This window comes from Ornithorhynchus anatinus, unplaced genomic scaffold, assembly GCF_004115215.2.
Source record: "Ornithorhynchus anatinus isolate Pmale09 unplaced genomic scaffold, mOrnAna1.pri.v4 scaffold_264_arrow_ctg1, whole genome shotgun sequence".
Taxonomy (NCBI): Eukaryota; Metazoa; Chordata; class Mammalia; order Monotremata; family Ornithorhynchidae; genus Ornithorhynchus; species Ornithorhynchus anatinus.
In genome coordinates, this window is record NW_024396743.1 from 3,521,592 (window position 1) to 3,654,070 (window position 132,479).

Below are 132,479 nucleotides of genomic sequence, written 5' to 3' on the forward strand. Positions count from 1 at the left end.
GGCACCCGGCCGTAGCCTCGCCCAGGTTTTGCCCCTTTAATTTCTGTAAATAAACCCCTCTGCTGCCTGTATAAGTCGAACCTGGAAGCGTAGAGCCAAGGACCGCGTACGGAGGAAAATAGAGATCTTACCGTACCCGGAACCGCCACGAGCGGCGTCGGCCGGCGGGGAGGAACTCCGCGTTCTACCCGGACGGATCCGACTACGTCTCGCGTTCTCCGGATGGGAGGTCTGCACGGGAAATCACCAAAAACCCCGGAGTCTCCTCCCGGACCGAAGTCGTCGCCGTCGCCGCTGTCTGGCGACCCGAGATAGTCCCGACGATAGACGAGACGCCGGGGCAGCCTACCCGTCTCTTGCCCGTTTCCTACCTCCTTCAACCGTGAGCCCCAGGCGGGACGGGGACTGCGGTGTTGCTAACCTCGGTGTCGGTTAGGCGCTCGCTATGAGCCTGCGCCGTACTGAGCGCTGGGGTGGGTTCCAGGTAATCGGGTCCCACCTGGGGCTCACGGAGCGAGTAAGAGAAGTGGGATGGAGTCCCCATTTTGCAGGCGAGGGGACGGGCGCGGAGGAGCGCCGTGCAGTCGCTCGTTGAGCGCTTACTGCGTGCGGAGCACTGTACCGAGCGCCTGGGAGAGCGCAACACAACAATAAACGGACACTCCCCGCCCACGACCGGCTTACGATCCAGAGGTGGGGTCGGGGGAGATGGAGGGCAAGAGAAATAAATGCCAGATACGTACAGACGCAGAGGGGCGGGGGAGAACGAAGGGAGCAAGTCGGCGAAGCAGAGGAGCGGGAGAAGAGGAAAGGGGGGAATCTGGCCTGGGAAGGCCTCCTGGAGGAGACGGGCTTTCGATTAAGGCTTTGAAGTCGGGGGGAGAGTCGTCATCTGTGGGATTTGAGGCGGGAGGGCGTCCGGGGCCCGAGGCGGGACGCGGGCCGGGGTCGACGGCGAGGCGGGCGAGACGGAGGCCCGGCGAGGAGGTTGGCGTCGGAGGAGCGGAGCGCGTCCGAGTAGGAGAGCGGCCAGGTGAGGTCAAAACGGGCGAGGGGACGGACGGCTTCAAAGCCGCCGGCGAGGGGTCTCCGGTGGAGGCGGGTGGGCCACCGTTGGGGTCTTTCGAGCCCGGGGGTGACCCTGAGCACATCCCGACTTGTCCAGGGTCCCGGGGCGGCCCCGGCTCTAGAACCCAGAGGCCCTTGGGACTCCCGGGCCCGGGCTCTGCCCGCTAGACCGCACGGCTTCCCGCTCGGCGCTTCGGTCCAGCGTTTACCGTCCATCGAGCACCAAGGGAAACGCCGGGGTGGCTAACGCCGTCAGATTGGTCACGGTCCCCGGCCCGCCTGGGGCTCACGGTCCGAGGAGGGGGGGGGAGAACGGGTATCATTATTAATAATAATAACGGCAATAATTGTATCCTGTCAAGTGCTTACTAGGTGTCAAGCACTCTACTGAGCGCCGAGGTAAACCCAGATGGGGGTCAAGGGCTCAGCGGCGGGGGCAACGGGTGCTGAATCCCCATTTTGCAGGTCAGGGAACTGGAGCATAGACAAGTGAAGAGGCTTGCCCAAGGTCTCAGGGCAGACCAGTGGCGGAGCCGGGATTAGAACTCGGGTCCTCCGACGCCCAGGCCCGGGCTCTTCAAACTAGACCCTGTCGTTCTTCAATTTAATCCCCATTTTACAGAAGAGGAACCGAGGCACGGACGAATGAAGGGACTCGCCCGAGGTCTCACGGCAGACCAGAGGCAGAGCGGGGATTAGAACTCGGGTCCTCCGACGCCCAGGCCCGGGCTCTTCAAATTAGACCGTGTCGTTCCTCAATTTAATCCCCATTTTACAGAAGAGGAACTGAGGCACGGACGAATGAAGGGGCCTGCCCGAGGTCACACGGCAGACCGGTGGTGGAATAAGGACTAGAACTCGGGTCCTCCGACGCCCAGCCCCGGGCTCTTCAAACTAGACCCTGTCGTTCCTCAATTTAATCCCCATTTCACAGAAGAGGAACCGAGGCACGGACGAATGAAGGGACCCGCCCGAGGTCTCACGGCAGACCAGAGGCGGAGCGGGGATTAGAACTCGGGTCCTCCGACGCCCAGGCCCGGGCTCTTCAAACTAGACCGTGTCGTTCCTCAATTTAATCCCCATTTTACAAAAGAGGAACCGAGGCACGGACGAATGAAGGGACCCGCCCGAGGTCTCACGGCAGACCAGAGGCGGAGCGGGGATTAGAACTCGGGTCCTCCGACGCCCAGGCCCGGGCTCTTCAAACTAGACCGTGTCGTTCCTCAATTTAATCCCCATTTCCCAGAAGAGGAAACCGAGGCACGGAGAAACGAAGGGACCGGCCCGGGGTCTCGCGGCAGACCGGAGGCGGGGTCGGGATTGGAACCCGGGTCCTCCGACGCCCAGACCGGGGCTCTTCAAACTAGACCGTGTCGTTCGGCAGCGTAATCCCCATCTTACAGAAGAGGAAACCGAGCAGCGCCGCCATCGGCCGGCTCACCCGGTTCGGTCATTCAGTCATTCGTTCAGGACACTGTACTAAGCGCTCCGGAGAGACAGGCGCGACAACGATCCGACACGTTCCCCCGCCCCCGCGGGCCGAGCCGACCGTCCCGCCACCCCGACCCGGGGCCCGGGGCGCGGGGAACCGGTTCGATCCGGTCTGGGACGGGGGCGGGTCGGCCGGCTGGCGGTTTACCAGATTTCCCGAGGCGGGCTCCTTCCCGGAAATGGTATTTCTTCACTTTCATTCCTTTCTCTTCTCCCGCTCCGGGATTCGAAAGCAAAAGCCGCGGGCGCGGCGGCTGCACTGCTGTTTCGAGGTGAGGCTCGCCGTCTCTCGTCTCCTTTTGTCACCTTTATTGATAGCGGTGATAACGTCAACTGTACGTCCGTAGGCGCCCGTAGTGCCTAACGTATAACGCCGGTATAGATCGTAACCATCTGCTGAGCGCCTACGAACGAGTCGAGGGCCGCCCTAAGCCCCGGGGTAGAGCGGAGGCGATCGGGTCGGACGGTCGTCCGGCCGGCCGGATCTAGCGAGCGCCTGCGCGGAGCGCCGTGCCAAGCGCTCGGTAAGTACAAATCGGCGACGATCTCGGGCTTGGTCCGAGATGCCGCTTGGGGAACCCCGGGGGTCTAGCGGTCGGGGGCGATCCTGGGCGAGTCCCGTAGCTTCCCGGGGTTCTCGGGCTGCCCGTCCGCGAAACGGGGGTTCGATCCCCGTTCTCCCTCCCCCCGGGACCGTGAGCCCGGCGTGGGATCGGGGATAGGGAGTCAGCCGGCCCGGGATGGATTTTGGGGTTCGGGAGCGGATGCCCGTTGACTTGTTTCGACGCGCCCGCATCTAGATTTCTATTGGTTTCTACGCGTGCCGCCGGTGCCCGTCTTACTCGTCTCGCCGTCCGTCTCCCCCCTTCTAGACCGTGAGCCCGGCGCGGGCGGGGATGCCCTCTCTCTATTGCTGGGTTGGATTCCCAAGCGCTTAGCCCGGCGCTCCGCACGCGGTAAGCGCTCGGCGAATCCGAGATCGGACCCTCGGTCGGGATCCGAAAGTTCCGCCCGGTTTACTCCCGCTCCCTTGGGGGATTCCTCCACCGCCCTAGGAAATCCCCAATCTTCCTCATTCTTTCGATCGTATCTATTGGTTCATCCGCTCGGTCGTACGCCCTGAGCACCTACCGTGCTGAGCGCTCGGGAGGGTCCAATAATAGTAACGATAACGACGGCGTTGGTTAAGCGCTTACCACGGGCCGAGCGCTGCTGTGGGGGCGGGGGGAGACCCGGGGCCATCGGGTCGTCCCCCGTGGGGCTCCCGGTCGTCATCCCCGTTTTCCAGACGAGGGAACGGAGGCTCAGAGAAGTGAAGTGACTCGCCCGCGGCAGAGAAGCGGCGGAGCGGGGATGAGAACCCGCGACCTCCGACTCCCGGGCTACGGTACCGCAGTGGAAAGAGCACGGGCTTTGGAGTCAGGGCTCACGAGTTCGAATCCCAGCTCTGCCACTTGTCGGCTGTGTGACCGTGGGCGAGTCACTTCACTTCTCCGGGCCTCGGTTCCCTCATCTGTAAAATGGGGATGAAGACTGTGAGCCCCACGTGGGACGACCCGATTCCCCCGTGTCTACCCCAGCGCTTAGAACGGTGCTCCGCACATAGTAAGCGCTTAACAAATACCAACATTATTATTATTATTATTATTACGACACCGCTAACCCCGGCCTCCCTCCTCCTCCACAATCCTGCCTTTTTTCCTAGTCCCGAGCCACCTTTAGAGAGGCGGCGTGTCCTAGCGGGTAGAGCCCGGGCCCGAGCGTCAGAAGGACCCGAGTTCCCCTCCCGCCTCCGCCGCCCGTCCGCCGCGGCACCTCGGATAAGTCGCTTCGGTTCTCCGGGCCTCAGTCCCCTCCTCTGGAAAAAGGGGATGGAGGCCGGGGCCCCCACGGGGGACGGGGACCGCGTCCGACCCCATCGCCTCGGATCCACCTCAGCGGTCGGAAGGGTTATCTTTCGGCGGCCGTGGCCAGAGGCCCCCGACCGCGTTCCTCGTCTCCCCTCCCGAGCCCCCCCGACCCTGCCCTGCCTTTCCTCTCCCCACCCCGCTGACGCTATCGCTGGATATCGCCTCGTCGACTCGCTTCCCGCCATCTCTCCTTCCCCGCAGGCGGATCGATTCCGCCGCCGCCTCCTCTCGCCGACCGGTCCCCGTCTCCGACATCACGATGTCGTCGGATCGGGACTCCGGAATCTTGGAAACGCCGAGTCCCCCTCCGCCCTCCCCGCCGGTAGGTCCGCTGCGTTCACCGAGCGCCCGCGCCGCGCAGAGCGCTGTGGGAGAGTCCGGCCCGACGGCGAGCAGACGGTCTCGCGATCCCGAGCGGAGCCCAACCGCCGCTAACGTTCCCTCTTCGGCGCTGGTTTCGGGGGTCGGGAGAAGTCCGATGATCTCCTGCCGGATAATCCGACTCGATCTCTCCCTCCCTGTCTCTCCTGCAGGACCGGCTTGAGATTGAAGCGAGGTAACACATCTCCATCAGTCCGACAAGGGATGGTATCTATTCGGCGCTTACTGCGTGCGGAGCACTGGACTGAGCGCCTGGGAGAGGACGGCGGAGAGAGGACGGAGTCGGTGGCCGCATTCCCCGGCCGTGCGGAGCCTCCGGCCCGGAGGGGGGACCCCAGCGTGATTCCCTCCATCGACTGCCGGCGCTAGGGGGACGGAGAGAAATAAGTAACGCGGAAATCTGCTCTTTCCTCTTGTGTTTTAAGTGGCGTTTGATCGATGGAGAGGCGGGCCTCTCTCGGATGGTACGAAATCCGGTTTCGAGGACCTCTCGTCCCTCCTCGGGAGCAGAGCGCTCCACCTGGGCACAAGCATAATCATGACCGTGGTATCTCTTAAGCCCCCACCACGTGTCAAGCGCCGTACTAAACGGCGGATTTTCCCACGAACGCCGCCGCCGATTATTCGGTGCCCTCAAGGAGCCCCAGTGCGGAAACGAGATCGTTCGTTCTTTCGTTCGGTGGGATTTATCGAGCGCCGACCGGGTGCGGAGCACCGTAGCGAGCCTTTGGGGGAGGGCAAGAGAACGATAAAGAGATGCCCAATCAGATGATAATCATGACGATATCTGTTAAGCGCTTCCCGTGTGCCAAGCACCGTACTAAGCGCGGGGGGCGACGCAAGATCATCAGGTGGTCCCACGTGAGGCTCACGGTCTTAATCCCCCTTTGACGGACGAGGTCGGCGAGGCCCGGAGAAGCGAGGTGACCTGCCCCAGGTCACCCAGCGGACAGGTGACGGAGCCGGGATTAGAACCCGCGGCCTCTGACTCCCGGGCCCCGGGCTCTTTCCGCTCGGCCAGGCTGCCCGGCATTTTATCCCTATTTTAAGGATGAGGAAACTGAGCCACGGAGAAGCAGGCGAGCGGCCGAGCGGGGATCGGAAGAAGAAGCGGCGTGGCTCGGTGGAAGGAGGCCGGGCTTGGGAGTCGGAGGCCGTGGGTTCTAATCCCGGCCCCGCCGCTTGTCTGCTCTGTGACCTTGGGCAAGTCACTTCACTTCTCCGTGCCTCAGTTGCCTCATCCGGAAAAATGGGGATTAAAAAACGTGAGCCCCCACGTGGGACGATCTGATTACCACGTATCTCCCCCAGCGCTTAGGACAGTGCTCGGCACATAGTAAGCGCTTAACAAACACCATCGTCGTCATCATCATCATTATTATTCTAAGAACCCAGGTCCTCTGGCTCCCAGGCCACACAGGTTTGGTTTCCTGCTTTGGGGTCTCATTCTCTGTCTCCCCTTTCGTTTTAGGGAGCTGAATTGGGAATTCCAGACCTGGAATAAAGGCAAATTCGTGAAGAGCGCTTATCAATTTTTCTGTGCAACTCTGCACCTGCTGAAATACAAGGCGGTACCCAAAAAGATCCAGTATACCTTTCTGGAAAAGGTTCGTGCCCCGGTCTTCCCTCTTTTACCCGCTGGCCCGCCCCCCCCGCCCCCGGCCCCCCTCAGCCAGTCGGTCGGTAATAATCGGGGGGCAATCAGAGGAGCATTTAAGTCCGTATCCGGAATTTATCCTGATGCCCGCGGCCCCCTCTCGACCGTAATCTCCTTCGTTCATTCATTCCATCGTATCTATTGAGCGCCGTGGGCGGGGGTTGGGTCTACCGACTGTCGGCCGGCGTCCGGTCCGGGGCTCCGCACCCAGTGAGCGCTCAGACGGTGCGACCGGTTGGCGGTTTGACCCCTTCGGTCGTTCCCGCCACCCCTCCCCGTCTTTCCTCCTCTTCCCATCCTTCCGAATCAGCCAGTCGATCCGACGACGGTATTTACCGAGCGCTTACTGTGTGCGGAGCACTGGACCGAGCGCTTGGGAGAGGCCGACGAGCTCCTTAGGCGCAGGGAATGTGTCTGCCGGTTCCGTCGGGCCGTTCTCTCCCGCGGTGTACGTAGTAAGCGCCCGGACAATCCCGCCCATCGATCGATCGATACAACGGAGTAGGTCGACTTGTTCCCTGCCCACGAGGAGCTTCCGGTTCAGAGGGGGAGACGGACAGGACTCTAAATAAACGATGGATCCGGTGGGGCCGAGGGAGGGGGTAATAAAGGGGAGAGATTCCAGGGCAGAGGCGACGCGGGAGGGAGTGGGGGAAGAGGAAGAGAGGGCCCGGTCGGGGAAGGCCTCTTGGAGGAGATCGGGATCGTCCGTCGGATTTGAGGAGGAAGGGCGTTCCGGGCCAGAGGCGGGACGTGGGCGAGAGAGACGAGACGGAGCCCCGGCGAGGAGGTCGGCACCAGAGGAGCGGAGCGTGCGGGCCGGGTTGGAGTCGGAGAGCGGCCGGGTGAGGTCGGAGGGGGCGAGGGGACGGACGGCTCCAAAGCCGCCGGTGAGGAGTCTCTGTCCGAAGCGGAGGCGGGTGGGAAGGGCCTTCTCTCATCCCGGAGGCTGGAGAGACCGGCTGGCTCTTCGGGGTCCGGCTTCTTCAGAACCCCACTTTCTCCCATCCAGGTGCTCCACTCCCTGTTGGTTCTTGGCTACATCCAAGAGCCGGAGGTGCAGCCCAAGGAGCTGTTTGAAGGGCTCTTTTCCGAGCTGAGGAAGGATTTCCCGGAAGCCTTTGAGAAATACAAGACCCTCATCCCCCGGCAGACGCCCTACGCCTTCCTCGTAGATTTCGTAAGTTCCCCGGCCACCCGGCGGGAGCGGCGCGGCCCGGCGGCTAGAGCCCGGGCCCGGGAGTCCGGAAGGCCACGCGTTCTGATCCCGGCTCCGCTTTCCGTCTTCCGTGTGACCCCGCGCGAGTCGCTTCGCTTCCCTGGGCCTCAGCTCCTCCCTCATCTCTAAGATGGGGCCGAAGAACCGTGAGCCCACTGTGGGACGGTGTCCAACCCCGTTGGCTCGTATCCCCCCCAGTGCCCAGTACGGTGCCTAAAAAATGCCCTTATTATTATTATCAGCCAGTCTAGATGGGGAGAGAGACATGAATATAAGTATAAATACATAAATTACAGATCTGGACACACTTAATAAGAACGAGGCTAATAATAACGATACTCGTTAAGCGGTCGCTACGTGCCAAGCACCGTTCCAAGCGCCGGGGCGGATACGGGTTCGTCAGGTCGGATACAGTCCCCGTCCCACGTGGGGCTCACGGTCTTAGTCCCCGTTTTACAGATGAGGGAACTGAGGCCCAGAGAAGTGAAGTGACTTGTCCAAGGTCACCTGGCGGGATGAGAACCCAGGCCCGGGCTCTAGGCACCAGGCCACGCCGCTACTCAAGCGCCTACTACGGGTCCAGAATTGTTCTAGGCCCCTCCCCCGGACCCCGAGAGAGAGAAAGAAACCAGAGCTACGTACTGAGCTCTTATTCCGTCTGGAGCGCCGTAGTAAGCGCTCGGGAGAGCGCGGGGGCCTTTCGGTCACCTCTCCGGCACTCTTCTACCTCCAGCTCGAACAGGTGAACCGCTTCGACACGGAGCAGGTCCTCGAAGACCTCGAGCGTTTCCACCGATACCTACTGAAGACCAAAGTGGACCCCAAGAGCGTGAACTACTTTCTGGCCTCCACCGTCAGCGTCAGCTTCTACACCGACGACCGGGGACGCAGAAGTCGGCCTTTCTTCGGCTGTTCGATAGCCTGTAAGGGGAAGGCGGCCCGGTTCGTCGTCATCCGGGCGGCCAGTCTCGGTCGGTGGCCCCAGGAGGTGGCCCTGGCCGTCTGGACCTTCTCCCACGGACAGAAGTGGTCCGTGACCTTCCCCGGGAAAGTGATCAGCACGGCCTACAAGTGGAATGGGGATAGATTCGTCCCGTCCGTCCCCTGTAGTAGGTGTCATGAGATGTTCCCGGACGTCGACTTCGAACCCCCGCCTCCCAGCGTGGAGGTCAAGGCCTCTTGGCCGTACGGGAACTGTGCGGAAGCCGATTCCTTGGGGAAACTCCTCTGGTACCTCAAGGTCTCGGGGAAGGAGGTCGGAGAGACGAGGGGCGCCGCCTGGCGGGTCCTCCTTCTGGAACAAGAGGCCATGTTGAAAGACCTCAGGGACCGAGTCAGGAAATGGTTCGGTTCGGTCCGCTTTTTCGGGGACGCCTGGGTTCCGGGGGGAGAAAGCCGCGTGGATGACGCGGAGGACGGAGTCGGGAGCGGGGGCGATGTCGGTGGTGGGATCTGCGACCGTGGGAATCGAGATGACGACGGCGGGCGGGCGACCGCCGACGGCGGCGTTGAGAGGACCCACGAGAGGGGAGGCGGGGAGGAAGGCGGCCTTAGCGTCGAGGATCGGAATTACCCGGATAAAGGCGGTCGTGATTCTCCTACTTTGGACGCTCTATCCAAAGCTATTAAAATCGATTTACAGATAGAGGCCGGGATACGTACGGTATGATGGGTGGCGTACGCCACCGTCCCATCGCTTTAATGACCGAGAGGCCGATGAGACATCTCTACTATCTGTTGCCGACTCATCTGTTGCCGACTTGTTCATTCCAAGCGCTCAGTACAGTGCTCTGCACGTCGTAAGCGCTCAATAAATACTATCGAATGAATGATTACTGCCATCTGCGAGGTTCCTCGGGCAAGAGGCGGCCAATTCCTGTCCGATGGTTTGAATCTGAGTCTGTTCATTTGCGTTCAGGGGTCGACGCCCGGGGAAAAGCAGTGCGGCCTGGGGGAGAGGGCCCGGGGATCGGGAGGCAGGAGGCCTGGGTTCGCCTTCCGCCGCTTCCCCCCGGGCCAAGTGGCCCTGGGCAAGTCACTTCACTTCCCCGGGGGCCTCAGTTCCCTCATCTGGAACATGGGGATTCAGTACCTGCTCTCTCTCCCCCCGGAACCGGAATCCCACGACGGGGAGGGAGTGTGTCTGGTCTGATCGCCCTGTACCCATCTCAGTGCTTCAGGTTTGTTGTGGGCAGGGAACACGTCTTTTATATTGGTATACCGTAATACTGTAAGTCGTAATAATAATAATAACTGTGGTTCCGTACTGTCTCAGGCGCTTAGTACAGTACTCTAGACCGTAAGGTCGTCGTGGGGAGGGAACGCGTCTGTTATTCCGTTATACCGTAATAACGACAAGAAGAAGAATTTCGGTATCGTCCTCTCCCAGGGACTTAGTACGGCGCTCTAGCCCGTAAGGTCGTTGTGATCAGGGAATGTGTGTCTTATACTGTTATATCGTAATGAGAAAAATAAAGATAGTTTTGGTATTGTGCTCTCCCAAGCGCTTAGTACGGTGCTGTAGACTGAAAGGTCGTCGTGGGCGGGGAATGCGTCTGTTATATCGTTATACTGTAAGAACAATAGTGATAATGATAATAATTTTGGTATTATACTCTCTCGAGCGCTTAGTGCAGCGCTCTAGACTGTAAGGTCGCAGGGAAGGGGTCTCTCATATTGTTCTACTGTCCTCTCCCAAGTGCTTAGTACGGTGCTCTGCGCACAGTAAGCGCTCAGTAAGTACGACTGACTGACTGTAGTGCTTGGTACGTCGTAAGCACCGGAGAGCTACCTCAGTCATTATGACTCTCTCAAGCGTTTAGTACAGTGCTTTGCGCGAGGTAAGAGCTCAGTAAATACTCTCGACGGACTGACGGCCTTTTGAACGGTATTTTAACTCTGGAAATGCCGAGGCTAATCGGCAGGATGGGAAATGACATCTAACCGATCATAAGCTTTAACTGATTGAGATATTAAAGAATGTGTTCAGTTAGAATACAGGTTTCCCCATGGATTATTATTAGACGAAATTAGTAGAGATTAGGTTACACAGGTTATTAGGGAAGCGGGGCGGCCTAGCGGAAGGAGCCCCGGGCCTGGGAGTCAGAGGACTTGGGGTCTCATCCCGGCTCTGTCGACCGCTTACTGTGTGACCTCGGGAAAGTCACTTCACCTCTCTGGGCCTCAGTCTCCTCAACTGTACAATGTGGATTAAATCCCACTTCCTCCTACTTCGACCTCGAGCCCCATGTGGGACAGAGACTCTACATCAATATCTATCAGTATTCATTTATAGCATATGCTATAAACATAGGTATATATTATATATGAAAAACCGATCAATAAATGGTGTGTTTTGAGCACCGAACTGAAGGCTTGGAGCTTCTTCGTCGTCAGAAGCAGCGTACTTCGTGGCTAGGGCCCGGGCCCGGGAGTCAGAAGGACCTGGGTTCCAATCCCGGCTCCGCCGCCTGTCTGCTGGGTGACCCTGGGCCAGTCGCTTCGCTTCTCTGGGCCTCAGTTACCTCACCTGTGAAGTGGGAATGAAAGACGGGGAGCCCCACATGGGACAGGAACTGGGTCCAACCGGATTTTAACTTGTATCTACCTCATCGCTTATTACAGTGCCTGACACACAGTAAGCGCTTAACAAGTACCATAAAGATATCAATTATTACATCACCTCCACTGCCGGGGATGAAGGCTGTGACTCTCAATTTCCTGCTTCAAATGTTCTGTTTTCTAGAGAAACGAAACTCAATCCTTCGGTTCCCGGCAAGACACACCCGGATGGGAGGAGCCGAAATCTCAGGTTTGGGTTTCACAAGTGAGTTTGGGAAACGGATGGAGTCCATGTCTTTTTTTTTTTTTTTTTGGGATGGTATGTGTTAACCGCTTACTATCTGTCATTCAGTCAGTAAATCAGTCAGGTCATCGTATTTATTGAGCGCTTTCTGTGTACAGAAAACTGTACTAAGTACTTGGGAGAGGACAATGTAACTATACAAAAGACACATTCCCTGCCCACAGTGAGTTTGCTGTCTAGAAGGGGAGACGGACATTAATATAAAGAAATAAATGACAGATACGGAATGTGAGGCGGAGAGAGGAGGAAGAGATGAGGGGAGAAAGAGAAAAGGAGAGAGAGAAAGAGAAGGGGGGAGAAAGGGATAAGGAAGGGGGAGTGAAAGATGAGGATGGGGGAAAGAAAGGAAGGGGGAGGGAGAAAGGAGGAGAGAGAGGGAGAAAGAGGGAGAGGAAGATGGAGTCGGGGGGAGGAAGAGGGAGGGAGAGAGAGAAAAGCGGGGGGGGGGGGAGAGATAAGGAAAGGGGGAGTGAGAGAGGAGGATGAGGGGGAGAGAGAGGAAGAAAGAGGGAGGGAGGGAAAAGAGGGAGAGGAAGATGGAGACAGAGAGGGAGGATGGAAGAAAGGGAGAGCGAGAGAGAGAGAAAGTGAGAGAAAGGGGGAAAGAGGGATAAAGAAAGGGGAAGTGTGAGATGAGAATGGGGGAGAGAAAGGGAGAGAGATGAGGAAGAGAAAAAGAGAGGGAGAGGGAGGGAAAAAGGGAGAGGACGATGGAGACAGAGAGGGAGGAGAAAGAGAGACAAAGAGAAAGGAGGGGGAAGAGAGGGATAAGGAAAGGGAAGAGATGCGGATGGGGAGAGAAAGACAGGGAGAGAGAGGGAGGGAGGGAGGGAGGGAGGGAGAAAGGGAAAAGGGGAGAGGAAGAGGGAGATAGGGAGAGGGAGGATGGAAGAGAGGGAGGGAGAAAGAGAGAGAAGGGGGAGAGAGCCGGAGGGAGGGAGAGTGAGACAGATGGAGGGAAAGAGAGAGAGTGTGAAGAAGGAGGGAGACGGCGTGAGGGGGAGAGGCCGAAAGGAGCAGAGCGCAGTGTCGCGGCAGCCGCCCCCACGACCGGGGGGCCCCTGCCCCGGACACTTTCTGGCCCCCCACCCCTGCCCCGGGTCCAGGCCCGGGCCCCGGCTGGGAGAAGCCCCCCTACCCGGGCAGGAGGAGGACAACCTTCCTTCCCGGACTAGGCCTTCCCCTCTTTCCTCCTCTCCCCCTCCCTTCTGAGTCGCCCCGACTCGCACTCGTCCCCCCCTCCCAGGCCCACGCCGCTTAGGGCCGCCACATCCCTCATTTATTTCTTTCTCTTCACGTCCGTCTCCCGCTCTGGACTGTCAGCTCGTTGTGGGCAGGGACTGCGTCTCTTTCCCGTCCTACGGTCCCCTCCCAAGCGCTCAGTACGGGGCTCTGCACACAGTGAGCGCTCAGCAAATACCGTCGAATGAAGGACGCCGCGCTCCACCTCCACCAGCTGGGAAGACACCGTATTCCGAGTCGGCCATTTAATAGTAACGATGGTATTGGTTAAGCGCTTACTATGTGCCAAGCGCTTCTCCCCGATCCCGCCTCATTGCATCGACCGACCCATCGCATCGACCGAGCGTTTACGGTGTGCGGAGCACTAAGCCCGCGGTGGGCAGGGAACGCATCCGCTGATTCTTTTGGTCCGCCCTCTCCCAAGCGCTTAGTCCGGTGCTCTGCACAGAGTAAGCGCTCAGTAAATACCACGGATTTACAGTGGACACGACCTCCGCCTCCCGGGGGGAAAGACCCAAGCGCCATAAGGGAGAGGCCCAATCAGAGGAGAAATCAATCGATTAATCGATAGCGTTTCCCGTGCGTTTACCGTGTGCGGAGCGACTGATCGATCGGCGGCGTCTATTGAGCGCTCACCACGTGCAGAGCGCTGTGCTAAGTACTTGGGAGAGTAAGATACGAGAGAGTCGGCTGACACGTTCCCCGGCCACGTCGAGCTTCCGGTCTAGAGACGGAGGGGGAAAAAGACGATAGTCGGGGAAGGTTTCTTGAAGGAGGTGTTTTATTCATTCGGTCGTATTTACTGAGCGCTTGCCGTGTGCTGTGCGAAGCACTGTACTAAACGCGGGTAGAAGGGCTCTACACCGTAAGCTCGTCCTCTAGTCTTCGTGGGCCGGGAATGTGTCTGTCTACTGTTACGTTGTCCTCCCCTAAGCGTTTGGTAGAGTGCTTTGCACAGAGTAAGCGCTCAGTAAATCCGACTGAAAGAAAGAATGAGTGGCGGAGGGGGGATTAGAACCCAAGACCTTCCGACTCCCGGGCCTGGGCCCAATCCACTAGAGTGTCTCAGCCTTTGGGTTAACCTCACTGCGAACGCACGAATCTGGGGGGCTTCGACAAACGTCACGGAGCAGCGTGGCGTAATGGACCGGGAGTCAGAAGGTCCCGGGTTCTGATCCCGACTCTGCCACTCGTCTCCTCTGCGACCCTGGGCCAGTCACTCCACTTCTCCCGGCCTCAGTTCCCTCATCTGGAAAACGGGGATTGAGACGGTGAACCCCACGGGGGACGGGGACTGCGTCCGACCCGATTTGCTCGGATCCACCCCGGCGCTCACCCAGTAGTAATGATAACGGCGGTCTTCGTTAAGCGCCCACTCTGTGCCGAGCACCGTTCTAAGCGCCGGGGTGGATACAAGGGAATCAGGTCGTCCCCCGTGGGGCTCCCGGTCTTCATCCCCATTTTCCAGATGAGGGAACTGAGGCCCAGAGAATCACAATAATAATGATGGTAATCGTTACGCGCTTACTACGTGCCAAGCACCGTTCTAAGAGAAGTGAAGCGGCTTGCCCGGAGTCCCACAGCCGAGAAGGGGCGGGGCGGGGATCAGAACCCGCGTCCCCTGACTCCCAAGCCCGGGCCCTTGCCACCGAGCCCCGAAGGGCACGATTACCATTATTATTAAGATCCCAATCGCCATGACGTCGTCATTATTGGTTATCCGCAATGACCGTCCTCCTGGTCGTCGCCACCTGGGGCCGCGGGCCTTCCTCCCCGCCGGGAGGCTAGCTGGGTCGGTGGGATGGGGCGAGGCGGGCGTCCCGCAGCCAGCGGAGGACCTGGGTCAGGCCGGTGCCGTCCCGGGCGCTGACGCGGGCGGTGGCGACGGGCCGGCCGGCGGTGGCGATGATGTCCGGGAGGCGGAGCAGGCCCTCCATCTCCTCCGGGGTCATGTAAGACGGCAGGTCGCTGCGCCCGCGGGAAACCCGTTGCGGCCCCGGCGGCGGCCACGTCCCTCCCGCCCCCCTCCAGATGCCCCCGCCCACGAGCGGCACCCAAGGAGGACTCCCGCCCACCTCCCGCAGCCCGCCCTTCGGATCGTCACGCTAAAAAGGAGGGTGTCCATCAGGCGCTTCCTAGGTGCCGAGCACCGTTCTAAGCGCTGGGGGAGATAGAAGGGCGTCAGGTGGTCCCACGTGGGGCCGACGATCCCCATTTTCCAGAGGAGGGAGCTGAGGCCCAGAGAGGTGAGGTGGCTTTGCCCGGAAAGACGGGGGCCCCCTCGTGCCCGCCCCCGGGGCCCCCGGACCCTCACATCTTGTTGAAGAGGACGAGGACGGGCGCCGTGGCCAGCTGCTCCGCGGACAGGACGCTGAGGAGCTGGGCGCAGGACGACGACAGCTGAGTGGGGTCGGAAGCGTCGATGACGAACTGGGGCGGAGGGAGAGGGGAGCCCGCGGTCGTCGGCATCGTCATCATCAGAAGAACGGAGGCATTTCTTAAGCGCTTATTACGTGCCAGGCGCTGTACTAAGCGCGGGGGTGGATCCAAGCAAATCGGGGTGACGCAGCCCCTGTTCCGCGAAGGACTCCCAGGCTCGATCCCCATTTGACAGATGAGGTCGCCGAGGCAGAGAGAAGCAAAGTGACCTGCCCGAGGCCACGCGGCAGAGGCCACGCGGCAGACAAGTGGCGGAGCCGGGATTAGAACCCATGACCTTCTGACTCGCAGGCCAAATTGGGGTATTTGGTAAGCGCTTTACTATGCGCCGGGCGCCGTTCTAAGCGCCGCGGGCAGGGAGTGTGTCTCTTTATTGTTGTGTTGTAATCTCCCAAGCACTTAGTACAGTGCTCTGCACTTAGTAAGCGCTCAGTAAATACCATCCAGTGATCGACTGATGATTGAAAGGGAAGACTTCCTTCGGGAATCTCCAGTGCTCTGCACAGAGTAAGCGCTCGATAAATGTCACTGATCGACTGATTGAAAGGGAAGACTTCCTTCGGGAATCTCCAGTGCTCTGCACAGAGTAAGCGCTCGATAAATGTCACTGATCGACTGATTGAAAGGGAAGACCTCCTTCGGGAATCTCCAGTGCTCTGCACATAGTAAGGGCTGGATAAATAACACTGATCGATCGACTGATTGAAAGGGAAGACCTGCAGGAAACCCCAGTGCTCTGCACGTAGTAAGCGCTCGATAAATGTCACTGATTGATCAATGATGCACATAGTAAGCGCACCATAAATACCACCGATCGATCGACTGATTGAAAGGGAAGACCTCCTTCGGGAATCTCCAGTGCTCTGCACATAGTAAGCGCTCGATAAATACCACCGACCGATCGACTGAAAGGGAAGAGACCTGCAGGAAACTCCAGTGCTCTGCACATAGTAAGCGCTGGATAAATACCAGCGATCGATCGACTGATTGATGGAAAAGGTAGCCCCCCTCGAGGAATGTCGGGAAAGTTCCCTCACCATGACGGCGCGTGCGCTTCCGTAGTAGCTGGGCCAGATTGGGGCCATGCGCCCACCCAGCTCCCTGACCACCATCTTCCTCTGGACCACGAGGTCGGTGAGGTTCGTGCCCACCTGGTTGGGGAGGGAGGAAAACAAGGCGTGACATCACCGGGGTGGGGGGGGGGGGGGTCCCCCTCGGTCGCCGGGGTCCTGATTCCGCCCCATTGGACTCTCCCAAGCGCTCGGCACAGTGCTCTGCACGGTGTAACGCTCAGTAAATAGCAACGATCGACGGGTCGGTACCGTGGGCTGCGTCGGGGGGGGATCTCCGAGGTCTCCCTTTGTCTCTCCAGAGGTCAGCTGTGAGGACGTGGTTAAGTTCATTCATCTGTTCATTCATTCATCAGTCAATCAGAGAAGCAGCGTGGCGCGGTGGCCTGGGAGACAGGAGGTCATGGGTTCTAATCCCGGCTCCGCCGCTCGTCTGCTGTGCGACCTGGGGCAACTCACTTCACTTGGATTAAAAAAAGAGGAAACCAAGGCCCAGAGAAATGGAGTGACTGCCCTAAAGCCACACAGCAAACAGGCGTTAGAACCCAGGACCTCAGACTCCCAGGCGTAAGCTCTTTCTCCTAGGCCATGCTACAGCGTTTAGAACAGTGCTCGGCACATAGTAAGCGCTTAAATACCAGTCTGATTCTTCTTGAAATTCCATCTTACAGATGAAGGAACTGAGGCCCAGAGAATAATAATAATAACTGTGGTATTTGTTAAGCGCTTATTAGGTGCCGGACGCTGCACTAAGCGCTGGGGTGGGAACAGGCAAATCATTCATTCACTCAATTCGATCGTAGTTATTGAATGCTTACTACGTGCCAGGCACTATACTCAGCGCTGTGATAGATACAGGCAAATCCACCAAATCCAACGATATTATTATTATATCGAGTTGGACACAGTCTCCATCCCCATTTCCCAGATGAGGTCACTGAGGTCCAGGGAAGTCAAATGACTCGCCCACGGTCACCCAGGGGACAATAATAATAATAATGAGGGCATTTATTCAGTGCTTTCTAGGCGACAAGCACTGTCCTAAACGCTGGGGGAGATAGAAGGTCATCAGGTTGTCCCACGAGGGGGGCTCACCGTCTCCATCCCCATTTGACAGATGAGATTACTGAGGCCCAGGGAAGTGACTCGCCCACAGCGGACAAGAATATTGATAATGAGGGTATTTGTTAAGCGCTTACTAGGTGCCAAGTTACTGTTGTAAGCGCTGGGGTGGATCCAAGGTCATCAGTTTGTCCCACCTGGGGGCTCCCAGTCTTCATCCCCATTTGACAGAGGAGGGAACTGAGGCCCAGAGAAGTCGAGTGACTCGCCCACGGTCACCCAGGGGACAATAATAAGAATAATAAGGGCATTTGTTAAGCGCTTACTAAGTGCCAAGCACTGTTCTAAGCGCTGGGGTGGATACGAGGTCATCAGGTGGTCCCACCCGGGCTCACAGTTTCAACCCCCATTTGACAGAGGAGGTCACTGAGGCCCAGTGAAGTGACTTGCCCAGGGTCACAGAGCAGACAAGAGGCGGAGGTGGAATTAGAACCCAGGACCTCCCAAGGCCAGGACCGCCGCCCCCCCACCCCCCCGCGCGGAAGGATATTCTGCAGTCGCTTCACCAGCAGCGTCTTGCCGCCTCCCGCGGGCCCCAGCACCAGCAGGCACATCCCGGATCCCTCCGCCGCCGCCGCCGTCGCGCGAGCCTCTTCCCCGCTCCCATTGGTCCCCAGGCGGCTCGCGCCTCCTCCTCATTGGCCGCCCGCCCCGCGCCGCCTCCAATCAGCGCCCTCCCCTCGAGCCTCTGCTCCCGCCCTCCGTCGCCTCAGAGGCGGCCAATGGGCGCCCTCCCCGTCCATCCCTCCCAGCCTGTCAGCTGGATTGAGCGCCTACTAGGCCCGAGGCGCTGTACTAAGCGCTTGGGAGAGTGAAATAATAATAAATAATAGTGATGGTATTTGTTAAGCGCTTACTATGTGCCGAGCACCGTTCTAAGCGCTGGGGTAGACACAGGGGAATCAGGTTGTCCCCCGTGGGGCTCACAGACTTCATCCCCATTTTACAGATGAGGGAACTGAGGCACAGAGAAGTGAAGCGACTTGCCCACAGTCACACAGCTGGCAAGTGGCCGAGCCGGGATTTGAACTCATGACCTCTGACTCCAAAGCCCGGGCTCTTTCCACGCTGCTTCTGACGATGGCATTGGTTAAGCTTTTCCCATGGGCCGAGCACTGTGCTAAGCAGCCTGGCTCAGTGCAAAGAGCCCGGGCTTTGGAATCAGAGGTCATGGGTTCGAATCCCCGCTCTGCCACTTGTCAGCCGTGTGACTGGGGGCAAGTCTCTGTTGGCGAATTGGACTCCCCAAGCGCTTAGTACAGTGTTCTGCCCGCAGTAGGCGCTCAATAAATACGACTGAATGAATAAAGGACCGGTTGTGGACATAATTGTGGGGCTGGGAAGGGAGAGCAAGGCAGGGCGAAGCGGTGGGGCCTAGTGGGTAGAGCAGGGGACTGGAAGTCAGAAGGACCTTGGGCAAGTCATGTCCCCTAGGCCTCAGTCCCCTCATCTGGAAAATGGGGACGAAGACTGTGAGCCCCATAGGGGACAGGGACTGGGTCCGGCCTGTTTCACTTGTATCCACTCCTGCGCCTAGTTCAGTGGCTGCCACATAGTAAGTTAGAGAAGCAGCGTGGCTCAGTGGAAAGAGCCCAGACATGGGAGTCGGAAGTCATGGGTTCGAGTCCCGCCTCCGCCACTTGTCAGCTGTGTGACTGTAGGCAAGTCCCTTCACTTCTCTGGGCCTCAGTTCCCTCATCCGTCAAATGGGGATTAACTGTGAGCCTCACGGGGGACGACCCGATGACCCCGTCTCTCCCCCAGCGCTTAGAACAGTGCTCTGCACATAGTAAGCGCTTAGCAAATACCAACATTATTAATAAGCGCTTAAGAAATAGCACCATTATTATCACTGGGCGCGTCCCCGCGGCAGCCGTCCAATCACCGCCCTCGACGTCGGCTCCCCCCTCCTGGGAGCGCGCGGCCTCGGCCTGGGCGGGCCCCAGAGGCAGTCGACCAATCACCGCCCTCCCTTACCAGGGAGCAAGCGACCCGCGGCGGTCGTCCAATCACCGCCCTCCCCCCCCCCCAGGTGCGCGCGGCCCCGCGGCAGTCGTCCAATCGTCGCCCTCCCCTCCCCGGGCGCGCGCTCGACCCGCGGCGGTCGTCCAATCACCGCCTTCGACGCCGCGCTGGCCCCGCCCTCCCCCTCCCCGGGAGCGCGCGCGCCCCGCGGCGGTCGTCCAATCACCGCCCTCGACGTCGGCGCTGGCCCCGCCCCCGGAGGGGCGGGCGGGAGCGTCCGCAGTTTCTGCGCGTCCCCGCGTCGGCGCGCGCCCGGGGCGGAAGCCGGAAGGCGGAAGCGGCGGCGGCGGCGGCAGGAGCGCAGGACCATCCGCGGCCCGAGGTCGCCATGGGGAGAGGCGGCGGCACCTTCGAGCGTCTCCTAGGTAACGCGCCCCCGCCCTGTGTACTGAGCGCCTCCTCGGTGCGGAGCACTGCACGAAGCGCCGGGGCGAGGTCACCATCGCCGTTCACGATAGTGTGTGCCCGGCACTGCGCTAAACGCTGGGGCCGATCCAAGCCAAGGGGGTCGGACCCAGCGGGCTCCATCCCCGTTCTACCGGGGGGGGGGGAAACTGAGGCACGGAGAAGAGACAGGGCCAAGGTCACACGGCAGGCTTCGGTTGATACCAGACGGTCTCCCTAATCATAATAATGTTAAAATAATAATGATAATTAATAATAATGTCGGTATTTGTCAAGCCCTTCCTCTGTGCCAAGCACCGTTCTAAGCGCTGGGGGAGATGCAAGGTCATAAAAAGAGAAGCAGCGTGGCGCAGTGGAAAGGCTTGGAAGTCAGAGGTCATGGGTTCGAATCCCGGCTCTGCCACTCGTCAGCTGGGCGACCGTGGGCGAGTCGCTTCACTTCTCTGGGCCTCAGTGACCTCCTCTGGAAAATGGGGATGAAGACTGGGAGCCTCAGGTAGGACAACCGGATGACCCCGCATCTCCCCCGGCGCTTAGAACGGTGCTCTGCACCTAGGAAGCGCTTAACAGATACCAACAGTATTATTATTATTTGTTAAGCGCTTCCTAGGTGCAGAGCACCGTTCTAAGCGCCGGGGGAGATGCGGGGTCATCCGGTTGTCCCACGTGAGGCTCCCGGTCCTTTGCCGAATTGTCCATTCCAAGCGCTTAGTCCAGTGCTCCGCACATAGTAAGCGCTCAACAGATAGTATCGAATGAATGAATTCATCCCCATCTTCCAGCTGAGGTCACTGAGGCCCAGAGAAGTGCAAGCCGACAGGTGGCGGAGCGGGATTAGAACCCACGACCTCTGCCTCCCAAGCCCGGCCTCTTGCCGCGAAGCCAGGCCGCTTCTGGCTGCCAGCCCGTTGTCGGGCAGGGATTGGCTCCATCTGTTGCCCGGTTGGACGCTTTCCGAGCGCCTAGTACAGTGCTCTGCACCCAGGAAGCGCCCAATCAATGCGACAGAACGAACGGACGAAGGGAGCGCGTCAGGGCGACGCAGGAGGGAGCGGGAGAAGAGGAAAAGCGGGGCTTCGGGCCGGGAAGACGGATGGAGTGACAGAGGCCCAGAGAAGTGAAGTGATTTGCCCAAGGTCGCACAGCAGGCGGGTGGCGGAGGCGGCATTAGAACCCAGGTCCTCGACCAGTGACGAGTTTACGGCCGAAAAGGGGAGGTAGTTTAAGTTGAACCTCTCCTTCCCATCCGGGGCCGGCACCGTCGCCTCCCTGGCGATTGGTGGAGTCCAGAAGTGGAGGATTGAGAGAAGAGGCCCCGAATCATAATAATCATCATGGTTTTCCCTTTGTATTGAGCGTTTCCTGTGTGCAGGACACTGTACTAAGCACTTGGGAAGCACAGTTCAGCAACAGAGAGACATTCCCTATCCACGGTGGGCTCACAGTCTGGAAGGCGGAGAGCAAAACAAGCAGACGGGCATCGACAGCGTCAAAATCGATAAATGGAATGACAGATATCGACGCGTCGTGAATAAAATGGGAAGCAGCGTGGCTCAGTGGAAAGAGCACGGGCTTTGGAGTCAGAGGTCATGGGTTCGAGTCCCGGCTCGGCCACTTGTGGGCTGTGTGACTTTGGGCAAGTCACTTAACCTCTCGGTGCCTCGGTTCCCTCCTCCGTAAAATGGGGATTAAGACCGTGAGCCCCACGTGGGGACGACCCGATTCCCCTGTGTCTACCCCAGCGCTTAGAACGGGGCTCGGCACATAGTAAGCGCTTAACAGATATCAACGTTATTATTAAATAGAATCATACATATATATATATAAGTGTGGGGCGGGGAAGGGGGGAAGAGCAGAGGGAGGGAGTCGGAGGGGCGGAGGAAAAGGGGGGCTTCAGCGCTTACTTTGTGCCAGGCTTCCTCTGCTCCTGTGTGTCTTTTGCTTATTTTTAACAGTCTTTATTAAGCGCTCACTATGTGTCAAGCACTGTACTAAGCACTCGAATAGACACGAGTTAACCAGGCCAGATAGAGCAGCGGGGCCTGGTGGCTCGAGCCCGGGCCTGGGAGTCAGAAGGTCGCGGGTTCTGATCCCGGCTCCGCCACTCGTCCGCTGGGTGACGGCGGGCGAGTCACTTGACTTCTCTGGGCCTCAGTTCCCTCATCTGGAAAACGGGGATTGAGACCGTGAACCCTAAGGGGGACGGGGACGGTGCCCCAGCCCGTTTGCTCGGAGCCGCCCCGGCGCTTAGTACAGGGCCTGGCACGTAGTAAGCGCTTCACAGGTACCATTTAAAAAAAAAAAAAAAAAAAAGCCGGCAAGGTGGACAAGAAGTCAGAAGACCCGAGTCACGAGGGCAGGATGACTCATTCTTTCCGTCGTATTTATTGAGCGTTTACCGTGCGCACTGTACTAGGCGCTCGGGGGAGGACAGTACAGCAATAGACACATTCCCAGCCCACAACGAGCTGACAGGCTAGAGGGAGGGAGACAGACGGGAATAGAAAGAAAGAAATGAGGGATGTGGACGTGAGGGGTGCGGGGCCGGGAAGCGGGGGATGAAGAGAGGGAGCGAGTCGGGGCGACGCAGAAGGGAGCGGGAGGAGAGGAGGGGCTCAGTCGGTATAAAACTCCTTTTAGAGAGAAGCCGACATTTTTACTTTTATTTGGAATTGCACCAAAGCTTTTGGCTCCTAAGGTCAATGGAAGACTCGACCTGCGGTTTTCAGGGTGTTAGGGCTTTGGGAGAATTCGTAGCCCCGAATCTCGGACAGTAGGAACTTATCCCTTCTCTCGGGTTTCCCCTTTCCGCCCGCCCACGCCACTTTCCGAGGGAAAAAAATAAAACAGACTCCCCCACCTTTTTTTTTTTTTCCCTTAAATACGGTATTCGTCAATCGCTTTTGATGCTTGGTAACCACTTACTGTGTGCCAAGCCCTCTTCTAATCGCTGGGGTTGATTCAAGTTAGGTGGGATACAGTTCATTCATTCAGTAGTATTTATTGAGCGCTTACTATGTGCGGAGCACCGTACTAAGCGCTTGGAATGAACAAGTCGGCAACGGATAGAGACGGTCCCTGCCGTTCGACGGGCGCACGGTCTGATCGGGGGAGACGGGCGGACGAGAACGATGGCAATCAATCGAGTCACTGTCCCCCATGGAGCTCACTGTCCCCATTTTCCAGATGAGGGAACTGAGACCCGGAGACAAGGGAAGGGACCTGTCCGGGGTCACCCGGCCGACATGGGGAGGAGCCGGGTCGCGAACCCAGGTCCTCTGGACGCCCGGGCTCTAACCGCTAGGCCCCGCTGCTTCTCCTAAGAGAAGCTTGCTCTTTCTCTCGGCATTAGCTCGCACCCAGTGCTCCCTCCCGCTTTCGGGGGGAAGGAAAAAATAAAACGCTTTGGTCCGGGCCTTCCCCGACCGTTACACGACCGGCTGGGCCTTTCTGATCAGGACAGTCTCCCGGACTGGGTCAGAGGGTGATCGTTTTCTCCGTATGCAATAATGATAATGTCGGTATTTGTTAAGCGCTTACTATGTGCAGAGCACTGTTAATAATAATGATAATAACGTTGGTATTTGTCAAGCGCTTACTATGTGCAGAGCACTGTTCTAAGCGCTGGGGGAGATACAGGGTGATCAGGATGTCCCCCGTGAGGCTCACAGTCTTCATCCCCATTTTACAGACGAGGGAACTGAGGCACAGAGAAGTGAAGTGACTTGCCCACAGTCACACAGCTGACAAGTGGCAGAGCCGGGATAGCATCATACTCTATTATTATTACTAATGATAATAGTATCTGTTAAGCATTTGCTATGTGCCCGGCACCGGGATAGCTACAGAGTAATCAGGTTGGACACAATCCCTGTCCCACGTGGGGCTCACAGTCTTCATCCCCATTTTACAGATGAGATGGAGGGCCCAGAGAATAATAATAATAATAATAATGGGACTTGTTAAGCACTTACTCTGTGCCAAACACTGTTCTAATCACCGAGGAAAGTACAGGTCAAGCAGGTTGGACCCAGTCCCTGTCCCACGTGGGGCTCGCAGTCTTCATCCCCATTTTCCAGATCAGGGAACCGAGGCCCCGAAAAGCGAAGCGACTCGCCCAGGGTCACCCAGCGGACCCGGGGCGGAGCCGGGACCGGGACCCAGGTCCGTCTGACCCCTAGGCCTGTGCTCTACCCACAGAGCCGGGTTGATTATTGTAATCATCATTATTATTTTAATATTTAAGCACTTTGTTACTCTGTGCCAGACTTACTTGTGATTACGCCTCGGCCAGCCTCCGAGAACCTACGGTGAGCGCTTAGTACGGAGCTCTGCGCGCAGTAAGCACTCGGTCACTACGACCGAATGAATCCTGACGCCGGTGCCGTCTGCCACGCGACCTAGGGCAAGTCACTTCTCTGTGCCTCAGTTCCCTCATCTGGAAAATGGGGATTAAGCCTGTGCCCGGCACGTAGTAAGTGCTTAACAGATACCACGATAATTATTACTATTAATAAAAATGATTATTATTGCCGCTGTTGCATTTGTTAAATGCGTCAAGCCCGGTCAAAGGACCCCTTCAGGGAGGAGAGGATTAAATAGGCGTGAAGAAATACGTGCACAATTCACTGCTCTCCTTTTTTAAAGAGGTTCCGCCGAGAGGAAGCCGATAAACGTTGGGTCGTCTTTGAGAAATTCCCCTCCCGATGAATCCCTCAGCTCTCTGCCGTACTTTTCCACCGCGGCCTCCTTGTCCCGTATCTCCTCTCGGCCACTCGATCGATCGGTGGTATTTATCGGGTCGCCTGTCGCAGTCATTGATCCCCTCCCACCTTGATCGGTGCATCGGCCTCCCGGGAGACCTCCCGGCCTCCCGTCCCTCCCCACTCCAGTCCCCACCTCCCTCGGGTGCCCGCGTCGTTCTTCTACAAAAACGTTGGGGCCGTGGTTCCCCGTTCCTCAGGAGCGTCCGGTGGTTGCCCATCTACCTCCACATCCGACAGAGGCCCCTCGCCGGCGGCTTCAACGCCGTCCGGCGGCTCGCCGCCTCCGGCCTCGCCTGGCGGCTCTCGTCGTCCGGCCCGGCGCGCACGTTCCGCTCCTCCCGTGCCAACCTGCTCACGGGCCTCCGTCTCGCCCCCGCCACAGGTCCCGCCTCGGGCCCCGAACGCCCCCCCTCCTCAAATCCCACAGATGGTGACTCTCCCTCCCTTCAAAGTCTTCTCGACGGCCCACCCCCTCCCGGAGGCCTTCCCTGACTGCCCCCTCCTCCTCCTCTCCCATCTGCATCGCCCCGACCCGCTCCCTTTCGTCATCCCCCTTCCCAGCCCCACACCACCGATGTCCCTAGCTGTCATTTGTTCATATTCGTGTCCCCCTCCCCCTCTAGGCTGTCAGCTCGTTGTGGGCAGGAAACGTGTCCGTTATAGTGTTATAACAAGCAAGCACAGTGCTCTGCACACAGTGAGCGCTCAAGAAATGTGACCGCCATCTCTGAAATTTATTTCTATTCATGTCCATCTCCCCCTCGAGACTGTCAGCTCATTGTGGGCGGGGATGGTGTCCGTCTACGGTTATTACTGTCCTCTCCCAGGCGCTCAGTACGGTGCCGTGCACACAGTAAGCGCTCAGTAAATACAAATGAATGAACGAAAGTGACGCTCTGGGTTATCTCTTCTTTTCAGACAAAGCCACCAGCCAACTCCTGCTTGAGACAGACTGGGTGTCCATCCTGCAGATATGTGACATGATCCGCCAGGGAGACACACAGTAAGTAGCCGGGGGGGCTGGGGGCGGGGTGGGTCTTTCCTCTCTAACCCGCCCCCCCCCCCCCCAAAAGCCTCCCTAATAATAATTATCGTGTTGGTTAAGCGCTTACTATGTGCCAAGCACTCTTCTAAGCACTAGCGAAGATACAATTTATCTAACCTTTCCCCACGTGGGGCTCACAGTCTTAATCCCCATTTGCCAGATGAGGGAACTGAGGCCCAGAGCAGTGAAGTGACGGGCCCGAGGTCACACAGCGGACGAGCGGCGGAGCCGGGATCGGAACCCGGGTCCTTCTGACGGCCGGGCCCGGGCTCTACCCACTAGGCCGCGCCGCTTCTCACGGGCACGCGGCCCCGAGGAACCGCGTTTGGAATTCCGGCCTCGAGTCTTTCCCGTCACCTGGCCGAGCCGTAGCTCACCTCCTCTCGAGCGGTAGCCCTCGCCGCCGACCCCTGGCCCACGTCCCGCCTCCGGCCCGGAACGCCCTCCCTCCTCATATCCCACAGATGGTGACTCCCCCCCGCCTTTAAGGCCTTTTTGGCATGTAGTAAGCGCTTAAATACCATTATCATTGTGTTTCAAACACCGTTCTGGGCTCCGGGGTGGATGCAGGCTAATCGGGTGGGACCCAGTCCCTGTCCCTCAAGGGGCTCCCAAGGAGGGGAAGAAGAGGGGATCGAATCCCCATTTCGTAGTGGAGGAAACCGAGGGACGGAGGAGCGAAGCGGGTGGCGGAGCCGGGATGAGAACCCGGGTCCTCCGACTCCCGGCCTCGGGGTCTTCCCGCTGGGCCGCCCCGCCGCGGCGGTCCCCCCGCGACCAGCCCGGCGCGGGCGGGTGCTTCACCGAGGCCTCTGGAATTGCCGTTCGGTGGGCGCCATCTTGTTTTCCTCTCTCCCTCTCCCCCTCTCCAGAGCAAAATACGCGGTGAGTTCCATCAAGAAGAAAGTCAACGACAAGAACCCTCACGTGGCCCTCTACGCGCTGGAGGTAATAACGACCGTCGTGGTCCCGGCGGTTATCTACCGGGCGCTCCCTGAGCGCTCGGGAAAGCCCAATCCAAGAGATTTGACGGCGTCCTCCATTCCCACTCCGATCGCACACGGTCCCCGTCCCACATGGGGCTCCCAGGCTAAAAGGGAGGGAGAACAGGGATCGAATTCCTATTTGACAAAGGAGGGGTCCGGGAGAAGGGAAACGACCCGGCCGAGGTCGCGCAGCGGGCGAGGCGCGGAGCCGGGGCTTAGAACCCTCCCCGGGCCGCGCTCAGAAACGGTTACTGGGGAAGGGTGCGTCGAATCGCCGGGGAGGGGGCTGCTTTCCGTGCGGCCCGGAAGCCCTTTGGGCACCAAATAATAATAATGATGGTATTTGGTAAGCGCTTACTATGTGCCAGGCACTGTACTAAGCGCTAGGGCGGATCCAAGCAAAGCGAGGTGGACACGGTCCCTGTCCCCTGTGGGGCTCACAGTCTCCGTCCCCATTTTCCAGATGAGGGAACTGAGGCCCAGAGAGGTGACTTGCCCACAGTCACACAGCAGACAAGTGGCGGAGCCGGGATTAGAACCCGTGACCTTCTGACTCCCAGGCCTGGGCTCTAGCCACTACTCCATGCTGCTTCTCATAGTCTGAGCGGATGTGACCTGCTGCGTCCCCCAGCTCACAGAGATAGACCTCTAAACTGTGAGCTTGTCGTGGGCGGGGGTCATGTCCGTGTATTGTTCTGTGTCCCCCCCCCCCCCGAAGCGGTCAGTACAGCGCTTGGCGCACAGTAAGCGCTCAGTAAATCCGACTGGATGAATGATTGAATAAATGGGGCAGGGGGCTGGGGGTGGAGAAGAGGGGAGGAAGGCTCTCCGCTGTCGCCCGGCAGGTCATGGAGTCGGTGGTGAAAAACTGTGGCCAGACGGTCCACGACGAGGTGGCCAACAAGCAGACCATGGAGGAGCTGAAGGAGCTGCTGAAGGTAAGCGCCTCGTTGGGCCGGGGATCCTGGCAGACGTCCCGTGGGGGGCCGGGGGTCGCCATCGTGGAGCCCCCGCCCCATGAGGTGCCGGACCACCGCAGCCTCACCAACGGACCGCGCGTAGTTCATTCTTCTCTCTTAACGTCCGTCTCCCCCGCTAGATAGGAAGCCCGTGGTGGGCAGACAATGTGTCGAGCCGGTGCCCTGCCCTCAGTAAGCGCTCAATAGGTACGGTTGGCACGCGCCCTCGCGGCGGGGGCGACGCCATCCCGAGATTCCGGCGGGCACCGTCTCGGGGAGGCCGAGCCCGCGCCTCCCGGCCTCCGGCCCGCACCGAGACGCCTCCCGGCCCGGACCCCGGGGGTCAGAGCCGTCAAAGCCGGGGGACCGCTGAGGCGAGTCCAGACGGAAGGGGGTTCGCGTCCGGACCGGCAGGAAGCCGGCGGAGCGTTCGTCGCGACGCCCAGGGCCCCGCACCCCTGTCGATGTGTCTGGCGTCTCGAGGGCGTTTTCTCTCATTCGTTTGGTATTTATTGAGCACTTACTGTGTGCAGAGCACTGGGACCGTGGGCTTGGGAGAGGACAACAGAACAACAGACAGACACATTCCCTGCCCAGAATGAACTCACAGTCTAGCGGGGGAGAGAGACGTTAATAATAATAATAATAATAATTCTGGTATTTGTTAAGCATTTATCGTGTGCCAGGCACTGTAATAATACTAAAAACGATGGCACGTGTTAAGCAGTTACTGTGTGCCGAGCACTACTCTAAGCGCTGGGGTAGATACAAGGTCATCACGTTGAGGGTTTACGGGCTTAATCCCCATTTTACCGAGGTCACTGGGGCCCAGAGAAGTCAGGTGCCTTGCCCAAAGCCACACAGCAGGCGAGCGGCGGAGCCGGGCGTAGAACCCACGTAGAGCCACGTGCTCCTTTCCCGGTACCCGTAAATCAATAAATCAACTGATGTGAAGCAAATGAAATAGCGTAGCTCTCCCAGAGGCGGTCAAGCAGGCCTCGAGCCGAAACGGCTCCGAGGGGAAGGTCAGAGAGAGAAGGGGCGAGTGCGAGGCCTTGACCGCTGTGCTTCCACACCCCTCTCCTTCCCCGCCAGAGGCAAGTGGAAGCCAACGTCCGCAACAAAATCCTCTACCTGGTCCAGGCCTGGGCTCACGCCTTCCGGAACGAGCCCAAGTACAAGGTGGTTCAGGACACCTACCAGATCATGAAGGTCGAAGGTGAGTCAGAGCGGGCCCTGCCCGCTCATCCGTCCTTCCCCTCTGTCCGCCCCACGGAGGCCGGACGCTCCCAGAGTCTTCCCGCCTATCGCAATGAAGCCTGTGCTTTATTCAGTCATAATAGTATTAATTCAGTAATAACAGTCATCTGTCGAGCCCTTCCCGACGCGGAGCACTGGATTAAGCGCTTGGGAGAGGACGAGACGGGCGTAAACGGAGATATTCCCCGCCCACGACGAACTGACAGTCCAGACGCGGGGGAGGCCCGAATAGAAATCGATAGATGAGGGCCGAGGACGTAAGTGGCGGGGGGGGGGGGGCTGGGACGGGGGTGGCGAATAAAGGGAGCGAGTCGGGGCGACGCAGAAGGGAGCGGGAGAAGAGGAAAGGAGGGTGCAGTCAGGGAAGGCCTCCTGGAGGAGGTGGGCCTTCGATGAGGCTTTGAAGCGGGGGAGAGTAAAGTACTTGTTAAACGCTTCCTAGGTCCCAAGCACCGTTCTGAACGCTGGAATCGGATTGGACACGGTCCCTGTCCCACATGGGGCTCACACTCTGCATCCCCGTTTTCCAGAGGAGGGAACTAAGACGCAGAGAAGTGACGTGACTTGCCCACGGTCACCCAGCAGACGGGATGAGAAGCCAGGTCCTCCCAGGCCCGGGCTCCACCAGGCCGCTTCTCTAAAAAGCCATTTAAAAGGGCGATGTCGTCTTTTCAGGTCACGTCTTCCCGGAGTTCAAGGAGAGCGATGCCATGTTCGCGGCGGAGAGGGTGAGCCCCGGGCCGGTTGAGGGGAGGGAGGACGAAATAGCAATAGACACATTCCCTGCCCTCAACAAGTTTACGGTTCAGAGGCGGAGAAAGGACCCCAGGCTTTCTGACTCCTTGCTGGGCCGACTTGGGGGGGGGGGGTCTTGGGCCCCAGTTCCTCTGCGTCTTTTTCCTTGAGGTAGCCGCGAGAGCCCCCGGGCCAAACTCCCAGAAGCCTCAGGTTGCTGATTTTTTTGGCCAACTTGGGAGTCTGAAGACAGACTCCTCCGGGTCTTTTCCCTTGAGGAAGCCGCAGAGCCCCCAGACCCAAACTCCCGGAATGGTCCGGGGGCCGATCGCTGGACCGACTCGGGTGCCTTCGGACCTGATTCCTCCGGGTCTTTTCCCTTGAGGAATAATAATAACGATGGCATTTAAGTGCTTACTGTGTGCCAGGCACCGTACCAAGCGCCGGGGTGAATACAAGCAAATCGGGTTGGAAACAATCCCCGTCCCCCGTGGGGCTCACGGTCTTGATTCCCATTTTACAGATGAGGGGACTGAGGCCCAGAGAGGTAACGGGCCTTGCCCAGGGTCACCCGGCAGACAAGTGACCCCCCCCCCCCCACCCCGGACCCAACTCCCAGAACGCTCAGGCTGTTGGTCTGGGGGCCGACTTGGGCGTCATCGTACCTGACCCCTCCAGGTCTTCTCCCCCCCGAGGAAGCCGCAGAGCCCCCAGACCAAACTCCCAGAATGGTCCGGGGGCCGATTTTCGGTCCGGCTCGGGTGCCTCCGGACCCGTCCCCTCCGGGCCCCTTCCCCCGAGGAAGCCGCGGAGCCCCCGGGCCAAACCCCCGGCGGCCTCGGCGGGCCGCGGGGTCCCGGGCGGGCCGGCGGTTTCCCCACCTCCTCGGTGAGACCGCCGTCTGTTTCCCAGGCCCCCGACTGGGTGGACGCGGAGGAGTGTCACAGATGCCGGGTGCAGTTCGGGGTCGTGACCCGCAAGGTGGGTGTGCGGCCGGCCCCCTCCCCGAGTCCCCCCGCCGCCCCCCCGCGCCCGACTCCCTCCCCCCTCTCACTCCCGCTCTGGTTTGCAGCATCACTGCCGGGCTTGCGGACAGATCTTCTGTGGGAAGTGCTCTTCCCGGTATTCCACCATCCCCAAGTTTGGGATCGAGAAGGAAGTGAGGGTGTGTGAGCCGTGCTACGAACAACTCAACAAGTTAGTGTCTCTCCCTCCCGGCCGCCGACACGCTACGGCTCCTCCCTTCTCTTGGGGCCGGTGGGAGGGACCCTCCAGCAAGTCCCCTTGTCCAGACCGGCCAGTGGTCACGGCTCCCTGGCCGTCTCTCAGTCCAGTGCTCTGCACACAGTAAGCGCTCGGTAAATACGATTGATTGAATGAATGGATCTCTGGCCAACCGCTTAGAGAAGCGGCACGGCCTCGTGGCTCGAGCCCGGGCCTGGGAGTCGGAAGGACCTGGGTTCTCACGCGGGCCCGGTCTTGGGAGTCAGAGGTCGTGGGTTCTAATCCCGGCTCCGCCACCTGTCAGCTGTGTGACTCTGGGCAAGTCACTTCTCTGGGCCTCGGGTCCCTCATCCGTAAAATGGGGATGAAGACCACGAGCCCCGTGTGGGACGGGGACTGCGATCCACCTGATTAACCTCTGTCGATCCCGATGCCTAGGAAGGTGCCTGGCACCTAGTAAGCGTTTAACAAATACCGGGATTAGTATTAGTATGTGGGGCTCTCGGTCTCCATCCCCGTTTCCCAGATGAGGTACCTGAGGCCCAGAGAAGTGAAGGGACTCGTCCGAGGTCACCCAGCAGACAAAAAGACACCTGTTGATCCAACCCGGTTTTCCCCAGGTACCCGGTCGCCCCTGTGAGGAGGTCTGTCCGTGCCTTCGTTCGACCAGGTTCACTGAGCGCGTACCGTGGGCAGAGCACTGTACTAATCGCTTGGGCGGGGACCGTAGAGCCATAGACAGATTCCCTGCCCACGCCGGAGTCAAGCCGGGCTCTGGGCCGATGTGGCTCGGGCGGTCCCGGCCGAGTGGGCGGCCTCCGGCTTCCCCGGCCCCCCCCCCCCCCCGGGAATGTCGGGACGCGTTCCCGTCCATCTCTCGGGTCGTCTTCCCTTCAGGAAAACGGAAGGAAAAGCCGCCTCCGCCACCGAACTGCCGCCGGAGTACTTGACCAGCCCCCTGTCGCAGCAGTCACAGGTAGGCCGCCCTCCCCGCCTCACGGCCCGGAGGGCCGACGGGACCCCGCCGCCCTCCCCATCCCCGTCCCCTCGGGGGGCCGGAATCCGCCCCCTCAGCCGGCCGTCTCGACCCGCAGCTGCCCCCGAAGAGGGACGAGACCGCCCTGCAGGAGGAGGAGGAGCTGCAGCTGGCCATCGCCCTGTCCCAGTCGGAGGCCGAGGAGAAGGAGAGGATGGTGAGCGGGCCGAGCGGCCGCCGGGACCCCGACGATCCACCCGGTCCTCGCTCCGGTGCTCCCCTGGCCGAGGACACCCCCGACGAGATGCGTCCGAGGTGCCTTCGATGGGATTTACCGAGCGCTCACCCCGTGCGGAGCACCGGACCGAGCGCTCGGGAGAGTCCGTTACCACACAAAACAGACCCATCCCCTGCCCGCGACGAGCTGACAGTCCAAGAGGGGAGACAGGCACGGATAGGAAGCAGTAAGTGTCCCCCTCTAGGCTGCAAGCTCGCCGGGGCCGGGGCCCGTCACCTTTATTGTTGTTTCGCCCTCCCAAGCATTTAGTACGGTGCTCCGCACACAGCGCTCAGTAAATACCACCGGGTGAGGCGACCGATATGGACGCGAGGGCCGTGGGGCTGGGAAGAGAGGGAGCAAGTCAGGGTGAGGCGGAAGGGAGTGGGAGAGGAGGAAGAGAGGGCTTAGTTGGGAAGAGCCTCTTGGAGGAGATGGGTCTTCAATCGGTTGTATCTGTTGAGCGCTCACTATGTGCAGAGCGCTGTACTCCCTGCTTGGGAGAGGACAAGATAACGACGAAAAGACACGGTCCCCGCCCGCTACGAGCTGGCGGTCTAGAGGGGGAGAGAGACGTTAACAGAAATAAAGAAATTAGAGATAGATACCTCACTTCTCGGGGCCTCGTGGGTAGAATGGAGATGTGAGCCCCGCGTGGGACACGGACCGTGGCCGATCCGATTAGCTTCCATCTACCTCAGCGCTTAGTACGGCGCCCGACGCCTAGTGAGCGTTCAACAGATACCATCGAGATACCCAAAAAATGAGGATATAAGTGGGGGAAGAGAATGGGGTGAGTAGCCAGGAGTTCATGCATTCAGTTGTACTGATTGAGCGCCCACTGCGTGCAGAGCCCTCTACTAAGCGCTTGGGCGGGTACAGTATAACAGAAGACACATTCGGTGCCCACAAGGAGCTCAGTTGAACATAGGCGTTTCGGGGGTTCAGCTCGTTACGGGCAGGGAACGCGCCCGTTTAATCTTTCCACCGGACTCTCCCGAACGCCGAGGACGGTGCTCGGCACGCGGTAAGCGCTCGGTAAATACGATCGGACGGGCGAACGAAAGCGCCCCGGGGGGCGGGGAGACGAGGAGAGGTTGGCCAGCGAAGCCTCCTTGTGCCTCCGTTTTCAGAGACAGAAAACGACGTACTCCATGTACCCCAAGGCGGATCCCACCCCGGTGACCTCATCCGCCCCCGCTCCTGGCAGCCTGTATTCTTCCCCTGTGGTGAGTCGTGCCCCCGTCCCCTGGCACCTCTCCCCTCTCCGACCCCAGAGCCACACTCTTTCATTCGATCAGTCGTCTTTATCGAGCCACAGACGCCACCTCCTCTCCTCACCCACCGGGGAAGAGTCATCTCAGCGCCCGAGGCCCGGCGCTCAGACCCCGGGCCGGGGAGTCGGGGGACCCGGGTCCTCATCCCGGCGCCGCCCCTCGCCCAAGTGACTTCACTTCTCCGGGCCTCGATGCCCTCATCCGGATAACGGGCATTAAGACCGTGAGCCCCGTGCGGGACCGAATATGATTGAATGAATGAGTTAAAAAAGAGGAGTCTCCCCTCGGAGCGTGGGGGGTCCGAGTCAGGGCGGCCTCCAGGGCGGGCCCAGCCGATCCACCGGCCTCACTCTCGCGACGGGGCTCGGTGGCCCACACGTCCCCCTTTCCTCCCCCAGAACTCGTCCGCGCCCCTGGCCGAGGACGTCGACCCCGAGGTAAGGGCCCGGCGGCTCGGACCGCGCCTCCGGCGGGGACCCGGCCTCGCCCCGGCTCCGGGACCTGACCGAGGCTTCTCCTCTCCGGCAGCTGGCTCGCTACCTCAACCGGAACTACTGGGAGAAGAAGCAGGAGGAAGCGGGCAAGAGCCCCACCCCCTCGGCCCCCGTGTCCGTGGCGGACGCGGCCCCGCCGCCCGGGGAAGGCCACGCCACCCCGGGCCCCGGGGCGGAGGTGAGAGGAGGCGGAGGCCGGGGTGGGGGGCGGGAGGCCACGGCCCTCCCCGCCGTCGCCCGCACCGACCCCCCCCCCCCCCCCCCCCCCCCGCTCTCTTTCAGACTCCCCTCCCGGATCCGGACGCTCAGCCCCTACCTCCATCCGGCGGCCCCTTCGGCGAGGTAAGCGGCCGCTCGGCCCAGCCCCGGGGAATGGGAGACCACGGCCGGCCTCAGTTTCCCCGGACGGTGAGCCCCGGAGGGCCGTGATTTAGGGGCGAGCGGCGCCCGACGGCCGCTCAGAAATGAGGCCGGATTCTTTCAGAGCCCGGGGCTCGGTTTGGATCCTGGCCCGGGGGCTCCACCCCGCAGAGCTCGACCGTGCCGGGCGGTCAGTCAGCGGTATTAATCCGGCGCCCACGGTGCGCTAAGCACGGGACTAAGAGGACGCTACAACCAGAGCCGTCCGACACGTTCCCTGCCCGCCACCAGCTGGTAGTCTAGACGGGGAGACCGACGTTAATGGGAATAACTCAGGGAGCGAATTGACCGTGCGATCGTTACGGGCAGGGAAGACGTCTCTTTATCCCCTTATGTCGTCCTCTCCCAAGTGCCTGGCCGGCGCTCGGCACGTAGCCAGCGCTCCGTAAAGCACCTCGATCGGTAGTTTCGAGGGACGTGCGGCAGGGCTCTGGGGTCGGCGGGGCGAATGCCGAATACCCGAAGGTCGCGGGGCCAGGTGGCAGACGACGCGGAAGGGAGGGCGAGCCGGGGAAAAAAAAAAGAGGGCTTCGTCCGGGAAGGCCTCCCGGAGGAGGCGTGGCCGGTACAGAGGGTTCGAAGGGCCGGGGTCGGGGGCGACGTCCCCTCGGGGCGTGGGGTCTCGGGCTCCCCGAGGCGGCCCCGGGGTGCGAGGCGGCGTTCCCGTGTGCCCGGCAGCAGTACCAGAACGGGGAGTCGGAGGAAGAGCACGAGCAGTTCCTGAAGGGGCTGCAGAACGCCGTCACCACCTTCGTCAACCGCATGAAGAGCAACCATCTGCGCGGGCGGAGCATCACCAACGACTCGGCCGTCCTCTCCCTCTTCCAGTCCATCAACAACATGCACCCGCAGCTCCTCCACCTGCTCAACCAGCTGGACGAGCGCAGGTGTACGTGGGCCCCCCCCCCCCCCGCCCCGCCGCGGGACTTCACTCCTCTGGGCCTCGGTTACCTCATCTGGAAAAGGGGGGGGACCGGGACCCCCCATGATAATCACGGTGGCATTTGTTAAGCGCTTACTAGGTGCCGGGCTGGGGTGGATACGAGGAGAGCGGGTTGGACACGGTCCCCGCCCCACGTGGGGGCTCACGGTCTTCATCCCCGTTTTCCAGACGAGGGAACGGAGGCCCGGAGAATTAATTCGTTCAGTCAGTCGTATTCAGTGAGCGCTTACCGTGTGCAGAGCGCTGTGCCGAGCGCTTGGAACGTACAATCGGGCAACAGATAGAGACCGCCCCTGCCCGACAACGGGCTCACCGTCTAAAAGGGGGAGACGGACAGCGGCGCAAAAGAGAAGCACCACCAGCTTCCGCTCGGCGGCCCCGGGGGTGGCGGGGGTCGGCCGGGCACTCAGGGCTCCCGCCCCTCCGCCTCCCCAGTGTACTACGAGGGGCTGCAGGATAAGCTGGCCCAGGTCCGCGACGCCCGGGGAGCGCTGAACGCCCTGAGGGATGAGCATCGAGAGAAACTGCGGCGGGCGGCGGAAGAGGCCGAGCGGCAGCGCCAGATACAGCTGGCCCAGAAGCTGGAGATCATGAGGCAGAAAAAGCAGGTGGGCGGGCGGGTTGGGGGCACCGCACGGTGGGGACGGGGGGACGGGGCGGGGGGGGACGGGCGTTCCCGGCCAGTCACTTCTCCCGTCCCGCCTGGATGACTCGGTCGGCCTCCTCGCCGGCCTCTCCGCCCCGCGACTCTCCCCGCTCCGTTCCGGACTTCGCTCCGCTGCCCGGATCATTTTTCTACCGCAACGTTGGGGCCGTGTTTCCCCGCTCCTCAAGAACCTCCGGAGGTTGCCCGTCCACCTCCGCGTCGAAGAAGCCCCTCTTCACCGGGGGCTTTAGAGCCATCCACCACCTCGCCCCCTCCTACCTCACCTCCTTCCTCTCCTACTCCAACCCGGAACGCCCTCCCTCCTCACACCCGACAGACAATTCCGCTCCCCGGCTGTCAAGGCCTTACCGAAGGCCCATCTCCTCCCAGAGGCCTTCCCTGACCGCGCCCTCCTCTCCTCTCCTCCCGTTCCCTTCTGCGTCGCCCCGACGCGCTCCCTTTCTTCCTCCCCCCAGTCCCAGCCCCGCACCGCACGTCCGTATCCTGTCGATTTCTATTCACGTCTTCCCCGGGGCCCGTGGGCGGTCACCCCCCGGAGCCGTCCGAGGCGGGGAGGGGGGGGGACGCCGACCGCCTTGCCGCCCGCTGACAGGAATATCTGGAGATGCAGCGTCAGATGGCCATCCAGCGCCTGCAGGAGCAGGAGAAGGAGCGGCAGATGCGCCTGGAGCAGCAGAAGCAGACGATTCAGATGCGCGCCCAGATGCCGGCCTTCTCCCTCCCCTACGCCCAGGTGGGCCCTCCCGTCTCCCCCCCGGTCCCGCCCCGGCCGCCGCGCCCCCTCCCCCCCTCATCGCCGCCCTCTCCCCCTTGCCAGCTGCAGGCCGTGCCGGCCTCGGGGGGCGTCATCTACCCGCCGTCGGGCCCCGGCGGCTTCCCGGCCACCTTCAGCCCCGCGGGCTCGGTGGAAGGCTCCCCCATGCACACGGTGTACATGACTCAGGCGGGCGGCGGGCCCTACCCCAGCGTGCCCGCGGCGGGCGCAGGTGAGACCGCGGAGGGGCCGGGGGGAGGAGGAGGAGGCGGCGGCCGAAGAGAGCCGGGGCCTCGGCCGCGGACTCGCCTCCCTCCCGCCCCCTTCTCCGTCCTCTCCGCTCAGATCCCAGCATGGTGAGCGCCTACATGTACCAGGCGGGCGCCGGCGGTGGGCAGGCGGCCCAGGCGGGCCAGGCGGTGCCCACCACCAACCCCGCCTACTCCTCCTACCAGCCCACCCCGACTCAAGGCTACCAGGTGAGCGCCGGGCGGGTCGGGGGGTCGGCCCCGCCGGGGAGGCGGGGGACGGGCCTCTCACGCCCCCCCCCCCCCCCCCCCGCCCGCTTGGTCTTCGGCAGAACGTCGCCTCCCAGGCCCCCCAGAGCCTCCCGCCCCCCATCTCCCAGCCGCCGCAGTCGGGCGCCCTGGGCTACCTGGGGAACCAGTCGGTGTCCCTGGGCTACCAGCCCTACGGCATGCAGGTGAGGAGGCCGGGCCGGGGGGGGGGGGGCGTCCCGCGCCACTGTCCGTCCCGAGCCCGGCCCCCGAGAGGCGGGAAGGTCCCCTCGGGAGCCGGGGGAGAGCCGAGGATTGGGAAGCGGAGGGTCCCTCGGTCCGTCCCCTTGGGCTCCCCGCCCCGAGGCCGGGGCCGGTCCACCTTGGCGTCTTCCCTTTCCCACTTTTCCGAGGGAGGGGATTCGCCCTTGTGTCCGTCCCCCCCCCCCCCCGTGGGTCCGGAGGTTTTCGGCAAACCCCCCTCCTCGCTCTTCCCCTCGTCTAGAACCTCATGACGACCCTCCCCGGTCCGGACCCGGCTCTGCCCCCTCAGCAGCCCTACCTCTCCGGTCAGCCGCCTATGTACCAGCAGGTGAGGTTTCCCTTAGAAGAGTGGGCGCTGGACCCCTGAGCGCTGAGCTAAGCCCCCCGCCCCTCTGGGGACCTGTCGGTGGGGAGAGCAGATTTCTCACCCCCGTTCTTTCACTCAGTAGTATTTATTGAGCGCTTACTATGTGCAGAGCGCGGTACCAAGCAATTCGGCAACAGAGACGATCCCTGCCCAGTGACGGGCTCACAGTCTAAACAGATGAGGAAACCGAGGCCCAGGAAAGGCAGGGGAGCAGCGTGGCCGAGCGGAAAGAGCCACCACGCCGTGCTCCTTCCCCTGTCTGTCCGGCGGGGGGGGGGGGGGGTCTCACCCCGAGCCCGGGGGTCGGAAGGATCTGGGTTCTAGTCCCGGCTCCGCCGCTTACCTTCTGGGTGACCTCGGGCGAGTCGCTTCACTTCTCCGCGCGTCGGTTCCCCCATCTGTAAAATGGGGACGAAGCGCTTGAGCCCCGCGTGGGACGGGGGCCGGCTCCAGCCCGCCGAGCTGGGATCGACCCCGGCGCTCGGAACGGGCCCCGGGCACGTAGTAAGCGCTTAACGAGTAGCGTCGTTATGCTTTATTATTGCTTCCAGATGGCGGCGCCCGGCGGGCCCCCCCAGCAGCCACAGCCGGTGGCCCCCCCGCCCCCGCCCCCGCCGGGCCCGGGCGAGGCCCAGCTCATCTCGTTCGACTGACGTCCGGGGCCGGGCCGGGGAGGCGGGCACGGTGCCAGTGCAACACTACGATCCACCCGGAACGACTCGCGTACCTAACAGCCATTACTCCGCCCCGTCCCACCCGCCCCGTCGCCGCGTAGCCTCCTTCCCCGCGCGCCGATCCCGACGGGAGAGGGGGAGCCGCCCCTCTTTCCGGGAGGGGGCTCGGGATGGGGGGGGGGGCGTCACGAGCAGCTCGCTTCCCCCCGAGCCCTCCTCCCCCCCGTCCCGGATCCACGACCCCTGCCGGAAGAGGGGGCCCCCGATGTCCCTCGATGGGGATGGAGTATCTTCGTTCCCGGTCACCCCGGGAATGTGAGACGCCCCCCGGACGTGGCTCCCTCACCCTCCCCTCTGCAGAGACCCCCTGCCCACCCCCAGTCAGGGGCCTGGGGCCTCTCGGGTGGGCGCAAGAGGCCGGGACCCCCTTCGAGGGGGGCACCGGCCTATTGCCGGGCCAGGATCTGCACCTCCCGCCCGTCCCTCGACCCTCCCAACACCTCTGCTTCTGAGCACCCATCTCTCATTTAGCGTCAGACTAGACGATGGAAAGTGGTAATAAAACATATGCAAGCGTGCCTGAGCCGCCGGGCCTTTCCTGGGGAAGGATGGGAATCGGGCGGAGAAGCAGCGGGGGGTAGAGGATGGAGCGCGGCCCTCCCAGTCACAAGGCCATGGGTTCTAATTCCGCCTCAGCCACTTGTCTGCTCGGGCAAGGGGCCTCGCCTCCCTGGGCCTCAGCTGTAAAATGGGGCTGGAGAAGGTGAGCCCCAGGTGGGACTGGATCCAACCCGATTTGCTTGTCTCCACCCCAAGGTTCAGTACAGGGCCTGGCACACAGGAAGCGTTTAGCAAATACCATTGTTTATGAGAAGGGGCACGGCCTACTTGTGCAGTCCGTTCTGGCCGCATGCGCACTAAGAGGATGGGCCAAAGAACCCCCAGCGCATGCGCATCGGCGCTCCGGCCTCCCTGGTGTACGGGGAGGTTTGCGCGGGCGCGTCGCCCCGCCCAACGAGTTCCACGCATGCGCGTTACCGCGCCGGCCTCCCGGGAGTTCTCCCCAGGCGAAAGGGCTGCTCTGCGCATGCGCGTTACCGCGCCGGCCGGCCTCCCGAAGGTTCTTCCAAGGCGCGGCCCCGCTCCCCGCATGCGCATTACCGCGCCGGCCTCAGTGTACAGGGAGCTTCGCGCAGGCGCGTCGCGGAACGCCCCCTCCCACCCGCACCCCGGGCTCCACGCAGGCGCACTCCCGCGCCGGCCGGCGTCGGGTGGGGGGGGCTCCCCCCCCCAGGTGCGGTGCCCGACCCGCATGCGCAGTGGCTCGTCCGCGCCTCGTGTGGCGCGCGTGCGCGAGGGCGGGACGGTTGACGCCTGGAGGCTGGTAGCCCAGGTGGCCTCCTCGCCTCGCCCGCCAGGTAAACGTCACCGTGGGCTCCCCGACAAGTCGATAATTAATTAATCATCGTATTTCTTAAGCGTTTCCAAGGAGCCAACTTTTGCCCTCGACGCCGGACTAGTGCCAATGATAATGACTCTGTGCCAAGCCCTGTTCTAAGCGCTGGGGAAAGGACACGAGGTCATCAGGTCCCCCCTCGTGGGGCTCCCCGGGCTTCCTCCCCATTTTCGAGATGAGGGACCCGAGGCAAGGAGGAGGGAAGTGACCCTTCCGAGGTCACACGGCCCACCAGCCCATCCAGTTGGCCCCATTTGGCAGACGAGGTCATCGAGGGACAGAGAAGGGGGCTGGCCCAAGGTCACGTGCAGAAAAGAGGTGGAGGGAGGATTAGAACCCAGGTCTCTCCGACTCCCTGTCCCACGTGGACTCCCTTATGTAGGTAGCTTTCATCAATGGGACGTGCATTTATTTATTTGAGTGGCTCTGGAAATGATGATAACGTTGGGATCGGTTAAGCGCTTACTCCGGGCAGAGCACTGTTCCAAGCGCTGGGGTAGATAATAATAATGTTGGTATTTGTTAAGCGCTTACTCTGGGCAGAGCACTGTTCTAAGCGCTGGGGTCGATACGGGGTCATCAGGTTGTCCACGTGAGGCTCACAGTCTTCATCCCCCTTTTACAGATGAGATCGCTGAGGCCCAGAGAAGTGAAGTGACTCGCCCACAGTCACACAGCTGACAGGTGGCGGAGCCGGGATTCGAACCCATCACCTCCGACTCCTAAACCCAGGCTCTTTCCACGGAGCCACGCTGCTTCTCCTCACATATGCCTCCCCCCGTAGAGTAGAGGCTCTCTGTGGGCAGGGGTGGGTCACACGTCACACGGCAGTGCGGCCTAGTGGAAAGACCCCCCAGGCCCGGCAGCCAAGAGGACCTGGGTTCCAATTCCGGCCCCGTCGCCTGTCTGCCACGTGACCTTGAGCAAGTCACTTCACCTTTCTGCACCTCAGTTTCCTCATCGATAAAATGGGGATTCAATATAATAATAATAATGGTATTTGTTAAGCGTTTACTATGTGCAAAGCGCTGTTCTAAGCACTTGGGGGATACAAGGCGATCAGGTTGTCCCACGTGGGACTCACGGTCTTAATCCCCATTTTACAGATGAGGGAACTGAGGCACAGAAAATAATAATACTAATTTTGGTATTTGTTAAGCGCTTACTATATGCACAGCACTGTTCTAAGCCCTGGGGTGGACACAGGGTAATCGGATCGCCCCACATGGGGCTCGCATTTTTTTAATCCCCGGTTTTACAGATGAGGTAACTGAGGCCCAGAGAAGTGAAGCGACTGACCCGCAGTCACCCAGCTGACAAGCGGCAGAGCCGGGAGTCGAACCCGTGACCTCTGACTCCCAAGCCCGGGCTCTTTCCACTGAGCCACGCTGCTTCTCAAAATGGGCAGGGAACGGGTCTGCGAATTCCGTTGTATCGTCCTCTCCTAAGCACTTTGTACAGTGCTCCGCACATAGTGAACCCTCAGTAAATATCTCATCCCACTCGGGGCCGACCCCGGCCCACGTCCCGCAACGCCCTCCCTCCTCAGATCCCCCAGACGATGACTCTCCCTCCCTTCAAGCAGCGTGGCTCGGCGGAAAGAGCCCGGGCTTCGGAGTCAGAGGTCACGGGTTCGAGTCCCCGCTCTGCCGCTTGGGAGCTGTGTGACTGTGGGCCAGTCGCTTCACTTCTCTGGGCCTCAGTTACCTCATCTGTAAAATGGGGATTCACCGTGAGCCTCACGTGGGACGACCCGATGACCCTGTATCTCCCCCAGCGCTTAGAACGGCGCTCTGCACAGAGTAAGCGCTTAACAAATACCAACATTATTATTATTATTATTATTATGGAAGGCCCGTCTCCTCCCAGAGGCCTTCCCTGACCGCGCCCTCCTCTTCTCCCGCTCCCTTCTGCGTCGCCCCACCTCGGTCCCTTTCTTCATCCCTCCCTCCCGGCCCCGCACCCCTTAGGTCCACATCTGATTTTTATCAGTGTCCGTCACCTCCTCTAGGCTTTAAACCCGTTATGGGCAGGGAATGTGTCCGTTATAGTCATTCATTCGTGGCCTAGTGGCTGGAGCCCGGGCCCGGGAGTCAGAGGTCGTGGGTTCGAATCCCGGCTCCACCCCTCGGCTGCTGGGTGACCCTTGGGCAAGTCACGTCGCTTCTCTGGGCCTCGGTTCCCTCATCTGGAAAATGGGGATGAAGGCCGTGAGCTCCAGGTGGGACAAACCGATGACCTTGTATCTCCCCCAGCGCTTAGAACGGTGCTCGGCACATGGCGCTTAACCAATACCATCATTTATTGATGATTTTCATTACCTACTGTGTACACGGCGCTACACCGAGCGCTTGGGAGAGTACGATAGAGCGAGTGCTTTGCGCACAGTAAGCGCTCAGTAATAATGATTGTGGCATTTGTTCAGCGCTTACTACCTGCCCGGCACCGTTCCAAGCACCGGGGTGGTTACGAGCAAATGGGTCGGACACCGTCCCCGTCCCACGTGGGGCGCATTTTACAGTTCCTCGGACTCCCAAGCCCGGGCCCTTTCCACTAAGTCACGCTGCTTCTCTAAGTGCTCAATAAGTAAGTGCTCGATCAACACGCTTGACCGACCCGATATCGATCGATCGATTTCCAGCCCTCGAGAACGGCCTCCCCCCGAACAGCGAGCGGATCGCCGGGCCCGGAAAGGCATCCGCGACCGAGGCCGCTTCCACCCCGTCCGGCCCGGGAGTCCGGGCGGGTGGACCCCCGACCGCCGCCTTGAGGACCCTCCCCCGGGGATCTGTTTCGGGGGACCCCGCCCGCGGCGGCCCCATGCCCGAGAAGCGGGTGACCCGCTGGTACTTCGGAGGCGTCGCGGCCTGCGGGGCCGCCTGCGTCACCCACCCCCTGGACCTGCTCAAGGTGAGGGCCACCGGCCGGGCCCGGGCGGTGGTCGCGGGCCGGACCTTGGGGGGCCCGGGAGTGAGCCGCGCCAACCGGGGTCGCCGGGGGGGACCCGCCCCTCCTCTCGCCCCCCCCCCCCCCACCCCGGTAACGTCAATCACGATTTCTTCTCATCGCGAGCCGTCGAGTCGTTTCCGACTCGCGGGGGGTCTCTTTTATTCGTTTTACTTAACCAATGGCCCGAAAAGACGACCGCTTAGCGAATGGGGTGACGGGCTCCGGCCCCATCCCCCTACTGCGTTCCCGGGGATCAGGGCGGGCCCGGCTCCCGTCCAGCGGAGCCGGCGTGGCCTGTCGCCCCGGCCAGGTCCATCTTCAGACGCAGCAGAAGGCCCGGCTGGGCTTTGCCAGCATGGCGGTCAGAGTGGTCAGCAACGACGGCTTCCTGGCGCTCTACTGCGGCCTCTCCGCCTCCGTCTGCCGCCAGGTAGGTGCCCGGCGGGCACGGGGGACCGGTCGACCGGGTATCCCTCCCCTCCTCCATTCAGTCGTATTTATCGAGCGCTTACGGGGTGCAGAGCGCCGGACTCCGCGCTCGGGAGAGGACGACACAACAACAGAGGGACGCACTCCCTGCCCACCACGAGCTGGCGGTCCAGAGGGGGAGACGGACGTGAATAAAACGAAAGAGAGAGCGGATACGGACATAAGGGACACCCCGATCGATTGTTTGATTTCCGCCTCCCGCCCTAGACCATAAGGGGACGCGGGGACCGGGTCCAACCCGATTCGCTTGGACCCACCCCAGCGCTGGCACAGAGTAAACGCTTAACCAACTCCGCAATTATCACTATGAGCGGTGTGGGGGCTGGGAGCGGGGGGAGACGATAAAAGGGAGCGAGTCGGGGCGACGCAGACGGGAGAGGGAGAAGAGGAAGGGGGGGGGGGGGCGCAGTCAGGGAAGGCCTCGTGGAGGAGACGGGCTGGTCCCCCTCCGGTTCGACCCTGCCAGAAAGAGCCCAGGGCGGGGCCCCCGGGGACCGGATCTCTATTCCCGGCTCCTCCGCTTGCTGCTGCGGGACCTTGGGCAGGTCACCTCCCTTGCAGCGGGGCGTAGTGGCTAGAGGCCGGGCCCGGGCGTCAGGAGGTCGTGGGTTCTAATCCCGGCTCCGCCGCTGGCCTGCTGGGTGACCCCGGGCAAGTCGCTTCGCTTCTCTGGGCCTCAGCTCCCTCATCTGCCAAATGGGTGGAGGAGACGGCGAGCCCCACGGGGGCCGGGGACCGTGTCCGACCCCATCTGCTCGTACCCACCCCAGCGCCTAGCACGGTGCCTGGCACACGATAAGCGCTTAGCAAATACCGTCGTGATCATTACTGTTGGCTTCCCCACCGAATGGGGATTCGACGCCCATCCTCCAGCTCAGACCGGGAGTCCCACGTGGGACCCGATTAACCTGTGGCCGCCCCAGCGCTCGGTACCGCGCCCGGCACCTAGTAAGCGCTCCACAGATACGTCGTTGCTGTTATCCCTTATTAAGCTGACCTACTCCCTGACCCGTTTCGCCATCTACGACACGGCGAAAGATTACGTGACCGGGGGCCAGACGAGGCCCCTTCCCTTCTACCAGAAGGTGTTGCTGGCGGCGGTGGGAGGTGAGTGGGGCCGGGGATCGGGGGGAGGAACGGCGGGGGCGGGCGGGGAGGGGGTCCCGGCGGATTCGAGGCGGGCTGGGGGCTACACCCCGAGCTGAGTGGTCCGCGGGGCGGAGGCCGACGTGGGCTCTAACCCTGGCTCTGCCCCTTGTGACCTTGGGCCAGTCACTCCACCTCCCCGGGCCTCGGTTCCCTCATCTGGCAAATGGGGATGAAGACTGTCTCCATCCGTTGCCGAATTGTCCATTCCAAGCGCCTAGTCCAGTGCTCAGCACATCGTCAGCGCTCGGTAAATACTATTGAATGAACGAATGGCTGGGAGCCCCCACGGGGGAGAGTGACCGTGTCCCCGACCCGATCGTCTCGTATCTACCGCGGAGCTCGGACAGCGCCTGGCACGTAGTAGGCGCTTAACAAACACCATAATGGTAACGATACCGTAATAAGAATCATTATTATTATTCTATTGAGTTTGGGGCAGAATTACTGACGCTGGCCCGTTTTCCCGGCTGCAGGTTTCGCCGGCGGGTTTGTGGGGAGCCCAGCAGAGATGGTAAATGTAAGGTCAGCCCCTCCTTTGCCCTCCCGTCCGTCCCTCTTTTGAGGGGATCCTCCCGTCTCCGTTTTCTCCCCCGAACCGCTGCCAGGTTCCGCTCCCTCGCTTGGGCAGGGCCCCTCCTCTGACTGGCGCCGATCGGATCGGGCCCGATCCGATCGGCTCTGATCGACGCCGGTCCGGTCGGCTCCGATCTGATCGACTCTGGTCTGATTGGCAGGATGCAGAATGATGTGAAGCTGCCCCTGCATCTAAGAAGGAAGTAAGTGCCCCTGGGACTCCCCTCTCCCCCGACTAAGCCCTCTTCCCTTCCCCTGTAATAATAAGAATGATAATAATGATGATGATGGTAACTGTTAAGCGCTTACTATGTGCCGAGCACTGTTCCAAGCGCTGGGGGAGATACAGCGTCATCAGGTTGTCCCACGTGGGGCTCACGGTCTTAATCCCCATTTTACAGGTGAGGGAACTGAGGCGCAGAGAAGTGACGTGACCCACCCAGAGTCACCCAGTTGAGAAGCGGCGGAGGCAGGATTAGAACCCATGACCTCGGACTCCCAAGCCCGGGCTCTTGCCACTGTATCGTGGCTTAGAAGGCTGGAGCCCGAGCCTGGGAGGCCGAAGGTTCTCGACCCGGCTCTGTCTCTTGGGTGACCTTGGGCAAGTCATTTCCCTTCCTCTGGGCCTCAGTTCCCTCCTCTGGAAAATGGGGACGAAGACCCGTGAGCCCCACGTGGGACAGGGACCGTGTCCAGGTTCGTTGGAGGCAGGGATTGTTCTGTTGTCCTCTCCCAAGCACTTAGGACAGTGCTCCGCACACGGTAAGCGCTCAACAAATGTGATGGACTGACTGACAAACCGATTCGCTTGGATCTGCCCCGGCGCGTAGAGCAGTGCCTGGCACATAGTAAGCGCTTAACAGACGGCACGATTATTATTATTAGTAGTAGTAGTATATCTCCCCCAGTCAGTCAATGGTATTTATTGAGCCCTTACTGTGCGCAGAACACTGTACTGAGCGCTAGGGAGAGGACATCGTAACAGTAAGCAGGCACATTACCTGCCCACAACGAGCTCCCAGCACTTAGTTCGGTGCCTGGCACATCCCAAGCGCTTAGTTCAGTGACCCGCAAACAGTAGGCGCTCAATAAATGCCATCGATCGGCTGACGGGTACCGTAAGGGTGTTCCCACGGGGGCCGCCGAACTGTCAGCTCGTTGTGGGCAGCGAACGTGTCAGTTGATTGTTGTATTGGGCTCCCCCAAGCGCTTAGTACAGCGCTCCACGCACGGTAAGCGCTCAGTAAATAGGATCGAATGGATGGATGGATGGATGGATGGATGGATGGATGGATGGATGGATGGATGGATGGATGGATGGATGAATGAATGAATCCGTCCCCTGGCAGCTTGTGCTGTAGGGAGACAGAATGTCCACCAGGGGGCAGCACTGCCCCGAGGAAAGACCGGTCTCGGAACATTATTATTATTGTTATTATTATTATTATTAATGATAGTATTTATTAAGAGCTTACCACGTGCCAAGCACTGTTCTAAGCGCTGGGTTAGATCCAAGCTCATCAGGTTGTCCCACGTGGGGCTCACTGTCTTCATCCCCATTTTCCAGATGAGGTCACACTGAGGCCCAGAGAAGTGGCGGAGCCGGGATTAGAACCCACGACTCCCAAGCCCGGGCGCTTGCCACGAAGCCACGCTGTTTCTCCAAGGGCTTAATAGATACCGTAACCGGGGAAGCATCGCGGCCTAGCGGGTAGAGCCCGGGCCTGGCCATCGGAAGGACCCGGGTTCTCACCCCGGCCCCGCCGCTCGTCCGCCGCGTGACCTTGAGCCAGTCGCTTCCCTTCCTCTGGGCCTCAGTTCCCCCATCTGGAAAATGGGGATACGCGACCGGGAGCCCCACGTGCGCCCGACCCGATTTGCTTGTGTCCACCCCGGCGCTTAGCACGGTGCCCGGCTTACAGTAAGCGCTTAATAAATGCCACTATTATTATTATTATCATAACCGTGATGACCATAACCCTATTCTCACCCCGACCCAGGAGTCAGACCGTCTGACCCCTCCCTTCCTGTCCCTTCCAGTTACGCCCACGCCCTCCACGGATTAAGCCGGATCATCCGTGAAGGTGAGACACCCCCCGACCCCCGGTGAGACATCTTATCCTTCCTCCCGGCGAAGGCTGACTTTAAATTCCTAGGAAGCACCGGTGGAAAGGCCCCCCGGGCCTGGGAGTCAGAGGACCCGGGTTCTAATCCCACCTCTGCCACTTGCCCGCTGGCTGACCTTAGCCGAGCCGCTTCCCTTCCCTCGGCCTCGGTTTCCTCACCTGAAGCGGCGCGGCTCGGTGGAAAGAGCCCGGGCTTCGGAGTCAGAGGTCACGGGTTCGACTCCCGGCTCTGCCGCTCGTCGGCCGGGTGACCGGGGGCGAGTCGCTTCGCTTCTCTGGGCCTCGGTGACCTCATCTGGAAAATGGGGATGAACCGTGAGCCTCGCGCGGGACCCCCCCCCCCCCCGATGACCCCGTATCTCCCCCAGCGCTTAGAACGGTGCTCGGCACATAGTAAGCGCTTAACGGATACCAATATTATTATTAAAAATGGCGGGGACGGTCAATATCTGTTCTCCCTCCTACCTGGCCTTTTTGGGGGGGGGGGGGGGCGGTTGGTATTTGTTAGGCGTTTACTACGTGCCAAGCACTGTAGTAAGTGCCGGGGGAGATACAAGATAAATCAGGTTGGACGCAGCCCTTGGCCCACACAGGGCTCACGGTCTTATATTTGGTCGTATATATTGAGCGCTTACCGTGTGCAGAGCACTGTACTAAGCCCTTGCAGATGAGCGCTTTACATTTACAGTTTACAGATGAGGGAACTGAGGCCCAGAGAATAATTATTACTATCGATACTAGTAATAATACCCGAGGCCCGGAGAAGGTGAGCGACTCAGCCACGGTCACACAGCAGACGGGCCTGGGCCTCAGTTCCCTCCTCTGTACAGTGGGGATGAAGACTGTGAGCCTTCCGAGGGACCCGGACCGTGTCCAACCTGATTATCCCGTATCTCCCCCGGCGCTTAATACAGTGCCTGCCACCGGGAAGCAGCGTGGCTTAGTGGAAGAGAGCCCGGGCTTGGGAGGCAGAGGTCATGAGTTCGAATCCCAGCTCTGCCACTTGTCAGCTGTGTGACTGGGGGCAAACGCCACAGTTATTATTAGCAACCACTTAGGCTGCCCCGACGTGTAGCCAGCGAGACGTTTTGGCCGGAGGCGCTGGGCACGGAGGAGGGGCGGGGGCGACCAGCCGGGCCCTCGGCCTCGAGGACGGAAGCGGAGGTTGCCGGGCGGAGGACCCGCGGCGACCCTCCCGCTGGGGGGGGGGGGGATGGCGCTCAGGACAGCGCCTGGCACATAGTAAGCGCTTAACAAATCCCATCGTTCTCCCCGTCCGCTCCTGTCCGGCAGAGGGATTTAAGAAGTTGTACTCGGGAGCCACGTTGGCATCAAGTCGGGGGGCTCTGGTGACGGTGGGTCAGGTAGGTGCCCCCCACCCGCCCCCTCCCTCCCGGCCCCGGGGAGGAGACCCCTCAGCCTGCCGATCGGCGGGATTTAGTGAGCGCCTAACTGTGTGCAGAGCGCTGTGCTAAGCGTTCGGAAAGTACAGTTCGGCGGTAGAGACGGTCGCTGCCCACGTCGGGCTCACGGTCCGGCAGCGCGTCGTGGGCAGGGAACTTGTCTGCCCGCTCTGTTTTGTCAAGGCCTCTACGCCAGTGCTCCACCCGGTAAGCGCTCAAGAAATAGCAGCGACGGATTGATTTCTGCCTCCCCCTCTAGACCGTAAGCCCTTTATGGAGGGCGGAGGGTGGGCGATCCCGCCTCCCCGCTCTTCTGTACCGTATCCTCGTCTCTGGGCCTCAGTTCCCTCATCCGTAAAAGGGGGATGGAGACGGTGAGCCAACCCCACCTGCCTGGATCCCCCCCCCCCCCCCAGCGCTTAGTACAGTGCCTGGCACACAGTAAGCGCTTAACAGATCCCGCCACTATTATGACGGTACGACGGAGTCGGCAGTCCCTTCGATATCCGGCCCTTAACCCCACCGCCCCCAGGGACGTATTTTTAAAAATGACTTAGCGTCCGTTATTTATTCACGCGCACGTCCGTCTCCCCCTCTGGACGGTCAGCTCTTTCCGGGCGGGGACGGCGTCCGCCGATTCCCCTCTGTTGGACTCTCCCAACCGCTGAGTACAGTGCCCTGCCCGGAGCGAGCGCCCCGGGAATGCAATCCCGACGGACGGAGAGACCGATTCCCCCGCCCCACGGGGAGCTGACAGTCTAGACGGGAGACAGACAGCGAGATAAATGGGTTGCAGACGTGGGCGTAAGCACCGTGGCCCCTAAACGTCGTCGTCATCGCCGGGGCCGGTAGACGGAGGAGCTCGAGGGAAGGAGATGTGGGAGGGCTCGGGGTCACTGACAGACTTCCCTCGCCCTCCGTCTCTCTCCCTCCCCTTCTTCTCTCTGTCTGTCTCTTTCCCCCAACACGCACACCCGCCCGCCCGCCCCGTCCCTCCTCTCTCCGCAGGCATCCGGCTACGACCAGGCCAAACAGTTAGTGTTGGCCACGGGATTCCTCTCCGACAACATCGTCACCCACTTTGTGGCCAGCTCCGTTGCCGTAGGTGGTCTCTTAATGGCTTTTAGGGCGTTGGGTAGACGCCCGCCCTGTGCCGGGCTCTGTACTACGCCCGTCCGAGCCCCCTTCTCTCACGTGGGGCTCACGCTGTCCATCCCCGTTTTGCAGATGAGGTCGCCGAGGCCCGGAGGAGTGAGGTGACTTGCCCGGGGTCACCCGGCAGACGAGGGGCGGCGCCGGGATGAGGACCCAGGTCCCCCTGGCCCCCGGCCACCCCGCTTCTCTTAATAATCATAACGTCGGTGTCTGTTAAGCGCTTACTAGGTGCCGAGCACCGTTCTGAGCGCCGGGGGAGATACGGGGTCATCGGGTCCCATGCGGGGCTCACGGTCTTAATCCCCATTTTCCAGCTGAGGTCACTGAGGCACAGAGAAGTTAAGTGACTCGCCCAAAGTCACGCAGCTGACGAGCGGCGGAGCCGGGATTAGAACCCGTGACCTCTGACTCCGAAGCCCGGGCTCTTCCCGCTGAGCCCCGCTGCTGCTTCTCCTCCGCCGCTAACGCGGCCGGACTCCCCCGGGTGCCTCTGTGCTCGGCGTCCGTTATGCCGTCCTCTCCCGAGCGCTTAGTCCAGCGCGCGGCACACAGTGAGCGCTCGATAAATGCCGCCGACCGGGGACCGTTAGGATGACCTGCGGCTCCCAGAAGCCCTCGCACCGGGCTTCTGCCGATTTACGCAGGGGCCCCCGAGAGGAGATGGTTCCCGGGGGAGGGAAGGGGCTCCTCTCCCCCCCGTAACCTCCCGGTCCTCTCCCTCCGCAGGGCGTCTGCACCACCTTCTTATGCCAACCCATAGACGTGGTCAAGACTCGCCTGATGAACTCGCGCGACTACGAGGTGAGCGGCCTCTCGCCAACCCTCGGGGAAGGCCGGGGCCGCCCCCGGGGCCGCCGGTTCCCTCCCCGTCTCCTTCCGGAAACGAGGCCCGGCGGATAGAGCCGCGGACCTGGGAGTCCGAGGACCCGGGTTCTCACCCCGGCCCCGCCCCGCGTCTGCCGCCTGACCTCGGGCGACCCGCTTCGCTTCCCCGGGCCTCAGTTCCCTCCCCTGCAAAATGGGGACGCGGACCCTGAGCCCCGGGCCCGACCCGATTGGCTCGGTCCTACCCCAGCGCCCAGTACGGTCCCTGGCCCGCGGAGAGCGCTCAACCCATACCTTAAAACGAGCAAAAAAAGAGACGCCATTCATTCATTCGGTCGGATTTATTGAGCGCTTACCGAGTGCAGAGCCCTGTACCGAGCGCCCGGGAAAGTACCGCGCAACAAGAACCGGGGTCGATCCCTGAGGCGGCGAGCTCGATCGGTTGAAGGAAGAGTTCGTCTCGTGTTTCAGGGGGTCCTTCACTGTGCGATGGAGACGGCAAAACTCGGACCGCTGGCCTTCTACAAGGTAACGGTCTCCCCGTGGGGGTCCCAGCCTGCCCCCCCGCCGAAGACGGAGCCCGGGCTAGGATGGATGGGAGAATCCTGGCCCGGTTCCCTCCCCGGCGTCGCCTTTCCCAGCGCTTAGTACCGCGCTCCGCGCCCGGTTCGTAGTTAGCGCTTGACGGATACCCTAACGATCGAATGTTATTCCTACCGTTACCGGTACCGTCGCTTCTGTTCGCCTAATTACGGTATCCGCTGGGCGCCTCTTACGTGCCGAGCGCCGTCCTGAGACTGAAGGCGATCGGGTTGTCCCGCGTGGGGCTCGGGGTTTCAATCCCCGTTTTCCCGATGAGGCCCAGAGAGGGTGAAGCGGCTCGCCCCGGGTCACGCAGCGGACGAGTGGAGGAGCCGGGATTAGAACCCACGTCTTCCGACTCCCAGGCCCGGGATCTGGCCGCTGAAGCCGCGCCGGCTTCTCAGCGATCCCATCACCGCTGCTGTCCCTCCTCGTCCGGGTCGTGCCCTTCCGTCCCGGCGAGGTGGGCCGACCCGGGGTTCGGGAATCAATCGGATGGCGTAAGAGGGCCAAACGCCCGCGAGGACGGTGATAATAGCGATGATCAGTCAGTCATTCGGTCGGTCGTATTTATCGAGCGCCTACTGTGTGCAGGGCACCGTCCTCAGCGCCCGGGAAGCACAATTAGGCAACAGAGAGAGACGATCCCTACCCGACAACGGGCTCACGGTCTGGAAGCGGGGAGAGGGACGACGAAGCAATAATAACAATAATGCCGTGCTGATTATTAAGAAGTAGAATGGTAGCGACCGGCGAGGCGGCACCGCTGGATGATGGCCTGTCCAGGGTTGACCGTTTCTGATTCATCGGCGGTTGCACCGTCCGAACTATAATGGCCGCCCCCCTTACCGCTGCCGAGGGAGAGTCTGCCTCCCCCCGCGGGGTTTCCGGGCCCTTACTGGGCTCAGGGTAGACCTAGGTCATTCCCCAAGGTACCAAAACGGGGATCACACTTCCCCGCCCCCTCAGCCTCCGCCTCCCTGGCCTGCCCCGTCCTCGGCCCCTCCGTCCTCGCCTCGGCCCCGGTCTCCTGGGCCCCCCCCCCCCCCGTCCCCGTCTCCGCCGTCCTCACCTCAGCCTCGACCCCAGGCCCGTCACCGTCGCCATCGTCCTCGCCTCGGCCTCCCATCTCCGTTCCCGTCGTCCTCGGCTCGGCCTCCTCACCTCAGCCTCGGCCCCAGCCCCGTCCCCGTCGTCCCCGCCTCGGCCTCGGCCTCCCCATCGTCCTCATCTTCACCTCGGCCTCGCTCCCCCCCGCCCCCCCCCGTCTCGTTTCAGGGTTTATTCCCCGCCGCCATCCGTCTGATGCCCCAGACCGTCCTCACCTTCATCTTCCTAGAACAGCTGCGGAAAAATTTCGGGATCGTCGTGGCGAACGCACCGGAGGCCGGCGAAAACTGAGGGCTTTCCGCCTCCGAGGGTCCAAAGGGCCAGGACGGTGTTTTCCTTTCGGGCTAGCGCCGTTTTCTACGCCTGGGTCTTTGGGGGGTGGGAACGCGCCCGGCCCTGGGCCCCAGCGCGGCGCTTTGCCAACAACGAGAGGAGAAAAGCCACCTTGTCCGAGGATCCCTTTCTCCACCCCTCTCATTCCAGGCCCCGTCTCCCCCTAAAATCCCGAGGACCTCCTCTCCTCTGGGAGGTTGGCGTGAGCAGAGGGGAAAGGCTCCCCCGCACCGGCACGAGACGGCGAGATTCCCCCCGTCACCCTTCGGGAGCCGCGGAAGCTTCCCGAACCCCTCGCCGAGCGCCCTTTCAGAGACGCCCGGAAACGTTCCACGTATCCCAGAGCTTCCTGGGAGACCCTCTCCCCCCGTCGGCTGGGAATTGGCCGATTAAATCCCTCTGCTGCGTCTCTTCGACCCGTAAATCCGAGTTCTTTTCCAAGTCCAAGAGTGGCCGGGCGCTCGGAACGGCGCTCTGCACACGGTAGGAGCGGAAGAAACACCCCGGCGGGCGGGAGATGGCTCTCCGGGCCGGGATCGAGCCCGCGTCTTCCCCGTCGTGTTCTGGGAAAGCGGGATTCTGGAATGGCGGACGGTACTGGGCCTCTGGACTGAAAGCTCGCTGTGGGCAGGGAGCCGGGTCGGTTATTCCGTCCTCTCCCCGGCGCTCAGCACACTCAGCTCTGCGCACGGGGAACCGAAGCGACTCAAACACCGTTCTAAGCGCCGGGGAAGATACGGGTCGATTAGGTGGGACCCGATCCCTGATCCGCGGGGGACTCACGGAGAGGTTGAGTGACTTGCCCGAGGTCACACAGCCAGCACCTGGCAGAGCCGGAATTAGGACCCGGATCCTTTCCATCAGGCCGTGCTACTTGCCGCCCAGCGCTCGGAACGGTGCTCGACTTTATCGTCGTCATCATCATCGTCATTACTTGTCTGCCGAGCGACCTCGAGCAAGTCGCCTCTCTGCGCCTCAGTTCCCTCATCTGCAAAATGGGGCTTCAATCCCCGTCCTCCCTCCGACCCCCACGTGGGACCCGGTTCATTCATTCAGATCGTATTTATGGAGCGCTTGCTGGGGGCAGAGCACTGTACTAAGCGCTCGGGAGGGGACAGCAGACACATTCCATCCCCACAGTGAGCTCACAGCCTGGCGATCAACATCCACCCCAGCGCTTAATACGCCGCCTCTCAGATACCGTTCATGCCTTCGTATTCATCGAGCGCCGACGGCGTGCGGAGCACTGGACTAAGCGTTTGGAAAGTGCAATTGGAGAGGAGATTCATTCATTCAACAGTATTTACTGAGCGCTTACTACGTGCGGAGCACTGGACCGCGCGCTTGGAATGGACAAACCGGCAACAGATTTGTTGCCGAGACAGGGCCTGGGAGTCAGGAGGTCGTGGGTTCGAATCCCCACCCTGCCCCTCGTCAGCTGTGGGACCTCGGGCAGGTCACTTCCCTTCCTCTTAGAAGCAGCGTGGCTCGATGGAAGGAGCCCGGGCTTGGGAGTCGGAGGTCACGGGTTCGAATCCCGCCTCTGCCACCTGTCGGCTGTGTGACCGTGGGTAAGTCACTTCACTTCTCTGGGCCTCAGTGACCTCATCTGGAAAATGGGGATGAGCCTCACGTGGGACAACCGGATCAACCTCTATCTCCCCCCAGCGCTTAGAACAGTGCTGGGCACAGAGTAGGCGCTTAACAGATACCAGCATTCTTATTCTCGGGGCCTCAGTGACCTCATCTGCAAAATGGGGCTGAAGCCTGGGAGCCCCACGGGGGACAACCCGGTCCCCCAGCGCTTAGAACAGTGCTCGGCACACAGTAAGCACTTCACAAACGCCAACGTCATTATTATTACTAAGTATTATTGCTACCGTTCGCGCCCGCCGCCGGGGCGCCCGATAAAGTTTCCCTTGTTGCAGGCGCGCGCGGCCGAGGGGGCGGGGCCTCCGGGAAACGAGGCGCCGGAGGGGGGGTAGAGCGTCGCCCCCCCCCTCCCCCGGATCGGCCAGACGTCCGGCGGCGGCTAGAGCGCCCCCCCCGGGGCCGGCGGTCTGACGCGTCCCCCGCCCGGGCCGGCGAGACGGGGCGGCGGCTAGAGCGTCGCCCCCGGGCGGGCCGGCGAGACGGCGGCGGGCGGGTAGAGCGTCGCGGGCGGGCGGTTCCGGCGGAGCCGCGTGTGACCTTTGCCGTCCCCGATGCTGCCGGCGGCCGCTCGCGCCCTGGGGGGGCCCTGCCGCCCCCGCCCCCTCCCCCTCCCCAGGTACCCCCTCCCCCCCCCCTCCTCGGGGCCCGCCCGGGCGCTCAGTCTACTCCGAAGGATCCGGGCCCGGCTGGGCGCTCAGTCTCGGGAACGATCAGTAGGCGGAGGGGCGGGGTTACTAGGTGGCCAGCGCTGTACTAAGCGCTGGGGTCCATACGGGAGCAGCGGGGCCCGCGTGGGGTGCTCGGCTTAGTGATAATCGGGGTCTCGGGCGCTTACCACGTGGGAAGCACTGTACTAGGCGCTGGGGTCAACACGGGAGCAGCAGGGCCCGCGTGGTGTGCTCAGCTTAGTAATAATCTGGGTAGCGGGCGCTTACTACGTGGGAAGCACTGTACTAGGCGCTGGGGTCAACACGGGAGCAGCAGGGCCCGCGTGGGGGGTCTCGGGTTAGTAATGATCAGGGTACTGGGCGCTTACTACGTGGGAGGCACTGTACTAGGCGCTGGGGTCAACACGGGAGCAGCAGGGCCCGCGCGAGGTGCTCAGCTTAGTAATAATCAGGGTATCGGGCGTTTACTACGAGGCAAGCACTGCACTAGGCGCTGGGGTCAACACGGGAGCATCAGGGCCCACGCGAGGTGCTCAGCTTAGTAATAATCAGGGTATCGGGCGTTTACTACGTGGCAAGCACTGCACTAGGCGCTGGGGTCAACACGGGAGCAGCAGGGCCCGCGTGGGGGGTCTCGGGTTAGTAATGATCGGGGTACTGGGCGCTTACTACGTGGGAGGCACTGTACTAGGCGCTGGGGTCAACACGGGAGCATCAGGGCCCGCGCGAGGTGCTCAGCTTAGTAATAATCAGGGTATCGGGCGTTTACTACGTGGCAGGCACTGCACTAGGCGCTGGGGTCAACACGGGAGCAGCAGGGCCCGCGTGGGGTCCTCGGGTTAGTAATGATCGGGGTAGCGGGCGCTTACTACGCGGGAAGCACTGTTCTCCGTGCCTCAGTTCCCTCATCCGTAAAATGGGGATTAAGACCGTGAGCCCCACGTGGGACGACCCGATTCCCCCGTGTCTCCCCCAGCGCTTAGAACGGTGCTCGGCACGTAGTGAGCGCTTAACAGATACCAACGTTATTATTGTTATTACTGGGCGCTGGGGTCAACACGGGAGCAGCAGGGCCCGCGTGGGGGCCTCGGGTTAGTAATGATCGGGGTAGCGGGCGCCTACTACGCGGGAGGCACTGTACCAGGCGCTGGGGTCACCAGAGGAGCATCGGGCCCCACGGGGGGCGCCCGTTCTAGTACCGACAATCTGGGTATGGAGCGCTTACGGTGTGGCAGGCGCCGTACTGGGCGTTGGGGCCGCCCCAGGATCCCCGGGGCCCACGTGGGGCGCTCAGGCTAGTAATAAGAAACGTGGCAAGCGTGGTGGGTGTCAAGCGCTCACTGTGGGCCGAGCACTGTGTCAAGCCCCGGGGCCGACGCGAGATCCTCGGGGCCCGCGAGGGGCCCGCGGTCTAATGACAGTCATCTCGCCAAGCCCCGTGCCGAGCGCCGCGCCGGGAGGGAGGACGGGGGTGGGGGTCGAATCCCCGTCCTGCAGGGGAGGAGACCGAGGCGCGGAGGAAGGGAGCGGCTCGGCCCCGGGTCCCGCGCCGGCGGGGACGAGACCCCGGCGCTCCCGCCGCGGGACCCGGAGGGCGGCCGCCGACGGGGGTCCGGGGGGTTTCGTTCCAGGGTCTGCGCCGTGCGGCCGATGAGGGGCAGCGGGCGGAGGCGGGGCGAGGCGCTGGCCGGGGCGCCCCTCGACGACGCCCCCAAGGACTACCCGCCCAAGATCCGCCGGCTCGTCCACGACATCGCCGGCCTCACGCTGCTCGAGATCGCCGACCTCAACGAGTTATTAAAGGTGGCGCCCGGGGGGCCGGGGCGCCTCCGGTTATGGGTATCTCCGGGCGGGGGCGGGGGGGGGGGGTGTCCTTGTCTCCGCGAGGGGTGGGAGGCGTCTCTGGCGATGGGTATCTCTACACGAGGGTGTCTCTGTCTCCGCGTGAATGTCGGGAGGTGTCTCCGGCTGTGGGTATCTCTGTGGGGGAGTCGTCTCTCTGTGTGAGTGTCGGGAGGTGTCTCTGGTTACGGGTAGCTCCGCGTGAGGGGCGTCTCTGGCTGTGGGTATCTCTGTGGGGGAGGTGTCCCTCTGAGTGTCGGGAGGTGTCTCTGGTTCTGGGTATCTCTGTGCGGGGGTGTCTCCGTCTCTGAGTGTTGAGAGACGTCTCTGGTTACGGGTATCCCCGCGGGGGGAGGTGTCTCCATCTCTCCGTGCGCGATGGGAGGTATCTCTGTGGGAGTTTGGGGAGGGTCCGACCCGGGGGGGGGGCGCTCACTACGTGCCGGACGCCGTACTCGGCGCCGGGGGAGACCCAAGCCGCTCGGCGAGGCGGCCCGGGCCTCCCCCGGGCTCCTCCGGCCCGCTGACGGGGCCCCCCGCGCCGTCTCCCGCAGAAAACCCTGAAGATCCAGGACGTGGGGCCGGTGCCCGCGGCGGGGGCCGCGGCCGCCCGGGTGCCCCCCGAGGTGAGTGCGGGGTCCCCGGCGGGGGGGGGGGGGCCCGGGCCGCGTCCCCCCTCCGTCTTCCGGGCCGCGCGGGCGGGAGCGTACGGCGCGCCGTGTGCCGAGCGCCGCCCTGAGCCCTCGGGAGAGAACGGCGGTCAGTCGCCGTAGCCCCCGAGCGCCTCCGGCGTGCCGGGCCCCGAACCCGGCGCCGGGGCGGAGGCCGGCTAATCCCCGTATAGGGCTCACAGTCCGGGTGGGGTAACTGAGGCACAGGGAAGGGAAGCGGCTTGCCTGAGGTCACGCGGCCGGCACGTGGCGGATGGAGGATCGTGACGACGGTAACGGTGGGCATCCGTCAAGCGCCCACCGCGTGCCGAGCGCCGTAGCGAACGCCGGGGTGGATCCAAGCCGACCGGGTCGGACGCCGTCCCCGTCCCGCGTGGGGCTCCCCGCCTCGGTCCCCGTTTCCCGGACGAGGGAACCGAGGCCCAGGGAAGCGGGACGACCGGCCCGGGGTCGCCCGGCGGCCGCGTGGCGGAGCCGGGGTCGGTCGGTCGGGGGTATCCGTCGAGCGCTCACCGGGTGCCGGGCGCTGTACCGAGCGCTCGGGAGAGGACATGGGAACGATCAAGTGATGCCCGTTTACCGGTTCTGCCGGCCGCCCCCCCCCCCCCCCCCCGCTTCTAGACAGGAAGGCCGCCCTGGGCAGGGCTGGTCTGTTTCCATCGCCGAATCGCGCTTTGCGAGCGCTCGGTACAGTGCCCCGCACCCGGTCGGCGCTCGATAAATCCCCAGAGCGCCCCTCTCGCGCCCGCCGCGAGCCGACCGCCCGGAGGGCCCCCCCGGTTTGAGGTCGGGGGGCCCGGCGGGCGGCCCCCGGCCCGGTCCTGACCCGCCCCCGCCCCGCGCCAGGCGGCCGAGGAGGAAGCGGCGCCCGAGCCCAAGGAGCGGACCCACTTCACCGTCCGGCTGACCGAGGCCAAGCCCGTGGACAAAGTCAAGCTCATCAAGGAAGTGAAGAGCCACATCCAAGGCATCAACCTGGTCCAGGTGCGGGCGGCGCCGGGGCGGGGGGGGGGGCCCGGGGGCGGGGGGGCGGGGGGCCGGCCCTCTTGACCCCCGACCCCTCGGCAGGCCAAGAAGCTGGTGGAGTCCCTGCCCCGGGAGATCCGGGCCAACGTCGCCAAGGCGGAGGCGGAGAAGATGAAGGCGGCCCTGGAGGCGGCCGGCGGCACCGTGGTGCTGGAGTAGGAGCCGCGCGCGGGCCCCGGACGGACCGACGGAGAGGGGCTCGGCCCGGCCCACCCCCCCCGAAGACGGGACCCCGCCCCCGCCCGCCCCGCGGGACGCCGGGGGCGGGGGGCCGGGGGAGAGCCGGCCCCGGGGCGCCGCGGCGGGCGCCGGGCGGGGAGTCGCCGGGGAGGGGGCGGGAGGGAGGGGTGAGGGTCTTTCGGGAGGCCGGCCCCGGCCGATCCATAAAACACGAGTGGAGGAGACGAGAAACGGGTCACGCGGTCTTCTGGGAGGCAGACCGGGGCCCGGGGGGCCGTGCCGGCGTCGTCCCCCCGTCCTTCCTCTTCCGCCCCGAGCCCCCCTCCCGCTTCACGTTCCTCCGGAATCCGCCCGCCCCCGGGGTGACGGGGCGGAGGGGGAGCCCTTCCTCTCCTCGAGGCTTCGGATTCGATCCCCTCCCACGCGGCGACGGCGGGCCGCCGCCGTCCACCCCCCGGCTCGACGCGCCGTCTCCCTCCCCCCGTGGTGATCCCGGCGCGGCCTACCGGATAGACGCCCGCCCCCCCCCCCCGATCCGGGCCCGGGAGTCAGAAGGACCCGGGTCCTCGTCCCGTCTCCTCCGTGACGTCGGGCGACTCGCTTCGGCTCTCTGGGCCTCGGTCTCCTCCTCCGGAAAACGGGGGTGGAGACCGCGAAGGCCCACGTGGGACGGGGACCGCGGCCAACCCCGTTTACCTCTCCCGGCGCTCAGTACGGCGCCCGGCACGGTGAGCTCTAAACAGATAACCGTGATCGGTACTGGCGAGCCCGAAGGCTTCAGAGGCTTGGAGAGACCGTCTTTCGGTCGCCCGGATTCCAGGCGGGATGGAGCCTGTGGGTCATCCTGGCAGCGTCTGCCGTCCGAGCGCTCTCGTCCGTGCCGAGCGCTCAGTACGGCGCCCTGCACGTAGTAAGCGCTCGGTAAATACTAGCGAATGAATCCACCGACCCCTGAAAATGCCACGGGCGGGGGAGGGAGAAACTTTTGCCAATCGTGTTTATCGATCCCAAGGACGGCATTCGTCCCTCCTTCCGGTCCGAGCTTGGAGTTCTGGCTCCCCTGAGGATAACCGTGGCCTCTGAGAAGCGCCTACCCTGCGCCCGACCCCGTGGTGAGCGCCGGGGTGGGTGCGAGCCAACGGGGCCGTCCCCGGCGGGGCCCGCGCTCTCCGTCCCGTTTTCCGGAAGAGGAGACCGAGGCCCGGGGAGGCGGGCTGAGCGGCCCGAGTGGCGGAAGAAGGATCCCGACCCGCGGGGCTCCCGAAACCGGGGGCCTGGGGACGCTTAGCCGATTAAGGGTACTTGTCACGGGCTGACTACGCGTCCCCTGCATTCGTCGCGCGCCCGCCAGGCCCGCGGCGCTGCGTTAAGCGCCTGGGAGGGGACGGAGTCACGACGAGACGTTCCCTGTCCACGGTGGGCCGACGGCGTGGGGGGGGAGGTGGACGTTCATAGAGATGGGGGACGGGTAAACCGGGGGGACACTCGGCCGATCGGGGTATCCGTCGAGGGCGGAACGCGTGCCGGCCGGACGTATTTGTGGAGCGCTCGCTGCGGGCAGAGCGCCGTATTGAGCGCCTGGGAGAGGACGGAGTCACGGTGCAACACCCGTTCCCGGTCCACAGTACGCCGACGGCGTGGAGGGGGAGACGGAAAGGGACGGCGGGTGGGTCGGGGCCCGGGGGCACTCGGTTGATCGGGGCATCCGTCGGAGGCTGCGTGGCGCTCGGTCGGATCCGTCGAGTGCTCGGTATGGGCCGGGGCACCGTATCGAGCGCCCGGGAGAGGACGCGGTCGCGATGGAACGCGCGTTCCCCGCCCACCGCGAGGCGACCGTCCAGAGGGGGAGACGGCCGTCGACGGAAGCGGATAAATGACGGACGGGGAGGAAGATCGGGGTTCGGTCGGGGAAGGCCCCTTGGAGGAGGGGGGCCTCCAGCGAGTGGCGCCTGGGGGATTCGAGGTGGGCGTCGCTCCCCGTCCCCCTTACCCTCCGGGCGCTTAGCGCGGGGCCCGGCGCCGAGGGAGCGCTCGACGAGTTCGACGGCGAACGAGGCCGAGAGCGGCCTAGGCGGGGGGCGGAGGAGGAGCTTCGATCTCCACTTCGTTAGCCGTGGTCTGGCCGCGGAGGCCTCCGCCGGACTGGATGCCCCGGGCGGGGGAGAGGGGGGAACCCTCTCCGTCGTATTTATGAATGAGGAGGACGGCGTTCGTTGGGTAGTACTTATTGAGCGCTCACCCTCTGCAGGGCACCGGACCGAGCGCTCGGAACGGACGATTCGGCAACGGGTAGAGACCTTCCGCGCCCACCGACGGTCTGATCGAGCAAACGGTGGCGTTCGTCGGGCGCTCGCCACGTGCAAGGCACCGTCCTGAGCGCCGGGGGGGTGGGGGGGGGGATGCGGGGGCGTCGGGTGGTCCCACGTGAGGCTCCCGGTTAATCCCCACTTTCCAGATGGGGGAACCGAGGCCCGGAGAAGCGAAGCGACTCGCCCACGGTCGCGCGGCTGACGGGCGGCAGAGCCGGGCGTCGGACCCGTGACCTCCGACCCCCACGCCCGGGCTCTTCCCACCGAGCCACGCCGCCTCACCGGGGCCCGAGGTCACCCGGCTGCCGGGCGGATTGGAACCCGCGACCTCGGACTCCCCGGCCGCGGGGCCCCGGGCGGGTGGCTTCGCTCCTCTGGGCCTCGGTCGCCTCATCTGGAAAACGGGGAACAACCGGGAGCCTCACGTGGGGACCCCCCCCCCCCGATGCCCCCGGGTCTCCCCCGGCGCTCGGCACCCAGCGAGCGCTTAACGGACACCAACGGGATTCTTATCGTTACTGGGTGCGCGGCCCTGGGCTAAACGCCCGGGAGAGGCCGACCCAACGGCGAGCGGGCGGATTCCCGGCCCACGAGGAGTCGAGACGAGGTGGAGGTTAGGCGAGGCCCGGCCCGCCGGCGGGGTTAACGATTCGAAGGTCCCGGTCGGTCACCTCTGCCCCTTCCCCTCCCGGGGAGGCGGCGTCCACCTTCGTCCTCCGACGCCGGACCCCGGAGCCCCCTGACCCGGGGGCAGCCGGCACTCAGCCTCCTACTTGCCGAGCGCTCACCGGGCGCGCGGCGCTGGACTGAACGAGCGTCGCCGCCCGGGTGTCGGTCAGGCGCTTGCCGTGGGCCCCGCGCCCTTCCAAGCGCCCGGCCGGTAGTAGCGTCGGCGTCTGTTAGGCGCTTACGACGCGCGGAGCGCCGTCGTAAGCGCCGGGGGAGACACGGGGATCGGGTCGTCCCACGCGGGGCTCGCCGTCCCCATCCCCGTTTTCCAGACGAGGGGACCGAGGCCCAGAGAAGCGAAGCGACTCGCCCGCGGCCGACGAGCGGCGGGGCCGGGGGTCGAACCCGCGGCCTCCGACTCCCGGGCCCGGGCCCTCGCCACCGAGCCACGCCGCTCCTCCACGTGGCCCGGGAGGAGCCCCCCCGGGGACGGAAAACGGTCCGCCCCGTATCTGTCGAGCCCTCACCGTGTCCGGGGCGCTGCGCTGAACGCCCGGGAGGGTCCGATACAACACAGATGGAAGCGAGCGGGGAACGGGCCTACGGATTCTACCGTACCGGGACTCTCCCAGGGTCTCGGGTCCGGCGATCCGCACGCGGTAAGCGCCCGACGTTCATCCGGTCGTCCATGGGTCGTATTTACGGAGCGCTCACCGCGTGCGGGGCACCGGGAAAGTACGGTCCGGCCGCAGGGAGAGACGATTCCTCCCCGACGACGGGCTCGGATTCAGCTCCCGGCTCAGTGGGACGGGCCCGGGAGTCGGAGGCCCGTGGGTTCGGCTCCCGGCTCTGCCGCTTAGCCGGGGGGCCGAGGGCCAGTGGCTTGGCTTCTCGGTGCCCTCGTCCGCAAAGGGGGGGGGTGGAAGACCGCGAGCCTCACGCGGGACAATCCGACGAGCCCGCGTCTCCCCCGGCGCTCGGGACGGTGCTCTGCGCGCGGTGAGCGCTCACCGGCCACCGACGTCGTTATCGAATACGGTCGAATCGAAATCTTCCCGTCCGCAAGGAGCCGACGGTCTGAAGGGGGAGGAGGGACGCGACCCCGGATCCGTGAATGACGGACCCGGAGGGGGTGGGGGTGAAGAAAGGGGGCGAGTCGGGGCGGCGCGCAGGGGAAAGGAGGCGAGCGGTCGGGGAAGATGGGCCCGCCGGAAGGCCCCGAAGGGCGGGCGGGGAGTCGCGGGATCGGTGGCCGGAGGGCCTCCCGGGCCGAGAAGCGGGTCGCGGGCGAGACGGGCGAGATCCAAACCCGGGGAGCGGGTCGGCGTGAAGAGCCAAGCGGGAGGGCCGAGCGCGGGACGGCGGTCCCGCGGCCCGTCCCCGGAGCCTCGCCGGGCTCTCTGCCGAAAGAGGGGCCTCCAGGCCGGAGCCCCGACCCGGCCACGGGTCCCCGGGCCTTCCCGACGGGGAGCCCCCGACCCACAGAATTCCCCAGGAATCCCCGTCCGGTGGGCCCCGCGCGTGGGCGAGGCCCCTCCGGTTTCCGGCGGGCGGCGGCCGGGCGCTTCGCCGCTCCGGGCCTCGGCCGCCTCATCCGTAAAACGGGCGCGAAGGCCGCGGGCCCGACCCCCTCCGCCCCGGCCCGCGGCGGGCGCTCGACCGACGCCGCGGTCGCCGTCGCCCTCGACGCCCGGCGCGGGGGGCAGCGTCGCCCGGGCCCCGGGACGCCCCGGCTTCGCTCCGATCGGGAGCCGGGCGGATCGGCGGAACGGGTCGGAGCCCGGGTGGCCGAGGACCCGGTCGTGGTCGGTTTTAACGGTACTCGTCCGTCGGTCGTATTCAGGGGGCGCTCGCCGCGTGCAGAGCACCGGGCCGGGGCCCAGGGGGGAAGGGCTCAGAAGAATGACGACGGTGTCGGCATCTGTTGAGCGCTTACTATGGGCCGAGCACCGTTCTAAGCGCCGGGGTAGACCCGGGGGAATCAGGAGGTCCCACGTGGGGCTCCCGGTCTCCATCCCCATTTTCCAGATGAGGTCACCGAGGCCCAGAGAAGCGAAGCGGCTCGCCCACGGTCACGCGGCCGACAGGTGGCGGAGCCGGGATTCGAACTCATGACTTCTGACTCCAAAGCCCGCGCTCTTTCCACTGAGCCACGCTGCTTCTCCCGGGCTCGCGGCCCCATTTTGCAGGTGGGGGAACTGAGGCGCAGAGAAGTGACTTGGCCAAGGTCGCGGGGGGGGGGGGGGGGGGGCGATGAAAGAGCTGCCTTGACCTCTAGGCCCGGGGTCAGACCCCCCCCCTCGGGCCTGGCCTGGGAGGGGGCGGGGCCTGGAGAAGAGGGTCGGGGATTGGTCGGGGCGAAGGGGGCGGGGCCGGATCCTGCATATCGGTGGGGAGGGGGCGGGGTCCGAGCCCGCGGGCCGGGGACGGGGATTGGCGGGGGCGGGGCCTAGGCCCGCACAGCGGGAGCGGGGATTGGTCCCGGGGGGGACGGGGGCGGGGCCCGAGCCCGGGCAGCCGGGGGCGGCGATTGGTCCGGAGGGCCGGGGGCGGGGCCCGAGCCCGAGCGGCGGGGGCGGAGATTGGTCCGGAGGGGCGGGGCCCGAGCCCCGTCAGCCGAGGGCGGCGATTGGTCCGGAGGGCCGGGGGCGGGGCCCGAGCCCGAGCGGCGGGGGCGGCGATTGGTCCGGAGGGCCGGGGGCGGGGCCCGAGCCCGAGCGGCGGGGGCGGCGATTGGTCCGGAGGGGCGGGGGCGGGGCCCGAGCCCCGTCAGCCGGGGGCGGGGATTGGTGCGGGGGTCCGGGGGCGGGGGCGCGGCCCCAGGAGGTCCCGGCGGCCCCAGGAGGTCCCGGCGGCCCCATGGCGGCCTCTTCCTCGTCGCCGTCGCCGTCGCCGTCGCCGCGGCGCGTGTCCCGCTGGTACTTCGGGGGCCTGGCCTCCTGCGGCGCCGCCTGCTGCACCCACCCCCTCGACCTGCTCAAGGTAGGCGGCCTCCGCCGGGGGGAGGAGGGCGTCTCCCCAGTAGCCCCCCCCGGGGCCGCTCGCTTCCCCTCTCCGTGCCTCAGTTCCCTCATCCGGAAAAGGGGGGTGAGAACCGCGAGCCCCCCCCGGGACCCCCTCCCCCCGGCGCCCGGGATCCCCGGCGCCGCCGACGGGGCTTCGCACGGAGGGGGCGCTTAACGGCCACCGACGCCGCGTCCCCCTTTTCCCCCGGTTCCCCCCCTCCCCGTGATCCCGTCGTCGCTTTCGTCCTTGTCAGCCGGTGTCGTCTCGATTCGTTTTAATCAACGACGGGATGACCGGAGATCCGCTTAATCCCCCGACTCCTCGTCCCCGGCCTCGGCCCTCTTTGCTTTTCCTTGTTTTAATAATGTACGTTTTCCCCCCTTCTTCCTTTTCGGTGCTACCCGTTAGACGCCTCCTAGGCGACGGGCCCCGGGCCCCGGCCCACGGGGCTCTTAATAACAATAATAATAATGATAATAGTAATAATGCCGATCGTATCATAATGATAGCGAGAATGATCAACGACAGGATCTTCCCAACGCCGAGACGGATGATGACGTCGGTGACGGTCCCCGGCCCCGTTTCGCAGATGAGGCGGCCGAGGCCCGGCGAGGCGAAGGGACCGGCCCGAGGTCACCCGGGGGACGAGGGGCGGGGGCCGGATTCGAACTCGCCACCTCGCGCCTCCCCGGGCCCGCCCTTTGCCCCCCCCCCCGCCCGTCACCGCCGAGGGCGACGTCGTCCCCGTTTCCCGGATGGGGAGGGCGAGGCCCGGAGGCGCGACGCGCCGGAGGCGGCCCGGCGGAGGCGGGATGAGGACCCGGGACCCCCGCCGCCCACGGGAGACCGTCGGGGGGCGGGTTACCGGGGAACCTCGGAGGGCTCCCGGGGCCGGAGCGGAGGTGGGCCTCGCGGGCGGGGGGACCCGGGTTCGGATCCCCGCGCGGCCCGCCCGGTGACCCCGGGACCGGTCGTCCGGCCTCTTCCGTGAAACGGGGACTCGGGACCCCTCTCCCCTTCCGCTTAGGGGAGCCCGGGGGCGCCGGAAGAGGAATTGGCGTCGCGCCCGCCCTCGGACGGGTCGCCCGCCCCCCCCCCCCCCCGGGCCTCGGTCTCCCCCGTCGGCAAAACGGGGGCCCGGGCTCGGACCGCGACCCCGGTCGGGGGTCGTGGCTTCGACTCCCGGCTCCGCCGGCCGCGGGCGGGTCGCTTCGCCGCTCGGGGCCTCGGCGACCTCGTCCGGAAAACGGGGGTTCGCCGTGAGCCTCGCGGGGGACGACCCGCCGGCCCCGTGTCTCCCCCGGCGCTCGGGACGGCGCTCGGCCCGTCGCGGGCGCCTAACGGATCCCGACCTTGTCGTCGTCGTTGCCGTCGCGACCGGCGGGAGGAGCCGGAAGGGTCTCCCGGGGTGGGAGTTTCGCCCTCCCCCGTCCCTCCGCGCATCCGCCGAGCCCCACCCTCGACCCCGCGGCGCTTCTGTCCGCGTCTTTACGTCGTACGGTTTTCGTCGCTCGTTCGTCTCGCTTCCCGTCTCCTCCTCCGGAACGTGAGCGCGCCGCGGGCGGGGGACGTATCTGTCCTCTTGGTAGATTGTCCTCGCCCGGTAACGAGGATAATGACGGCATCCGTTCGGCGCTTACTCTCTGCCGGGCACCGGGGTAGACGGAAGAGTTATCGGGTTGTCTCGCGTGGGGCTCCCGGTCTTAATCTCCATTTTCCAGATGAGGCCGCCGAGGCCCGGAGGAGTGAAGCGATCTGCCTGAGGTCGCACGGCGGACGGGTGGCGGGGCCGGGATTCATTCGTTCGGTAGTATTTACCGAGCGCTTACTACGTGCAGAGCGCTGTACCGAGCGCTCGGAACGAACGGGTCGGCGACGGGTAGAGACGGTCCCCGCCGTCCGACGGGCTCACGGTCCGATCGGGGGAGACGGACGGACGGGGACGATGGCGACAGATAGAGTCGAGGGGAAGGACGTCCCGTAAGAACGATGGCGACTGAATAGAATCGAGGCGACGTACGATTCGTTAACGGAACGAATAGGGTCACGAAGACATATATACGGTCGAGCGGACGAGTACGGTGCCGAGGGGCCGGGAAGGGAGGGGGGGAGGAGCGGAGGGAGATGGGGGGAAAGGGGGGTTAGGCCGCGGAGAGGCGAAGGAGGGGCGGTAGAGGGAGTAGAGGGAGAAGAGGAGCTCGGTCTGGGAAGGCCTCTCGGAGGAGGTGAGTTGGAAGTAGGGTTTCGGAGAGGGGAAGAGAACGAGTTTGGCGGAGGTGAGGAGGGAGGGCGTCCCGGGACCGCGGGAGGACGCGGCCCGGGGGTCGACGGCGAGACCGAGGGACGGCGAGGAGGCGGGCGGCGGCGGGGCGGAGCGTGCGGGGCGGGCGGTGGAGAGAGAGAAGGGAGGAGAGGTAGGAAGGGGCGAGGGGACGGAGAGCCTCGAGGCCTAGAGTGAGGAGTTTCTGTTTGGAGCGGAGGTCGACGGGCGACCGCCGGAGTCGTTTAAGAAGGGGAGCGACGCGCCCGGATCGTCTCTGCGGGAAGATGAGCCGGGCGGCGGAGCGAAGGATAGACCGGAGCGGGGCGAGAGAGGAGGGAGGGAGGTCGGAGAGAAGGCCGACGCGGTAGTCTAGCCGGGATACGACGAGAGCCCGTAGCGGTGAGGCGGCCGTCCGGGTGGAGGGGAGAGGGCGGATCTCGGCGATATCGTAGAGGTGAGACCGGCGGGTCTCGGCGACGGATAGGACGCGCGGGGCGAACGAGAGGGACGAGTCGAGGACGACGCCGAGATCGCGGGCCCGAGAGACGGGAAGGACGGTCGCGCCGTCGACGGCGAGAGGGAAGTCCGGGAGGGGACCGGGTTCGGGAGGGGAAGACGAGGAGCTCGGTCTCGCTCACGTCGAGTTTCAGGCGGCGGGCCGACGTCCGGGCGGAGACGTCCCGGAGGCGGGAGGAGACGCGAGCCCGAAGGGAGGGGGAGAGGACGGGGGCGGAGATGTGGATCCGCGTGTCGTCCGCGTAGAGATGGTCGTCGAAGCCGTGAGAGCGGACGAGTCCGCCGAGGGAGCGAGTGTAAACGGAGAACGGAAGAGGGCCGAGAACCGACCCTCGAGGAACTCCGACGGTTAAAGGACGGGAGGGGGAGGAGGCGCCGGCGAGGGAGACCGAGAATGACCGGCCGGAGAGGCGAGAGGAGAACCGGGAGAGGACGGAGTCCGTGAAGCCGAGGTGAGATGAGGTACGGAGGAGGAGGGGACGGTCGACGGTGTCAAAGGCGGCAGGGAGGTCGAGGAGGATCAGGGTGGAGTAGGAGCCATCGGATCTGGCGAGAAGGAGGTCACGGGTGACCTCAGAGAGAGCGGTCTCGGTAGAGCGGAGGGGACGGAAGCCGGATCGGAGGGGGTCCGGGAGAGAATGGGAGTTGAGGAATTCTAGGCATCGACCGTAGACGACCCGTTCTAGGATTTTGGAGAGGAAGGGTAGTAGGGAGATAGGGCGATGACTGGAGGGGGAAGTGGGGTCGAGAGCGGGTTTTTTTAGGACGGGGGAGACGTGGGCGTGTTCGAAGGCGGAGGGGAAGGAGCCGTCGGAGAGCGAGTGGTTAAAGATAGAAGTCAAGGAAGGGAGGAGGGCAGGGGCGACGGTTTTAAGAAGGTGAGAGGGAATGGGGTCCGAGGCGCAGGCGGAGGGGGTGGCGCTTGCGAGGAGGGAGGAGATCTCCTCTGGGGATACCGCAGGGAAGGATGGGAAAGTAGGGGAGGGGGGTCGGTGGGGGGGAGGGGAGAGGCGGAGCGGGTGACTTTGGGGAGCTCAGACCCGATCGTGTTGATTTTCGTGAGGAAATAGGCGGCCGGATCATTGGGGGTGAGAGATGGGGGAGGGGGAGGAACAGGGGGCCTGAGGAGAGGGTTAAAGGTCCGGAACAGTCGGCGGGGGGTGACGGGCGTGGGTGTCGATGAGGGAGGAGGAGAAGTTTTGCCTGGCGGAGGAGAGGGCGGAGTTAAGGCAGGAAAGGATAAATTTGAAGTGTGTGAGGTCGGCTCGGTGCTTGGACTTTGGCCAGCGGCGCTCGGCGGCTCGAGCCTAGGAGCGTAGGAGGCGGACGGGGGAGGCGACCCGGGGCCGTGGGTCAGTGGAGCGAGAGCGGCGGAGGGAGGGGGGGGCGAGAGAGTCGAGACGAGTAGAGAGGGTGGAGTTGAGAGCGGAGACCTGATCGTCGAGAGCGGGAAGTGAGGCCAGGGCGGCGAGGGGAGGAGAGAGGCTTTTGGAACCCGAGACCTCCGACTCCCGGGCCCGGGCTCTCGCCGCCGAGCCTCGCCGCTTCTCTGTAATTAATGGTATTGGATGAGGGACGGGGGAGATGCTGGAGCGGTTAGGGGTAGGGGAGATGATAGATTAATCAGAGAAAAATAAATCGAGGGGAAACGGTGCAGCGCCCTGAAAACATCCTTAACTGCTTAAAAGGAATAAAATCATCGGCCATCCACGGGGAGCCGGATTCCAGCCCGATCAGCCCGGCTCTCCCCCGGCGCTCACGACGGTGCTCGACGCATAGTAGGCGCTTAACGGAAACCCGTCGTCATTATTATTATTATTATTATTATTATTATTATTATTACCGTCCTGAGCGCCCTGCGCCCAGTCAGCGCTCGGTCGACGCCGTCGCTCGGTTAGACGCCGCCTCGCCTCGGTCCCGGGTTCTCATCCCGGCTCCCGCCGGCGGTGTCACCCCGGCGCTGCCTCGGTTTCCCCATCTGTTAGAGGGGGATTAGACACCCGTCGTCCCTCCCCTTCCAACTGAGTCCCCCACGGGAGGCGGCGGGGAGGGTCTCCGTCCGACCTACCGATATGGTCTCGAGCCCAGCGCCGGGCACGTGGTAAGCGCTTAACGGATGCCGCGGTCCTCGTCATCGGGATCGATGTCCGGACGGGGACTTAAGGCCGGCGAGGTTTCGGCGTTATTCTCGGTCGATCTGCGGCCCCGGCCGGCGAGTCGGGGTTCGTCAGCGGCCGGTGGTGACGAAGGGGCGTCCGGATTGGCCCCGTCGGGCGGCGGGGGCACCGACCCGTCGGTGTCTTCGGGGAGAGCGCTGTGCTCCGAGCGCTGGACCAAACTCTTGGGGGAGCCCGGTGCGGGAGAGCCGGCAGAGAAGATCCCCGCCGTCCAGTGGAGGAGGCGGCCCCGCCGGGAACTTACGGCTACGGGAAGATAATTCACGTAAATTAATAGCGATGACGATAACGACGGCGCCGGTTCAGCGCTTACCGTGCGCCAAGCGCTGTTCTGAGCGCCGGGGGGGAGATCCGAGGGAGGGGGGACGCCGTCCCTGTCCCGCGTGGGGCTCACGGTCTTCACCCCCGACTTTTCCAGAGGAGGGAACCGAGGCCCGGGGGAGTGAAGTGACTGGCCCAAGGTCACCCAGCAGACGGGTGGCGGAGCCGGCATTAGAACCCGGGTCCTGCTGACTCCCAGGCCCGGGCTCTACCCGTTGGGGCAGAAGAGCAGCACGATCCAGTGGAAGGAGCCTGGACCTCTCCCTCTCTTTTTAATATAGTATTTGTGAGGCGCTTACTACGTGCCAGGCCCCGTACTAGGCGCCGGGGTGGATAGAAACTAACGGGGTTGGACCCGGTCCCCGTCCCTCATGGGGCTCCCACTCTTCGCCTCCACTTTACGGATGGGGAAACCGAGGCCCCGGGGAGCTCGGGCGCCGGGGCCCCGGGCTCCGATCCCCGTCGCGCCTCCCGCCTGCCGGGTGACCTCGGGCAAGTGGCTTCACTTCTCTGGGCCTCCGTTTCTCCCGCCGTCACACGGGGAGTCGACGTCCGTCCTCCCTCTCGGCCTGGGACGGGGGCGGGGTCCGACCCGATTACCCGGGACCCGGCCCGGCGGTCAGGACGGCGCTCGGCACGTAGCGAGCGCTTCGCCTTGCACGCCGGGGCAGCTGGGCCCAGTGGAGAGAGCGCGGGCTCGGGAGTCGGAGGACCTGGGTTCTCCCTCCTTTTTAGGCGGAACGGGGGACCGGGTCCTGATTGTCCTTCCCCAGCGCTCAGCACAGTGTCGGGTGCGCGACGCGCTCCTCACCCAAGCCCCAAGCGTCTTTTTCCTCAGGGCGTAAGCTAGGACGCCCCCCGCGCCCGTCCCCGGGGCCCACTCCACATCCGCGTTATTCATCGAGCCCCTCCTGGGTGCTGTGCGCTCTCCTAAGCGCTTGGGGGAAGAGGCGTGGCCGAGCGCCCGGGGCCGGGGAGCCGGAGGTCGTGGGTTCTAATCCCGCCTCCGCCGCTCGGCAGCTGCGGGACTTCGGGCGAGCCGCTTTCACTCCTCTGGGCCTCAGTGACCTCGTCTGGAGAATGGGGATGAAGCCCGCGAGCCCCACGGGGGACAGCCCGGTGACCTCGGATCTCCCCCGGCGCTCGGCACCTGGCGAGCGCTCGAGAAATGGCGTCGTCATTATTATTATTCGAGCGGTAGCCGCCACCGGGTGATTGACGACGTCAGGTCGACCCCCTCCGCCTTCGTTCCCCGACCGCCTCCCGCAGCCCTCCTCTCCGCCTGGGATTTCAACGGGCCACGGAGTCGGCGGTGTTCGTTGGGCGCCCGCCGAGCGTCGGCCACCGGGCCGAGTGCCCCGGAGGGCGGCGAGCGCTGTGCCGGGCGCCCGGGAGCGCCCCCGGCGATATACGTTCCCCGCCCTCCGGGAGCTTTACGGTTCAGAGCGGGGAGACGCCGACGAGCCGTTTACGATCGGAAAGCGAAAGCAGGAAGGAGAGTAAAGGCCGCAGCCCTCGCCCGCCGGGTGACCTTGGCTGAGTCACTTCTCTGGGCCTCACCTTCCCCGTCCGTCTCCCCGCCGTAGGCCGCGAAGCCCATCGCGAAGCTGCCGACGCCGGGGTGGCGTCCTCTCCCCGGCGCCCGCTACGGCGCTCTGCGCGTAGCGAGCGCTCAGTAGATACCCCGGGTCGGTGGATTCCTCTGTGAGACGGGGATCGATCGTCCCTTCCCGCCCCCCCCTTCAGACCGAGAGCCCCGTGTGTCGGTCGTGGGATGTACCGAACGCTCGGGAGGGGACGGGATCACCTCTCGCATAACCGTTCTCGCCGAGGCACGCGTTAAGCGCCCGCTACGGGCCGGGCGCCGTCCTAAACGCTGGGGTAGATAATCGGGTCGGGCCCGGCCCCCGGCCCCCGGCCCGCGTGGGGCTCGCGGTCCCGCCCTAGCTCCCGGGACGGTGCTCGGCACGTAGCGACGTCTAGTTGCCTCCAGACCGTAAGCCCGCTGCGGGCGGGGAACGCGGCGGCCGATCTGCTGGGTCGGGCTCTCCCGGGCGCTCGGGCCAGTGCCCTGGGTGTAGTAAGCGCCGTTTTTACTCCGCCGCGGCTCGACCTCGCGGAGCCCCGGGCTCCCCTCCCCAGATCGGCCGCGCACCTCACGTCTCCGGGCCTCAGTTCCCTCGCCCTCCCGAGGGGGACGGAGCCCCACGCGGGACGGGGGCCGCGTCCGCCCCGGCGCTCAACCGAACGCCCCGATGGTTAACATCCCGGTCATCCGGCGGCGAGGGCGGGGCGGCCGCCCGGGGGGTCCGGCGGGGAGGGATCTCCCCGGGCCCGCCGGACGCTCTCTCCCCCGGCCCAGGTCCACCTGCAGACGCAGCAGGAGGTGAAGCTGCGGATGACGGGCATGGCGGTCAAGGTCATCCGCACCGACGGCCTCCTGGCCCTCTACAACGGACTCAGCGCCTCTCTGTGCCGCCAGGTGGGTCCTCCGGCGGCATTTATCGGGCACCCGCCGTGCGCGGAGCACCGGCTCCCCGGGGCGGGCGGGCGGGCACCCCGCCGGCCCGGAGCCTCGGCGGGGGGGGGGGGCCGTCGGCCGGGCCCCCGCGATCCTCACGCCTCCCCTCCAGATGACCTACTCCCTGACCCGCTTCGCCATCTACGACTCGGCCCGCGACCACCTGGCCCGGGGCAACCGGGGCCCCCCGCCCTTCTACCAGAAGGTGCTGCTCGGAGCCTTCGGAGGTGAGACGGGGCGCTTGGGGCGGGGCTCCCCGTCACTCGTTCGCTCGGGCGCGCTCAGGGGGCAGACGGAGCGTGGCGCGTGGCGCTTAACGGATACCGTCGTTATTAATATTATTTCGAGGGAGGCGGGAGGGAGGGAAAATAGGGTGGCGGCGGAGAGGAGAGCTTAATCCGGGAAGGCTTCCCGGAGGAGGCACCCTCTCGGAGGGGGACCGGACCGGGGGGGGGGTCGGCGAGCGGGGAGGTTGAAGGACGGACGAGGCCGGGGATCTGCCACCCGTCTTTGAGAATTCCCGTGCGGGGGAACGCCGTTTCCCCCCGGCCGCGATTGCAGGTTTCGCCGGCGGATTGGTGGGGACCCCCGCGGACATGGTCAACGTCAGGTCGGTGCTGCCCGCCCCGCGCGCCCCCCCCCCCCCCCCGCCCTCCCGCTCGGATCCGGGGAATCCGCTCCGGGCTCCTCCGTCTGTCGGTCGATGGGTCGATAGCACTTCGTGACCGCGAGCCCCGTGCGGGCGAGGGATTGCAGCGCGGCCGGGTGGGTGGAGCCCGGGCCTGGGCGTCCCCTTCCCGCGGGGGCGGCTCACGGACTCCCTCCCCGTTTTCCAGACGGGGGAGCCGAGGCCCAGAGAAGCGAAGGGACTCGCCCGAGGTCACACGGCAGACGCGGGGCGGAGCCGGGATTAGGACCCGTGACCCCCGATGGCCGCGTGTATTGTTGTTATCGCCGTTAAAATCCTCGTGATCATCATCGGTGCGACCGCTACTGATAATCGTAAGGTCGGCGTCGATCCGCCCCGACTGATTCCGATTTTCCCGATTTCTGTGCGCGGTTCGGTTCCAGGATGCAGAACGACATGAAGCTGCCGGCCAGCCGGAGGCGGAAGTAAGTCGCGGCCGGGGGCCCCGAGGGGCCGGATCCGGCGGGGTTTGCCTCCCGCCCACAACCGAGGCGTTGGCCGAGCGTTCCCCCGTGCCAGGCGCTCTGCTAGGCGCCGGGGAAGGTCAGCGGGTCGGACCCCCGGAGGGGGAAGGACAGGGAGTCGATCCCCGTGTTAGAGACGCGGAACCGAGGCTCGGCCAAGTGAAGTGACTCGCCCCGGGTCCGACGGGGGGCGGGGGCGGGAGGCGAACCCGGGTCCTCTGACCCGCGGGCCCGCGCTCCTTCTGGTAGGCCGGTTTCCCGGACCGGGCCTCGCTCGCCTAGAGCGATCAGTAGGTAAAACCGATGGATCGGTGGTGTTTGTGGAGCACTGACCGTGTGGAGGGCACTGTACCGAGCACTCGGGAGAGCCCAACGGGCCCCATCCCTGCCCTCACGGAGGCCGCTGAAATTGGACTGGAGGACCGTTCATTCGTATTCAGCGAGCACCTCCAGTGTGCGAAGCACTGTACTAAGCGCTTGGGAGAGCGCAGTATGACAGCAGACACATTCCTGCCCACAACGAGCTCAGATTGGAGATTATCACATCGATCTCCTGCAGGAGCCTCCCCCGAGGGGGTGGGCTGGGGGACGAATGAGTCCGGGGAGCGTCGGGTGGGAAGAGGGACCAGGCCGGCGGCCACGGCAGCCCGGCGGCTCGCGACTCCGGGGAGATTTGGGGAACCCCGGGCATCCGGCCGCCGGGCGGCTTGGCCGGTGGTGGGCGATGGCTGGTGGTTTTTCCCCGTGGCGTCCCGTTAAGCGCTCACCGCGTGCCACGCGCTGTTCTAAGCGCCGGGATGGGTACGAGGTGATCGGGTTGTTCCACGTAGGGCTCAAAATCCTCCTCCCCATTTTACTGTACCAACCGCTGGGGTAGATCCAGGCTACTCGGGTCAGACACGGTCCCTGTCCTTCCTTCGATTCATTCGATTGTATTTATTGAGCACTTCCGGGGTCCAGAGCGCTGTACCAAGCGGTCGGAGAGTCCGCTTGGGCGGTGACGGCCTTGCAGGGCTCGAAGCGAGTCCCGCGTCCGTCCCCTTTAGACGGAGGAGGGAACCGAGGGACAGAAAAGTGAAACGACTCGCCTGAGGTCCCGCAGCAGACGAGGGGCGGAGTGGGGACGAGGAGCCGGGGCCTTCTGACTCCCAGGCCCGGGCTCCACCCCCTAGGCCGGCCCGCGTCTACACGACGACGCCGGCGGTCTTTGTCGAGCGCTTAATGGGTGCGGAGCACCGCAGCAGGCGCCCGGGAGAGAACGACGCGAGCGAGACGGTCGAGTCGTTCCCTGCTCACGAGGAGCTGACGGTCTACGGGGGCGGGACAGACATTCGGGCAGATTAAGGAGAGGGGAAATAGAGTAGGAAGATGTGGACGGCGGCGGCGCGGGGCCGGCGTGAGCATTAAAGCGCTTAAAAGACCCACAGACAAGCTCAGGGTCGACGCGGATGGGGAATAAGGGAGATATGGGCTTAGGCGGGGAAGGAGATGGGATTTTTAGGAGGGTTTTGAAGGTGGGGAGAGCAGCGGTCTGTGGGACGTGAAGCGGGAGGGCGATCCGGGCCGGGGGCCGGCGGCCAGACTGACGAGACGGAGGCCCGACGAGGAGGTTGGCATTAGAGGAGCGGAGCGCGCGGGCCGGGTGGGAGGAGGAGAGGAGTGAGGTGAGGTAGGAGGGGACCAGGGGACGGACGGCCTTGAAGCCGCCGGCGAGGAGATTCCGTTGGATGCGGAGGGGGGCGGGCAACCGCCGGACGTTCCGGAGGAGCTGGGGACCGCGGCCCCGACGTTTTTGTAGGAGGAGGATCCGGGCAGCGGGGCGAAGTTCGGACCTGAGTGGGGAGAGACAGCAGGCCGGGAGGTCAGCGAGGAGGCCGACAGGGTCATCCAGGCGGGGTGGGAGAAGTGATTGGGTTAACGCGATAGAGGACGGAGAGGAAACGATGAGGATATCCTGGAAGCGAGCGCTAACCCTCGTCCTCTCCTGTGTTCCCGCAGCTACTCTCACGCCCTCGACGGCTTGTATCGCGTAGCACGCGAAGGTAAGACTTCAGTCCGCCGCATTTAGCGAGCGCTTTACTGGGTGCGGAGCGCCGTAGTCAGCGCTTGGGAGAAGAGAACGGGACAGTGAACAGACGCGTTCCCGGCCCGCGACGAGCTGACAGTCTAGAGGGGCGTTAGAGTCGTGAGGTGAATATCGAGTGCTTAAAGGGGACGGAGCCAAATGAATAAACGACGCAGAAGGGAGCGGGAGGAGAGGAAAGGAGGGTGCAGTCAGGGAGGGCCCCTTGGAGGAGATGGGATTTTAATGAGGCTTTCGCAGGTGGGGAGAGCCGCCGTCTGTGGGATTTGAGGAGGGAGGGCGTTGCGGGCCGGAGGCGAGAAGTCAGCGGTGAGGAGGTCCGGATTCAGGTGCCGGGGGAATGTAGGAAAGAAGTGCACCCGTTTCTTATTCAGTCGTATTTATCCAGCGCTTACCGTGTGCAGAGCACTGGACTAAGCACTTGGGAGAGGACGGCACACCAATAAACACGTTGCGTGCCCACGACGGGCCGACAGTCCGGTTTCTCGGCCGCCAGTGGGGCAAGGGTCGGGAAACCCGCTAACGCGATCTCCTCTTTTCCGCCTGCCCTCCTGCAGAAGGTTTGAAGAAGTTATTTTCTGGTGCCACGATGGCGTCGAGCCGGGGAGCCCTCGTCACAGTCGGCCAGGTGGGGGCCTCTCTTGGGGCGTCGGTTAAGCGCCTGCTGTGTGTCAGGCACTGTATTGGGCGCTGACTGCGCGCCAGGAACTGTACTAAGCGCCGGGCCAGATCCAAGCTCGTCAGGTTGGACGCGGTCCCCGTCCCCCGGTCCGGGCTCACGGTCTTCATCCCCGGTTTCCAGATGAGGGAACTGTGGGCCGGGGAAGTGAAGCGACCGGCCCGAGGCCACCCGGCAGACAAGGAGTGGAGCTGGGATTAGAACCCAGGTCCCGCCGACTCCCGGGCCCGGGCTCTGGTCGCCGGGCCGCGTTTCGCGGTCTTGCTGAAGGAGAGGGGACCCCGAGGAGTCCGAGGACTTTCGGGGAGGGAGCGGGGCGTCCCGTGGGCTTCCGAGGGGCCACCGAGGCCGGGACGCCCCGGCGGCTCCCGTTAGCGACGTCTGGGGGGACCCGGGGGTCGACTCCGGCGGGCAGGGGGACCCTCCCTGGTCTCGGGGTGACCGACGGCCCCCCTCCCCCCCCCCCTCCCTTCCGGCAGCTGTCCTGTTACGATCAGGCCAAGCAGCTGGTCCTCACCACGGGACTTCTCTCCGACAACATCTTCACTCACTTCCTCGCCAGCTTCATCGCCGTAAGTTCCCCGCCGGAAAGGGAGGCGTCTTCTCCCCCCTCCCAGTCCGCGACGTCTTCGCTTGGGAGACGACCGCGGAGCTGGACCGTGCAATCCCGGCCCTCGAAGAGCTGACGGTCTCGGGAAAGCAGTCGGGATCGATCGGTCGGTGGTATTTACCGAGCGCTTACTCCACAGCACCGCGCTGGGCGCTTGGGAGGAGCCAGCGGGACAGTCAACGGGAGGGGAAGGTCGGTTCTGGGGGGAGATGAAGAATCCTGGCCCAAGAGCTTCCTGTTACCTAGTCGGGTGTCACAAGGATGGAAAACCCCGTGTCCCGTCCCAGCCCGGAGTGAGGGGCTTTCTTCCCTGGCCACTGTAGAGTCCAGAGTAACAGCACGTGCGAGGTGCTTATCGTAGGCGAAAGCGCTGTCCTCAACGCTGGGAAAGAGTAGGGAGAAGACCGGGTCCCCGCTCAGTAAGACGGACCCGTGAGAGAGGCGTCAGAGACCGAGACGAATGATCCGCCGGCCTCCTCCCCGCTCGTACGTCCCACGGAGTTGACGCGGGCCGAAGCAGAGGCCGCCGGGAAGTCCCGGGTGGGCGCGGGGTCGGCCCCGAGGGTCCGTCTCCCCCCCCCCCCGGACCCACGTCCCCCGCCTCTCCCCTCAGGGCGGGTGTGCCACCTTCCTGTGCCAGCCTCTGGACGTGCTCAAGACCCGTCTGATGAGCTCCCAGGGGGAGTATAAGGTGAGGCCGCTGGGGGTATCTGTTCGGCGCTTGCTCTACGCGCTGGGGTGCGTACAGGCAAATGGCGTCGGCCGCGGTCCCTCTCCCACGCCGGGGAGGGAGGGCAGGGATCGAGGCTCCCGTTTTCCAGCCGAGGAAACCCGGGCCCAGAAGAGGGAAGCGACTTGCCCGCGGGAGGCCGGGATTAGACTCTCAGCCCCGGGCTCTGCTTGTCCGTCATTTCCCGGCTCCTCCCTCCCCCGAGGGGAAACGGGATCGGCCTGGGGAGGGGTGGGGGGCAGCCGAGCCTCCCCGCCCCCCTCGGGCCGTAGCCCAGAGGGGCCGGACGGTGGCCACGCTGAGCGGAACTGAAGTCTTGGCCCGCTGCAGCTTGCCCAGACCCCTCGCACGGGCTGGGTCGGGATCGGATTTTCCTCACCCCTTCCTCTTCACCCGTTCCCACCTATTCCCTCTCCTCTTTATTTTTAAACGGTACTCGTTAAGCGCTTACCGTCTGCCAGCCGCTGTTCTAGGCGCTGCGGTAGATCCGAGCTAATCGGGTCGGACTCGGTCCCCGTCCCACGTGGGGCCGCCTGCCTTCATCCCCGTTTTCCGGACGAGGGAACCGAGGCCCAGAGGAGGGAAGGGACTCGCCCAGGGCCACCCGCAGCAGATGAGGGGCGGAGCCGGGACCAGAGCCCAGGTCCTTCTGACTCCCGGGCCCGGGCTCCACCCGCCAGACCGCGCTGCCTCTCCTGTCGATCTCTCGTCGAAGAGGGCTTTGAGCCTCGTGGGAGAGGGGGGCGGCGGGCGGGACTGAGATGGCGGAGACCACCTGACCCTCCCTCCCCGATTCCTGATCGGTTCCTCTTAGGGTGTCATTCACTGTGCCGTGGAGACAGCTAAACTCGGACCACTGGCCTTCTACAAGGTAAGAGGGACCCTCGCTGTGGGGCTTGAGGCGGGAGGGGTCGGCACTGGCTCGATAAATACGACCGACCGGCCCCGCATCCCGCCCGCCTTCCTCCCTCTTCTCCTTCCAGGGCTTCTTCCCGGCCGCCATCCGCCTGGTGCCGCACACCATCCTCACCTTCGTCTTCCTGGAGCAACTCCGCAAATATTTCGGGATCAAAATTCCGGCCTGATCCGGGCCCCCCGCAGGGCGGAGCCCCCCTCGCCCTCCCAAACCGCCCCCGCCCCCAGCCTCCGTCTGGGGTTCTTCCAAAGAGACCAAGGAAGGGAGAGAGGCCACGTGGGAAGATGGTTTCACCTTCCCGGCCCTCTTTTCCTGAATCGCTCCAGCCTGGATCGTCCCGTGATTTTTGCCTCCTCCTCCTCCTCCGCTCGGAGGGCCCTTCCGGCGACAGGAGTCCCCCATTTAACCCCCCCCCCCCCCCCCAACTTAATCTGCCTTAATCGAACAAGCCCGCGACCCTCCCCCGTCCCGTTGGCCTCCGTCCGGCCCCGAAGCCCCCGACGCCGTGAGAGAGGGAAGGGGAGGGCGGCCGGCCGCCCAGAGCGTCTCCAGTCGACCGGAGAAAGCTTCGTCTTCTCTCCCTCTGCTCCCGTCGGCGGGGGAGGGATTTCAGGGTTTATAGCAGCTCTCTCGCCCTGGGGGGCTACTGGGGGTGCGGGGTCAAGAGGCCGGGCCCTGAGGCCTCGAGCGGAGGGGCCGCGGGTTATTCCCAAACTTCCTTTCGCACTCGACCTCCCTTCCTCGGAGCACTTTAAAAACGATGACCGAACAGTACGGGAGTTGGGGCGAGGGGAAGGGGGTGAGGAAGAGAAGCGTGCCCCTCTCTCTGGGGGGGGAGACCCCATTTTGAGGACCCCCCCCAAAAAAAAACCCCAACTCCATCATCTCGGATTCCGCCGCCGTCAAGGTACGCGCCGGTCAACTTTCCCTTCTCCCCGCCCAAAGCTGGAGCGTGGCCATGTCTTGAGCCAAGAATTGGGACCAGGGGGCGAGGGGGGAAAGTGTCTTTGAGAGGGTGTCCTGCCCCTGAGTCCCCCGAGCAGGGAGGAGCGTTTCCCGTTTTGCTCTGTCTCGGCCCCCAGGGCTCCCTGCTCCAAACCCCGGCCTCCGGGAGTTGGCGCAACTGGTCGGTCTCCCTCGGTGGCGTCTCTTCCCCACCCTGGACATCCCCCCCCCCCCCCCCCCCCCGTCAACCCGAAACGCTGCTCGTTCTCGCTTCTAAGATCAAAACGCAATCAGAGAGCTTCCCGGCAACCTGCGGGTTGCCGCTTCTTCAGGGATTCTTCGAGTCCGACCGCGGCTTCCTCCTCTTCCCGCCCCCATCTTCTCCCCGCTTAGCGTTCTGTCTTTCAAGGGCTAGGAAAGGTCTGGCACCCCCCGCCCCCCAGTTTCCACGGATCTAGGGATCGGTCAGGCAGCGAGGTGGACGGATTTTTAGCCAAAGCATCGCATCTGTTCGGCTACTCCTTGGGCCGGGGCGGGGGGGGGCGTTCGTCAGTAGCCCCGACCTCTGAAGGGTGACGTGAGGCCCGCTCGTGTCCCCAGGTGCCCCCTTCCCTCGATCCTCTGCTTTACCGCCTCGCGTCCCGTGTCCCATGTGCACTGTGAAATCCTCCCCTCGGGCATTAATGGGGCCCGAAGGAATTTGGATCCGGGCGGCCCGTTTGTGATTCCGAAAAATGAGAATAAATCAGCAAGAAGGTCTGGGGCTACCGAGTCTCTGTGGGTCTTGGGTCTCCTCCGCCTGGGGGGAAGCGGGGCCGGACGAGGCAAACCCACCTCTGCAATGGAGGCTTCCAAGAACTCGCTCCCGTTCTGCTTCCTTCAGGTGGCCGGGGGGACGTCGACGGTCTCCGCTCTTGCCCCTCTGGGTTCCCCTCCCACGGCGTTCGATGATATTTATCGAGTGCTTACTGCGGGCAGACCACCGGCTTAAGCGCTCGACCGAATCGGCTAGCCTGCCGGCTCCTTGCGGGCGAGGTGAGGGGCCGGGGGGCTACCAGCTGAAGGGTAATGGCCTAAGAGAGAGGTCAGGGACCTTGGGTTCGAAGCCCGACTCCACCACCCGCCCGCCGAATGGCCTCGGGCATAGCACTCTGCCTCTCTAGGCCACGGCATTCTCATCTGTAAAATTCATTCGGTGGCATCGATCGAGCGCCTACCCTGTGCGGGGCACCGGACCGAGCGCTTGGGCGGGGGCGATCGACAGTAACTAGTGACATTCCCGGCCCACGATGAGCTCACGGTCTAGAACGGGGGAGACGGACATCAAGTGAATAAAATCGCAGATGGGTAGGTGAGTGCTCCGGGGCTGGGAGCGGGGAAGAGCAAAGGGATAAGTGAATCAAGCGGCAGATCCGGACGTGAGACGTTTGGGGCAGGGAGGGGAGAAGAGCGAAGGGAAAGAATCGGGGTGACGCAGGAGGGAGCGGGAGGTGAGGGAGGGCGGGGCTTCAGCTGGGAAGGCCCCTCGGCCCTTCCCGCTCCCCCTTAGGCTGGGAATCCCACCCAGCACCGGGCCTGGGTCCCACCTGGTTATCTCGGTAACAATAACGTTGGTATTGGTTAAGCGCTTACTATGTGCCGAGCACCGTTCTAAGCGCTGGGGGAGATAACGAGGTCATCAGGCGGCCCCACGTGGGGCTACACCGTTCTCATCCCCATTTTGCAGGTGAGGCCGCTGAGGCCCGGAGAAGTGACTCGCCCAAGGTCACCCAGCTGTGACAAGTGGCCGAGCCGGCATTAGACCCCACCATCTCTGACTCCCAAGCCCGGGCTCTCGCCACTGAGCCACGCTGTTTGTCAGTCATATTTATTGAGCACTTACTGCGCGCAGAGCACCGTTCTAAGCGCCTGGGAGAGGACGGTAGAACGGCAGAACAGACACATTCCCTGCCCGCGACGAGCTGACAATCTAGAGGGGGAGACAGGAAGAGAAATAAATAAAATTAGGGGTTTGGAGGTAAGTGGTGTGGGGCTGGGAGAGGGAGATGAATAAAGGAAGCGAGTCAGGGCGACGCAGAAGGAAGTGGGAGAAGAAAGGAGGGCTTTCGCCAATACGTGGATGGCCCGAAAAGCAAACAAGTGGATTTTGGAGCAAGTCGATCCGAAGCTTCGGAAGGCCTAATGACTCCACTTGGATTAGCGTATTTTGGACACGTCGTCAGGAGCACCGATTCTCCGGAGAAGACGCTAATGCTAGGGAAAGTCCCGGGAAAACACTGGAAGAGGCAGGCCGCCAGCTAGGCGGATAGAGACCGGGACAACGATAACGGAAGAACCGTAAGAGAGGTGGTGGATCGTGGCAGGGGAGAAAGTATCCATGGAGGCCCTGTGAATCGGAAACGATTCGACGGCGCTCGATAATAAAAATGATAATGAACCATCATTATTGTACCGGGGTGGGGATTGGGTCAACTTCTCTGGGCCTCAGTGACCTCATCTGTAAAATGGGGGTGAAGATGGTATCTCCCCCAGCGCTTAGAACGGTGCTTAGCACACAGTATGTGCTCAGGAAATGAGAAGCAGCATGGCTCAGGGGAAAGAGCACGGGCTTTGGAGTCAGAGGTCGTGGGTTCGAAGCCCGGCTCTGCCACTTGTCGGCTGCGTGACTGTGGGCAAGTCACTTAACTTCTCTGTGCCTCAGTTACCTCATCTGTAAAATGGGGATTAAGACCGTGAGCCCCCCGTGGGACAGCCAGATTCCCCTGTGTCTACCCCGGCGCCTAGAACAGTGCTCTGCACATAGTAAGCGCTTAACAAATACCAACATTATTAATAAATACCGTCATTATTATTATTATTATAGTAAGTATACGTGTCTTCTAGTGGCAGTTATTTTTGAGCTGCAGTGCTCTAAGCATCGGGCGAAGCACAACAGGAAGGGACCCACGTTCCTTGCCCATTGTAACTGGGGGAGACTGACACAGAATATTAAAAAAAGGATATTTTTAAAGTAATCTTTTTTTAAAAAGGACCGTGCGGTGAACTCTCCGCGTGTGACTCCGAGCTCTCCCCGAAGGCGACGCGTCCGACGAGCGGAGATGAGCAGCTGAAGACGGAGAGGGGAGAAGAGATTGCCGACGGATTCCCGCGTGGCCACGAGGAAGGTGATTCATCCGGGGCGGGGGGGCGGAAAATGAAATAAAGCGAATGAAAACTGCAAGAGGAAGACCTCTAAGCTACGAGTCACGGGAAAAGAGACGTTCACTCTAACCTCGAATCATTAGGCCAGGGTGGAAGGCGGGCAGAAAGGTCAACTCAATTTGGGAGGCAGACAATTACCCAAACCACCGTTTTTCTCTATCGCGGAACAGGCTGTATCTGAAACCCAGTACACGGTCTTGTCCGGGAAAGAGTATTATCATTAGTATTTCAAGTGCTCACTACGTGTCAAGCGCCGTTCGAAAACGATTAATTCATTCGGTCGTATTTAACGAGCGCTTACTGTGCGCAGAGCACCGTACTAAGCACTTGGGCGAGGACAATATCATAATAAACAGACACTTGACCTGCCCATAACAAGCTTAAAGTCTGGAGGGGAGCTTACTAAGTCGAGAGGGGAGCTTACTAAGTGAGGGGATTATCTATCCCCTCAAGAAGCTAATGACATTAACGGTGATGGTATCTGTTAAGTGCTTACTATGTGCCGAGCACTGCTCTAAGCCAGACACGGTCCCCGTCCCACGCGGGACTCACGGTCGTAATCCCCATTTTACAGATGAGGGAACCGAGGCCCCCAGATGTGACTGGCCCGAGGTCACCCAGCAAGCGGGTGGCGGAGCCGGGATGAGTCCTCTGACTCCCAGGCCCGGGCTCTACCCGTTAGGCCCCGCCGCTTCCCCCCTACTGCTCTGTGTGCCAAGGCGGAGCGAGGAAAAAAAAGAAAAGAACGGGACCGCTAAACGAATCAGGGAGATGAGGGATTTCTGGACCAACGAGATTAGGGAATCATCAAGTAGGGAAATGCAGAAGCAGGGCAGCGGGACTGAAGCATGTGGTTATAATTGCGGTGTGGGCTAAAATGCTTAGTGTGGGGTCAAGCCCTGCGGTAGATAAGAGGAGAATCAAATCAGACGTAGGCCCTGCCCTACGTGGGGACTCACCGTCTCGGCCGGGGGGAGGCCAGGGGTTGAAACCCCCCCCCCCCATTGTACAGATGAGGAAACTGAGGCTCAGAGAAGTGAGGAGACCTGACCAGGGTCGCGCAGCAGGCTGGTGGGGAAACTGAGATTAGCGCTTGGGGTTCCTGACTTCCAGGCTTTCCTGCGGGCCACCCACTGGCCCACACCGCTCTTCACTCAATCATATTTAGTGAACACTGAATTCCTAGATGCTGTGGGGTGAGGGAGGGGTGAATAAAAGGTGGATCTGAGGCTAGCACTGCTTTTTGGGGGGTGGGTTTTTTTCTTCTCTTCCTATTCATTCATTCGATCGTATTTATTGAGCGCTTCCTGGGTGCAGAGCACTGTACTAAGCCCTTGGGAGACTACAAAATAACGGTTGGTTGACTGGTTCCCCGCCCTCAGTGAGCTTACCAGCTAGAGGGGGAGACCGACAGGAATAGAAAGAAGTCGATGTTGGATCTGGATGTAAGTGCTGAGAGGCTGAGGGAGGGAGGGAGGAATGAAGAGGGCGAATCCAAACCGCCGGGGCGACGCAGAAGAGACGGGAGAAGAGGAAATGAGGGCCGAGGCGGGGAAGGCCTCTCGGAGGAGATGGGCTTTTAATAAGTCTCCGAAGGTGAGGAGAGTCGCCGTCTGCCAAATACGAGGAGGGAGGGCATTCCCGGCCAGAGGCGCGATGTGGGCGAGGGGCGGAGGCGAGACGGGCGAGACGGAGGCCCGGCGAGAAGGTTGGCATGGGCGGAGCGGAGCGTGCGGGCCGGGTCGGAGGAGCGGAGCGGCGAGGCGAGGTAGGAGGGGGCGAGGGGATGGACGGCTCTAAAGCCGCCGGCGAGGAGCTTCTGTTCGACGCGGAGGTGGATGGGCAACCGCCGGGCGTTCTCGAGGAGTGGGGAGATGTGGACCGAACACTTTCGTAGAAAGATGATTCTACAGAATCAAGAGGGGCGTAGACAAGGATGAACACGAAACTGCTCCACCGGCTTCCCCCAAACTCAAGGCCAAGGGGGCCCTCCCTCCTCCCGGAGGCCCTCCCTGACCGCACCCGCCTCTCCTCTTCTCCGGCTCCCTTCGGCGTCGCCCCGACTCGCTCCCCCTCATTCCTCCCCAACCCCACACCACTCATGTCCACATCTGTCATTTTATTGATCTCTATTCGGGTCTGTCTCCCCCCACCCCAGACTGTCGGCTCGTCGAGGGCAGGGAATGTGTCTGAAATACTGTCCTCTCCCAAGCGCTTAGCGCAGCGCTCCGCAGACCGTTACCGCTCGATAAATACGACCGACCGACCTAGGGGGGGTCATCTGCGGAGACTCGAAGGTTTTTAGGTTCAAAGAAGAGCCGGGGATGACTCGGTGTGTGGTACCATCTATGCAGTCCCGAAACGTCAACAAGAGCCAGAAATGTTTAGATGAATCCGTGGCTGGGTCCATGATGGGTAATTAGGAGAAGAAGTTAGGGCTATCGGAAAAATAGCCCTAACCACGCGGTCGGGTAGGAGAGGGACGAGCCACAAGATATTTCTGGTGGCCCCGTCAGGGTCAAACAGGCGGGCTGGGAGGTTCCGTCGGTTTGCCCTAATATGGCGATTTTAAGACGTTCGGATTTCGAGGCTTGGTTCTGGACCCCTAGCTTCAATCGGGGAGAGAGAGAGACCAGCGGACAAGTGGCGGGAGCCCGGCCCCGGGAGTCAGAAGGCCTGGGTCCTCATCCCGGCTCCGCCGCTTATCTGCTGGGTGACCTTGGACGAGTCACTCCACCTCTCTGGGCCTCAGTTCCCTCCTCTGTAAAATGAGGGTGAAGACTGGGAGCCCCATGGGGGACAGGGGTTGAGTCCGACCTGATCAGGTTGGATCTAACCCCAGCGCTCAGTACAGCGCCTGGCGCGTAGGACCAGCTACACGACGCTCTCATCTCTATCCGTAATTGCTTTTAATTGTCCGTCTTCGCCTCTAGACCGTCAGCTCCTGGTGGGCGGGGAACGTGTCTACCAACTCCGTTGTACTGAACTCTCCCAAGCGCTCGGTTCGGCTCTGGGCAAGTCGCCTCGCTTCTCCGGGCCTCGGCGACCTCGTCTGTAAAACGGGGATGAAGACCGAGCCCCACGTGGGACAACCTGATGGCCTCGGATCTACTCCAGCGCTTAGAACGGTGCTTGGCACGTAGTAAGCGCCTAACAAATGCCATCGTCATTATTACTACGGCGCTCTGAACACAATCAAGTGGCCCACAGATACCAGCGATCGATTGAATCGCGCATCCGGTTCCTTCCTCCGCTTCCTCCGTTTGTAAGTACCATTATGTCTGTCTCCCCGTTAGGATGCAAGCCCTCGTTCGCTTATTTCCCAACTAGTACAGTGACCCACCTTCAGTAGGTGCCCAATAAATGCGATTCCTACTACGGGACTGCTACGACTATCCATCGACGGTATCTACTAAGCCCTCACTGTGTGCGGAGCACGGTACCGGCCCTCAGATTGGCACCTAGTAAGCGCTTAACCGGGGCTACCGTTATTATTTATTATCACTAAGCTCCCGGGGAGTCCAAAAGGAAAGAGTCGACAGGCACGTTCCCTGCCCACGGTGAGCTTCCGGTCCGCTACTCTCTACCGAACACCGTGGTACTTGTTGAGCGCTGTAGTGAGCGCTAGGGTAGGCGATAATCAACAGCGATGGCATTTGTTAAGCGCGGACTCTGTGCCAGGCACCGTTCCGAGCGGCCGGGGTGGATACGAGGTCGTCAGGTTGTCCCGCGGTCTTCGTCCCCATTTTCCAGATGAGGTCACGGAGGCCCAGAGCAGTGAAGTGACTTGTCCCGGGTCACGCGGCCGGATAAGTGGCGGGGCCGGGATTAGAACCCACGACGTCTGACTCCCAGGCCCGGGCTCTTGCCCCAGGCCGCGCCGCTTCCGCCAGCTAATCGGGTCAGCTGTCCCACACGGGGCTCCCCCTCTTAATCCCCATTTTCCAGATGAGAGAACGCTTTCCACCGGGCCTCACTGCCTCTCGGCTGGGGGGGACGCGACCCCCAATGATAACGTTGGTATCCGTTAAGCGCTTACTGTGGGCAGAGCACCGTTCTAGGCGCTGGGGGAGATACGGGGGCACCGGGTCGTCCCACGTGAGGCTCGCGGTTGAGCCCCATTTTCCGGATGAGGTCACTGACGTCCCGAGAATAATAACGTTAGTATTTGTCAGGCGCTTACTATGTGCAGAGCACTGTTCTAAGCGCTGGGGTAGATACGGGGTAACCAGGTTGTCCCCGGTGAGGTTCACAGTTAATCCCCATTTTGCAGATGAGGTCCCCGAGGCCCAGAGAAGCGAAGTGACTCACCCACAGTCACGCAGCCGCCAAGCGGCAGAGCCGGGATCCGAACCCGTGACCTCTGACTCCCAAGCCCGGCCTCTTTCCACTGAGCCCCGCCGCTTCTCCAAAGCGACTTGCCCACAGTCCCACGGCTGACAGGTGACGTGGGGTGGGATTCGAACCGTATCCTCGCTGCCCCTTCCAGCGGGAGCCCCACGTGGGCCGGGAACTGGGTCTGACCTCAACGGCTAGTCTCTCCCGCAGCGTTTAGTACAGTGCCTGAGCCATCCCTCGGCTGTGGCGGGGGGGGGACCCACTTCCAGGGTCAGCCTGAAGATGGCGAGAGCGTCGCACGGGTCCCCGACCGCCATTCCGTCGCCACGGCAACGGGATGCGGGAGGCCCCGTGCCTCAGTTGACCTCGACGGCCGGCCTCGTGCTTGGGGGGTGAAGGGGGGGAAATCACGGACTGCCACCGTTCCCATTCCTTTCCTTCGAATCCTTCGTTTCCCCTCCGGTCGGACGACTCGCCCACTCTCATTTCCGCTCCCCCCCGCCGCCCGTGGGGCCGGATCCTTCAAATAAAATAGACGGCGGTATTCGTTGAGCGCTTACTATGTGCGAAGCACCGTTCTAGGCGCTGGGGGGTACAAGGTGATCAGGTTGTCCCACGTGGGGCTCACAGTTGTTTAATCCCCGTTCGACGGACGAGGCAGCTGAGGCGCAGAGAAGTGACTTGCCCAAGGTCACGCAGCCGACTGGCGGCGGAGCCGGGGATTAGAGCCGGCGACCTCCGACTGCCAAGCCCGCGTTCTTTCCACTGAGCCACGCCGCTTCCCCGCCGTTCCCCCCGGCTACGTGTTCATTGCGATGTCTATCTCCCGCTCCGGACGGTAAGCTCCCCGAGGGGAGGGATGGCGTCTACCAACTCTACCGTACCGGACGTACTCTTCCGAGCGTTCAGTACGGCGCTCCGCTCTCAGTAGACCGTAAACTCCAGCTTACCGTCCGGAGGGGGAGACGGGCACGGGTCGAGAGGAGTACGTGACGGACAGGAACGTGAGGGGTGAGGGGCTGGGATGGGGGGACGGAGAAAGGGAGCGAGTCGGGGCGACGCGGACCGAGACGGCGACGGGAGGGTGAGGTCCGGGGAGGCCCCTCGGAGGAGACGGGCCTTCGATGGGGCTTCGAAGGCGGGGAGAGCCTCCCGTGCCACGTGATGACGACCGTGGTGTCCGTTAAGCGTTTACCGTGTGCCGGGCCCCGCGGCAGACGCGGGTAGTCGGGTCGGACGCAGTCCCCGTCCCGCGCTGGGCTCGCGGTCTCGGTCTCCGTTTTTCAGACGAGGAAACCGAGGCCCAGAGAAGCCAAGTGACTCGCCCGAGGTCGCACAGCAGACAGGTGGAGGAGCCGGGATGAGAACCCGGGCCCTTCGGCCCCCCAGGCCCGGGCTTTACCCGCTAGAGCCCGCCGCTTCGTACCCGTCACTGTTCTAAGCGCCGGGGTGGGTCTCACCTGTGCGTTTTCTCCTTGTTCTCAGCAAGCAGTCGGCCCCGAATAAATCCCATTCCCACTATCGCAAGATAAGCCGTTCGGACACCGTCCCCGTCGGACGCGGGGCACAGCGGCCTGGTGGAAAGAAGCCCGGGCCCGGAAGTCAGAGGACCCGGGTTCTGATCCCGGCTCTGCCACCTGTCTGCTCTGTGACCTTGGCCGAGTCGCTTCACTTCTCTGGGCCTCAGTGACCTCGTCTGGAAAATGAGGTTGAAGACCGTGAGCCCCACGGGGGACAGCCCGATCACCTGGTATCTACCCCAGCGCTCAGAACAGCGCTTGGCACATAGTAAGCGCTTCACAGATACCCTGATGATAATCATTATCACCACCCTGCATCTGCCCCAGCGCTTAGAACGGTGCTTGGCCCCTAGCAAGCGCGCGACAGAAACCACCATTATTATTATTAGCGTCGAGGGGGTCGTTATTACGGATGAGGGAACCGAGACACGGGGGAGTGAAGCGGCTGGCCCAGGGCGGCCCGGCGGTCGAGCGGAGGCGCGGGGATTGGAACCCGGGCCCCGGGCCCTTTCCACTAAGCCTTCCTTCCCTCCGTCGCTCTTCCAGATGGCCCCCGATTCTGGCTGCTGGGCCTAATGCGTTCAGCGGCGAGGTTAATGCACTTAGCGTGTGGCTGATCTCTGGATCCCGGGCCCTCGCTCCGTCCCCTCACCTCTCCCTGACCCAAATCCCCCCTTCCTCCTCCTCCTCCTCCTCCTCCTCCTCCTCCTCCTCCTCACCCCCGCCCCCGCCCCCGCCCCCCCTCCCCCGGGACGGGAGCGTGAGAAGCCCGGCCGGGGGACGGGGTCTAACGCTTCAGCCCCAACCCCGACCGGGAGATCGGCGGCCCGGCGAGGGGAGGCGTCGCGTTAGGGTGCAAACCTCCGGGGAGGCCGCCGACCTGGGCCTCCTGCCCGACTCCGGGGACCCCGCCTCATCTGGCGGCCGGCCCCGGGGCGTCGGAGCCCGGGGCTTCCGCGTGACGCCCGGGGGAGGGCCCGCCGCCAACGGGAAGCCGCGGGCCCGGCCGCGCGGCGGGCGCGAGGCCGGAGTCGAAGCCCTTTCACCTCGAGCCGGGCCTTCCCCAGAGAGCCCGACTGGGAAAGGGGCCCGGGGCGGGCGGGCGGCACGGAGCGAGGGGGCGAGGGGCGGGCTCTCGGGCAGCCCCCCGCCGACCCCGGCACCTCCGGGCCGGGACCCCCGTCGTCCGGGCCCGAGATGTCTGCGGACGGGGTGGGCGGGAGGTCCTCGGTGGTCCCCCTAACCTCTGCCCCCCGGGGCCGATGAGTCAATGAATAACTGGGGCACTGGGTGTTGTTTATAGATCTTTTCAGGCCTGTTTACCCAAATGTTCCCTCTACGGCCAGGCCGAGAACCCGGCCAAGCCCGGCAGCCGGGACAACGAACCGGATTCCGGCCAATGGGGACGAGGATCTGCCCCTCGCCGCCCCCGCCCCCCCCCCCCCGCCCCGGGGAGTTGACGATGACGACGGTATCTATTAAGCGCTTACTATGTGCCCGGCACTGCACTAAGCCCCGGGGTGGGCACGAGCGAGCCGGGACGGACGCGGTCCCCGCCCCCCGTGGGGTTCACGGTCTCGATCCCGGTTTTACAGCTGAGGTAGCCGAGGCCCAGAGAAGCGAAACGACCTGCCCGAGGTCACACGGCAGGCAAGTGGCGGAGCCGGGATTAGAACCCGGGTCCTCCCGACTCCCGGGCCCCGGCTCTAGGCGCTCCGCCATGCTGGATCCGTGACCTTTGGGCATTTCGATTTTCGCCCCACCCTCCGTCGCCCAGCACTGATACGTATGTTTAAATTACATATTATAAATCACTCATTTATTTACATCACAGTCCGTCTCCCCCTCTAGACGGTGAGCTCGATATGGGCAGGGAACCCGTCCGCTGATTCGGTTCCACTGTGCTCCCCCGAGGGCTTAGCGCGGTGCTCCGAACGGAATGAGCGCTCGGTGAATACCGTCGTTCGATTCGCCGGCACGCGTCGAGCGCCGTTCTGATCGCCGGGACCGTATCGATGACGACGGTATCCGTTAAGCGCTTACTGTGCGCCGAGCGCCGTCCTGAGCGCTGGGGTAGACGCGGGGTAGTCGGGTCGTCCCACGCGGGGCTCGCACTTTTCGTCCCCATTTCACGGGGGAGGTCGCCGAGGCCCAGAGAGGCGAAGCGACTCGCCCGAGGTCACGCAGCAGAGAGGCGGCGGAGCCGGGATTAGAACCCGGGTCCTCCGGCTCCCGGGCCCGGGCTCTTTCCACCGGGCCGCGCCGCCTCTCCCCGGCGTCCTCCCGCCCCTCCCTCCGCCGTGACCTCTCCACCACCCCATCCCGCTCCATCTCGACCCGCTCCGTTCGTCTCTTCCCCGGGGCAGCGGAAAACTGATTCGGCTCACATCTCTCCCTCCTCATTCCCGCCTCTGTCCCGATCCATCCGTCACTCCTGAATCCCCGGCTCTCCCCTCCGGCTCCAACCTCCCCCTCCCCGCTCCATTTTTTTTTTTTTTTTTTCGGCCCAGCGTCCGACCGGCGCTTACGACGTGCCGGGCGCCGTACTAAGCGCCGGGGTGGACGCAAGCGCTTATGAGAGTGCTCTGCACACGGCGAGCGCTCAGTAGATACGATCGAAGCCAAGTTAGGACGGACACAGGTCGGGTCCCCACGAGGGGTTCGCGGCCTCGATCCCCATTTTACGGGGAATTGAAGCCCAGAGAAGTGAAGTGACTCGGGCAAGGTCCCGCAGCCGATAAGGGACGGAGCCGGGACTAGGATTCCGACTCCCAGGGCTCTAGCCACCGGGCCGCGTCGTTTCCGTCCGTGTGACCTCGGATAAGTCATTTCACTTCTCCGTGCTTCCGTGTCCCCCTCTGTGTGATGGGGATTGAATTCTCCGCCCTCAGACCGTGAGCCCCGTGTGGGACGGGGACCGTGCCCAACCGGAGCTCGGGGGAAGCAGCTCGGCCCAGTGCAAAGAGCAGGGGTCTGGGGCGCGGAGGACCCGGGTTCTAATCCCGGCCCCGCCGCCTGCCCGCTGGGTGACCTTGGGCAAGTCGCTTCCCTTCTCTGGGCATCGATTTCCTCATCTGTAAAACGGGGGTCCAATACCCGTCCTCCCTCCCTCCCTCTTAGATTACGAGGCACGTGAGGGCCGCGTCCAATCGATCGCCGCGTGCGGGGCCCCGTACTGAGCGCTCGGGAGACCGCCGCGTAACGGGGACGGTGGACGTGTCCGGTCGGCTCCTGTCCGAACCCACCTCGGCGCCTGATGACGTACGTAAGACGCTCGGCGGGGAACGTGTCCGTTTACGGTTCCGTCGTCCTCTCCGGGGCGCTTAGCACGGCGCTCTGCCCCCCCGTGAGCCCCCGGGAAGTCCGATCGAACGAATGAGTCCCATCGGCGGACGGATCGATCGGTTAGCCGACGTCGCCCTCGTCGTCGGACGAGATCCCTCGGTCCGGGGAGGCGGGAGGCCGCGCCGACCCGCGGGGTCCGGGTTCGGGGGCCTTGCCGAGAATGAGGGGATAGGAGCCTCCCCCCGGGGGTCGGGGGACGGGACGGTACCCCGAGACCCCTCCCGCAGGTAGGCCACAACCGAAGCGTCACCCCCGTCTCCCCCCGCCCCCTCCAACCCCTCACGTCTCCTCCGAGCCGCGCGGACGTCTCCTCCGCGATCCCCCGGTCGGCGGTTCCCTTCGGGGAGGCGGGGGTCCGTACCCCGATGAGTCGGAACACCTCCCCCGGCCCCCCGGCCCCGGGGCCACGCCGGGGTCTCCTCCGGGGCCGCCGCACAATTCCCGCTTTGTTTATGTCTTACGAATTCGGTTATGTAAATAGAGCTGCCAGCGGGAAGGGAAGGGCGGGATGGGGCGGGGGGAGCGGGGAGAGGTTCGGGGTATGTCGAGGCAGGCTCGGTTGCGACGTCCGGCCGGGGGTCCCCCCTTCCTCCCCCTCCCTCCCCTCCCTGCCTTCGCTCCACACGCGCCTCGCCGGTTCCATCCCACTCCCACCTGCCCATCCGGCGGCGTGGGAAGGGGCTTCCTCACTCGTTCGTTCATTCATTCAGTCGTCTTTACTGAGCGCTTACTGTGTGCAGAGCACCGTACTGAGCGCCCGATCCACCCGGCCCCCCCCACCCCATCTCCCCCCCACCCCCTCTAGCCTCGGTTACTCCTCCCCTTAAATAACAACGATAATAATCACGGGCTTCGGTAAGCGCTTACTCTGTGCCGAGCCCCTCTCTAAGCGCCGGGGGAGATGCAGGGTGGTCGGGTCGTCCCCCGTGGGGCTCCCGGTCCTCACCCCCATTTTGCAGACCAGGGAACTGAGGCCCGGAGAAGCGAAGCGACCCGCCCGAGGTCGGCGCGGCGGACGCGCGGCGGAGCCGGGATGAGGATCCACGTCCTCTGACTCTCAGTGCCCTCGCCCCCCCGGCCTCGCCGCTTCTTTCCTTTCCTTCTCCCGCTCGCCCGAGTTGATATTCTCGCCGCGTTGAAGGCCCACCTCCTCCCGGAGGCCTTCCCTGACCGCCCCCTCCTCTCCTCCTCTCCCGCTCCCTTCCGCGGCGCCCCGCCCCCTTTCTTCACACCCCCCCCCCCCATCCCAAGCCCCCCGCCGCTTAGGCCCACGTCCCTCATTTATTTATTTCCATCCCTGTCCGTCTCCCCCTCTAGACCGGAAGCTTGTCTGGGGCAGGGAACGTGCCTTTGGGTTGTTCTGCTGTCCTCTCCCAGGCGCTCAGCAGAGCGCCGCGCACACGGTCAGCGCTCAGTAGCTACCGTCGACCGACCGCCCCGCCCCGTTCGGGAGACGAGAGAAGGGAGGGATAGGGGGCTCCCCGGAGGTCACAGAGCGGGAGGGGGTGGAGGCGGGCTTCGACGTCCCTCCTTCGGCCTCCAGAGAGAGGCCCCCGGAGGGCCAAGGGGCCGGGGCGTCCCCTGGGGGCAGTGGATTCGAACTCGAGCCCCGAGACTCCAAAGGCCCAGGAGTTCCGATCCCGCTCTTCATTCGATCGTGTCTACCGAGCGCTCGCCGTGCGCAGAGCGCCGTACCGAGCGCCCGTTAGAGGCCACCGGCTTCCGGTCCGGCTCCCCGCGTAAGCCGGACCTCTTCGATCTCTCCCCGGAGATGAGCCCAGCGCTCGGCACAGGGGGAGCGCTTAACCCAGTGCCGCCGTGACCGTTTCCGTCGTTAGGCGCCGCCGGGCGAGAAGACGGGGAGCGGCCCGGGGGTCCTAGATCGGGGGAGGAGAGGGGGCCGAGGGTCTCCAGCGAGGCGGGGAGGGGGTCCCCGGGAGACCCCAGAGGGGGGATCCCGAAGGGACCGGGGCGGGGGACGTAAGGGGGCGAGGGGAGGAGGGCGAGGGCGGTTGGCAGAGGGCCGGCCGCCCCTCGGCGGGGAGCGGAGCTCGTTCCCACACTTCGGACCGACAGGTCTCCGTGGAGAAGGCCGAGAGCCCTCTCGGCCGGAAGATAATCACAAACGAGCCCCGCTTCCTTCTGGGCCTCACCTCTCCCCACGGCCGCCCCCCACCCCCACCCCGGGGACCCCCGGGCGCCCGCCGCGGACCCGGCCGGGAGCGGGACGGGCTCGACCTCCGCCCCCCGCCCCCCGGCCTCCGACCCCGGGCCGGCTCCGGCCCGCCGCGGCCGAAGGGCCCCGCTCCCACCTCCGCTCCTGCCCCCGGCCCCCCGGGCGCCTCTTCCACCCTCGACATCCGACCCCGCGGTCCTCGCCCGCGACTCCCCCGCCCGACGGGGTGCCGACCTCTGCCCCGCCTCCGCCGCGGTGCCCCCCGCCCTGCCCCGGAGGGCTCGAGGCTCATAATTAATCCGGCGCGATTCGTCAGCCCTGGCGGGTGATTAATGGGCGGGCGGCGGGCGGGGGAGCTGCGGGGGCTAGGCCCCTTCCAGAATCGCAGACGGCAGATCGGGCCGGCCGGGGGACGGAGCGGCGGGCTCGGCCCGCCCGGCGGGAGACCCCTTCTTCCCGGCCGTGGGGGCGGGAGGGCCGGCGAGAGCGACACCCCTTCGTTCATTCGCTCGGTCCTACTTGTCGAGCCCTCGCCGCGCGCGGAGCACCGTGCCGGGCGCCCGGGAGAGGACGATACCACAGCCAACGGGCGCGTCCCCTGCTCCCGCTCATTCGCTCCGTCTTATCGAGCGCTTACCGTGCGCAGAGCGCCGTTCTAAGCGCCCGGGACGGGCGCGTAGCACGATAAACAGACACGTCCCCTGCCCCCGTCGGTTCGTTCGTTCCGTCTCATTTATTGAGCGCTCACCGTGTGCACGGCACCTTACCGAGCGCTCGGGAGATGTGGCGGTAGGAGACACGGCACGGCGTAGCGCATACAGCGCGGGTCTGGGAGTCGGGAGGTCGCGGGTTCGAATCCCGACTCCGCCCTCGGTCCGCTGTGCGACCCCGGGCCGGTCACCTCGCTTCCTCGCGCCTCCGCCTCCTCGTCTGGAAAACGGAGATGGAGACGGCGAGCCCCACGCGGGACAGGGACCGCGTCCAGCCCCATCCGGTCGCCTCCACCCCGGCGCCCGGTCCGGCGCCCGGCGCGTGGCGAGGGCCGAACGTAGACCACGGCGACCGTCATTACGGCGAGCGCCCGGTAAATACCGACGACCGACGGACGGGTCGGTCGACCGCCCCGCGACCGGGCGACGGACTAGAGGCGAACGGGTCCGGCGGCGAATCGCGGGCCGGGGCGTCGGGGCGCGGACGAGATTCGGGGCGGGGGGACACGCGGAGTCCGCTGATCCCGAGGCGGGGGATTCTGGAGCCTCGGGGGGAGGGGCGGGGAGGGATCCGGGAGTGGGGAATCCGGAGATGGGGTGCGAGATGCCCGCCTCCCCCCTTCTAGACGGTGAGCCCAGGGCTGGTCTTCATGTATTGCCGCACTGTACTTTCCAACCGCTCGGTACGGTGCTCTGCACACAGCAAGCGCTCAGTAGATACGATCCAACGAATGACTGGGCGTGGGCAGGGGTGAGGACCCGGCATCGGGGAGTCCGGAGATCGGGCTCGGTGCAGGGGGAAGGCGCCCGGTCCCGGTGGATCGGGGGACGGGGGACGGGGGGGGGTTTGGTCTGGGGCTTTTTCGGGGGGCGGGGGGTGAATCCAGAGCTGAGGGACGAGGAGCTAGTGGGCCGGGGGCGGGGGGCGGTCCGAGGGTCCGGGGAGGGGGGATCCAGGTGATGGGAGGGTATGGGGGCGGTGGGGGGTGGGGGGGGCTTGTGTTCAGAGGCCCGGGGGCCGGGAGGGAACGGGTCGGAGGGTCCAGGGTCGAGGGGGGTCAGGGGGTCAGGATCCGAGGCTGGGGGCCGAGGGGGGCGCTCGGAGGGTCCGGGCCTGGGGGGGTTCGGTTTGAGGGAGGGGGAATCAGGGGGTCCGAGCTGGGGAGGGGGCCATCGGAGGGTCCGGGGCGGGGGAGGGGGGAGCAGAGGGTCCGGGCCTGGGGGTCGAAGGTTCTGGGTCTGGGGGAGGGGGGATCAGAGGGGCCGGGGTCGGGGGGGGGGTCCCGGTGGGGAGGGGGTGAGAGGGTCCGGGCCTGGGGGCGGGAGGGGGGGCGGATCCAGAGGAGGGGAAGCGGCCGAGGGGAACTTGGCAGCTGCCAACCCATGACGCTGCCCGGGGTGTCGGGGGGGGGGGGGGAGGGGGCGAGGGGAGGGGGGCCGTCCCGCTCCTCCCCCCCCTTCCTCCTCCTCCTCCTCCTCCTCCTCCTCCTCCCCCTCCTCCCCCGTCCGCAGCCTCCGCCTCCGCCGCCCGGAAAGTTTGCGCGGCGCGGAGCGGACGGCGGCCGGTCCGAGCCCCCGGAGCCCCCGGGGGAGCCCCTCCCCGCCCCCTCCCCCGGACGGAGAGCCAGAGGGAGGCCGCCCCCCGGCCCCTCCCGGAGGATGCGCCCCCGGACCCCCCGGCCCCCGGCCCCCCCAGGTGAGCGCTCACCTGGCCCGGACGCCCGGACCCGCCCACCCGCCCACCCACCGGCAAGGAGCCGCCGCCCGGGCCGCGGGGGGCGAAGGCAAAGGACGAGACGGGAGGGGAAGGGAAAGAGAGGAGAGGAGGGATTCGGGGGGGGGGGAGGGTCACCCCGGGGAGGACCCCCCCCCCATCCCCGCGGGGAGATGGGAATCCCCCTCCCCCGAAAGCCTTTCGGTCCGGGAGCCCCCCGGGTGGGAACGGATCGGATCCTTCCTGCTATGGAGCTGGGAGGGGGGGGGGCGCGGGGGGGGGGTCCCCGAGACGGGCGGGGGGCAACTAGGGACCGAGGACACTCGGTCGGGGCCGCGATCCTCCCCCCCTCCCCCGCTCCCCTCGGCCGGGGTCCGGCTGGAGACCGTCCCCGCCCCTCCGCCCTCGGGGGTCCGGGCCCCGGGCGGCCTCCCCATCCCAGCTGGGGTCCAGAGACCCCTCCCCCCCCCCGCCTCTCCGGGGCGGGGAGGGGGTCGCCGTGCCCCCCGAAAGCGGGCTCGAGGCGGGGGGGCGTCCCACGGCCGGTGCCGCCGTCCGGGGGTCGGGGGTCGCCTCGGACCTCCCACCCGGGGTCCCCCACAGCCCGGATTCTCCCGCCGCGGGAGGGGCCGGGGGGGCTTGGGTGGGTGGGTGGGCGGGCGAGGAGGGGGGCGGCTCGGACCCGGCCTCGGCCGCTTACGCGTGGCCTCGGTCTTGGGGGAGCGCCCCCGGCCCCCTTCTCGGATCCGGCCTCCCTCGGACCCCCCGATCCGGCTCGGCCCGCCCCCGCCCTCCCCGGGGACCCCCCCCCCCGCCCGGACCGGACCCCGCCGACGAGGGGCCTGCGGCCCTACGGTCTCCCGGGGTCGTGACCCCGGGGCCGCGACCTCCGGCCGACCCCGGGCCTCGCGCGGACGACCCCCCGACCCCCGTCGCCCGCCTGCGAGCACCCCCCCGGCCTCGGAGCGGGCTCCGGAGCCCGACGGGGGGCGGGGGTCTCGGCGGGAACCCCCAGGGTGAGGACGACGGGGTCCCCCGTCCGGCCCGGGCGGAGGGGCCGCCTCCCGTCCGTCCCCGGGAGGGCCGCTCGGCCTCCTCCCGGGCCCCGGCCCCTCGGCCGCCCCCTTCGTCTCGCCCCCCTCGCCCCCCGCCGGGCTTCTCGGAGACCCGGCCGCCCCCCGCCCCCTCCCCTGCCCGCCGGCCCCGCCGGGGCCCGGGGAGATGGGCGTCGAAGGCCGCGGCGGGAGCGGAGGCGGGCGATTCCTTCCGCTCCGCCCGAGCGCCCGGCGGGGGGCCGGGCCGCGTGCCCGTGGGGGGGGGGGGGGGAGACGGCGGGGACGACGACGGGGACGGAGGCGGAAGCGGTGGGTCCCGCCGGGCCGGAGAGCGGGGGGCGAAGGGGGGTACGCGCCGGGCCACGGGGGGTTGAGCCGTGGCCCCGGCGAGGTCGCGGCGTGCGTGGGAGCGCGTGTGCGCGGGAGCGCGTGCGGACCGCAGCCGGGTTTGAGCGGGAGGGCTCGGTCCAGGGCCCCGCACGCCGTCGGCGCTGGACGGGTGCCGTCGGTCGACTGGGCGGGGGCGGCCCGTGGACGCCGGCCTCCCGGCCCGGATGCCTCCCCCTCCCTCCCGTTCGACGCTGGGAACTCCCCGGAGCGCTCGGCCCGGGGCCCGGCGCCCGGCAAGCGCTCGACGGACCCCCTGGGAAGAAGAGCCGCCCCGCTCTCGAGCTCTCCTAAATAGGGTTTTCCTTCGGGGGGGGCGGGCGTCCGCCGGACCCCCGCCGGGAAGGGGCGACCGGGCCGGTCGGCTTTTGGAATGACCGGGAGGGGGCCGGGGTGGAGACCGGGGAGCCCGTCGCGTTCCCGGGGTCCCCTCGGCTCCGACGGGCCCCCCGCCGACTTCCCGCCGGGACCTTCCCTCCTCGCGACGGGAGGTCGCCCGGTGACCTCGCCGCCGGCGGGGCGGCCGCCGGACCTCGTCGGCCGCCGGGAGGGCGGGATCCGAACGGAAGCCGGTGGGGCGGGGGCCGACCGGACGGGGTTTCGGGCTCCCTCCGCCCGTCGCGTCTCCCCTCGGCCGAGGCGAAGGCCCGAGGCTCGGTTCCGAGGCCACTCCGGGTCGACCCCGACCCGCCTTACTCCGCCGAGCTCCCCGTGGGCGGGGATCGGGTCTGTTAGGTTGTTCTACTGTCCCCTCCCAAGCGTTCGGTACGGTGCTCTGCGCGCGGTAGGCGCCCCGGTAGACACGACCCGACGACGAGCGAGGGGCGGACTTCGACGGGGCCCCGCGGGCCCGTCTCGGAGCGGTGAGGGCGGGCTGAGCCGGACGGGGCGTGAGCGCCGTCCTTGCTCCGTCGCTGGTACCGACCGACGGTATTTACCGAGCGCCTACGCGCGCGCAGAGCTCCGTACCGGGCGCTCGGGGAGTCCGATACGCCGGACGGGGCGAGAGGCACGGATCTAGACAACGCCGTCTTTCAAGAGCGGGAGCCGACCGTGTGATAATGATCGTGGTAGGTGATAGCTGGGATTATTCGTCAGGTGCTTACTACGGGACGAGCGCTAGACTAAACGCGGGGGAGATAACGGGATTATCGGGACGGACGCGATCGCTGTCCCACGTGGGGCTCCCGGTCTGCGGACGGGGAACACCAGGATAATGGTGATGATGACTGGGGTATCGGGTGAGCGCCGACTATGTGCCGGGCACCGTGCTGAGCGCTGGGGTAGATACAAGCCGATCAGGTTGGGCACAGTCCCTGTCCCGCGTGAGGCTCGCAGTCTTCATCCTCATTTTACGGATGAGGGAACTGAGGCCCAGAGAAGTGAAGCGTAGGGTAGCGTAGAGGAGCGGCACGGTGCAGCGGATAGAGCAAGGGCCTGGGAATCATGAGGTCGTGACATCTGAGCCTAGTTCTGCCACCTGGCTGCTGCGTGGCCTTGGGCAAGTCACTTCACTCTCTGGGCCTCGGTCGCCTCGTCGGGAAGATGGGGATGGGGACTGTGGGCCCTACGCGAGGGGGGACCGCGTCCACCCCGATCTGCTTGTGTTCACCCTTGCGCTTAATACAGCGAGCCCTTAACCCCATCGTTTCTATTATTATTATAACGTGACTTGCCCGAGGTCACCCAGCAGGCAAGGAGCGGAGCCGGGATTAGAACCCAGGCCCTTCCGAATCCCAGGCCTGGGCTCCATCTCCTGGGGCCGGGCCGCTCGTCCCGTCTCCCCGGCCTGTCTGCCGACTCTGCTACGTCGTACTCTCCCGCCGGCTTCGTCTGGTGCCCTGCCCACTCGGTGAATACGGGTGATCGATGAAGGGGAAGGCGGCACACGGTAAGCGCTCGATAAATATGATCGATTAAAGGGAGAGGGATGGGAGAGCGGGTATCTAATCCCCGTTTTACAGCCGAGGAGGCCCAGAGCAGTGAGGTGGGTCGCCCGAGGTCACCCAGCGGAAGAGCGGCGGGGCCGGGATCGGAACCCAGGTCCTCTCGACGCCCGGGCTCCACCCACTGGGCTGCTTTGCTCCCTGCTGCTCCTGGGGGATTCTCGGCCCCTGTGGGAGGTCGTCGGGCATTGGCGGCGGTCACAGGAGGCCGTCGGTCCCCCTTGGAGAGAATAATGACGACGATGGTGATCGTTAAGCGCTTGGGGGAAGCGGCGTGGCTCAGTGGAAAGAGCCCGGGCTTCAGAGTCAGAGGTCATGGGTTCGACTCCCGGCTCTGCCGCTCGTCAGCTGGGTGACCGTGGGCGAGTCGCTTCACTTCTCTGTGCCTCGGTTACCTTGGTCCTGTAAAATGGGGATTAAGCGTGTGAGCCTCACGGGGGACGACCCGGTGACCCTGTATCTACCCCGGCGCTTAGAACGGTGCTCTGCACGTAGTGAGCGCTTGACAGACACCGACGTCGTCGTCACCACGTGCCGAGCACTGTTCTGAGCGCCGACCTATTGAGAGGGCTATCAGCTGAGCGCCCCCGGCCTCCCCCGGCCCCGTCTAGAACTGACTCACAGGAACTGCCGGGCCATAAGCCCCTTGAGGGCAGGCACCGCATCTGCCGGCCCTCCTGGGCTCTCCCGAGCGCTCTGAGCTCAGTGGACTGGAAGCGCCTCCCGGGCGGGGATCGTGTCTACCGATTTGATGGTGCCCTCCCAAGCAGTTAGCACAGTGCTCTGCACAGAGTGCTAAATAAAAACCATTGATTGACTGACTGGAACCAGCGGACCGCTTGCTCTCCCCATTTTCAACGTTCTGTGAAAATGACCTCTCCTCCAGAAAGTCTTCCCTGACTAATCTCAAATCTCCCGACTCCATTACCACCACCACTACCACCGCCTCACTTATGTACTCCTCCCCAAAAAACCTAGGCATTCATTACTCCTCCTCTTTCTCCTCCTCCTCTCCTCCTTCTCTTCCTCCTTCTCTTCCTCCTCATCTTCCTCCTCCTCCTTCTCTTCCTCCTCCTCCTCCTTCTCCTCCTCATCCTTCTCTCCTCCTCCTTTTCCTCCTCTTCCTCCTCTCCTCCTCTTCCTCCTGCTCCTTCTCATCCTTCTCTCCTCTTCCTCCTCCTCCTCCTCTCTCCTCCTCCTTTTCCTCCTCTTCCTCCTCCTCCTCTCCTCCTCCTCCTTTTCCTCCTCTTCCTCTCCCTCCTCCTCCTCCTCCTTTTCCCCTCTTCCTCCTCCTCCTTTTCCTCCTCTTCCTCCTCCTCTCCTCCTCCTCCTCCTTTTCCTCCTCTTCCTCCTCCTCTCCTCCTCCTTCTCTTTCTCCTCCTCTCCTCTTCCTTCTCCTCCTCTCTTCCTCTATCCTACTTCTCCTCCTCCTTCTCTCCTCCCCCTCCTCCTCTCCTCCTCCTCCTCTTCCTTCTCCTCTCCTCCTTCTCTTCCTCCTCTTCTCCTCCTCTTCCTCCTTTCTCTTCCTCCTCCTTTTCCTCTTCTTCCTCCTCCTCCTCGCCTCCTTTTCTTCCTCCTCTCCTCCTCCTCTTCCTTCTCCTCTTCCTTCTCCTCCTCTCCTCCTCTTCCTCCTTCTCCTCCTCCTCCTTCCTCTCCTCCTCCTCCTCTTTCTTCTCCTCCTTTTCCTCCTCTTCCTCCTCCTCCTCCTCCTCCTCCTTCTCTCCTCTCCTCCTTCTTTTCCTCCTCTTCTCCTCCTCCTCCCTGCAGTCATGTGCTTATCTCCCCCGGTAGACTGTAAGTTCCTTGTAGGAAGGAATCACGTCTACCAACTCGATTATATCATAATTTCTCAAGCGCCTAGTAGAGTGCTCTACACACAGTAAGCGCTCAACCAATACCATCGCCAGATATCTGTATGTTCAGCGGTTTGCCCTACCTGAAATTTATTTCGGCATTTGTCTTCCCCACTAGAATAGAAGCTCCGTGAGGGCGGGGATCATGTCGACTTACTCTGCAGTATGCTCCCAAGCGCTTAGCGCAGCGTACTCTGCACAGAGCAAGAGCTCAGTAGATACCACTAATGGACCGATTGATCGGGGAACAGGGTTTAGGTCCTCCCTAAGGAGGCTCCCCACCACCACCAACTTCCTCCGTCTCCCCCCGGCCCTCGTGGCTTAGTGGCCGGAGCCCGGGCCTGGGAGTCGGAAGGGCCCGGGTTCTAATCCCACCTCCGCCTCACGTCCGCTGTGCGAACTCGGGCGAGTCGCTTCACTTCTCCGCGCCTCGGGAAAATGGGGACGAAGACCGCGAGCCCCACGTGGGACCGGGTCCAACCTGTTGAACCTGTATCTACGCCGGCGCTCAGAACAGTGCCTGGCACGTAGTAAGCGCCTAACAGATACCGCGACTGTTGTCGTTATCCTCCGGGCCTCAGTTCCCTCCTCTGGAAAACGGGGATGACGACCGCGGGCCCCACGTGGGACGGGGACCGTGTCCGGCCCGATGGACCTGGATCCACCCCGGCTCTGGGAACCGGTGCCTGGCACGTAGTAGGCGCCCGACGAGTACCGTGATGATGATCGGGAGTTCCCCCGGCCCGCGGGCCGTCGCCCCGGGCCCGTCCCTCCGCGGGGAACGACTTATCAACCCGGGGTCTCTTCTCGCTTCCCGGTTGTCCCTTCCCGTCGGAGGATCTCGGGAGCGGTCCGGGCCGACGGCCCCGCGCTATCTCCTCTCCGGGGCCTGCTCCTCCCCCGCCGCCCCCCGCCGGCTCCCGGAGGGTCCCCACCGTCCCCCCCCCCGCTCCCCACCCCCCGCCACGTCCCTCCGTCCGTCCTTGGCTCGGCCCCATCTCCGCCCGGCCGTTGGGAGGCCGGAGCTCCGGGGTTCAAAGGTCACGGGGCGATTGCGACAGGCCCGGGAGCCGGAGCGGCCGGAGGGGGTGGGCGGGGGGGGCTTGGGGTGCGGGGTCTCTGGCCGGACTGGCTAGACTGGCCCGGCCCCAGCGCCCGGCCCTCTCTCCTTCCTCCTTCCCCTCCTCCTTACCCACCGTCCCCCGGGTCCCTCTGGTTCGAGGGCGTCACCGGCCGTCGGGAGCCGCGGAGACCCGGGCCTCGGGGGCCGGGGGGGACCCCGGGTGGGGAGGACCACCGGGACCCAGAGCGGCCTCGCCGCCGAGGATTCTGGGGAATTCCCGGGGGTTACATTCCTGTGGATGTGACCAGCTCTGACTGGGAGAGGATCGGTAGGTGGGGCCCGGGTGGCGGCGGGGTCGGCCGGGGGGACGGACGGAAGGACCCCGGGGGCAGGGGGTCCGAGGCTGGGCCGCACCAGCTCCGGATCGATCCCGGTTTATAAGTTCCCGTAAGGCCGGGCGGGCCCGGGGCGGCAGATGGGCCTGTTCGATCGGACGTTAGATCGAGATAAGGGACTCCTCTGCCCTCTCCCACTGAGAGTCGCCGGAACCCCCGGGGCCGGGGGGCGGGGCCATCCCCGGGGGGTTCTGGACCCCTCGAGAAGGCCCGGCTCGCTCCTCCTGCCCCCTGGTAATAACCATCATCGAAAACGGTGGGATCTCTCAAACGCTCGCTTTGTAGCGAGGGCCGCTCTAAGCGCCGGGGTAGATCCAAGCTAATGGGGTTGGACAAGATCCCTGGCCCACATGGGACTCCCGGCCTTAATCCCCACTGTCCGGATGAGGTGCCCGAGGCCCAGAGAAGTGAAGACACCCGCCCGAGGTCACAGAGCGGACGAGCGGCGGAGCCGGGATCAGAACCCAGGTCCTTCTGACTGCCGGGCCCGGACTCGATCGGCTCCTTGGCTCTCAGCCGGACGGCGAGACCCCGTTGAGACCCTCCCCGGGGCCTATCGGGCACCGCGGCCTCTGCCCTTTTCACAGACGCTCCCCGGGCCCCGGGGGCTTCCGGGACGGGGACCGGGTTCGAGGGCCGGGGGGGGGAACGTCCTGGATTTGAGGAATGGAGCGTCGGTTCCGTGGGGGGGCGGGGGCCGGTCCCGGGGAGCTGCAGAATACGGGAAGGGGGTGGGCCGGGCCCCGGGGGAGGCCGAGGGTCACCGAGTTGGAAGAAGGAGGCGGGGGGGGGGGGTCCGACGGGTGACGTCACCGGATCCGAGCCGGGAGGCGGTCGAGGCCGGGCCCGGGCCCGCCGGCGGGAGTCCGTCAAGTCGAGCGGTCTTATTTCTCGAGCGCTTACTGTGTGCGGAGCACCGGACTAAACGCTGGGGAGAGTCCGACGGAACGATATAACGGAGACGATCCCTGCCCACGGCGAGCTTACGGTCCGGAGGGAAAAATGAGTTCCGGACCGGGCGGGGGGCGCCGCGGGAGGTCGGCGGGACTGCCCCTCTGCCACCCCCGGGGACTTGACCTCTCTCCGGAGGGCAGCGTGGAGAAGCCCGGGAGCCTAGGGCACCGTGAGCTTGACATGGGGCTCTGCGCGCAGTAAGCGCTCCGTAAATACCCGCGATCGATCGGTTGAGGAAGAGAGGTGGCGGGAGGGAGGAAGAGGAGGAAGAGAAAGAAGAAGGGGAGGAAGAGGAGGAGGAAGAAGAGGAGAGAAAGAAAAAAGCGAGAGAGGAAGAGGTGGTGAAGGAAGAAAAAGAGAAGGGCAGAGGTAGAAAGAGGAGACGGAAGAGAATAGAGAAGGAGGAGGCCGTTGATTAGGCAGTTAGTAGGTGCCAGGCACCGTCCTAAGCGCCGGGGGAGATAGAAGCTGATCAGGTGGGACAAAGTCCGTGTACCACGCGAGACTTCCGGTCTTCGGCCCCTTTTTACGGATGAGGGATCCGGGGCCCAGATGAGGGAGGTGACTCACCCAAGGTCACGGGGCGGACAGGCGGCGGAGCCGAGACTAGAACCCGGGTCCTTCTGATTCCCGGGCCGGGGCTCCGGCAGCCAGGCCCCGCCACCCTTATAGCGGCCCCGGGCCCGGAGCCCCGGCCGGAAAGGAAATCTGGGCTCGCGGCCCGGGCGCCCGGAGCCCGGGATGGCGGCCCCAACCGCGGTCCGGGGCCGGGACCCGAGATACCGACGGTGGAGCCGCCCGCCCCCGGGGGACCTCCGTGCCCGGCTCCCAACAGGGTGGCCGGGGGGGGGGGGGGCACCGCGGGGCCGGTCTGGGCGCCGGTCCCGTCTGCCCGTGCCGGCCAAATATGGGGCCGGGGCCCCGGGAGGGCGGCCCCCCTCGGTGACGGATGCCCGGCCCCCCGCCCCTCTGCCGGCCTCCGTTTTCCCAGGGGCTAAAAATAGGTGGGGAAGGAGCCAGGGAGCCACTGTCCGAGCACCGGGGCCCTCGGGGGAACAGGCCGGAAGAGGAAACGGCTCCCGAGATGGCGGGGGCGAGGGAGGGAGGGGTGGAGGAGGAGGAAGACCAGTGGTAGTAATAACGGGGTTCTTAATGATGATAATAATAATGTCGGTATTTGTTAAGCGCTTACTGTGTGCCAAACACTGTTCTAAGCGCCGGGGGAGATACGAGGTCATCAGGTCGTCCCACGTAGGGCTCACGGTCTTCATCCCCATTTTGCAGATGAGGTAACTGAGGCCCAGAGAAGTGACATCCCCCAAGGTCGCACAGCCGACCAGTGGCGGAGCCGGGATTAGAACCCACGTCCTCTGGCTCCCAAGCCCGGGCTCTACCCACTGGGCCACGCTGCTCTACCAGTAATGGTAATAGAAGTAGAGGAGGAGGAGGAGGAGGAGGAGTTGAACTTGTCTTGCGGAAGGGAAACTGAGCCCGGGGCATCAGGAGAGGAAGGGTATAATGCCCTCCTAGGAGCCACCGGCCGGGCAACCTCCCCCCGGCCCCAGGACGGCCAAATCGCCGGGCGGGCTCCGGCCACCGACGGGACGGGACGCCGGGCCGGGCCCGAAACGCGGACTCCCGGGCCCGCCCCGTGGGGAGTCTCCGCTGACGACGACGGCGACGACACGATGATGACGTTGACGACGACGATGCCGACGGAGGCCGGGGGCGGGCGGCGTGGGAGGGGAGGGGGAGACCCAGGTTGAATGGACCGCTTGTTCCCCGGAGGGCGGGAGCCAGCTGACCTGGCTGGAGGGGAATCGGCCCAGCCGGGAGGTTGGCACCGCCGGGCGCCGACAGATGGCCGGCGGCCACGGCGGGGAGGCACCGTGGCTCCCCGCGTCCCCGCCTCCCGCGGCCCCCGGGGTGACGGCCGTCTCGAGGTGGGGGATGAGGTCGATCTTCCGGAACGGGGAGGGGGCGTGGATTTTAAGTGGCTTGTCGGGGAACGGCTCAGAGGCCGGAGCCCGGGCCCGCGCGTCGGAAGGACCCGGTTTCTAATCCCGGCTCCGCCACCTGTCCGCCGCGCGGAAACTGGGGCCGGGCGCTTCGCTTCTCGGGGCCGCGGTGACCTCATCTGGAAAATGGGGACCAGGGTGAGCGCCCCAGGCGGGACGGGGACCGCGTCCAACCCGATCGACCCGTATCTCCCCCGGCTCTCGGAACCGCGCTCGGCACACAGCAAGCGCTCAACGGACGCCATCGTCGTTATCGTTACCATTAACGTCGTTATTAGGAAGGACTAGGCGTTTACCAAAACCTCCCCCCAGAGCCCCTCCCATCAAACCCCTCCCATCGCACCCCTTCCCGCCCCCGCCCCGTCCTCGCCGGCTAAGTTTGCGGCTGGAACGGGGGACGAGAACGGGCCTCTTCCCATCCGGTCGCCCCCGAACCCGTGGCGGGGGGGATTCCGGGGGCCCGGCCCCCCGGGCGCCGTCCAGAGGGCGGGATCTCGGGGGCGGGGAGCGGGGCCGTTGGGGTGACCCCCTCGGCCGCCGCCCGGATGCCAACCGCAACCCGTGTCCCCAGGGCCAGGCCGGAGGCCGGACGGCCGCTGAGCCGGGCTCCCTCGGCGCCGGCCGCATCCAGATGAGGGGGAGACCCTCCCGGAGGGATGCCCGCCCCCCGCCCGCACCCCCTTGTCCCGCTGCTGCTGCTGCTGCTGCTGCTCTCCTGTCAGGTGAGTCCCGGTATCCTCGGCGCTGTGGCGGCCCTGCCCCGGTCCCCCCGGGCCCCGGGGTCCCCCGTCTCCGCCCCGCTCACGGCCCCCCTCCGCCTCCCCCCGGCCCGCAGGCTCCCTCCGCCCAGGTCCTGGATTTCGTCTTCGAGAAGTGGAAGGGCTACAGCAACGAGTGCCTGCGAAACCTCAGCCTGCTGCCCCCTCCCACAGGTGAGGCCGCGGGGACCCCGCCCGCCCCGCGTCCCGCCCCCCGCCCGAGGAGGCCCCGTCCCCGGGGCTGCCGGAGGGCCGGGCGGCCGAGGTCAGAGGTCAGCGCCCCTCTCCCTCTCCCCCGCCAAGCAGAGCTGGTCTGTAACCGGACGTTTGACAAGTATTCCTGCTGGCCAGACGCCCTCCCCAACAGCACCGCCAACTCCTCCTGCCCCTGGTACCTGCCCTGGCACGACAAAGGTACCCCCCGGGGAGGGCCGGGGGGGATGGGGGTCACGGCCGGGGCGGGGGGAGAGGCGGGGGAGTGACTCGGCCGGTCTCTCCCCCGCAGTGCGACACGGCCTGGCCTTCAAGAGGTGCGGGCCGGACGGGCAGTGGGTGAAGGAGCCTCGTAACGCCTCCCAGTGCGTGATGGACGTCCAGGAAGTGGTGGCCCAGGTCAGCTGGGACCCCGGGGCCGGGCGGCGGAGGGGCGGGGACGCCGGGGGGCCGTCCCGGGGGAGGCGGGGGAGGGGGACACGACCCCCGACCCGCCGCCGTCCGACCAGGAGAGGTTCGCCCGCACCTACAACAGCTTCCAGATCATGTACACCGTCGGCTACTCCGTGTCGCTGGGTGCCCTCCTCCTTGCCCTCTCCATCCTGCTGGGCTTCAGGTAGCCGGGGGACGAGGTCGGGGGGTGGGGAGGGGAGGGGGCTTCTCGGAGGAGGGGAGGCCGGGGCCATTCCTAGGGCGGGCTCCGCTCCTTTGGAGGAATCTCCGTGCGGAGGGGTCGCGGCCTGTGGTGATTTTATTTATTCGTGTCGATGTCCCGACGTCCGCCGTTCCCCCGCCCCCCCCCCAGTCCGTGAGCTCGTTGCGGGCGGGGATCGTCGCTCTCCGTTGTCCTATTGTACTTTCCCAAGCGCTTACTACGGCGCTCTGCACGCGGTAAGCGCTTCGTAAATTCGGTCGAGTGAATGAATGAGGGAAACCCAGGCCCGTCAGTCGGAGGTCTCGGGTTCTGATCCCGGCTCGGTCCCTCGCTCGCGGTGAGATCCTGGGCGAGTCTCTTCACGTTCTCTCCGCTTCGGTTTCCTCATCTCAAAAAACGGGGATGAAATCCCCGTTCTCCCTCCCCCTCGGATTGGGAGCCCCGTGAGGGCCGGGGACCGCGCCCCCCCCCCCCCCCCCCGTCGTCGTCTCGTATCTCCCCCGGCGCTCGGTACGGCGCTCGGCGTGCGATGAGCGCTAAAGAGATGCCCCGGTGGTCATCGGGGTTACTTCGGAGGGCCGGCAGAGGGCACGGAGAAGCGGGCGGGAGACGCTGGGAGTCGAAGACGGAGATAGGCTACGCAAAGGGGGTGAGGTGGATGGAGTGAGGAAGACGACCCGGAGGCTGCCGCCCGGGGTTGGCCACGGTGGACGGCGCTGCCCGCCCCCTCGTCGGAGGGGCCGGCCCGTCGCCTCGCAGGCCGGCCCGGGCGGCCCCGTGGGCGACCACCCCCCCGCAACCGGCCGGACGCGGTTCTCTCCGCAGCAAACTGCACTGTGTGCGGAATTACATCCACATGAACCTGTTCGCCTCCTTCGTGCTGAAGGCCGGCTCCGTGCTGGTCATCGACGCCCTCCTCAGGACCCGCTACAGCCAGAAGATCGGCGACGACCTCAGCGTCAGCATCTGGCTCGGCGACGAGGTCAGGGCCGGGCGCCCCCTCCCCACTCGCCCCCTCGGCCGGTCCCCCCCCCCCGACCCCGACCCCGACCCCCGGGGGCGCCGCCCCTCCCTCCCCCGCCGCCGGGCTCCCCGCCGGGCGACGCGCTCCCCCTCGGGGGGCCGGCCGGGGGGCGCCGTCGGAGCGGACGGTGAGGTCCGCTCCCGTGCCCGCCGTGTCCAGCAGGCGCTGGCCGGCTGCCGGGCGGCCACGGTGCTCATGCAGTATGGGATCGTGGCCAACTACTGCTGGCTGTTGGTGGAGGGCATCTACTTACACAACGTCCTGGTGTCGGCCGTCTTCTCGGAGAGGAGCTACTTCAACCTCTACCTGGGCATCGGCTGGGGTGAGAGCGGGGCCCGGGGGCCACCCCCGGGGCCGCCGGAGGGACGGGCGGTGCGGCGGCGGGGGCCGGGGGGGTGTCTCTCTTCCCTCACGGGGCGGCGGCCGTCCCCACAGGAGCACCCCGTCTCTTCCTCGTCCCCTGGGTGGTGCTGAGGGCACTGTTCGACAACATCCAGTAAGTAGCGGGGCGGCCGAAGACGGGGGCTGCGGAGAGGCGGCGTGGCCTCGGGGGTGGAGCCCGGGCCCGGGAGGCGGAAGGACCCGGAGGCCGATCCCGGCTCCGCCGCCCGTCTGCTACCCGGGGCCTCGGGTCCCTCATCTGGAAAACGGGGATTAAGACCGGGAGCCCCCCGGGGGACAGGGGACCGAGCCCAACTCGATCAAGTCGCATCCTACCCCGGCGCTCAGGACGGTGCGCGGCGTATAGTAAGCCCTCAACGAGTACCGTCGTCGTCATTATCGTCACCGGCACCGTATCCGGTGCCGAGGGGCCCCGAGGGGCAAAACACGCGGAAGGGAGGGGGTCCGGGAGGGGACCGGGTCCGGGTCGGAGCCGCAAAGCGGGCGGGGGCCGGCTGGGTGGCGGGCGGCCGGGGGGGGTCCCGGCATCCAGCCCCGGCTCCCCGCTCCAGGTGTTGGAGCAGCAACAATAACATGGCCTTCTGGTGGATCCTCCGCTTCCCCGTCTTCCTGGCCATCTCGGTGAGTCAGCCGGCCCTCGCGCCGCCGACCTCTGACCCCGGCGGCCCCCGGGCCCGCCTCGCCCGCCTCTGAAGCGTCCCTGTCTCCCGGGCAGATCAATCTCTTCGTCTTCATCCGCATTATCCAGATCCTGGTCTCCAAGCTCCGAGCCCACCAGATGCGTTACACCGACTACAAATTCCGGTGAGGGTCCCCCGCCCCCCTCCCCGAGCCCAGGGGGGAGGGGGCCGCCCCATCGATCCGTCGGCGGCGGTCATCGAGCGCTCACCGTGCGCGGAGCGCCGGCGCGAGCCCTCGAGGGCGGCGGCTACGGTAGTAAGCGCTCCACGAGTGCCGTGATCATTCCAAGTGCCGAGGGAGGGGCGGATGTCAACTGCTTCGGGGGTCCAAGCTCTCCCGGGGGCTCGGCACAGTGCTCCGCAGGTAGTAGGCGCTCAATAACCGGCAGATTGTTCGAGAGGGAGGAAGGAGGGCTCAGTCGGGGAAGGCCCCTCGGAGGAGATGGGCTTCTAAGAAGGCTTCGAAGGCGGGGAGAACGAGCGCTCGCCAAGTGCAGAGCACCGCGCTGAGCGCCGGGGGGGAGGAGACCGCAACAGGGTCGGTAGACGCGGCCCACGAGGAGCTCACGGTCTAGCGGGAGAACTCCCCATCTAGCGGCAAAGGATCCGTCGACGTCGTCCCGTCTCCGCTCACCCGTTCCCCCCACCCCCGCCCCCCTCCGACGCCCAGCTAGCCGGGAGGGTAAGAATATCGTCTCCTCCCCCCGCGGCGACAGGCGTCCCGTGCCCCCCTCCTGGGGCACGATCTCCCAGCTCTCCTCGCCCCCCGCCCCCACCTCTCTCGGGGGCTAATTTTAGAAGCCGGACCGCGGACGTCCCGGAGGGGCCGGGGCCCACGGGTTCTAAAATCAGTCCCCGAGGCGGGAGAGATTGCAAGATGCCATCGGGGTGAAGGAACGGTCCTCACGCCTCCACGGGTCGGCGGAGCCGGGGGCCGACGTGGTTCCCGTCACCCCCGCGGAGGGAGAGTTTCCTCCCTTCCTCCACCCCACTGGCAGAGGTCTCTCCTGCCCGCCTCCTCCGTGGGTGGCGCGGCCCCACGTCCGTAGCGGTCGGCCCTGCCCACCCCCTCGGGGAAGGCCGGCCCCGGTCTTCGGGGGCCGGCCTTCCCCGCTCCCTCGGTCGGTGGTCCCGCCCAAGTCCTTAGCGGACGGCTCCGCCCGCCCCCCGGGCGGAGGGTCCGGCTCCCGGAGGGCGGCAGCCGGTGGGATCGATCGAAGAGGAAACCCCGGCCCAGGTCTGGGAAGACCATCCGGCGCGGCTCCGCGGCGGGGCCGGCCCCGGCCCCCGCGGTGACCCCGTGCCCGTCCCCCCGCCCAGGCTGGCCAAGTCCACCCTGACCCTGATCCCTCTGCTGGGCGTCCACGAGATCGTGTTCGCCTTTGTGACGGACGAGCACGCCCAGGGGACCCTGCGCTTCGTCAAGCTCTTCTTCGACCTCTTCGTCAGCTCCTTCCAGGTGCCCGCCCCACGCCCCGCCGGGCCCCGCCCCCGCCCGGCCCCCTCCTCCCCCCACGCACCCGGCACGGAGGAGCGGGGCGGCCTAGCGGCTAGAGCGCGGGCCTGGGAGTCGGAAGGACCCGGGTTCTCATCCCGGCTCCCGTGGGGCCTCGGGCGAGTCCCTCCGCTGCTCTCCGCCTCGGTTCCCTCGTCTGTAAAATGGGGCTGGAGGCCGGGAGCCCCACGTGGGGCGGGGACGGGGTCCAACCCCATCTGCCCGTAGCCACCCCGGCGGTCGGCGCGGCGCCTGGCACCTAGTGAGCGCTCAACAGATACCACGGTCACTCCGGCTCCAGCCGTCAACCGGTCCGTCCGCGGCGTTGGCCGCGGGCTTCCCGCCGTCGGGGGTGGGCACCGTACTGAGCGCCCGGCCCCTGACACCCTCTTTCTCGCAGGGGGTGCTCGTGGCCATTCTCTACTGCTTCGTCAATAAGGAGGTGAGTCCGATTCCCAGTCGATCAGTCGACCCTGTCGAACGCTCTGTGGGCGCAGAGCGCTGAACTCAGAGTCTGGGAGAGTCTGGGACCTAATCCCGCTCCGCCGCTCGCCCGCCGTGACCTTGGGCGAGTCGCTTCACTTCCCTGGGCCTCGGTTGTCCCGTCTGCCAAATGGGGGGTGAGACCGTGAGCCCCGTGTGGGGACGCCCAATCTGCCTGGATCCACCCCAGAACTTCCCCGGCGCGCGATATGCGCTTAACCGATACCGCAGTCATCGTCACGTGGGACGCAGTAGACGCTAAACAAATCCACGGTCGTTATCGTCGTCACGCGGGACAGGGACCACGTCCAACCGAATACCAGAATTATCATTATTATTACCTCGGATCCACCCCGATCTCAGCGCAGTGCCTGGCACCCAGTCGGCGCTTAAAAAAGCACCACGGTTATTACTGCGTGGACACGGCAAGCGCCTAACGAACGCCATAATCATTATTATTACCGTGGCTATCGTACGGGACGGGGACTACGTCCGACCCGATCACCTCGGATAACGATAATAATGACGTTGGTCTTTCTAAGCGCCGGGGGGAGACGCGGGGTGATCAGATCGTCCCGCGGGAGGCTCAACGGTCTCCATCCCCATTTTTACAGACGAGGTCACTGAGGCCCAGAGAGGCGAAGTGACTCGCCCCCGGTCACACAGCTGACGTGGCAGAGCCGGGATTCGAACCCATGACCTCTGACTCCGGGCCCGGGCCCTTTGCACTGAGCCACGCCGCACCCCGCGCTTAATACGGTGCCCGGCGCATAGTAGCGCTCAAAACAATTGCCCCAGCAAACGTTGGTCTGACACGTTCCCCGGCCACCTGGAGCCTACGGGCTAGAGTCGGGCTTCCTGGGCCCCTTTCCTGGTTTTCCAAGGTGAGCGGACGGTAGAGGAGAGAGGTGGAGATGGGGGGGGGGGGTCCCCCCCGTGGCTTTTAGCCGAAGGGGGACGCCCCGTCCCCAAACGCCCCCCGCGTCTAGCGTGCCCCGCGGCCGGCCCCGACCCGTCGGCCGATCCGGTCGGGTCCAGTGGCGGAGCGTGTGCGGAGCGCCGTCCCGGCGCCCCTCGGGCCTTCGCGGGGACGCTCCCGCGGCCGCCGAGCCCCGGACAGATAGGACGGGACGACCGAATGACGGAGGCCCGGGTGGATGGCACAGGTGCAGGGGGAGCTGGTGAAACCGCTGGCGACGTTGGCAGCTGGGGAAGGCCCTGGAGGAGGAGGCAGAGGCACACCTGCAGCCACACGGGCACCGCCCGTCCCGGAGAGAAACGCCATCTGGTCGTCGGCCGCGGCGGCGCCGACGGGCCGGGGCGGGCCGGCCGGCCGCGGGGCCCCTCCCCGGGCGCTTCATCGGGGAGGGACGGCGGCGGGCACCTCGGGGCGACGGCTTCCCCGCTGCTAACCGTTCCCCGACGGAGGCCGGGAGAGCGGGCTTCTGAGGGGGCCCCCGGGAGCCTGGAACCAGAGCCGGCGAGGGAGGGGTCGCTCGGCACCGGCCGGGACCCGGGCGGGAGGCGGGGAGACCCGGGGCCCGCCCCGCTCCCCGCACCCTCTCCGGGCGGGAGCGGAGAGGGCGCCGGGAGGCCGTGCGGCCCGGCGCCCTCCCGTCGTTGCCTCCCGCCTCCCCGCTCGCCCCCCGACCCCGGGGCCGGGCGGGGGACCGGAGGCCGGGCCCGGACCGCGGCCTCGGGCCCTACAAGGGAGAACCGCTGTCGAGCAAGTGGCCGATCTGCCCCGGGTCCACGCGCCCGGCCTGTCTCCCCGCCCCGGCCCGCCTCGCCGGAGCCGGGAGGACCCCGGGGGGGCGGGGGGGGCGTCTCTGACCGGCCCGGGGGGGAAAGGGACCGGCGACGTGGCCCGTGCGTGTCTGTGTGTGTGTAGGTCCGTATGTGGCTGTGTACGTATCTCTGTGTTTCTCACGTGCGCACGTGGAGGGCCCCAGCGGAGCGCCGGAGCGGCACTGCCCACCCCCGCGCGGAGCACCCTGGGAAAGGGGACACCTCTCCTCATCCCTCGGTCAGTCGTATCTATTGAGCGCTTCCCGTGGGCAGAGCACCGTACCGAGCGTCGCGGGCAGGGACGGTCGCTCTTTACTGGATGTACCGTAGTTCCCGAGCGCGTAGTACAGTGCCCCGCACACGGCAAGCGCTCAATAAATGCCACCGAACAGAACGAATGGATGATCATCTTTGTCCGGCCGGGTCGGGGAGACGCGGCCAGAGAGGAGAGTCCAGGGAGAGGTGAGCGTAGCGCCGGAGAGGCGTGGAAGAGAGGATCCCGGGATCGACCCGAGTAGCCGCGTGGCTCGGCGGCTAGAGCCGGGGGGACCCGGGTTCGATTCCGGCCCCCCGGCGCGTGACCGGCCGTGGACCGGTGGGCGAGTGGCTTGATTTCTCCGGGCCTCAGCTCCCTCATCCGTGACCTGGGGTGAAGAGCGTGAGCACCACGGGGGACGGGGCTGGGCCCGACCCGGTCACCTCGTAACTACTTCAGTGCTCAGAGCGGTGCCCGACACGTAGGGAGTGGTTTACGAGTACCATTATTAATACTAATAACCTGGGAGGGAATCCAACCTGGCCAGGGGCCCCGTCGCCCCCGTCCTCCCCACCCCGGCTCTCCGAGCCCCGACGGTCACCTCCGCGGAACCGGGGAGGGGGGCCAGACCGGCCCGCCCGAAACCCTCTGGGAGGTCGGCACGGCTCCCGCCGCCCCGGCCCCAACGCCGCCGGTCCGCTCTGGTGCCGGGCTGGGCCGCCGGGGCTCGCCGGGACCACCCCGCCTCGGAGCCGACGCGGAGAGCAGGTAAAGCAAATCCCGCTCCGCTCTCCGGCCCCCGCTCCCTGGTCCAGCCCGGACCTCCCGGGGGCTCCGAGAAGGCAAGTCACGGGGCGGGGAGTGAAAGGGACTCGGGTAGGATAGGCGGGCGAGGCCCGGGCCTTCTCTGGAAGTTGGCAGGTGGGGAGAGGCGGCGGGGAGTTTGGGGGTGGAACGGGGGAGGGATTGGGGGGGCTTCTGGATAGGATGTGAGGCGGGGGGGTTCTGGGGAAGATGAGGACCGGACCGGGGGCTTCTGGGTAAGGCGAGGGGTGGGCAGGGGCTTCTGCTAGATGTGGACCAGAGAGTTCCGGGGGTAAGATAAGGAATGGGGTCGGGGGTGCTTCCAGGTAGCCCGTGGATCAAGGGGGGGGGGATTCCGGGTTAGGACGCGGGCAAGGGTTTCCCGGGTAAGATAAGGAACGGACTCGGGGTCTTCTGGCTTGAAGGAGGGACGGACGGGGAGCTTCGGGGCGGCGGGTAGGAACGGGGCAGGGAGATTTCTGGGCAGGCTGAGGGGCGGTGGGGAGAGTTCCCCGGGTAGGAGGAGGAACAGAAGAGGGCTTTTGAGTAGAAAGAGGGGCTTCCGGGAAAGCTGAGAGAAAGGCGAGGGGCTCCTGGATAGGATGGGACGGGCAAAGGAGTGTTGTGGGTAAGAGAGAGGGAAGGGACTCGCGGGTAGGCTGAGGAGGCGCCGGGTTAGAGAGGAGAAGGGCTCCCGCGCAGGCCGAGGGTGGGCGGAGGGGCTCCTGGCCAAGAGAGAGGAGAAGGGACCACTGGGTGCTGGATAAGGGGACGGTGGGTGGGCAGAGGGGGCTCCTAGGTAAGAGAGAGGGGAAGGGACCACTGGGCTGGGTGGGCAGAGGGGGCTCCTGGGTAGGCTGCGGGTGAGCGGAGGAAGGGAAGGGCCTCCCGGGCAGGCCGGGTGGAGGAGCGCTCCGGAGAAGAGAGGAGACGGGTCTCCCGGGAAGGCTGAGGGGGCACGGAGGGCTGTGCCCCGGGAGAGAGAAGGGACTAGAGGGTAGGGCGAGGGGCTCCTGGATAAGGGAAGGGGAGGGGAGGGTGTTCCGGGTAGAGACTCCTAGCCCGGGTAGGCCGGAGGTGAGCAGAGGGACTCCCGGGTGAGCCGGAGGGGGCTCCTGGATAGGCCGAGGGTGAGCGGAGGGGGGTTAATGATGGTATTCGCTAAGCGCCCACTATGCGCCGAGCACCGCTCTGAGCGCCGGGAGAGACGAGGTAATTCGGGTCGGCCCACGGGGGCTCACGTCCTCGATCCCCCTCTTCTGGAGGTCGCCGAGGCCGAAGAGAAGCGACGCGACCTTTCCAAGAGTCGCACAGCTGACGAGAGGCGGAGCCGGATTAGAACCCATGACCTCTGCCTCCCGGGCCCGGCTCTTGCCACCGGGCCACGCTGTTTCTCTCGTGGGCAAGAGGGAGGAGAAGGGGCTCCTGGACGGTCGGGGGGGTTCCAGCTAAGATAGAAGGGAAGGGACTTGGGGGGAGGGGGCTCCTGGGTAAGCTAAAGGTGAGCGGAGGGGGCTCGTGGGGAAGAGACCCCCATCCTGGGTGGGCTGGGGGTGGGGGGTGGGGTTCCCGGGTAGGTTGAGGGTAAGCAGAGGAGGGTTTCGGGTAAGAGACTCCCGGGTAAACTGAGGAAAGGGCGCGGGGGCTCCAGGGTAGGCTGAGGGGGAGCAGATGGGGAGGTTTTGGGTAAAGTAGAGAGGGAGGGACAGCTGGGTGGGCCGGGGGGGGCAGACGGGGGGGGGTGGGGTAAGAGAGGGGGGAAGGGGCATTTGGGTAGGGCGAGGGGGGCTCCTCTGGCCGTCTGAAGGCGAGCAGGGGTAAGAGAGAGGGGAAGGGGCGTGTGGGGAAACCGAGGGAAGGGCGAGGGGGCCGAGGGGGGTTCGGGGAGAGAGAGGGAGAGGGGGGGACGGGAGTCCCGTCCCCGGTAGGCCGAGGGCGGGCGGGCGGGCGGGCGGGCCGCGGGTCACCTCCTGCCAAGAAGAGCGCTGACGTGGGCGGGAGCCGCTCCACCGGATCCTGGGCCTTAATTGGAGCAAATGAGAGCACAGCGGGCCTCTCCGCAAGGTAAATAGAATTACTCACCCCAGAGAGGGGGCCGCCCCGGGACCCCGCTGCCTCCCCTCCCCGTCTCCCCCCGCCCGCGGGGAGGAACGGGGGCCACCGGCCAACCGGGAGCGGAGCCGGCCCCGGCCCCGGACGGGGCCCGCTCCGAGCCCCGGCCCGGCCCGGACGCCCTCCTCTCCCCCGGGGGACTCGGCCCGTCGTATTCACCGAGGGCTCACCGCGTGCGGGGCGCCGTGCCCGACGCTTGGGAGAGGACGACGCGACAGGCCGGACGCGTCCCCCGCCCGCGACGGGCCCGCGGCCTAGACTCCCCCGTGACGGGGTCCCTTTGAGGTCCACGGCCACCGGCGGCCGAAGATCCCCCGGCCCCCGAAGCGAGGCGCGGCCTCGGTCCAGAGACCGGCCCCGGGGAGACGGGGGCTCTGGGTTCGGATTCTGGCTCCGCCACCCGCCCGCCGGACGTCGTCGGCCGGTCGCTGGGTTTCTGCGGGCCTCGGTTTCCTCATCTGTCCCAGCGGGGATTCGATGCCCATTATTATTATTCGGTAGAATGATCAATCATGTACGATCACTCTGCTATACGGTAGCCAGGTGTAGCGGAGAGAGCCCGGGGCCTGGGAGTCAGAGGTCACGGGTTCTACTTCCGGCTCTGCCGCTTACCTGCCGTGTGACTTTGGAGAAGTCACTTCTCTGTTCTGTGCCTCAGTTCCCTCATCGAGAAAATGGGGACGGAGACTGGGATATATCATAATGTTGGTATCCGTTAAGCGCCTACTACGTGCGGAGCACCGTTCTAAGCGCTGGGGGAGGCACAGGGTCATCGGGCCGTCCCACGTGAGGCTCACGGTTAATCCCCATTTTACAGATGAGGTCACTGAGGCCCAGAGAAGCGAAGTGACTCGCCCACGGCCCCACAGCTGACGAGTGGCAGAGCCGGGCGTCGAACCCATGACCTCTGACTCCCAGGCCCGGGCTCTTTCCACCGAGCCCCGCTGCTTCCCTAAGAATGTCGGTATCTGTTAAGCGCTTACTACGTGCGGAGCCGTAGATACAGGGGAATGAGGTCGTCCCACGTGAGGCTCACGGTCTTCATCCCCATTTTACAGAGGAGGGAACTGAGGCACAGAGAAGTGAAGGGACTTGCCCACAGTCACACAGCTGCAGAGTCCAGGATTCGAACCCATGACCGGGCGCTCTCCACCGAGCCACGCTGCTTACATCCACCCCAGCGCTTAGTACAGTGTCTGGCATACACTAAGCACTTAACAGATGCCACAGTTATAAGCGATCGGTAGAGGACAAAAGAACAATAAACGGACAAATTCCCAGCCCGCGAGGAGCTTAACCATTTTAAGCACTCTGTGAGGCGGGAGAACGGAGTGTGGGCTTGGTGGGGCGGCCTGTCCGGATTCATCCGTTCAGTGCTATTCATTGAGCGCCCACCGTGTGCCGAGCACCGTACCAGACGCCGGGAGAAGGCTCCGCCACCCGTCCGCCGTGGGACCCGGGGGCGAGTCGCTTCTCTGGGCCTCAGTTCCCTCGTCTGAAAAAGGGGGCTACAGTCCCTGTTCACCCTCCTGTTTAGACCGTGGGCCCCCGTGTGGGACTTGTCCATCTTGTATCGACCCCCCCCCCCCGGCGCTTAGTACAGTGCTCGGCACATAGTAAGCGCTTAACAAATGCCCCAGTTATGATTAGAGCTGGCATGCTTCCTGCCCAGGAAGAGCTCCAGAGCTCGTTTTCAAAGGGCCGACGAGGCCGGTCCCCCCGCAGAATACCCAGAGGCAGCGGGGGCTGACGGTCCTCCCCGCCCCACAGAGATATAACTCTTTTTTATGGTATTTATTAAGCGCTTACTAAGTGCCAGGCACCCCACTAAGCGCTGGGGGACATAGAAGGTTGGACAGAGTCCACGTCCCACTCGGGGCTGACGTTCTCGATCCCCATTTTCCAGATGAGGTCACTGACGCCCGGAGGAGCGAAGTCACTCGCCCCAGGTCACTCAGCAGACGAGGGACGGAGTGGGGATTAGAACCCGGGTCCTTCCGACTCCCAGGCCCGGGCTCCCCGCCGCTCCTCGACGCGGGCTCGACCCGGACTCTCCCACTATCGAGATCCGGATGGAGGCGGACGGGAGAGTCGCGTCCCCTTCCAGGGAGACGTTCCCCAAGGAGGATTCTCGTTTATTGAAGTGTCACGCGGGGCTCTGGGGACGCTTTCGGTTTGGAGCTTCTAAGGGGGGCCCGGGAGGGGGCCGGGAAGGATTGCCTCGTCCTAAGCTCCCGCTGCGGTCGGAACCGGATCGGACCGTTCCCGATTTGGGATTATTATATGATAACGAGAGGGGTGGTTTTTGTTAAGCGCTTACTCTACGCCAGACACCGTACTGAGCGCCGGGAAAAGGTACAAGATGATCGGGTCCCGCACGGGGCTCACAGTCTAGCGAATGTGTCGTTTAATAATAATAATAATGTTGGTATTTGTTAAGCGCTTACTATGTGCAGAGCACGGTTCTAAGCGCTGGGGGAGATACGGGGGAATCGGCGGTCCCACGTGAGGCTCACGGTGAATCCCATTTTACAGACGAGGGAACTGAGGCCCAGAGGAAGTGAAGGGACTCGCCCCACAGTCGCACAGCCGACGCGTGGCAGAGCGGGAGTCGAACCCGTGACCTCTGACTCCGGAGCCCGGGCTCCTTCCACTGAGCCACGCTGCTTTATTGTTGTGCTGGACTCTCCCCAGCGCTCAGTGCTCTGCACACGGTAAGCGCTCAGTAAATACAACGGAAATGATTGGATGGATGGATGGGAACAGGTATGGAATCCCATTCTGTAGATTTTGTGGCCCAGAGGAGGGAAGTGACTCACCCAAGGTGTCCCGGCAGAAGAGCGGCGGAGCCGGGATGGGAACCCAGGTCCTCTGATTCCCAAGCCGGGGCCCTTTCTCCTAAGCCACGTCGCTTCTCTATTACGCGGTAGGAGGTAGAGTGTAGTGGGATACTGCAGTGCTTGGCACATAGTAAGCGCTTAAATACCATCGCTATTATTATCATCATCATCATTTAGTATTTAGAAAATATCTAGTCTAGTATATTATGGTATGCTTCCCTAAATCTGGTATATAGGAAAGCAGCGGGGCCTAGTGGAAAGAGCTCGGGAGGCTGGGAGTCAGAGGACGTGGGTTCTAATCCCGGCTCTGCCTCTTCCCTGCCCTGTGACCTCGGCAAGTCAACTTTACTTCTCTGGGCCTCGGTTCTCTCGTCTGCAAAATGGGGTTCCACCACCTGTTCTCTCTCCTACTTAGCGAGCCCCACGGGGGGTTCCGATTGACTTGGATCCGCCCTAGCACTTAGTACGGGGCCCGACACGTAGTAAGCGCTCAACGAATCCCACGGTAGTTATTGTCACGCTGCCTCGATGATCTCCTTCGCCTCGACTTGCTCCCTTTATTCATCTCCTCTCCCAGCCCCACGGCGCCGAGGACCTTAGCTCTCGTTTTATTTATTTCCGTTAATCCCCGTCCCCCCCTCTAGACCGTCAGCTCGTTGCGGGCGGGGAACGTGTCCGTCACATTTTGTCATCCTGGACTCGCCCGAGGGCTCGGTGCGGTGCTCCGCGCACGGTACGCGCTCAATAAATACGACCGAGTGAATGCTCTGCACACAAAAGAGCTCGATAAACGCGAACGGCCGACTGATCCGGAAGCTTCTTGTGGGACGGGACGCAGTTTCAGGAGACCCACCCTGCTCCCCTCCGAAGGGGTCAGGGAGAGCGGGTGGGGGGGGGTCCCCCCCATATCGCCTCCCCCCCAGTGGTTCCCCCCCGGGGGTCCCGGAGGCGGCCGAGGTGGGCAACCTCTGGGGCGGGAGGCGAGAGGGATGAGGAAGGCGCCCATTTGGTCGGGAACCATTTTGTCACCTAGGCCCGGAGCCTCTCCCGCCCCCACCTTCCACCTGGATCCCCCGGACGGTCGGCGGGAGGTGGGAGGGGGACCCCGACTCTGCCCCCCCGGCCCTCTCTGAGCTCCGAACGCCCAGGAGGCCCCGTGCTAGAGGAAGCGTACGGCGCCCCGGCCCGCAGCCTACCGGAGCGACGACGTCGTCGTTCTTATTTATCGCCATCGGCCCCGATGTTAATTCTCCCGACTCCCCGAGGGCACCCGGTACGGAGTCTCCTCCCTGACCCTTTCCTCCCCACGGCCCCCGTCCTCACCCGCCCCTTCCCGCCGGGACCGGGACCGCCTTGCTGGGGGGCGGTTTGGGGGGAATCGGGGGCCGGGGAGGGCGACGCCGTGCCGGCCCCCCCGCCCCCCGGCAACCCTCCGTCCCAGCCGGGTGTTCCCGGCTGGTTCACGGGCTTGGCGAGGCGTCGGCATAAATTCCCCTTCACGCCTGTCGACTTTCACCGGATTTATGGGCCCTGGCCGAGGAGAGTCCGGCACGCCCCGGACGCACGGGTCCGCCCCGACCCCCGCTCCCCGATCTCCGGGCTCCCGACCCGACCCGCGGATGGACCCCCTCCCTCCAGCGAGGGCCGGGCCCCGGTGGGCCCCTCCCTCGCCGTCCCCCCATCCTCCTCCTTCCCCCCCCCGGGGCCTGGGCCGGCCAGGAGGGATCCGGACCAGGGGCCGGACCGGGGCCGGACTCTCCTCGGTCATAACGATCAGATCGGCGAGGGAGGGGGCCTCCCCGCCGCCTCCCGCCTTCTGGGTGAGGGGCGGGCGGTGGAGGACCCCTCCTCGCTTCTCTCCCTCCCTTCCCTCCGGCGACTCCAGGCCTGGTGATTTTGGTGACCTTGGGTCGCCGTTTCTCCTTCGGGTGACCTCCGGCTCGATCTCTCTGTCCTAGGATCCGGGCCCAGACCGGGAGAAAGGCGGGGGAGGGTTGGCTCTGTTTATAGTGGGGATTGGGTGCGGACGTGAGTTTGCGTGTGTGTGACAGAGAGAGAGAGAGACTTTGGAGAGGAGAAATGGACGAGAAATCCGCGGAGAATGTCCAGCGCCATGGGCCGTGTTTCCGCCAGCCGGCTTTAGGCCTCTCAAGCGTTCTGTCCGGTGTTTTGCACTCAGTGGGTGTTCAATAATAGCAATCATAACTGTGGTATAGGATAATTATAACCGCGGTATTGGTTAAGCGCTTACTACGTGCCCAAGCTTACTATGCGCTGAGCGCTGCACGAAGCGCCAGGGTGGATCCAAGCAGATCGGATCGGACCCAGACCCCGTCCCCCGTGGGGCTCACAGTCTTCATCCCCATTTTACCGCTGAGGTGACCGAGGCCCAGAGAAGCGAAGCGGCTTGCCCAAGGTCTCCCAGCAGACAAGTGGAGGAGCCGGGATCAGAACCCAGGTCCTCTGACTCCCTGTCCCGTGCGCTTTCCACTAAGCCACGCTGCTTCTAATGATGATAATGACGGTATTTGTCAAGTGCTTACTATGTGCCAAGCACTGTACTAAGCGCTGGGGTAGATGCAAGGTAATCAGGTTGTCCCACGTGAGGCTCATGTTCTTAATCCCCATTTTCCAGATGAGGCAACTGAGGCACAAAGAAGTTAATGATAATAATAATAATAAAGCGCTTACTCTGTGCCAAGCACTGTTCTAAGCGGTAGGGTAGTAATAATAATAACGATGGTATTTGTTAAGTGCTTACTATGTGCCAAGCACTGTTCTAAGCACTAGGGTGATAAGAAGAAGAAGAAGAAGAATCATAATAATGATGGTATTTGTTAAGCGTTTTCTTTGTGCCAAGCATCGCTCTAAGTATATAAGTATATAATAATAATAAGTATATAATAATAATAATGATGATGATGGTATTTGTTAAGCGCTTACTATGTGCTTGGCACTGCTCTAAGCACTAGGGTAATCATAAGAAGCGGAAGAATCATAATAATGATGGCATTTAAGTGCTTACTATGTGCCAAGCACTGTTCTAAGCACTAGGGTGATAAGAAGAAGAAGAAGAATCATAGTAATGATGGTATTTGTTAAGCGCTAGGGTAATAATAATAATAATAATGATGGTATCTGCTAAGCGCTTACTCTGTGCCGAGCACTGTTCTAAGACAGAGGTAGATAGATGGACAGACAGGTAGATGGAAAGCTAGGCAGATAGGTAGGTAGATATAGATATTTTTAAAAAACGATAAATAATAATGTTGGTATTCAAGTGCTTACTATGTGCAGAGCCCTGTTCTAAGCGCCGGGGGAGATACGGGGGTAATCAGGTCGTCCCACGTGAGACTCACAGTCAATCCCCATTTTCCAGATGAGGTCACTGAGGCCCAGAGAAGTGACGTGACTTGCCCACAGCTGCCAGGTGGCAGAGGCGGGATTCGAACCCATGATCTCCGACTCCCAAGGCCGGGCTCTTCTAGCTGTCAGTGCAGTCTCTCGGAATGGCAGCGCCACCCTCTGGGGTTATGGAGAATCGCAGGGGCGCCCCCCCCCCCCTTTCCCTTCAAGGGCCTGCGACTTTCTAGGCCCCCTCCTTCCCGCCTCCTCCTCCTCACCATCGGTGGTATTTACTGAGCGCCTACTGTGTGCAGGGCACTGGGCCGAACGCTTGGGAGAGTCCAATGCAACAGAGCCGGCAGACCCGTCCCCCGGCCGCAGGGGCCGACGGCCCAGAGGAGGAGACGGTCGATCGGCCCGTCGATGGTATTTACCGAGCGCTTATCGTGTGCTAAACCCTGGGGGGCGTCCAATACAACGGACAGTTGACAGTCTAGAAGCCTCCATAAATCAATCACTGATATCTACTGAGCACTTACTACGCGCAGAGCACCGTGGTTTCATTTCCGTCTCCCCCTCTAGATTGTGAGCTCCTCGCGGGCTCTGCTGCATCGTCCTCTCCCGAGCGTTCAGTCCGGTGTCCTGCACACGGTAAGCTCCCGATAAGTACCACCGACCGATTTATTTTTATTAATGAGCTGTCTATATCTATAATTCTATCTATTCATAATGAGAACTTTGATGCCCGTTTGTTTGGTTGTCTGTCTCCCCCTCCTAGACTGTGAGGTCGTTGTGGGCAGGGCTTGTCTCTAACTGTTGCTTAAGTGTCCTCTCCCAAGCGCTCAGTCCAGTGCTCTGCACACCGTAAGCGCTCAAAAGATACGAATGAGTGAATGGATGGATGGATGAATGAATGGAGCGGAGGCTGGAGGGCGTCCTTCCCTCCCCCTGACAGCAGGGGTCGCTGCGACCCCCCATGAGCCTCGGTGATTAATAATAATAATTTGTTGATTGATTATGGCATTTTGTTAGCGCTCACTATGTGCAGAGCGCTGAACTAGGCGCTGGGGTGGGTAGAAGCAGATCGGGTTGGACCCAGTCCCTCATCCCCATTTTCCAGATGAGGGAACTGAGGCTCAGAGAAGTGACGGGCCCAAGGTCTCCCAGCAGGCAAGTGGGGGATTAGAACCCATGACCGTCCGACTCCCAGGCTCGCGCTCTAACCATTAGGCCACGCTGCTTTCCCCCCCCGCGCTTGTCCGGCTATGTGCCGAGCACTGTACTAAGCACTGGGTTGGATACCAGCGAATGGGTTTGGAGTAGCTATTCCATCCGGCTCCCCCCCAGGGACAGCCTGACTCTGAGCCTCGCATCCCCTAATGATCGATCAGTCGTATGGAGCGAATGCTTTCTGTGTGCACTGTACTAAGCGCTTGGGAGAATCTAACAGAATTAGTGAACACCTTCCCTGACCATAAAGAGATCGTGTCCCCTACTAATTAACCGATGGTATTTATTGAGCGCTTACTATGGACAGAGCGCTTTATTAAGCGCTAGGGAGAGTCCAATACAAGAGAATTAGCCATCTCTGAATTGGCCCATTTCTTTCCAAACAGCCGCGGGCTCCCTAGTAGCCTACGGCGAGGGGGAAACTGAGGCTCCGGGAGTTGCCGCGCCGGACCCCGAGGGATTCCCAGCTTCTAAGGGGTCGGAGACGGACAGATTCCACCCGTAGAGCTCGGTGCGTTCTCACGTCACCGGGGCCGGGCTGAGCTCCGTGGATCTGGACCCAGCGGCTTGGGCGACAAGCCCCCCCCACCCGGAAGATGCCACTTCCACGGCCGACCGGGGTCCTACCGACACTAAATCCAGCGATCTCTCCCTCCCGGGCCGCCGACCCCGGCTTCCCGGCTCTCGCGGAGCCAACCGGGAGAAGAGGCCTCCTCGGGAGCTGCCGGAGATCCCGGCTGGGCCCTGCGGGGCCCGTTCTCCGACGGGACGCTCCCGAAAGAAAATCCGGGCGGAGAATCCCCGTTCGGATTCGGGGGCCGGGATGGGAGGGTGGCGGTGTTCCCCGTGGGGCTGGATGGGTGGGACATCTTGGATTGAGCCCTGCCATTTGGGGGGTGGGTCCTGCCCTTTCCCGGCATGCGGGAGGGCAGAGGATTATGATGATGATGACGGTATTTGTTAAGCGCTATGTGCCACGCACTGTTCTAAGCGCTGAGGTAGATACAAGATGATCAGGGAGTCCCACGTGGGCTCAGTCTTAATCCCCATTTTACAGCGGAGGTCGTCGCGGCCCAGAGGAGTGAAATGCCTTGCCGGGAGACAAGCGGTGGATCCGGGATTAGAACCCACGACCTCCGACTCCCAAGCCCGGGCTCCTTCCGCTAAGCCACGCTGCTTCCCGACGCCCCCGCTGCCTTTCCGGGCCTCGGTCCCCTCATCTGTGAAATGGAGGTTAGCTGCGAGCCCCGACTGTGTCCCACCCGATTCGGCTTGTATCTCCCCCAGTGCTCAGTACGGTGTCCGGCACGTAGTAAGCGCTTAGCCGACACCCTTAAAGCAAAACTCTCCGGGCCTCGTCCGGCTCCTGTGGCCCGCGGGTCAGCCGAGGGGGACTGGGGGACTCCGGGATGGGGTTGGGAGACCGAGTGGAGAGGGCGGGGGGGGGGGGGGGGGTCCTCCGCCGGGACCGAGGAAGGGGCAGCTGGAGGCCCGGACGGCTAAGACCGATCCAGCGGGCTCTGGGGCCCTTGGGGTCAGCGGTCAAGGGACAGGGTCGTCTCCCGGGACGCGCCGTCGGCCACGCGCTACGGACCTCTCGTCCCCGCCTGCGTCCAATGGAGCGAAAGGTCAGTCAATCGATCGTATTTATTGAGCTCTTACTGCGTACTAAGCGTTCGAGCACCGTACCGGGCGCTTATCCGGGCCGCCCCCCCCCCCCCCCCCCCCCCCGCAGACCGGCGGGTCCCTTACGCTGCCCAACCTTCCGTGAGAGGTGTACCCCCTCTGCCTGTCGGCCGTCGGGCGGGAATCTGGCGAAGGAGCGGTGGGTTCCCCCCACCCCCGCCCTCTCCCGGTTCGGGGAGCCCGCCGGTGCCCCGGCCCCACGGGCTCCTGGGGGACGGGGGGGACCCCGGGAGCCACGGCACATCTCCCGACGCCGGCCGGCCCCTTGGCTCCGGAGTCCCGGCCCCACAGGGAGGGAGGGGTTCCCGCCGGGGTCGGGGGGAGGGGGCCCCGGAATCCCAGCCGGAGGAGAGACGCCGGAACGGGAAGCGGGACGGGGCCGGGAGGCCGGAAGTCCAGAACGAGCCGCGGCCGACGGGCAGCCGGGCTCTTAACATCTACCCGACGGCCGGGGGGGACGGGGAGGAGGGGTAGCCCGGGCCCCTTGGGGACCACCCGGCCGGGGGAGGGCGGGCAGGGCCGGGCCCCTCCGGGGACCCGTCGGGTGGCCAAGGGGCCGGGGAGAGGAGAGGGCATCCCTGGGTCGGCGGTGGGAGCGGGCGAGGCCGGGGGGTCAGGGAAACCACCGCCACCAAATCCAGTCTGTCCTTTCGGGGCCCGGGCCGGGCGCGGACCCCTCGCCCGCCGCCCCGCCCGGAGGAGAGGGAGGGGAGCCGACGTAAGATCCGAGGCTCCCGAGCGGGCGGAGGACGTCGGCGGGGGGCGGGGCGGGGAGGGGGCGGCGGGGAAGGGGCGCGGCCGGGCACCCCCGTCCCGGACGCCCCCGCCCTTAGGACTTTTTGGCATCTTGTATGCTCCTGCGCTTCAGGTCGCTCAGGTCGACGGGCTTGAAAGCTGTCGGGGGCGGAGGGAGGAGGGGCTCGGAGGCCGGCGGGGCGAGGGGAGGGCCCCCCCCTCCCCGCCCCGCCGTCCGACCGGGCGCCTCGGGTCCGCCCCCTCCCCACGGGGCCCCTCTCCTCAAGCCAGGGGGCCGGGGGGCACGGGCGGACGACTCACTCTTCAGGCCGGGGTTGGGCACCTTCTCGACGTACTCCTCCACCAGGCCCCGCTCGCTGCCGGCCGTCTGGTTCCGCAAATCTCGCTCCACGCACTGCCATGCTGCCGGGGGAGGGGAGGGGCGGGGGGCCGGCCGGTCAGGGGGGCGCCCGGGGGGGGGGGGGGGACGGACAAGGGCCGACGGACCGGAGCCTCCGCCTCCCCCGGAGGGCCCGGGCCCGGGACCCCAGAGCTGCGGGGGGCATCTCAGCTGAGCGTCCACCGCTCGCGAAGCCGACGCCTCTTCGCTTGTCTCTCTCCCCCCTTCTAGACTGTGAGCCCGTCGTGGACAGGGATTCTCTCTATCTGTTGCCCGGCTGTACCCCCCCCAAGTACTCAGTACAGTGCTCTGCACACAGGAGGCGCTCAATTCAGTCATTCAGTCGTATCAGGACTGACTGACTGAACGCCTGGGCCGAGCGCCTGCCAGAGTCGGGCGATCGTAATTTTTGAGCTCTCACTCTGTGCGGAGCACTGGACGGAGCCTTTTGGGAGAGGACGATGCAAGTTAGTAGACGCAACCCATTGCAAGCTCCCCCCCCCAACCCAGGGACAGGGACCAGGTCTGATTCTTTTTTTTCTGCTATTCGTTAAGCGCTCAGTAGGTGCCAGGCACTGGACTAAGCGCTGATAGAGAGATAAATGTTGGCATTTGTCAAGCGCTTACTACGTGCAGAGCACTGTTCTAAGCGCCGGGGTAGATACAGGGGAATGAGGCTGTCCCACATGAGGCTCGCGGTCTACATCCCCGTTTTACAGATGAGGGAACTGAGGCACAGAGAAGTGAAGATAGAGAGAAGCTAATCAGGCTGGACACAGTCCACGTCCCTCAAGGGGCTACCCGTCTCGATACCCATTTTCCAGACGGAGGAACGGAGGCCCAGAGAGGTGAAGGTCAGAGAGCAGACAAGCGCGGCCCGGCCAGGATTGGAACCCACGACCTCTGAGGACTCACGGCAGGGTCCTCCGCCCACAGTGGACCGCAAGAGCCAGGGCGGGCAGGGGGAGGGAGGCAGGGAGGGGCGGCGGGAGGCCCACCTTCGTAGATGAAGCGTACATTCTCCTCGTGGGCCGGAGTGAAGATCTCGCTGCTGTTGGTTGGCGAGCGGGGGCTGCTGTTCCTCTTGCCGTTGTAGACGACTCTGGACACGGGGGAGCTGAGGGAGGGCGAGGGGTCAGACCGAGGGGCCCCCGCGCCCCCCGGCCGCGCCCCCCCCGGCCCCGGGCCGCGGCTCACCTGGTCATCGCGGGGCTGTCCGGGCCGGCCTCCTCCGCTCGGGGCCTCGCCTGCTCTCGTCTGGCCGCTGCGGGACAGCGAGGGTCGTGGGAGGGTCGGGGAGGGCTCCGGGCGGGAATCGGGGGGGGGGGCCGAGGCCACCGCTCCCCTTCCGGAACCGGTCGACCCCACCCCCGTTTCCCTCCGACCTGCCCGTCCCGGACTTTGAAGAGTTTCGAACCCCACGGTCCCGGGGCGTCAAAGACCTACCGAGGGCTCCCCTCCTCCAGGAGGCCTTCCCAGACTGAGCCCTCTCTTTCCCTCTGCTCTTCCCCTCTCCGCTCCCCACAGCGCTTGTGCATATTTGTATAGATTATTCATTACTCTGTTTGTTTTGTTAATGACGTGTATACATCTCCGATTCTACGTATCTTGACGACAGCCACGCCAGACTATTTGTTTTGTTGTCTGTCTCCCCCGTTGAGACCGTAAGCCCGTCGCTGGGCAGAGATTGTCCCTATCTGTTACCGAATTATTACTTATTACGGTGCTCTGCACATAGTAAGCGCTCGATAAACACAACCGAACGAACGAATGAAACGCGGGGGGCCGGGCAGCGGACCCCAGCGCTGCGGGCTCGCGCTGACACTCCGCCCGCTCTGCGGGCAGCCGGGCTGTTTGGGGCTCTCCCTCGGGGCGGAGGGAGGTTCCGTTTCGATCCCAAACCGGCCGAGCGCCCCGGCCGCCTCCTCCGGGAGGCCCTTCCCCGATTAAGCCCCGGGTCCCCGGCGAGCTCCCGGGGTGCTCTCCCGGCAGGCGCTCGGGGAAGACGAGTGAGGACGGAGTCCCCGGGGGCGGGGGAGGGCTGAAAGCCGTGCCAGCCCCCCGAGGGGCTCCCGGGGCGCGGCCCGCCGGGAGGGAGGGAGGGCGCGCCGGCCGGCCCGGAGAGGGGTGCCCGGGGCCCCCTCGGGAAATTGGAGTTGTGGCAGGCTCCAATTCAAACCCCGGCAGGGCGGACCGTTTCGGGGAGGCGTAGACGGGCGGGGGCCGCCCCCCGGGGGTACATGCCGCCTGGGGGACGGGTTCCGGAGGGTGTAGGCGCCTGGGGTCGGAGCCACGCCGGGCCAACTCGAGGTCCGGTTCTGCCTTAGCGGCAGCGACCGCGGTGACAGAGCCCGCCGCGGGAAGGACGGCTCGGACCCCCGATCCCGTCCCTACGGGCGGAGCGAGGAAGGGTCCTATCGGGCGGCCACGGCTTTGGGGGGTGGGCTCTGGGAAGAACCCCCGGGCGGGCGGAGCGGGGAGGGACGGACCGGCCCCAGCCCAGTGAACGGACCCCCGCCCCCCGGCCGGCCATTTCTAGGCGGGCTCCCGGGGCCGGGGATTTCCACAGCCCCCTCCCCACCTCCGGCCAGGAGGGTCTTATTTATAGCCGGCCGCCCGCGGGGGTCCCCGGGCTCGGCAAAGGGCATCCGGGGTGAAGGAGGAGGGGCCGGCGGGAGCCCCCCCGCCCCCATCCGTCCAGGCCCCGGCGAGGGTCCGGCCCCAGGACCCGGAATCTGTGGCCTTCAGGGGTCCACCCCCGTCTTCCCCACGCATCCCCCCCATCCCGGGGGCCTCCTCCTCCACCCCACCCCCGAGATCTCGCTCTCTGGCCGGGGCCGGCCGAGAACGCCACCGCCGGCTTACGGTCGCCGGCCGGTCGGCTCCTCGAGGTGCAGGGGGATCGGGTCCGCTCCGCCGTAGTCTCCCAAGTGCCGGGAACGGTGGTCCGCGCCCGGCAGGCGGCCGGCTCCTTGAGGGCGGGGGGGGATCGGGTCCGCTCCGCGATACTCTCCCAGGCGCTCAAAGAGCGGGGCTCTTTCCGGTCCTCTGGCCTCGGCTGTCCGGGCGGAGTCCGGGAGGATGAGGAGGAGCTGGAGGCGATCGGGAAATCGGGGGGTCAACGCTCGGAGCCCCCAGCTCTCGCCCTCCACCCCTGCCGGAATCCCCGTGGGGGTCTGGGGATCTCTGCCCCTTGCACTCAGTCGTATTTACTGAGCGCTCACGGTGGGTGAGCAGCGTACTAAGCGCCCGGGAGGGTCCGGCTCCCTCAAACGCCGGCCGGGTGGCGGGCCCGTCGGCGGAGCGGGGTTCCGATCCCGCGGCGGGCGGGCCGGCCCTCCCTCCGCGTCCTCCTCCGGAGGCAGGGGGATGGAGGGCGACAGCCGTCACCATGGCAACGGGAGCCTGCGGCATCCGGGTGGACCGAGGGGGGGGGGGGCCTTTTTTCGGTCCCCGTGGCCTGATCTGCCCTTCCCGTCGCTCATCTTCGAAGCAACTGGGCACCCACGGCTCGGCCCCTCCTCGCCACCCGGTCTCCGGGGTCGGGGGGTCTCAGGTCTCCCGCCACCCCGGAGACCAATGGGCAGGGCCGGGCCGGGGTCGGGGGGCTTTGAGGGGGGCAGGGCGGGAGACGGGGGGGCATTTAGGGGGGTGGGTGGGTGGGGGATGGGGGCGGGCGGGATGGAGGGATGCAGGGACCAGAGAGGGGGGCATTTGGGGGCGCTGGGGAGGGATGGGGGGTGCACGTAGGCCTTTAGGGGCCGGGGGTGCAGGGGCCGGGCAGGGGGGAGTTCGGGGGGGTCCGGGCAGGGGGGCGGTTAAGGGGTCCGGGAGGGCTTCGGGGGGGGGCATTTAGGGTTCTGAGTAGGGGGCAGGGAGGTCTCGCGGGGGGGGGGGGGGGGCATTTAGGAGTGTGGGTAGGAGGCAGGGGGCCGGCAGGGAATGGGGGAGTTCGGGGGGGGGCATTTCGGGGTCCCTGAGGGGCAGGGGAAGGAGGGGGTCGCGCAGAGGGGTATTTAGGGGTTCCGGGGCGGGGGCGGGAGGTCCCGCGGGGAGGCGCTTAGGGGTGGTCCGGGGAGGGGGCGGGGGGGGGGGCCCCGGGGTCACCTGGGGGTCGCGTCTGGCGCCCCGCGGCCGCCCCTCCCCCAACCGCGGCGCGCCGAGCCGCGCCCCGCCCTATCGCGACAGCGCGGCCGGGGCCCCGACGGCCCGGGGGGAGGGGGGGAGGGAATGGGGGCGGGGTCGCGGGCGGCCCCCCCCTCACCTCACCTTCAGCCCCGCGGCGCCCGACGCTCCCAGCCGAGGAGGCCCCGCCCGGACCCGACCCGGCCCGACCCGACCCGGCCCGGAAGTGACGCAACCGCCGGCCCCGCGCAGGCGCGGGAGCGCCCGCTCGCCCCCCTCCCCCCCCCCAGCCGGCCCCTCGCGGGCGATGGCGGCGGGGCAACGCGCGCGCCCCCCGGCGGCGGGGAGGGGAGCGGAAGGCGGGGCCTCCGCGGGCTCCGCCCCCCGCCCCCCTGTGGGGATTCGTAATCCATATCATAATCAAAATCATCAAATCATAATATCGGTATCCGTTAAGCGCCTCCTCCGTCCCGGGCCCTCTTCTGAGCGCTGGGGGAGACCCAGGGTCATGGGGCGGTCCCCTGTGGGCTCCCGGGCTTCGCCCCCATTTTCCAGAGGAGGGAACCGAGGCCCAGAGAATGATAATAATAATGTTGGTATTTGTTAAGCGCTGACTATGTGCCGAGCACTGTTCTGAGCGCTGGGGTAGACACAGGGGAATCAGGATGTCCCCCGTGGGGCTCACGGTCTTCATCCCCATTTTACAGAGGAGGGAACTGAGGCACCGAGAAGTTAAGTGACTTGCCCACAGTCCCACAGCTGACAAGTGGCAGAGCCGGGATTCGAACTCATGACCTCTGACTCCAAAGCCCACTGTGCTCTTTCCACTGAGCCACGCTGCTTCTCTAAGAGAAGTGAAGTGACTCGTCCGAAGTCACCCAGCTGACGGGGGGGGGGGGGCGGAGGCGGGAACAGAACCCACGACCCCTGTGTCCTAAGCCCGGGCTCTCTCCGCCGAGCCGCACCGCCTTGCACCGCGGCGACGGCCCGACGGCGTTTGGGGCCGTCCAGGCCGATAATGGCGATAGGGATGATAACGATGGCGACGGAGGGATTCGTTAAGCGCTTACTCTGTGCCGAGAAACCGGTCTGAGGGCCCGCCGCCTCCATCCCCGTTTTCCAGGGGAGGGAACCGAGGCCCAGAGAAGCGAGCGACTTGGCCAGAGTCACACAGCAGACAAGGGGCGGGATCAGAACCCACGTCCTC

The 132,479-nt window shown here is 64.6% G+C and overlaps 8 protein-coding genes across 20 annotated transcripts; 6 read left to right on the forward strand and 2 right to left on the reverse strand.

Annotated features, from left to right (window-relative positions):
* The first annotated feature begins 2,042 nt into the window (after window positions 1–2,042).
* On the forward strand, window positions 2,043–10,174 carry LOC100680859. 5 transcript variants are annotated; one of them, XM_039911041.1, is made up of 7 exons: window positions 2,043–3,083; window positions 3,432–3,515; window positions 4,671–4,791; window positions 5,003–5,025; window positions 6,322–6,457; window positions 7,520–7,687; window positions 8,460–10,174. In XM_039911041.1, the coding sequence occupies exons 3-7, from the start codon at window positions 4,729–4,731 to the stop codon at window positions 9,393–9,395; spliced, it is 1,326 nt and encodes a 441-aa protein (XP_039766975.1). In that variant the 5' UTR covers window positions 2,043–3,083; window positions 3,432–3,515; window positions 4,671–4,728; the 3' UTR covers window positions 9,396–10,174. The 5 variants fall into 5 exon arrangements, with proteins under 5 accessions (XP_039766975.1, XP_039766977.1, XP_039766974.1 ...); XM_039911043.1 differs by having other exon boundaries at window positions 2,043–3,515; window positions 5,003–5,314; XM_039911040.1 differs by having other exon boundaries at window positions 2,043–3,515.
* Window positions 10,175–13,274: 3,100 nt separating this feature from the next.
* Window positions 13,275–18,049, reverse strand: ARL16 (ADP ribosylation factor like GTPase 16). Of its 5 annotated transcripts, XR_003756590.2 has the most exons (6): window positions 17,955–18,049; window positions 16,595–16,653; window positions 16,310–16,423; window positions 15,148–15,263; window positions 14,506–14,801; window positions 13,275–13,557 (listed from the first exon to the last, which is right to left on the reverse strand). XR_003756590.2 is itself a non-coding variant. In XM_029056768.2 (5 exons), the coding sequence occupies exons 1-5, from the start codon at window positions 18,016–18,018 to the stop codon at window positions 14,677–14,679; spliced, it is 450 nt and encodes a 149-aa protein (XP_028912601.1). In that variant the 5' UTR covers window positions 18,019–18,049; the 3' UTR covers window positions 14,459–14,676. The 5 variants fall into 5 exon arrangements, 4 of the variants coding, with proteins under 4 accessions (XP_028912601.1, XP_028912596.1, XP_028912599.1 ...); XM_029056768.2 differs by lacking the exon at window positions 13,275–13,557 and having other exon boundaries at window positions 14,459–14,773; XM_029056763.2 differs by lacking the exon at window positions 13,275–13,557 and having other exon boundaries at window positions 14,459–14,801.
* Window positions 18,050–19,747: 1,698 nt separating this feature from the next.
* HGS (hepatocyte growth factor-regulated tyrosine kinase substrate) lies at window positions 19,748–39,057 on the forward strand. 2 transcript variants are annotated; one of them, XM_029057013.1, is made up of 22 exons: window positions 19,748–19,854; window positions 25,579–25,663; window positions 26,578–26,653; window positions 27,537–27,629; window positions 28,746–28,869; window positions 29,586–29,638; window positions 30,558–30,626; window positions 30,718–30,842; window positions 31,767–31,845; window positions 31,964–32,062; window positions 33,256–33,351; window positions 33,798–33,836; window positions 33,928–34,071; window positions 34,176–34,235; window positions 34,992–35,202; window positions 35,692–35,864; window positions 36,516–36,656; window positions 36,741–36,909; window positions 37,023–37,156; window positions 37,258–37,380; window positions 37,680–37,766; window positions 38,357–39,057. In XM_029057013.1, the coding sequence occupies exons 1-22, from the start codon at window positions 19,818–19,820 to the stop codon at window positions 38,456–38,458; spliced, it is 2,319 nt and encodes a 772-aa protein (XP_028912846.1). In that variant the 5' UTR covers window positions 19,748–19,817; the 3' UTR covers window positions 38,459–39,057. The 2 variants fall into 2 exon arrangements, with proteins under 2 accessions (XP_028912846.1, XP_028912847.1); XM_029057014.1 differs by having other exon boundaries at window positions 34,995–35,202.
* Window positions 39,058–39,792: 735 nt separating this feature from the next.
* Window positions 39,793–52,670, forward strand: LOC107547415 (mitochondrial dicarboxylate carrier-like). 3 transcript variants are annotated; one of them, XM_029057079.2, is made up of 12 exons: window positions 39,815–39,897; window positions 42,577–42,845; window positions 43,195–43,314; window positions 44,366–44,480; window positions 44,996–45,044; window positions 45,257–45,298; window positions 47,136–47,179; window positions 48,515–48,585; window positions 49,633–49,725; window positions 50,506–50,580; window positions 51,076–51,132; window positions 52,465–52,670. In XM_029057079.2, exons 2-12 carry the CDS (start codon window positions 42,756–42,758, stop codon window positions 52,585–52,587), a joined length of 879 nt encoding a protein of 292 aa, XP_028912912.1. In that variant the 5' UTR covers window positions 39,815–39,897; window positions 42,577–42,755; the 3' UTR covers window positions 52,588–52,670. The 3 variants fall into 3 exon arrangements, with proteins under 3 accessions (XP_028912913.1, XP_028912914.1, XP_028912912.1); XM_029057080.2 differs by lacking the exon at window positions 51,076–51,132 and having other exon boundaries at window positions 39,793–39,897; XM_029057081.2 differs by lacking the exon at window positions 49,633–49,725 and having other exon boundaries at window positions 39,793–39,897.
* A 2,111-nt stretch (window positions 52,671–54,781) lies between these two features.
* MRPL12 (mitochondrial ribosomal protein L12) lies at window positions 54,782–58,743 on the forward strand. Its single transcript, XM_029057083.2, has 5 exons — window positions 54,782–54,898; window positions 56,582–56,753; window positions 57,347–57,418; window positions 58,310–58,447; window positions 58,532–58,743. The coding sequence occupies exons 1-5, from the start codon at window positions 54,834–54,836 to the stop codon at window positions 58,646–58,648; spliced, it is 564 nt and encodes a 187-aa protein (XP_028912916.1). The 5' UTR covers window positions 54,782–54,833; the 3' UTR covers window positions 58,649–58,743.
* Window positions 58,744–64,475: 5,732 nt separating this feature from the next.
* Window positions 64,476–80,329, forward strand: LOC100081393 (mitochondrial dicarboxylate carrier). 2 transcript variants are annotated; one of them, XM_029056991.2, is made up of 11 exons: window positions 64,476–64,629; window positions 72,293–72,412; window positions 72,564–72,678; window positions 73,013–73,061; window positions 73,523–73,564; window positions 75,602–75,645; window positions 76,244–76,314; window positions 76,845–76,937; window positions 77,589–77,666; window positions 78,520–78,576; window positions 78,689–80,329. In XM_029056991.2, exons 1-11 carry the CDS (start codon window positions 64,507–64,509, stop codon window positions 78,788–78,790), a joined length of 894 nt encoding a protein of 297 aa, XP_028912824.1. In that variant the 5' UTR covers window positions 64,476–64,506; the 3' UTR covers window positions 78,791–80,329. The 2 variants fall into 2 exon arrangements, 1 of the variants encoding a protein (XP_028912824.1); XR_003756610.2 differs by lacking the exon at window positions 64,476–64,629 and adding an exon at window positions 65,074–65,285 and having other exon boundaries at window positions 78,689–78,719.
* A 19,384-nt stretch (window positions 80,330–99,713) lies between these two features.
* On the forward strand, window positions 99,714–125,205 carry GCGR (glucagon receptor). The gene is given in 17 exon segments (XM_029056745.2): window positions 99,714–99,903; window positions 106,813–106,963; window positions 107,077–107,173; window positions 107,306–107,413; window positions 107,505–107,611; window positions 107,722–107,828; window positions 108,693–108,849; window positions 109,054–109,213; window positions 109,327–109,387; window positions 109,845–109,914; window positions 110,009–110,097; window positions 111,294–111,432; window positions 111,869–111,910; window positions 113,118–113,138; window positions 113,140–113,181; window positions 113,183–113,431; window positions 124,969–125,205. Coding segments are annotated over 16 exon segments (1,752 nt in total). The 5' UTR covers window positions 99,714–99,903; window positions 106,813–106,897.
* An 841-nt stretch (window positions 125,206–126,046) lies between these two features.
* Window positions 126,047–132,382, reverse strand: MCRIP1 (MAPK regulated corepressor interacting protein 1). The gene is made up of 7 exons (XM_029056746.2): window positions 132,343–132,382; window positions 131,419–131,664; window positions 130,013–130,240; window positions 128,345–128,411; window positions 128,146–128,264; window positions 127,069–127,170; window positions 126,047–126,906 (listed from the first exon to the last, which is right to left on the reverse strand). Exons 1-7 carry the CDS (start codon window positions 132,380–132,382, stop codon window positions 126,842–126,844), a joined length of 867 nt encoding a protein of 288 aa, XP_028912579.1. The 3' UTR covers window positions 126,047–126,841.
* Between the last annotated feature and the right edge of the window lie 97 nt (window positions 132,383–132,479).

What these genes read in the sequence shown, in the direction of transcription:
- LOC100680859 (XM_039911040.1), top strand. Translation starts at nt 4,729, where the DNA reads ATGTCGTCGGATCGGGACTCCGGAATCTTGGAAACGCCGAGTCCCCCT. An exon ending in CCCCTCCGCCCTCCCCGCCG is followed by an intron (nt 4,792 to 5,002) that starts GTAGGTCCGCTG and finishes TCTCTCCTGCAG; the next exon opens with GACCGGCTTGAGATTGAAGC. An exon ending in AGTATACCTTTCTGGAAAAG is followed by an intron (nt 6,458 to 7,519) that starts GTTCGTGCCCCG and finishes TCTCCCATCCAG; the next exon opens with GTGCTCCACTCCCTGTTGGT.
- ARL16 (XM_029056763.2), bottom strand. Translation starts at nt 18,018, where the DNA reads ATGTGCCTGCTGGTGCTGGGGCCCGCGGGAGGCGGCAAGACGCTGCTG. An exon ending in CCCCCCCGACGCAGCCCACG is followed by an intron (nt 16,424 to 16,594) that starts GTACCGACCCGT and finishes CTCCCCAACCAG; the next exon opens with GTGGGCACGAACCTCACCGA. An exon ending in CTCGTCCTCTTCAACAAGAT is followed by an intron (nt 14,802 to 15,147) that starts GTGAGGGTCCGG and finishes CCGCGGGCGCAG; the next exon opens with CGACCTGCCGTCTTACATGA.
- HGS (XM_029057013.1), top strand. Translation starts at nt 19,818, where the DNA reads ATGGGGAGAGGCGGCGGCACCTTCGAGCGTCTCCTAG. An exon ending in CACCTTCGAGCGTCTCCTAG is followed by an intron (nt 19,855 to 25,578) that starts GTAACGCGCCCC and finishes TCTTCTTTTCAG; the next exon opens with ACAAAGCCACCAGCCAACTC. An exon ending in CCCCGGGCCCCGGGGCGGAG is followed by an intron (nt 34,072 to 34,175) that starts GTGAGAGGAGGC and finishes GCTCTCTTTCAG; the next exon opens with ACTCCCCTCCCGGATCCGGA.
- LOC107547415 (XM_029057079.2), top strand. Translation starts at nt 42,756, where the DNA reads ATGCCCGAGAAGCGGGTGACCCGCTGGTACTTCGGAGGCGTCGCGGCC. An exon ending in CCCCTGCATCTAAGAAGGAA is followed by an intron (nt 45,299 to 47,135) that starts GTAAGTGCCCCT and finishes TGTCCCTTCCAG; the next exon opens with TTACGCCCACGCCCTCCACG. An exon ending in TGAACTCGCGCGACTACGAG is followed by an intron (nt 50,581 to 51,075) that starts GTGAGCGGCCTC and finishes CTCGTGTTTCAG; the next exon opens with GGGGTCCTTCACTGTGCGAT.
- MRPL12 (XM_029057083.2), top strand. Translation starts at nt 54,834, where the DNA reads ATGCTGCCGGCGGCCGCTCGCGCCCTGGGGGGGCCCTGCCGCCCCCGC. An exon ending in ACCTCAACGAGTTATTAAAG is followed by an intron (nt 56,754 to 57,346) that starts GTGGCGCCCGGG and finishes CGTCTCCCGCAG; the next exon opens with AAAACCCTGAAGATCCAGGA. An exon ending in CCGCCCGGGTGCCCCCCGAG is followed by an intron (nt 57,419 to 58,309) that starts GTGAGTGCGGGG and finishes GCCCCGCGCCAG; the next exon opens with GCGGCCGAGGAGGAAGCGGC.
- LOC100081393 (XM_029056991.2), top strand. Translation starts at nt 64,507, where the DNA reads ATGGCGGCCTCTTCCTCGTCGCCGTCGCCGTCGCCGTCGCCGCGGCGC. An exon ending in CCCTCGTCACAGTCGGCCAG is followed by an intron (nt 76,315 to 76,844) that starts GTGGGGGCCTCT and finishes CCCTTCCGGCAG; the next exon opens with CTGTCCTGTTACGATCAGGC. An exon ending in TCCTCGCCAGCTTCATCGCC is followed by an intron (nt 76,938 to 77,588) that starts GTAAGTTCCCCG and finishes CTCTCCCCTCAG; the next exon opens with GGCGGGTGTGCCACCTTCCT.
- MCRIP1 (XM_029056746.2), bottom strand. Translation starts at nt 132,382, where the DNA reads ATGGAGGCGGCGGGCCCTCAGACCGGTTTCTCGGCACAGA. An exon ending in GACCGGTTTCTCGGCACAGA is followed by an intron (nt 131,665 to 132,342) that starts GTAAGCGCTTAA and finishes GAATCCCCACAG; the next exon opens with GGGGGCGGGGGGCGGAGCCC. An exon ending in GACAGCCCCGCGATGACCAG is followed by an intron (nt 128,265 to 128,344) that starts GTGAGCCGCGGC and finishes GCCCTCCCTCAG; the next exon opens with CTCCCCCGTGTCCAGAGTCG.